The sequence below is a fragment of the Beta vulgaris genome, chromosome 4 (genome assembly GCF_026745355.1).
Source record: "Beta vulgaris subsp. vulgaris cultivar EL10 chromosome 4, EL10.2, whole genome shotgun sequence".
Classification (NCBI taxonomy): domain Eukaryota; kingdom Viridiplantae; phylum Streptophyta; class Magnoliopsida; order Caryophyllales; family Amaranthaceae; genus Beta; species Beta vulgaris.
In genome coordinates, this window is record NC_079205.1 from 58070207 (window position 1) to 58211414 (window position 141208).

General features: G+C 36.3%; 16 protein-coding genes, 2 long non-coding RNA genes and 2 pseudogenes across 36 annotated transcripts; 13 read left to right on the forward strand and 7 right to left on the reverse strand.

The window, feature by feature from the left end:
* Positions 1-1243: 1243 nt before the first annotated feature.
* Positions 1244-2938, reverse strand: LOC104890498 (40S ribosomal protein S21). The gene is made up of 4 exons (XM_010676008.3): positions 2784-2938; positions 1776-1866; positions 1553-1685; positions 1244-1446 (listed from the first exon to the last, which is right to left on the reverse strand). Exons 2-4 carry the CDS (start codon positions 1823-1825, stop codon positions 1384-1386), a joined length of 246 nt encoding a protein of 81 aa, XP_010674310.2. The 5' UTR covers positions 1826-1866; positions 2784-2938; the 3' UTR covers positions 1244-1383.
* A 2534-nt stretch (positions 2939-5472) lies between these two features.
* On the forward strand, positions 5473-9479 carry LOC104890495 (ribosomal lysine N-methyltransferase 3). The gene is made up of 5 exons (XM_010676004.4): positions 5473-5625; positions 5712-6084; positions 7156-7352; positions 7566-7839; positions 8244-9479. The coding sequence occupies exons 1-5, from the start codon at positions 5513-5515 to the stop codon at positions 8901-8903; spliced, it is 1617 nt and encodes a 538-aa protein (XP_010674306.2). The 5' UTR covers positions 5473-5512; the 3' UTR covers positions 8904-9479.
* Positions 9480-10038: 559 nt separating this feature from the next.
* LOC104890494 (4,5-DOPA dioxygenase extradiol) lies at positions 10039-12593 on the forward strand. Its single transcript, XM_010676003.4, has 3 exons — positions 10039-10525; positions 11491-11861; positions 12372-12593. The coding sequence occupies exons 1-3, from the start codon at positions 10163-10165 to the stop codon at positions 12559-12561; spliced, it is 924 nt and encodes a 307-aa protein (XP_010674305.1). The 5' UTR covers positions 10039-10162; the 3' UTR covers positions 12562-12593.
* Positions 12594-12736: 143 nt separating this feature from the next.
* LOC130591301 (uncharacterized) lies at positions 12737-15411 on the forward strand. The gene is made up of 2 exons (XR_008969124.1): positions 12737-12879; positions 14669-15411. It is a non-coding gene; the product is annotated as an uncharacterized LOC130591301 (long non-coding RNA).
* A 1069-nt stretch (positions 15412-16480) lies between these two features.
* LOC104890492 (4,5-DOPA dioxygenase extradiol) lies at positions 16481-20319 on the forward strand. Its single transcript, XM_010676002.4, has 3 exons — positions 16481-16918; positions 18698-19071; positions 19817-20319. The coding sequence occupies exons 1-3, from the start codon at positions 16496-16498 to the stop codon at positions 20007-20009; spliced, it is 990 nt and encodes a 329-aa protein (XP_010674304.4). The 5' UTR covers positions 16481-16495; the 3' UTR covers positions 20010-20319.
* Positions 20320-24542: 4223 nt separating this feature from the next.
* On the forward strand, positions 24543-34546 carry LOC104890491 (hypothetical protein). Of its 2 annotated transcripts, none has more exons than XM_010676000.4 (14): positions 24543-25130; positions 26271-26333; positions 26623-27045; positions 28327-28408; positions 28544-28614; positions 28741-28835; positions 29259-29338; positions 30068-30151; positions 30372-30488; positions 32544-32629; positions 32728-32834; positions 32938-33029; positions 33118-33194; positions 33702-34546. In XM_010676000.4, exons 1-14 carry the CDS (start codon positions 24978-24980, stop codon positions 34203-34205), a joined length of 2034 nt encoding a protein of 677 aa, XP_010674302.1. In that variant the 5' UTR covers positions 24543-24977; the 3' UTR covers positions 34206-34546. The 2 variants fall into 2 exon arrangements, with proteins under 2 accessions (XP_010674302.1, XP_010674303.1); XM_010676001.4 differs by having other exon boundaries at positions 24545-25130; positions 28553-28614.
* A 2963-nt stretch (positions 34547-37509) lies between these two features.
* LOC104890702 (membralin-like protein At1g60995) lies at positions 37510-51614 on the forward strand (annotated as a pseudogene).
* LOC125496786 (uncharacterized) lies at positions 38358-39377 on the forward strand. Its single transcript, XM_048642364.1, has one exon. The coding sequence runs from the start codon at positions 38358-38360 to the stop codon at positions 39375-39377; it is 1020 nt and encodes a 339-aa protein (XP_048498321.1).
* Positions 51615-58253: 6639 nt separating the features above from the next.
* On the forward strand, positions 58254-67149 carry LOC125491586 (putative pentatricopeptide repeat-containing protein At1g12700, mitochondrial). The gene is made up of 2 exons (XM_057394431.1): positions 58254-61210; positions 66718-67149. The coding sequence occupies exon 1, from the start codon at positions 58821-58823 to the stop codon at positions 60681-60683; it is 1863 nt and encodes a 620-aa protein (XP_057250414.1). The 5' UTR covers positions 58254-58820; the 3' UTR covers positions 60684-61210; positions 66718-67149.
* On the reverse strand, positions 62588-65183 carry LOC104890485 (4,5-DOPA dioxygenase extradiol). The gene is made up of 3 exons (XM_010675993.4): positions 64565-65183; positions 63465-63835; positions 62588-62950 (listed from the first exon to the last, which is right to left on the reverse strand). Exons 1-3 carry the CDS (start codon positions 64913-64915, stop codon positions 62761-62763), a joined length of 912 nt encoding a protein of 303 aa, XP_010674295.2. The 5' UTR covers positions 64916-65183; the 3' UTR covers positions 62588-62760.
* Positions 65574-67011, forward strand: LOC125496787 (uncharacterized). The gene is made up of 2 exons (XM_048642365.2): positions 65574-66017; positions 66142-67011. Exons 1-2 carry the CDS (start codon positions 65574-65576, stop codon positions 67009-67011), a joined length of 1314 nt encoding a protein of 437 aa, XP_048498322.2.
* A 7742-nt stretch (positions 67150-74891) lies between the features above and the next one.
* On the forward strand, positions 74892-83259 carry LOC104890486 (putative pentatricopeptide repeat-containing protein At1g12700, mitochondrial). Of its 17 annotated transcripts, none has more exons than XM_057394434.1 (7): positions 74894-76996; positions 77963-78013; positions 80457-80567; positions 81204-81314; positions 81891-81965; positions 82657-82713; positions 82848-83259. In XM_057394434.1, exon 1 carries the CDS (start codon positions 75119-75121, stop codon positions 76994-76996), a length of 1878 nt encoding a protein of 625 aa, XP_057250417.1. In that variant the 5' UTR covers positions 74894-75118; the 3' UTR covers positions 77963-78013; positions 80457-80567; positions 81204-81314; positions 81891-81965; positions 82657-82713; positions 82848-83259. The 17 variants fall into 17 exon arrangements, 13 of the variants coding, with proteins under 13 accessions (XP_057250417.1, XP_057250423.1, XP_057250415.1 ...); XM_057394440.1 differs by having other exon boundaries at positions 81891-81945; XR_007273626.2 differs by lacking the exon at positions 81891-81965 and having other exon boundaries at positions 74892-75191; positions 77882-78013; positions 80460-80567.
* LOC130591302 (uncharacterized) lies at positions 78846-80111 on the reverse strand. The gene is made up of 2 exons (XR_008969128.1): positions 79637-80111; positions 78846-79010 (listed from the first exon to the last, which is right to left on the reverse strand). It is a non-coding gene; the product is annotated as an uncharacterized LOC130591302 (long non-coding RNA).
* Positions 83260-85287: 2028 nt separating the features above from the next.
* LOC130591303 (putative pentatricopeptide repeat-containing protein At1g12700, mitochondrial) lies at positions 85288-87551 on the forward strand (annotated as a pseudogene).
* Positions 87552-90506: 2955 nt separating this feature from the next.
* LOC104890701 (pentatricopeptide repeat-containing protein At3g22470, mitochondrial) lies at positions 90507-90971 on the forward strand. The gene has a single exon (XM_010676279.2). The coding sequence runs from the start codon at positions 90507-90509 to the stop codon at positions 90969-90971; it is 465 nt and encodes a 154-aa protein (XP_010674581.2).
* Positions 90972-91808: 837 nt separating this feature from the next.
* Positions 91809-93137, reverse strand: LOC104890482 (zinc-finger homeodomain protein 1). The gene has a single exon (XM_010675991.3). The coding sequence runs from the start codon at positions 92897-92899 to the stop codon at positions 92270-92272; it is 630 nt and encodes a 209-aa protein (XP_010674293.2). The 5' UTR covers positions 92900-93137; the 3' UTR covers positions 91809-92269.
* A 2997-nt stretch (positions 93138-96134) lies between these two features.
* On the reverse strand, positions 96135-107620 carry LOC104890481 (uncharacterized). Of its 2 annotated transcripts, XM_010675990.4 has the most exons (6): positions 107260-107620; positions 98615-98668; positions 97591-97664; positions 97204-97321; positions 97045-97103; positions 96135-96530 (listed from the first exon to the last, which is right to left on the reverse strand). In XM_010675990.4, the coding sequence occupies exons 1-6, from the start codon at positions 107440-107442 to the stop codon at positions 96452-96454; spliced, it is 567 nt and encodes a 188-aa protein (XP_010674292.1). In that variant the 5' UTR covers positions 107443-107620; the 3' UTR covers positions 96135-96451. The 2 variants fall into 2 exon arrangements, with proteins under 2 accessions (XP_010674292.1, XP_010674291.1); XM_010675989.4 differs by lacking the exons at positions 96135-96530; positions 97045-97103; positions 97204-97321; positions 97591-97664; positions 98615-98668 and adding an exon at positions 100534-101156.
* Positions 107621-108071: 451 nt separating this feature from the next.
* On the reverse strand, positions 108072-111037 carry LOC104890480 (peroxidase 47). The gene is made up of 4 exons (XM_010675988.4): positions 110730-111037; positions 110032-110220; positions 109481-109643; positions 108072-108672 (listed from the first exon to the last, which is right to left on the reverse strand). The coding sequence occupies exons 1-4, from the start codon at positions 110994-110996 to the stop codon at positions 108275-108277; spliced, it is 1017 nt and encodes a 338-aa protein (XP_010674290.2). The 5' UTR covers positions 110997-111037; the 3' UTR covers positions 108072-108274.
* Positions 111038-124805: 13768 nt separating this feature from the next.
* On the reverse strand, positions 124806-130898 carry LOC104890479 (PHD finger protein At1g33420). Its single transcript, XM_010675987.4, has 5 exons — positions 129831-130898; positions 129065-129191; positions 127937-128152; positions 126043-126657; positions 124806-125940 (listed from the first exon to the last, which is right to left on the reverse strand). Exons 1-5 carry the CDS (start codon positions 130159-130161, stop codon positions 125091-125093), a joined length of 2139 nt encoding a protein of 712 aa, XP_010674289.2. The 5' UTR covers positions 130162-130898; the 3' UTR covers positions 124806-125090.
* A 5598-nt stretch (positions 130899-136496) lies between these two features.
* On the forward strand, positions 136497-141108 carry LOC104890478 (GDSL esterase/lipase At5g08460). Its single transcript, XM_010675986.4, has 5 exons — positions 136497-136781; positions 137909-138036; positions 138953-139192; positions 139817-140072; positions 140795-141108. The coding sequence occupies exons 1-5, from the start codon at positions 136517-136519 to the stop codon at positions 141019-141021; spliced, it is 1116 nt and encodes a 371-aa protein (XP_010674288.2). The 5' UTR covers positions 136497-136516; the 3' UTR covers positions 141022-141108.
* Positions 141109-141208: the final 100 nt, after the last annotated feature.

Consider the following 141208-nt stretch of genomic DNA (forward strand, 5'->3'; position numbering starts at 1 on the left):
CTATTGATTGTGGGAAGCTTTATTTTTCATTGTTATGTGTTTAATTGGATTGATTATGATCATTAGATTCCTTGGAGTCCTTTGATTTCTTTGGAATATTACTTCTCCTTCTCTACTCCTATAAATATGATTCATTTTCTGATTTTGAGATACACATCATTCCATTCTCTCTCTTCTTCCTTTCTTAATCTCTTTTGGGCATAAGTTTTAGTAACTCCATCTCACACCCAAGTGTGTCATTATGTATTGAGAGTTGTGAATAATTCGGTGATTACAATTGTGCACCTCGATTGCACCGAATCTCGTTTTCAAGGCAGTGACTTGTTTTTAACGACACAGGTTCTTGATATTTGTTCAAATGTTGTTCTTCATTCTAGCCTTGAAAACCTTAAAATGCAACAATTGAAAACGAGATTATTATGTGGATTGTTTTGGCTAATCCAATGTTGAACAAGACTCTTCCCGACATCTCTTAGTTGGAGCCTCTTGATGGCAAGAATTACAACAGATGGTCACAAAAATTATTGATATTTTTTGAGCAACTTGAAATAGATTACGTCATCTATGAGGATGTGATTGAAGCAATTGTAGCAAGCAAAGCAATAGCCTTGGATCCCTCCCTTTCGGCGGAGGTCCTCAAGAAAACGGCAGATGTATTGACGAAGAATGAAAAAGACCTCAAGAAAACAGCAGATGTATTGACGAAGAATGAAAAAGACAACAAAATTGTTTGAGAAGAATCTTGTTTGATTTCCTCATCTCTAATTGATCAAGCAAGTTCATTTGAGATACTTTGCAAAAGTATGGAACCATCTTGGATCATGTTCATGACTATGGGAGCATCGTTACCGATATCCCAAGTAAAGGGATGAAAATGTGTGTGGGGAAATTCTCACCTTCATAAAATAACTACAGAAATTCCTTAAAAAACAATTTCATTTATTGATACAAAGACAACCAAACAATGAAAAGTATAATGAAGAGCACTTTAAAAAGTTTTTGTTATTGTTGAATATTTTTAAATATAATTCTTCAGAGTAGCTTGGAGAGAGAGAATAGATAAGAAAGAGTGAAGAGCGAGTTGGAAAACCATGTATACATGCTGCTCTAAAGTAATTGGGTCAAACTAAAAACAGAGGATGTATATCCCACAAGATTCATTCATGCTCCTATTTCGATTGTTTCCTCACTTTTACTCTTGCATTCAGATGGTTGTATCATAAAATAGGAGAAAGAGAGCAAATTTTACCAAATAAACTGATGTTATGTAATAAAATTCATAACGTTCACCGCAAAACAAAATCTAAACTTCAAAATAAACACAAAAAAAAAAAAAAAAACAGTTCTTCAACATTGAACTCTCCTCTGAACTTTCCCTACTGACTACTGTCCACATTGAGACCTCTGCTTCTGCCACAGACGATCAACAGCACTGTCAGCATCACCCTACACAGCCGACCAAATTCATTTGTAAGGTTACATATTGCAAACATCAATTAGAAACAAAGGAACACAAGAAAAATTAAACAGTTAAAATGTCAACAATCAAGACCTGAGCACGGACAAAACCCGAGAGAGCAAAGGTGGTTGCAGCCCCGTTGTAGACACCCCTGTCATCCAAGTGACCGATGTTGATTTGGACCGAGGCATGGTCCTTAGCAGTGATCAGCCTGTTAGTGGCCGAACTGGATAACACATACAGCCACATATAAGGATCAAATATCTGATTTCTATAAAACTAAAGAAAATATAACTCAAATTAAATGAATATCTACCATTTCCTGGGGATGTAAAGATCCATAATCTCTCCCTCATCGTTCTGCATCTTGGCTAATTTCTTGGGTAATCACACAGCAGTGCAAATATCTGCTTCATCCACACAAATGATAAGAATTATGCTCTATGAACCCGTTCTGAGCAAAAATTAAATTCTATATGCAAAGAGTATGACATTTCACAAATGTGCTACATAAACTGAAACAAGTACAACGAATAATTAAGTCGAATGATTACGTACGAACACTGGAAAGCATCATCCCCAACCTCCATCCCCTACCCCAAAAAATAATTGAAGAAAAGGTCTAGCATCATACAATACTATCTATTTCACTGTTGATTTACTAGTTGTTCTGGAGTAGTTACTAATCAATTTCCAGTCTTTCACTCATTCTAGATTTCAGTCGCTAAACTTCAAAGACTGATTTCATGAAACAAACAAGAACAAACGAACAATCGCATGAAATTTTGCTCATGTACAAAAATTGTAACATCAAAATTCTTATCATTTGATTCATACATAAATTAACAAGTTATACAAAAAATTCAAACCCTAAGTTTATAGAATTCGAACAATCTCCACCCCTACCCCAAAAAAGGAGAAGAAAATATCTAGCATCACACAATACTTTCTACTTCACTGATAATTCACTAATTGTTTTGGAATAGTTACTAATTAATTTCTAATCACAAAACTTCATAAATTGATTTAATGAAACAAACAAGAACAAACGAACAATCGCATGAAAATATGCTCATATACAAATTATAACATGAAATTATTATCATAAGATTCCATGAAACAAACATGAATTAACAAGTTATACCAAAAATTCAAATCATAACTTTATAACATGTAAATTAACCCTAAAAAATAAAATACCATGAGATAAAGAAAAAAAAGTTGAATTCGTGAAACAAACAAAAACAATCGTATGAATAATTAGATCATAAAAATCGCAAGAAATTGAATATCACATGAAATTATCAAAGAGAAGAAGAAAAACCTGGAACGATGTTTGAAGAGCCTTCGAAAATCGTTCGAGTGAGGGAGGCTGAGAGGTTTGTAAAGACTAGGGTTTGGGGAAGATGATGGATTTATATAGGCCATGTGGGCTTAGGGTTTTTATAGAGTGTAATGGGCCGAAAAAGTTTGGCCAATGTTAAACATAAGTTTGATTATGGAATTAAGATAGATTTTCTCCCTCTTACTAGTTTAGACTTTAGATTTTCGACACTTGCTTAGGTTCAGAGTTTTGGAGTAAATTGTTATGTGAGTTATAAAAAAAAAAGATAAAATATTAATTTATTGTGAGCCAAGAAATAGAAAGATGGTGATAAAAAGAAATATGATGTTTTATGTAGAATATGATAATATAAAATTAGTGGTTCCACTTGAAAACAGATTGAAGAAAAATAGGTAAATTAATAAGAGACAACCCAAATGAAGAAAGTTGGTAAACTAATAATAGTAACCGATAAAGATAGCTTTAATAGTAACTTATCTTTTTATTATTACTAACTTTTTTCGGGACAAGATACACATGGAGGTGGGAATGAGTATTTGCATGTTGAGGTCCCTTAGCCCCCATTAGTTATCAACTTCTCATCACAGTAAGCTAAGGCCTTGTTTGATAAGTTGAGGTTTGGGAAAGAATTAGAGGTTTTAACGCATATTGACTAGTCATCGAATTCTCTAATTTGAGTGGTTGGTAAAATAAGTTTCAATTAATTGATTGGGGCCAAAATATTCTTTTTCAAACAGCTGAGGATGAGCTTTTTGATATTAGAGATTTGAAAATGAGTGGGTCAATTACATTTATCCATCTATGTCCTAAAGCTGTTGAAAAAATACATTAATGGAAATAATAAAGGTACAATAATGAATTATGGACATGTCCATATTATCATAAGGGAGTTCCTCCAGGGATTTTGCAGCAAAGTTTAGTATTTGCACATCTTATAGGGCGGAGCTTTTGGCGACTGGGATGGTCTTAAAAATGGCATCCAACATAGACATTCAGAAGCTCATATTACAAATGGACAACAAAGCATGCTTGGAAGGACCTCAAAATCAAAATTATCATGGTTGAGATTTCATATTCTTAACTAGTGTTTAGGCCCGGGCGACGCCTCGGGGTTTCTCTAGTGCTACAATTTAGTAGTAGTTAAATAAGTCATCTCATACTCATTTAAAAAGTCATGTCATTCATTATATGGATTTCAAAAGTTCTCTTTTCATACATCATCATTAATTTTGATTAAATGAGCAATAATAGTATAGTGGAGTGATGGTTGTATCTCTTTCTTTCATACTTGAGGTTGTGGGTTCAAATGTTCATAGTTCATAGCTCCCCTTCTTCATGAAGACATTTTTAGTGTGCCTATCCCTCGCCTAGTTCCCCAGCCTTTTTGTCTGTAAGCGTCATATTTATTCCCTTTTTTGCATAAAAAATGGTCATTTTACACAATTATATAGCAATCATATATCGGCTATTTACCAAACACCTTTAGATAAAATATCTAATACAATTAACTAGTCAACTAATACAATCAACTAACAATTAACAACTAACGATAATTGTCAAATAAAGCCTTAGTTTTATATTACTTTATCCCACTCTAATATGGGTTTGAGCCAAGATCTATAGAAAATATAAAACAACCGGCTTTAAGAGCCAAATAGATTAGGCAAGTAAGGAATAGAAGAAAAGACAAATAAATCTTGATGGACTATGAACTGCTAAAATTTAGGTAATAGTGTGGAACAGTGGACAAACAACTATACCTTATTGCCCATTGGAGTTGGACAGAATTAAGGCTGTTCAAAGTGTGGGCTGGACCGCACCAAACTGCAACTCAAACCGTTATTTCGCGGTTTGGGTTGAGTTTTAATTTGTGTAAACCAAAACCACCCATAGGCCCAACAAGCCCCCCCTCCCCCTCTTTTCCCTCCCCAACAATATTAAAATTTTTGCTTCCACTAAGTTTTAAACCTTGATCTCCTATGTGGGAGATAGAAAACCATACCATTAGAACCAAGGGTCCTTGATACTGCGACAACGACAATCATATTGCCTTTTAATGTAGAGATCCCATGTATAAATATCCTGTCAAAATTTACCAATAAAAAGTAAGATTCAATAAAAACTTGATAAATGAACATGAACAAGTTAATCAATCCCGAAGTGAAATTCATTATGCTATTTCCAAACCTCATAATTTAAACAGTCCAAATCTCAGCTGTTCACCGAGACTCAAGAGATTTAGGTAGGCTATGTTCTTTTGAATTGAATTAATGAATATTTAGTCAAGAAGATTCAGTTCAATTGGTTTTCTCTGACAAAACAAGTTAAATTTAATTCAAACAAATCAGTTCCATTTAATTTAGTTTAATCTATACTAATATATTAAAAGGCATGCCTAAGCCAGAAACGGTGCCACGTGACGCTCTCCCTAAGGAAGTTTTACTCCATGTAATGGACAACAATAAAAAAAAAATTAGAAATTGCATAGTGTAAGGTTTGATCCCGAAACCTCAAGAACATACACTAAAGTCTTAACCACTAGACCAAATAATATTTAGTGTTATCATCTTAAATTATAACTTTAATAAATGAAAATTTTCCGTACCTGGGGCGTAGCCCGGGCCTAATAACTAGTTCAGTCTAAAAAAACAGAGCCGTGGTCAGTCTTCAAGCTAGCTTTTCACCTTCAACAATCAACCGCTCCAAAGATGCCATTTAGCTTCCAACGTCTAAAACCCTCTCAAAATCCTGTCGCAACGAAACCCTCTCAACATCCCTCTCGACGACGACGACTTCCACCAACAATGGCTTCCAGTTCCAGGTACACATTCTCTCTCCTCATTTTTTCTCCATTCTCCTCCTCATTCCTCTCTTCCACTCACTACTCTTTCTCTCTCCTCTCAACAGGCGTCTTCGTGCTTTCAAACGATGGATGTCCTCAAACGGCATTAAATTCAGCGACGCCCTAGAATTTCTGGAAACACAAAACTCCGGAATCTGCGTCAAGTCAAAATGCGACTTAAAAGAAGGAGACCTAATTGCTACAATCCCTAAAATTGCTTGCTTGACGATTCGAACCTCCGCAGCTTCGTCAATGATTGAAGCTGCTGATTTTGATGGATTGTTAGGACTTTCTGTTGCGGTTATGTACGAGAGAAGTTTAGGTTTGAAGTCTCCTTGGTGTGGTTACCTTGACCTGTTGCCTAAATTTGAGCCTTTGCCTTTTGTTTGGAGTTTGGATGATGTTGATCGCCTTCTTTGTGGTACTGAGCTACATAAGGTGCGGTTTCATGACCTCTTTATATAGTCGTGTATTCGCTGTACACGCGATTATACCATGTGCGCGGTACACCCAAGGCTTTTCTTTCATTCATTTTGATTCTCATTGTGCTAATAGTTGCTAAACAAGATTATATTGTTGGATGTACCATGCTCACAGTGTGAAATTTGCATATCTAACATATGTTTGATTCATGCTTGGATTGATGGAAATTGTTTTTCTGTTTTTGTGGAATTTGGTATTAATCTTGAGTTGGCTTATCTATTCGTGATTTTGTTTTCATTTGAAATTTGTGAACTTCAAGAAATTGTGGTGATATTGTGTATGTATACATGAAGTGTGATCATGTTTAACAGCAGTAAGTATTGACATGGTGTAAACAAGGGCAATTAGGAACTGTGCTTATAGTGATGATTAACAGCTAGGATGACCTTTCAAGAACTTGTGGTAGTATCTCTCTTGTTTTAACTTTTAATATGATACACCACTTTGGGTATTTAGAGTTCTATCTTCTTCTTCCATTCCTTGGTAGATAGAGAACTTGATTAGTATTTGTTTTCAGTTGGCTAAGTTGGCACTAGTTAATATTCGGTTTGAAGAAACCTTGGTTTGGAGCTTGGATCTAGGTTGTGTTTGCTCTCGTTTACCTATGAATTCCAAAAAGATGTATCTATTTTTATGCCCAAGGATTTGCATTTATCAGATTCTTGAAAGAGCTCATCAAAAATTGTTTTACTTAAAGTTGGAATTGCGTAAGTTAGTGCGAGTTACCGTCTATCTGAACTCATTGTTCAGCAATCAAAGTGTAGCCTGAGCTTCTAGTGGAAAGTTCCAGTAGTATAGTTCTTGATCTATGACATTACAGTTTTGCTTACAATCCCCGGACCCTGCTTATCAAATTCTACTTTAAGTTTTATGTGAGTGTAGCTAAGGTGAACTTGTTTTGATATCATAGGTTTTGCATGCTGGAGTTTTGAGATTTCTCCTTTCAATCTCTCGTAAACAGTGTAGCTAGGAGATGATGTTTTAGTGTTTTTCCAATTTTCATGATTTTTGTACACTTGTAGGCAGACGATCAAAGAAGACAAAGCTCTCATCTATGAGGACTGGAAAGAGTGCATTCTACCTCTAATTCATTCAGCTGAATTTGCACTTGATCCAAAATTTTTCGGTGTTGAGGATTACTTTGCTGCAAAAAGCCTTATAGCATCTCGATCCTTTCAAATTGATGACTACCATGGCTCCGGAATGGTTCCTTTGGCGGATCTGTAAGTTAAATACTTCCTTCTTAGTTCTCACCCAATGGAAGTATTTAGATTACACTGCTACAACTGAGAGCTTTCTTTCATTGCAAAATCCATGATGATTTGGTGATTGCTAATCAAATGCTTTAAAATGAATAAAATCTCTAGATGCTCTAATTCTTTGCGTACTGCTTTCTGACTTTAAAAGGTTAATAGAAATTTTCTTCTTTTCTTCAGTTTTAATCACAAGACCGGAGCTGAGGATGTGCACTTTACCTCTGCACCATCTCCTGATGATTCCGATGACAGTGCTGACAGCGTGACTGATGATGAGAATGACAAAAATGAGGAATTTCAATCAGAGACATCTCAGTGTGAAGATAATGGTTCATCGGGTGCTTCACTTGTTCCGAGCTCCTTAGATGGTCCTAACTTGGAGTCTGAAGACATACCTGACAATCCCCTTGTCTTGGAAATGATTCTTGTGAAAGATGTCAATGCCGGTGCTGAGGTATCTCTTGTTAGGCTTTATCTACTCTCTATATGTTTTTTATTTATCATCATCATTCCGAAGATGACGCATTGTCATTTGGGCTTCCTATTATTGCCCCTTTCTTAGTGTTACCTGATTTGCTAACTAATCCGAAAAAGGCAAATACGTGCAAGTGGTATACTTTTGGATCTTTACGTACCCATTTTGTTATATCATGAATTAGGTAACACTCCCCTCTCCCATCTTCCCTCTCACTTAAAGTTGAAATTGTGGTAATTACTTCATTTTTCCATAGTGATCTGTGACTCTGTTCCACAATGCCTTGTTTTAATTGTTATAAATTTGAGATGGCATTCTGGGCATCATATATGCAAACACGGGCTTCCTCTCTTCTGAGTTCTGACATTTCTTATCTATTTCAGGTCTTTAACACATATGGGTCTATGGGAAATGCAGCATTGCTCCATAGATACGGATTTACGGAACTAGACAATCCTTATGACATTGTCAATATTGATATAGAATTGGTACTCCCGTGGAGTTCATCTCTCTTTTCTAATCGTCACAGTAGAGCAAGACTATCTTTATGGAGAAAGCTCGGCTACTCAGGTTGTGAAAGCGAAAATTCAGAATACTTTGAAGTTTCATATAACGGTGAACCCCAACTTGAGCTATTGTCCTTGCTTTACATAATCTTATTGTCTGAAGAAGCATATACTAAGTTGGATCTCACCTTAGCCTTTAAAGGAAATTCCACCGAGTCTGCTTTAACTATTATGTCAAAGAAAGGCAAAGTTCTAGAGGGAGAAATTTCTGAAATGACTAGTGATATGTTATTGACTAAGGGTGTCTGTAAGGCTCTAATATCACTTGCTGATATAAGAGAGCGCCTGTATGGCACAAGCTTGTTGGAACATGAAATCGAGAACCTAAGTAACTGTGATTGTACTACCGAAAGAAAGTTGTACCATTCATTGGTCCTTCGTGTCAGTGAAAGAAGGATCTTACAAAAGCTGAGAACTTACGCTGAGGCGGGTGCTAAGGCGCTAAGGCCGCATGCGAGGAAGAAGTTGAAATCATGATTTGGTACGTAGCTTTGTGATGAATCATGAATGGCATTATCATTTGATCTGAGCTGGCATGAGTTGGAGAAGCAGTTTTGCTGAATTATTTGTTACATTTGTTTTTTATCTTAACAAGTTCACTAAGCAAGGCAAAGCCAAAAAAATGCATTTTCTGCTGAATTTGTTTGTGATTGAGACATTAAACTGATCCTGATATGTATCACTTTCAGATTTCATTTTTTTTGCTAAGAACTTGCGGCAGTCTCTTATTCTATGCATCTGATGATCCCCTTATCTTGTTAAACTTATTCTGAGTACTACTCCTATGCTGTTGTACCTGCCCATTTGGTTGAACAGCTAGTTGTGAGTGTTTTGGTTTAAGGAGTGAGGTTCGTGCTGATATTGGAAAAATGCTTATGTTAAGACTATTGAATTAAAGTTGGTCTCACAAGTCACAAGAGCAACATGTTATGCTTCATGTTAGATTTCAAGGGCTATTAAATGTTCTGTACAACCTATCGGAAACAAAAAAAAGGTATCCATTACTACTACAAAGTGTTTGGTTGGTTGACATGAGAAAACATGGACGGTAAAGTTTCTTGTTAATTTTTTTGAGTGGAATTTCATAGTAATTTAAAAACTCTAAAGTTGTTTGTTTGGACAAGCCGAGATCATCTCACTTAGAAGCTGCTTTTCGGATTCAGCGATCTACCAAAACTTCGCCTGGAAGAGGTTGATTCTTGCCTATTCTTCATCTGTCTAACTGTCTTCTTACTCTTATATTGTCATAAATACAGGAAAGTCAGCTTTTCACTAAATTGATTAATTGAGTTATCTATTTGTTCTATCCTTTCTGAGTAATCAGAATTTTTCATGTCATTTTTCACTAATTATACTGAACAAGCACTTAATTCATGTGAATTGTGATGTTTTTACCAAGTGCACATAAAATAAAGTAAAATTACAAAAATACCCTTCTTATTTTAACAGTGACCCATACAGCCATAGCCCATAACGCCATAAGTTCATAGCAGCTTTAGGTTTATCCTTGTTTCTTAAGTCGGCAGCCACGTGGCAAATAATTGGTCAAACTTTCACGAAGTTTCCATTATCTCTCTTGTCCAAATCTTCTCCAATATACTATTGTGTAATCGTGTTTCACGCTACTGTATTAAATCAGGACGATCTGATTGGTCAGTTTCAATGAGATCTTTATAATTTATGATTGATACGACTAATAATCCAAGCTATCAATAAAAGTAGCTAATATACTTAATATGATACTTTCGTGCCAAAACTTGCAACTAAAATCATCACTTCAAGTTTCTTCAATCTCAACCCCAGAAATCAACAGAAGAACATTACTCAAATTCCTAATTAGCTCAAATCTGAAAATGGGTAGTGAAGATAACATCAAAGAAACCTTCTTTATTTCTCATGGAACTCCAATGATGGCAATTGATGATTCAAAGCCTTCTAAAAAATTCCTTGAAAGTTGGAGAGAGAAAATATTCTCTAAAAAACCCAAGGCTATTCTCGTCATTTCTGCTCACTGGGAAACTGATCAACCTTCTGTTAATGTTGTGGACATCAATGATACCATCTATGATTTCAGAGGTTTTCCTGCTCGTTTGTACCAGGTCTTTCTCTCTCCTCCCATCTTTTTTTTTTTTTTTTTGAGTTGTGATTTTTTTATTTGATTTCTTTATACTTTCTCCGTAACAGAAAGAATACAATAATTGGATATTATTATTTGTGAGATATAAAATATTTAATTGTTGCGTTTTTTATGTTACGGAGGAAGTATTTTTTGTTACCAAGTTTTTGCATAATTATTAAAGTGAAATAGTGAAAAGGGTTTATGTTGTATGAATTTTTCTGGATGTATGAAGATAGTGAAGTTTTAATTTTTACATGATTGAGGGTGTTAGTTTAGGCATATGTAAGGTAGAATTTGTTTGCATAAAAGTAGTGATACATGTTGTGTATGGAATTATTTGATGTGTTACTTATGACAAATTTCTAAGATTGGATCATTTGAGTCAATGGTCAATATCATGCCTAGATGTGTTTTTATCCAAAAATGGTAGTTGTAATCTCTTTGCCTAAACTTATTTGGGCTGAAGTTGCTGGACCTTATTAGCCGTAAAACTTATAGTATAAACTTTGTAAGGTGAAGAGAGCGCATCTGAAAAATGTAAGAACGTTTTTTTATAAATGCTCTTGTTAAGTATAGATTGTTTGATTATAATTCTTAGATAGTGTTAGATATTGTGGAAACTCCATAAATTGGAGTGTTTACCATTGATCCTATTTAATTTATAGTGAAGCATACAAGATATTAGTCCTAATTAGATAAGGAAACCTAATAATATTGTAACACTATACAAGATTTTAGTCCTATAACAATTAATATCAGAAGAAATCTCACCATTATGTGTTAGGGAGTTCGAAATCTCACATTATTAGATGAATTTGGCACTTGAAATGTATTAAATTAAACGTAGGAGTAAATCAAACATGTTGTACTGCAGTTTGGGGTGGAAGTTGTTTTGTTGTATTATAACTGAAATTTATTAATGTAGCTCTTTCACTTGTTTACCAGTTTAAGTACTCGGCTCCTGGATCTCCAGAACTGGCAAACAGGATACAAGATCTTCTCGCAGGATCTGGCTTCAAATCTGTGAACACTGACAAGAAACGAGGGCTTGATCACGGTGCATGGGTGCCTCTAATGCTGATGTATCCTGAAGCTGACATCCCTGTTTGTCAGCTCTCTGTCCAATCGCATTTGGATGGAACACACCACTATAAGTTGGGACAAGCGTTGGCTCCTCTAAAGGATGAAGGTGTCCTCATCATTGGTTCCGGAAGTGCAACACACCCTTCGAATGGTACCCCTCCTTGTTCTGATGGAGTTGCTCCGTGGGCTGCAGCTTTTGATCGCTGGCTTGAAACAGCTCTGACAAATGGAAGGTAATTTCTTTTCTTTTCAGCTAAAAACTAGAATGAACAAAAATTCAAACTTCAAATGTATGGTTATTGCTATGGCCTTTTTGGCTTCTCGATCATGATATTGCTTCTTGTCTCGCTTGGAACTACAAAGCTTTTTTCGGATCGAAAGAATTGGAGAAACAGGAAGGCGAGGGAGAGGAAATGGTCGATAAGTCATTGTTTGGATATTAACTTAATATTAAAATATAATCCTAGATTCAAATTGCATGACTAGAGCGCTCATCTGAGTTGTATCTGCTGAACTAATTTACTTCTGCTAAACTTTACTTATGTTTGCTAAATTTACCTTATATATCTACTAAAATTATTCTTGATCTTGGCTTGTTAAGCATTTTGGTGGTTTGAGGCAGCTAGGGCCTTACCGCCTGACTACATTCTATGTTTTTCATACTGTTGATTAAGACAACAGTAGCTAGCTGTTAAAACATTGATCTTTGTATTTTTGACTATTATCTACTCTCTGGTTTTCAGCTATGAAGAAGTGAACAAATATGAAACTAAAGCACCAAACTGGAAATTGGCTCATCCTTGGCCTGAGCACTTTTATCCACTGCATGTAGCCATGGGTGCCGCTGGTGAAAATTCGAAGGCAGAACTTATTCACAACAGTTGGGATGGTGGTATCATGTCGTATGGCTCCTACAAGTTCACTTCCACCTAATTTCAACATTGTAATACTTGTTTAGTTTGTATCATCTCTTCAGCTCAATTATATTCTCTTCAAGAATGAATTAATCAGATCGAGTCTATATATATATATATATATATATACTTATATAATATATATATTATATATATATATATATACTTATATATATATAATATATATAATATACTATATATATATATATATACACTTATATAGTTATATCTGAACTTATGTAGTTATGCTAATTATTACATTATCAAGCCTTTGTGAATTCTTGCAGAAACTATGGGTTAACCATTCGGATATTGATTGACTGATGAAATTAATCAGGTGTGATTCTGAAACTCTGTTTATGGGTTCAAGATGTCCCTTGATATTTGATAATTTCTTGCTATCTTACTAAACAGAAAGTCTCATTGATTGTTCTGTAATACATGCATGCATTGTGATCATTTCTAGATGTTTATAATACTTGGTCTTATTGCATTTCTTTGAGAGTTCAATACATTTTGTTGCTCAAATTTTATTTTATGTATCATATGTACATAAGACCAATTAAGTTGATTATGTGATTCTGATCAACTTTATGATCTTCTGTGAAATTGTCTGTGATTTATTTATTTATTTATTCCTATGATCCTTCTTTGATGGAGTATTGTCTAACTCTCTAAAGACATTTCTCAACTTTGTCTCTTTCAATCAAATTTCATCGTCTTTGTATTTTCATAATGTACTTGTAATTTTGATAAATTCTTACTTTCTTTATTTATATGAGCGTTCCAGTCGAGCAACCACCTATTCCAAAATCATCAAAATTCAGAAAGAATCATGGTTATATGTGAACATATTTGCTTATGTCAACATTTATCGATATCAGTGGATTTCAGCTGGTTGGAAATAACTGAAAAACAAAACTATATGGAATTAGGTTTTGATAACTTTCTTTGTTTTTGTTGAAAAAGGATGCATTAAAGTTTAAATAGTAGTATCATACAGCTCTTGGGAGCAAACCATGTAGTCATTACTAATACATTCCTCTAGATAAGTCTCTACGCAATAGCTAGGAACATGTTGGAAAATTCTAGCTACTCTATTACAAATTTGCGGGTCTTCATGTGTCATACAATATTTTGCCATCGTGTCCGCAATCTTGTTGTCTTGTCGCTTACAATGTAGGATCTTGATTTCCTCAAACTTCATGCGTAACTCCCTGCATTTACATAGTACATCAGAATATATATTAGTTTGGGTTATATGTTGGTCACGGAGTTGTGTGGCCGTTTTACAATCGGAGAAAAGTACCAATTTCCTAAAGCCATGGTGGAGGGCAAATGCTAACCCCTCATGAATACCTTGCAGTTCGGCCCCCAACGCATCACGTGCGAATGTGGTTTTTGTAAAGCCGCTCACCCATTTTCCCTCACTTGTTCTCACTACCCCTGCTAGCCACTTTTGATCATAGTTAAAGTCTTAAAGAGAACATTGAAAAGTGGATTTGAAAATGAGTTGGAGGAGATATAAATGCTGTGGGAAAAACAAGTTGTTTTCACCTTTTTGCTATCTCATTAAGGAAGTCATTGAAGTATATATATACACTATTACGGTTGGTAACTGATTAAGTTGTTTTCACTTTTTTTCCCCCTTTTGCTATGTCATTAAGGAAGTTGTTGAAGTATATACACTATTAAGGTTGGTTAAATGATTAGATTATATTAGTTGGTGCAGAAGTGCATAATCATTCGAAGTTCTGGTGGTTGGTGTGGGATTTTGATGGGCATCCTAAGCTGCTAGCTCATTTTGTGTGACAAGTTGGCAAGGAAACCATGGATGTAAAAGAGAGTTTATTTAGGAGACGTATAGCCTAAGATGATTTGGAGAGCACAGTACGATGAAAGTTGTAAGCTGTGTTCGGGGGTAGTTATTGTCTATTGTTGGCCTCTATGGTAGAATCAGTCAGTCGGGGGCCTGAGAGATGTGGTTTACCCTGTGGCGGATGTCAGCGGTTCGAGTCCGCTTATCTCTAACTCGTGAACTTAGCCAAAACAAAGCTATATGATAGCACCCAATTTTTCCTATTCGGTCGTTCAGTCTATGATTTATCATTCATGTCATGTTGTAGGGTGGAAGTAGAATCAATAACCACGTCCTCTTTGAATGTGAACTAATCAAGAGTGTGTGGGAGGAAAGCAAGCATGCTGCTTTGGTAGAAGATGGTCATGTGGGTTCAGTGGCGGCAAAGCTGATTAAGTGAACTAGCAAGATGGGAAAAGATAGGTGAGAGAAATCATGACAATTGCGTGGGTGATTTGGTTTTGTCGAAACCATTTTGTATATGCTCATGAAATATTGAAAGTTCACGTCATGGTTGTAAGTTTTCTTCAAATTGTGGCTGATTTTGATGCTTACAAACAATAGGTATTACCTTCTTTCATTCGCACTAGGCCAAGTTTATTTAGCACACAACGAAAGGAACCACCCCTGGGTACGCTGAAGATAAATGTTGATGTCCATATGGTGGAGGGTGTATATAGGAATGGGGGTTGTGATATGGGATGCTGATGGGAGAATTGTGTTGGTTGTTGTGAAAAGGATGGACTTTGGCTAGGACACAAGGTTGGCTGAAGTTGCTGCGCTGCTTGCTATGGGCTGTAGGTTGCTCGGAGATGTGGGCATGATGATGTTTGGCTTGAGGGAGATGCACTCGACGTGGTTCATGAGGTGTTGAAGGAGAATGATGGTTGTGCTCCAATCTGCTTGTTATTCCTTCAAAGACTCTCCGAGTAGCGGTTATGTATAATAATGCGCCACAATTTATGTTTCCTATAACCGCTAAATTCGCTAATACAATCAGCACGTCTTTAATGTGAACAACTAATTATAATAACATTTTTGCTTAAGCACAATATAAAAAAAATTCTCGCATCCAGTCTTACGTGGACGATATGCAAGGAAATAATATTAACTTTGATGCAAAATAGGAATTAAAACTTGCTTTTGTAATATCTATGAAAAAAAATCTAGATAATTCGTAACTATTTCTGGACAAATAGATTATTACACTTACGATCTTACGAGTGATTGAGGGATCAAATCATTATTAAGTTTCATATCTATAACAATATACTAATTATATTACCAAAGATGTCTTAGCCTAGTGGTTAAGATTGATATGTTACTCTCTCATTAAAAAAATTCTTGTCTAAATCATTAATAAGATATTATAGGAAACAAAATCTTCTACATAGAAATATTCTTTAACCAAAAAACATATATAATTCTTTATAAGAGGTCGTTTGAAATAAAATTTTCAAGGAAATGAAAATTCCAACGATAACCAAACGAATCCTAATACATGCCGAGTTAAGCTCGGACCTAAACTAGTGAACCTTCCAAACTTAAAAAATTATGCTATGTAAATGTGAACCAAAACCATCATATTGACACAAAACCTACTCAAAACTAATGAGCCATTAAAACTAAAAATATAAATAATCATGTCACAATGAAAAAAAGTAGTACTCCCTCCGTCCTATAATATAGTGCCTATTTCATTTTTGGTGGGTCAAACTTTAAAATCTTTGACCGAATATTCTCATTTGTATATATAAAAAAACATATTCATGTGGGATCTTGTTAGATTCGTCTCAATGTGTAGTTTCATAATATCAACTTTTTATATTTTTTATTAAAACGAAATTGAAGATATTAAAGGTCAAAGTTACGTCTTAAAGACCGTTTAAAAAAGAAACAAGCACTATATTATGGGACGGAGGGAGTATTATTTATCCATTACAAAAATACCGAAAATTCTACGTTCAAAAGAGTGTAGCGTCAAAGAAACCAAAGGGGGTTGGTAACTTGGTAATTGGTATAGGTCAGCTCACACGTCAACCATCTGTAGTTGTCCATATACAATTATAACTTTATCTTTGTTATAGTTATAAATATGACGCGGCAACAACGCAAGTTTCGCAACCCAAATAATTCCTTTCATAACAATTTCAAAACTTCAACCAAATTCACAAATCTTCACCTTATTTTCTTCACATCTCTTCTAACAATCTTCGTGTTGTTTTATTTTGTTGTCAACATCTCAAAATTTGGCAAACCAACAAAAATGAGTTATAATAGTGGTGCAAAAATTATGGAGACTTTTTACATATCGCATGGATCGCCGATGCTAGCGATCGACGATTCGATTCCTGCGAGACATTTTTTAAAGAGTTGGAGAGAGAAAATATATGATCAAAAACCAAAAGCTATCTTAATTATTTCGGGTCACTGGGAAACACATGAACCTACGGTTAATGCGGTTGATCGTTGTGATACTATCTATGATTTTTATGGCTTTCCTGCTCCTATGTATAAGGTATGTATACTATGTTGTTTTTGTTTCTCTATCTTTAATTTGTCGTTTGCGTGGATGTCATCTAATTTAGTTAGTAGAGTCCGCGGAAGGGATGCAATATGTGAGATTGAACTTGTCTATATCAGTGCGGTTAGTTGTTAAAATAGTATTGTGGAAAGAAATTTCTTTGGTTTAGGGAAATAAATTTAAAGTTGGAGTGATGAATTGATGATTATTCGGCTATTTTGAGCTGAATTTTAGTGGGAACTAAGAAGGTGGTAACAATTAACAAATGGTGGAGTGTCATTTTTTTTTTTTATGTCTTTCATGGGTTTGGTGAGATATTTTCTTCTTGTTATTTTTTTTTTTTTTTGGATACGTATTCATACAAGCTAAAAATATTTAAGGGAGAAGAGGGGTTTGGGGTGTCTGGCTTGTAATGGGCCTTTAGGTGGGGATCCAGTGTGAGGCAACCCAGAGAAATTCTTTTTATCAATTTTTTTTAAATGTGAAAAATAATTATACAATTTGATTATAATGAGGATGTTTGGGCTCATATATAGTATAATATACGTAAAATATACAGTTACAACTTTACAAAGATACCTTTAGTATCATCTATTAGGTGAGACTTTAGTGCGTGACATTTAGGCAATAGAATGATGCTATCCAACATTTCAACTGCGAAGTTTAAATTGCTGGTAAAATTTTCCTAGATGATAATAGAAGGTGTTCTCTAAATTTCTAATATATTAAGCACCATTTTTGTTTTAATATAGTCTTTGACTTGATCAACTCTTTATAAATCACTTGAAAAATATTGTCGAACATACCTTAATACTCCATCCATTTTCTTATTTAATAAATTCAATGCTTTGACTTGTTTAATTTATTCATCAATGGATATATTTGACCACACTAGTAACTTTGAAAATTTTACAATTCCTTAAAGTTTATATATTTGAAAGATACTGATTGAAACAATTGTATTAAATATTAATACACAAGGGAGTAATTTTTTGATATTAAATTTGGTGGTCATTGATGGCCATGTAAAGCAAAGTGTAAACATTAAAATTATATTCAAATAAAGGTAGGCCGGCCATGTTTGACAATTAACGAATGTAGTTGTTAGCTGATAGCTTGTATTAGTTGATAGTTGATAACTGATAGCTGATTGTATTAGCTAATCTGACTAGCTGATTGTATTAGCTAATCTGACTAGCTGATTGTATTAGTTAGTTGATTTGAATAGCTTATTATAGTAGTTGTTTGTACAAAAGTGTTCGGTAAGTAGCTGATATCTAATTGTTACATAATCGTGTAAAATGACCAAAAAGAATATATGCATAATTTATTGTTGTATCATATACTGTTTATTAATATAATTCTCAACAACTTTAAGACATAAATGTAGTTGACCCACTCATTATTCCCAAAAACCTCTAATGTCAAAAAGCTCCTCCCCTTAGCTTTTTCAAAAAGAGCTTCTTGAGCATAATCAGTTAATTGAAACCTCTCTTTACCAAACACTCAATTTAGAGGATTGACTAGTCAAATCCTTTAATATGAGTTCAAACTTCTAATTTTACCCCAAACCTCTGTTTACCAAATAAGGCCGCAGTGTTTTGCAATTACACATTTTTGGTATATAGTTTGAAACATTTGATATGATGATATAATTTTCATATATAGTAAAAAATATGTATGGTTAAACTTCAAACCAAAGTCAAAATGTTGCCATTATACCGTTATGCAAGTAGTATCAACTTTTAACACACCCATGAATTCTCTTCACAGCTTAAGTACCCTGCTCCTGGAGCTCCAGAATTGGCTAAGCGAGTGCAAGAACTACTGAAAGAGTCCGGATTAAAACGTGTGCACATAGACAAGAAACGAGGCCTTGATCATGGTGCCTGGGTGCCTTTGATGCTGATGTACCCTCAGGCTGATATTCCTGTTTGTCAACTTTCAATTCAAATGAACAAGGATGCTACATACCACTATAACATGGGCCAAGCATTGGCTCCTCTTAAGGAGGAAGGTGTTCTCATCATTGGTTCCGGAAGCGCGACTCATAACTTGAGGATCCTCAATAGGGATGCTTCTGGTGAAGTTGCTCCATGGGCTGGAGAGTTTGATAAATGGCTAGAAGAAGCTTTGATCAGTGGAAGGTAATGACTCTTTCATATATACTTTGATGCTCCACATTTAGGTACATATTGCAAGTTTTTGAATTGGTGAATTAGGATTGGCTATGATGATTTGAGTTAGCAAAGTGTACATGTATATGGGAGAAGTTCATAACTAGCTAATTGACTTCATTCATATCGTAGGCCGCTTTCTCCTTACCTATAAAAAAAATTATAGGGAAATTTTTTGAAACGATTTAAAATATAAATGTGATTTTATGGATGGAGGGAGTAGCTTTTAATCAGGCGATGTTATAATACCCATTAAATTCATAATTAATTAATTTTGCTATATCTCTTCAACAGCTATTTTATCGAGCTTACATAAATCATCATTTTCCCCTTTTTTTTGGGAATTGGATTCCATCAAACATTAATATTTATATCTAGTAGGTACCTCCGTTCTGTTTTAAATGAAACATTGGATGAAATGACACTATTCACTAATCAATTTTAACTCCAATTTGTCGCTATTATATAAAGAAAAACATAGTCAAGTGGGATCTTGTTAGATTCGTCTCGATGTATACTATCAAATTATAACTTTTTTATATTTTTTACGTTTACACAACTAAAGATATTAATGACTAAAGAAGCGCGTTGGGTTGCGTGAAAAAGCAAACGTTTCATTTAAAACGGAACGGAGGAAGTATGATAACAATTAAACGCGTTCCTTCTATTAGTAGTAAATCCTATGCTTATGTGATGGTTGAACTTCAATTTTCAGGCATGAAGATGTGAATCTGTACTTGCAGAAAGCTCCCCATGCAAAAAAGGCTCATCCAATGCCGGACCATTTTTACCCATTGCATGTAGCCCTGGGTGCTGCTGGTGAACACGCCAAGGGGGAGCTCGTTCATCGTAGCTGGGGTCTTGGTACCCTTTCCTATGCCTCCTACAAGTTCACCTCCCCGAACTAATTGTAATTTAGTGTAAATTTGTTAACGTGTGATAGCTAATTATGGTGGTGTGTCATCTTTCTACATGTACCATATTTTGAGTTCTTGATTTATCATCTTTTGTGGTGTTTAAACCAAGCTTACGTATGCCAACATGATGTGCACAACAATTTGGTAGTGTAGAACTTATGGAGTGATATACTGATATGATTATGGGCCCGAGGGGGGTTTCCTATGATTACTACCAGTTTCTTACGACAAGGAAGTATTGATTTGTTGTAAATGTAACGCTTTCTGTGCTCTCTCAATTTAAATAAAGTTTATGGCCATATTTTATTTTTTTTATAAATTGGTTGTATTTTGTTGACTCATTAAGAAGCAGCCTAAGCATGTACATCAACTGTCTTTTTTCTTTTTTTAGAAGAAGTAAAAACATCATGAGCCAATATTAGTACAACAAAGTAGACGTTGAATAATCTAGAGCCAAGCTATAAAATCATTCTCCCGGTTAAGTCCTTGCTTTGCCAATGAGTCCGCCACCACATTAGAGGCCCTTCCTTTGTGGATAATCTGAGCGTTGAGTTGAGATTTGATGGCATTCCGTATGAAATTCAGCATGAAATTCAGACTCCACGGTCTGCCAGTGCTCTCATTGCACCACCGTACTGCGTTTATAAAGTCTGACTAAAAAACGATAGGATAAGGGTTTATCTGAGTAGAGGAGATTGAGATCTGCACCACCCTGAAAATGGCGTATACTTCCGCTAAATTAATTTCCAGCGGAGGGATGGGGCATGAGAATAAACACATGAAGAACCAATAGTGTTTCGAAGTACTCCTCCAATGGCGCTACAATTGCGAATTGGATCAAGGGAAGCATCTATATTCCACTTTAAAGAGGAGTTTGATGGAGGGCTCCAAGTGTCGCTTTTGATAGTTCATTGTGCACAAGTAATATGAGATGGTTTTATTCTCCACTTTAGGCATTTTGGATTTCGAAGAACTTCATTACATGAGTATGGAAAAGGGTCTTGCCACCCTTTAATCCACCAACACAGCCGGGTAAGTACAAGATCTTGGAGCTGCTCGCTAGTACTTGTCATGTCTTTGAACATTCAGCTGTTTCTCTCCTTCCACAATGTCCATAAAATGATGAAAAAAATAGCCCTCCATATCTTCTTAAAAAGATCATTTGAAGAATTATACTGCCATTGTAGGAATAAATCCTTCAAAGATGAGGGCATAACCCACTGCACGTCCCATATTGCGAACCACCAAAGCCAAAGAGTTTGACGATTTTACAATGAACAAAAGTTTATGGCCATATTGTTTACTTTAACTCAATCAAGAGCTTTTTTTTTGCTAAATTATTAATAGAGACGGTCTAATTTTATTATAAAAGTATACCTATCTAGTAACTAAATGGATTAAACTAGTCAGTGAAATAAATTAACCTAGTCACTATTGGACTAATTCTCTTTTTAATATTGAGCTTACCATTATTTAATTTTAATTTAAAAGTAAATGGTCTCTTATAAGATAAACACTTTTTTTTGTTAGCGTTGATGAAGCTTTACTATGTCATTGATAATGAACCTGAGGTGTTGATGATAATAACATCCACGCTAGATCATTAAAAAATCAATTACATCAACACAACTACAAATCATTAACAAGAGCAACAGTAAGATTTCAAATAAACAATGCAAGCAATTTTTATACGGAAAACCTCTTTGATGCGGAGAATAAAGACAAGGATCTCTATTCTATATGGGAAGAGGGGTAGGACACCAAAATATTAGAAACCCCATTTTACCCTCATAACATCTCTATTATAACTACTTCCTTTAATGAAAAAACTAGCTACTTATTTTAATTAAAAAATAAAAAAAAAAGAAACTACCTACTTAATTTTAAAAATAAAAAAGACATTACAAAAAGAAAACCATCAACAATTCAAGTATCCCTAATTTATTCGATATAGTTAACAATTAATTTAATTTTTCTACATCGTATTTTCGCACGCATTGCGTGCATATAAAAACTAGTAATTAATTATGAGGAGTCTATAATCCTTTCTTTTTGTTCATTTCAAAAATTCAACTTTCCCCCTTCCCCTAAATATTTGTACTTCCTCCGTTTTCTTATTGTAACATTTTTTTTTTCATCAATTCCAATGCAAAATTTGGGCTTGTGTAATTGAAGAGAGAGAGAAAAAGGAAAAGTAAAAATAGAAAGTGTTGCAAGTAATTAATTATTTTTCTTTTAAAAAAGTGTTGCAAGTAAAACAAAAAAACGGAGAAAGTAATTACTTTATGACTTTTTTTTTACTACACAAAACTAGACCTAGCAAAGTTGGTCCTGATCCGAAAATTCGGTCCGAAATATCCGATTCGTGATCCGATCTGGGGTCTGAACCAGACGGTCCGAACCCGAAATGATTTGATCCGAAACTCATCCAAAATCTGAATGATCCGATATGATCTTGCCCGATCCGAAATGATCAATCCGATCCAAAGGTAACCCGACATCAAACCAATAAGAAATTATTGGCTTCATTAGGCTTTGATTCGATGTATCCGAAATTGACCTGTTTTTTTAAAAAAAACGATTATCACAAGTACTCTTTGGCACAAGTTTTGACTATGAAAATTAGTTATGTATATCTTTAGAAAGCACGAAGAGTGGCAGTTTCATCTATACATAACAAAAGCTCATAGTAAAAGAAACCATGAGACCAAAGGAGTAACAACTCCATACATAATAAAGGTGAATCAATCCACAATACGATCCACAACCGTCCGATCCGAAAAGCGTACCAAACCGATGATGATCCAAAACATAATTTGAATTTCGATCCGATCCGAAATGGTCTGGTCCGATTCCAGTCTGAATATAACTTGATCTGAAAACGGTCCGATCTGAATTGATCCAGTCTGAATCCGATCCTATTGGTCAGATCGCCTGGAACTCGTAATAACACCTTCACCACTTTAAAACTAGTATGCAAAAATTAATTTGTTTTTATTAACAATGCTAAGATAGCCATTTGCCATATTTTACTCCAATAAAAATAATATTTCCTTTGTTTTTGAGTTATATTATGACTTTCAGACAGTGTTCACAAAATTTACTTTGACCATCTTGCATCATTTACATAAGAAATAACATTATCGTGTGAAATATGGTTGGATTCAACTCAATATAAATTTTAAAAATAGCAACTTAATTTTTTAATAATAATGGTCGGAATTGTATGCTAGCAAACATTTAAATAGAACAAGTGGTAAAACTATAGAAAACATATAAAATAGTTGAGAAAGACATTAGTTTAACATAACCTTGTATCGGAATGAACATTTTGAAGAAGTTAAAAAAGAACATCATAATTAAGTCTAATTATTAAAAATTAAAGGCGTTATTTGATTTGAGTTAATGTTCCTTTTATCGTACTTTATTTTCCTTTACACGTCAGTTTTAACCTATGTGCACAATACTCATGTGACAATCGTGTGCATCATTTACAGCTTTGAGAAAAAAGACATAAAAATCTAAAATTAATTATAGTTAGACTCAAAAATTATAAAAACTTGAATGGACTCGATCCACAATAACTTATTGTGCACATGATATCGTATGACATGGTCAGTTTTATTTGATATATAATAAGTTTTCCATCTGATATACTCAATTTTATATGATATAATCACTTTTTGTAGGATAAAACCAATTATCCGATAAAATTAGTTTTTTCTTAATATAGTCAATTTTTGTATAATATAGTCCGTTTTTCTACAAATTTTTTAGATCCACAATGATTCCTTTTCTTCAACCAATCAAATTCCCAATTTGACCAAATAATTCTTAATTTTAAAAACGTTGGTGCACTAAATATGTCCATTATTATAGAATTTTTAACTACTACCCTGGGAAAAGGAATCTTACATTACATCCAACGTCTACTTTTTTTTTTTTTTTTTTGAAAGTAACATTAATTCATTGATTCAAAGTCATACGACATCTACAATAAAAGTCAATACTAAACAAATACATATCAAATGAAATAAATACAATTCTAATATGATAAAACCACGATCGTTGAGTAGATCTAACACTTCTGAAAACCCTTGTCTTTCACATCGCTGTCTGATGCAGCCTTCTGCAAGGGGGTTCATCGATCTTTTGTAGTTTTGAAGTAGAATCGGATTCAATTCAAGTGATTGTAAACGAAGTCTTGACAATTTTGATCAACAAATCAACATCTTGAAATACAGAAAAACCCAAAAATAAATTCTCTAAACTCTCACATGGAGAGAGATAAAACCCAATATATGGGTAGACATAACCCAATATATGGGTAGAAAAACTCTCCATTAGAGAGAGACTAAGATTTATTGGAAACATAAACGTAAAAAGCTAGTAATAAAACCAGAAAAGGGGCTTACCACCGCCCAAAAGGGTGGTGGTAGCCCCTAGATTGAAAATTAGGGTTTTGTGGGAGAGGAGAGAGAAGAGAGAAAAAGGAGGAGAGAGGAGGCTTCATCCAACGTCTACTTACTAGAAGTCTAGAACACTATAAAATTAAAATTATTAGGAGGATTACAAAAAAAAAAAAAAAGATTTAAATATTTTTCAAACAAAAAACAAAAAACAAAAATTAATCTCGTGTAATTCGTGGTCTTACCCGCCACGCAATCAACATTCTAACTTTTCTCTCTCTCTCTATCTTCTCTCTACAACATACAGAAAACATACAGCTACAGTTGCATTGAAATTCCTTGATTCTCTCCCATTTTTTCCTCCTCAACATCTTAACATCTTTCTCTCTCTAATTATTGTGATCGTAATTCCTAATTTCGAATTTCATGAATTTAAGGCAACGATCGTCGTGTTACTTCAAACCCTAGCTCGAAATTCGCGATAATCAGCGATAATTTTGGGGGGAAAAAGATCGAAAGAGGGAGAAATTTCGATAATTATTGTAGAAAAATGGATCCTGAACAAACATTTATTAGGGTTCAGGAGAGGTTTTCACAAATGGTGACTCCTAGAGTTCGAGCTACTCTTGAGTACTTTTATCTCTTCACCGCTATTACTTTGTTCGCAATTCTTGTTGTTATGCACGCCAATTATGTTCAGCAGGTTTGTAATTTTGAAATTCTTCACCTCCACTTTTTTAATTTCTTTATTTTCGGTATTTAAGTATGTGAACTATGTTCTTGTTGTTGGATTATTAATTCTGAGTAGGAATTTGGAAGTAGTTTTATGAGATTCAATGATTGTTTTGCTAGAAATTGAATTGATTTGAGGCTTTGATTGTTCGCGAATGCGACTGTTTGTAATTTTGAAATTCTTCACCTCCACTTTTTTAATTTCTTTATTTTCGGTATTTAAGTATGTGAACTATGTTCTTGTTGTTGGATTATTAATTCTGAGTAGGAATTTGGAAGTAGTTTTATGAGATTCAATGATTGTTTTGCTAGAAATTGAATTGATTTGAGGCTTTGATTGTTCGCGAATGCGACTGTAATTGATGTCAGCCTGAAGAAGGGAAAGAAGAGCACCGGGGGCGGGGAGGGGGAGGAAGGATTAGAAAGAATGAAGAATTTTGACTGTAGCCGGATGCATTTTCACCTTTCTAATGATGGGATTGAGTTTTTCTCTTGCTTTCATGTGCTCTAGTTATATTGGAATGGATTGAAATTGATAAATTTGCGAGGTAGTCTTTTGTTGAAGTTTTCGATCAAGGATAAAATTCGAGGTCTGAACTCAAATTTATGAAGTGTGGAAAGTAGAAATGAGTTAAAGTGCATAATATTTGAGAGTTAAGGTGATAAGGTACAAGGTAGTCTTTTGTGATTGTTTGAAATGAAAATGTGGCGAAGTGCTTAGCTACCCTTTCTTTTTTAATTTCTCTTTCCGCTATATTTGTAAGTACCGAATTTAGGTAATATTATATGCCTTTGATAATCTGTTTGCAGTAGAATGGCTTTTAGATAATGTGTTCGAAGTAGAAATGGCTACACCAGAATGTGTTGGGCTGTTGCATCAAAGTATCATTCGGATGTTTGCTGCTTGCAACAATCTGTATGATGGTAGCACGTTCTCATTGCTAAATATTTTGTTCTCTATTACGAGACATCAGATATCAACTTCTTCGTTTTTGTTGTTATTGTTACTGTTTGGGAAATGGGGTTTGTGTTATGGATTACTGTGGTCAAGAATTGAGATCCACTTTTTTTGGTCTTGTATGTTAGTGACATTCAATTTAATATAATGCAGCCAGGCTGTTCCAGTGAGCTCTCAGGAGTGCAAACATCAAATGCGCAACTTATTTACATCAAGGTAAAGAATAAACTGATTTTTTTTGTCTCCTAGTGTGTTTTCTACGACTTTGCTATCCAACTTTTTGTCTTTTTAAAAGTTATTTTTTTTATTTTTTTGCTTTTGATTGTAGGCGTCTTTTTTTTATTATTTTTGTTTATGCCGTTGTACACCGTACACCAAGGTAGTGATTCTGCTCTCCTCGTGTATGTATGTATCTGAAGAAAAAATGTGTCTAGTTAGGGTATATGTTAGAGCTGCCTGTTTGGGTTTTCAGTTTAAAGAGTTGCTGATAACTCGTGTAATGCAGATAACTGGTATTGGCCTGTTAAGACAAAATGCTTCTGAGCCTAATTTTGAAGATATCTCTTCTGAGCGAACTGCAATTGATAAACCCAGAGAACCAGATTCTTATGTGGACGAGTTAAACTTGTTCGCTGTTAAATATTGGTTCAGCTGGATTACTTCTGGTACGAGGAGGGGAAAATCGAACTACAAGTTTTGGAAAAGTTCTGATGAGTACTTGGAAACACTTTCAGAAACAAGTGGTGATGGGAAGGGGTCAAAGTTATCTTCTCATGATGTTAATGTTGAAAGAGAGGAGCCATATGAAACTTTTTCCATGTTCTCAAAACAGTCTGTAAGAGCACTCATCTTGCAGTTCTTCAGAAAGTGGCACAGACGTCTATCATTTATTTGGAAACATGGAACGCGTTGTTTGGGAACTCTTTGGGTATGTGTTTGGTGGATTTCGCTGGTCCAATCTATTACTTTTCATGTTAGTGGTCTGTCACTGAAGTTATCCTGCAGTTGCTTCCTGGGAATGTCTCTAGCCTTTTTTTTTTTTAAGTATATGTCTAATATGTCTACTGATTAATGTCTTTAAAGCTCTATATGATGGTTATCAAGACTCGTGAGTTGTGACAGATTGCATATATCATTTACTTGTAGATGAATCATATTTGATAAGTTGGAACACTAAGGGTGTGCTCTATTCAGCTTATTAATATATATGAACTGATTTAAAGTTAGCTGAACTTATCTTAACTTACTGGAACCTATTAAAGCTTATTTTGTGATGTGTTAGAACTTATTGAAACTTATTAGATTTTATCTTTAACATATTCTGTCTAAAATAAGTAAAAATAAGTTGAAGAAAACAGAGCCTAAACTAAATTAACTTCTCATGCTGTTTGTTTTTGATGGCGTGTCGATCTACATGAAACTTACATTCACCTTTGTAATATAAGATATGACAGCTAGCAGAGAGTTCTGTAAGAATTAGTTGCGGCTGTTGTATAAGATATTGACATTGGGGATAAATTTCTAGGGGAATATGGCTTTTTCCTTTTTGACACAGAGTGTGGGTGATTCTAATTATGTATCTATTGCTTGGTTTGCTCCATATGCATTATATTCTTGTCAATAGATAGGAGTATAAGATTTGTCAAATTGTAGTCCTCACTCCTGAGTGTTTCTATATCCTTGGACCTTTTGAGATATCTGCTTTCTATACATGCCCCACCTGTCACCAACTCCTTGAGTTTTCTGGGGTAATCAGTAAGAAACTAAGAATTTGTCTAATATCAGAAAAAGTAAATGTTTGCATCATAATCTGTTGATTTACTGTTTGTCAATCTGTTAGTCTCACTATCTTTCAGCTATTAAAAGTTTCAAATAATTAGTTACTAATTATTCTAAGTTTTATCAGCATAATATGTGTGGAAAATTGGAACATTGTGCTCCACATTGGATTGCTTTTGGCCTAATGTTGTTGAGTTTTAGAATCCTGTAATATCTAATAATTATATATCCGTCAGTGCTATTCACATAGTTACTTGCTTAACGGCTTATTCTGTAAAGAGGTCAAGTCTTCTGGAAATATGTGGACTTTTATTTTCTTCAGTTATTTGGGGTTTTGATCCGATTTTAGTTATTTCAGTCGAATACCTTTTTGTTCTACCAAAGTCCTTTTTCTGGTTGTTATGTTGCTGAATTGGACTTTTAAGTACAGAACATTGCAGGTATTCACCTGAATCTTGATAGTCCAAAGTGGATCCGTATTTTGCACCTGGATAGGCTCAACTTAATTGCAGGTAGATTGATATCTCTCCAGTTGAATTCATCTATAATTCAAGTTTAAGATGTATACATATTATAGGCTTGATTTAGTCATTCGACTTTAATTGATATTGGATAGTTCCTTTTTGTTACTTTTTAAGTTTCTCTAGTCTTCTCAGTGCAGTGGCTTGAGGAAAAAATTAAAGCATTTGAACCAACTTATCTCTACACTATGGAAAAGGTGAGTTATATGTCACTTCTCAGTCTAAGACTCTAATCTGTTACCTGTTTTTCTGTCTGCAGAAAATCAGGGGAGTACAGTTGTGGTACCTATTTCGCTGCTAATCTTTGCTGTGTCATGTTATAGGGATTCTTCTTGCTTCCTGAAGAAGCTAAGGCTCGCCATAACATTCGGACAGCTAATATTAGCATATCAGCACGGCACCCTTGCTTTGGTAACAGGTGAATACCATTTTTTGTTTTCCTTATCATAATTATAAATTGCTGTGCCTCTAGTTCTCCTCACCTATTACTTGTTACTGTACCTAATATCTCTTCCCATCAAGTGCTAAGGCCTGATTTACCACTAATTAGTTGAGAGTTTGAGACTAGTAGGCAGCATCATTGTATGTTGAGACTAGTAGGCAGCATCATTGTATGTTGAGACTAGTAGGCACTAGGCAGCATATTATTTAATGTACCAGACAAAATATACTTCCATTTCCTCTATTACATGGAGATAATGCATCTTAACTGTAGCCCTTTGTTATAAGCTGAGTTTTTTTTCTCCGTCACCACCTTGATCATGCACTTGAGATCGATATATAGCTACTGGTATAGTGCTATAGTGTGCTCACCTAGCTTTAATACATCCTGCTTTTTCAGGTGGCAAGAAATTCTCATAAATAGAGTTGTGGGATATGACACTATTCTGATGAATAGTTTGCTTGATTCTCCTGGACAAGGTACCCCTCACAGTATAGTTCAGTTTGTATTTGTGGTTTTTAAATATAATGTTGGAACTGTTTCAACCAGATCTGGAGATTAATTACTAGTAGAGGATTGTTCACGGATTTTGTAGAATAGTTTGCTATAGGAATTGTTATTTTTGTTCTGGAAACGATAATATCATTCTCTACTCCAAGGAAATAAGTATTTTTGTCCCTAACATATATGATGTCTCTTCTTGATTCTGTTAACTCTTATGCTACAATGTTCCTAGTTTATCTGTATCACCCGTATTAATGCTATTGTTGCTTCCCCACAGTATTAACAAATGATGATTGCTGCTTTCTGTATTCACTTCTAGTCCACTACTTGTGTTTGTCAATTGTAGTATGCTTTTAGCTGTGGATATCTTTGAGGCACGCTTTGGCCTCTAGTAGTATTTGACTAGTTATAATATTGCTGTCGACATCTGCACCTCTATACTCGATGATGGACATGCTACTAGGTTGATTTCAGGATTGTGTCATATGTAGGTAAAATTATTTGCACTTCTATGCCCATCAATAAGTAAGCAATCAATTTTTGAACTGGTAATTAACTAGCTAAGATAATAACTTCATCCCTTGGGGGGATGGGATAAAAGCAATGACCCGAACGTTGCTCAACATATAAACTGGCAGACAGCATCTTTGATAGTTTGTAGTTTATTCTAGGACAAGATCCTTACATGGTAAATCTCTCTGCAGGTTACCTATATAACTATCAGACAAGAGAGTTTTACAACCTCAGTTATGCCCATGAACCATCAAAAACTTCTGCTACATTTGGAGGTTTGTCTGACACCATATATATTCATGTTTGTGTTTTGTGATACTTAAGCCTGTTCTTGATTCTGTCTCCTGCTTCGACCTTAATAATTTTTGACATTTCTGTTATATTTATTACGCTGACTGTCTGTTAATATGTTTGTGGACTTGGCTTCTCATGATTATAGGCTCTCTTCTACTGATTGTCTGATGGTTGACATGCTTTCCCCTTGTTTAAATGCAGATTATTTGGTGACTAAGTGCGGAGTGCTTATGATGTCACTTTTTGTTTTCTTTACGACGACGATGTCAGTTTCATTTACATTGAGAGAGACCCAAACTCGAATGCTCAAATTTACAGGTTTCTTTGCTTTCAGGTCTAAATTTTTTCAGCATAATGTATATGTCAACTATTAGCATTATAGCATATGAGCTATCTGAGATCTTTTTCATATCAAATCTTTGTTATGTGTACACAAATTACTTTCTTCTTATTCTTGTCTATACAACAGACTAAATTTTATATCTGATACTGCTTCCAAAAAAACCAGTTTTTTTTTTTTGGGGAGCTGGGGGCTGGTGGGGTTCTGGATGTGACCACATCAATTGGTTTCAAGACTGATACGGCATTGATAGATCATGGAAAAAAGAGAGTAGTACTTGATATAGATTGTGGGTTAGCGGAGGCAGCATGGATTTACCATGGCTGACGTAGTTGAAGTCTTGAGCTATGAAGCACGGGTACTCCTCCCGGACGCCGAATCCCGTACCGGGGACGGGTACGGGACGGATTCGCCGTGGATTCGTCCCCAAAACGAACTGCGATGGATGGGTACGTGGGTTTGGATTGGGTAAGGATGGGCTTAAACTAGGTACGTGGTGGGGACGGATTTAGAGAAATAGAAACGTACCCAGTTAGTTTTAATAGAATATGAAAAAAATCAGATGTAAGGTTTTCTTAAAATTTTCAAACTCTCTCACCTGAACATAGAAGAGACTATAGACTGAAGTTCGTCGCAGCAACACATAGTCGCCCACCGACGCCGGCCGCCACCTCCGGCAACTCCTTCGTCGCAGCCACTAGATAATTCTCGCATGAATTAAAGTCCTTTCTTGCGGTAGAAAATAGAAATGTCGATTTTTTCTTTTGATACCTGATACCTCCCTTCTCTTTTCTTTTAAAAAAATTATTAAAGTGTACTGTTGGAGACTGAAATAGTGGAGTTAGTGGAGTACAGCTGTGACTTTTTTTCTTACAACTCATTTTAGTCATTTATGTTTATGTTGTAAAGTGTAAACCCACGAAGATGAAAACTGTCAAGTGACTGTTGAAATTTTTCTTGATTTCTTCACTTTTTCTTTATTTAATCTTTTGACTTTCAACTCTTTCAATAATGATATTTTTTTGGAAGAAGATGAAAACTTATCAATGCACTTCATAAATAAGAAATATTATTATTTAATATTCAGATGATTGAAAAATATTTTTTTTAATATATATACCGAATCCTAGCCGTACCCGTTTTTTAAAATTTTGATTTTGCCGTTTTCCGTCCCCGTACCCGTATCCGTACCCGTTTCCGTATCCGTATCCGTGCTAACTATGAGGAGAAGATGGCCTTTTAAGTATAGAACTATCAGGTCGCTAATGGTAGGCAGTATTGATAACAAGAGCTATAAAAAACAAACTTGGAGCTTTTGGGGATGAATGACGTAAGAAATAAAGAGAGTAAAGGAGGAATAAATGGTTAATAGTGGGAAAGGGACCTTGGACCATGATGGGTTGATCTAATGCTCAGATGTGTACTATCCTGCCTTGTATGGGAGTCCATATAACATGGTGTTGAAGACACAACATTGAAAGGCAAGAGAAAAAGTTTGTATTCGAATTGTCTGGCAAAGATGCTCTCTCTATAGAGACCCCCCTCCCCCTCCTAAAGGGGTGGAAGCAGAAAATAATCTTAGGGTAGACCAAAAGATTCTAAATTAATTTTAGGGGAAATCAAGAAAAAGTTAATCTAATTATATTAATTTTAACATTTTAAAACTAAATTTATGGGAAGTTTGTAAAACAGAGAAAATCTCATTTGTTACATTCTTTGGTGAAAATAATGAGAATGAAAAAGTTTTGAAACTTTAGCTTTGGTCTATGTTGAGTGTGATGCCTATACAAATATGATTATATTGCTTGTTGTCAATATCCAAATTTGTTTCTGTTTGTTATATCTACATGTCATTGAATTGATTCGCCTATTGGAAGAATGATATCGAGGATTTTATTAGCACTTGTTTCCAACATGCCTCTTATGTACTGCAGGTTTTTGTTCTCTATTGTGCTTTGATTTTAAATCTTAGTTCCTTGGGTATAACGGACATTGAACAAATGCTGAACTTCTTTTTCCCCAAATGATTACAGTGCAGCTTCAACACCATGCTCGACATCGACTTCCAACATTCCAGCTAATATTTGTTCATGTCATTGAATCGCTCGTCTTTGTGCCTGTAAGAATGCACCACAATAAGTATGGTGTTTTTGAATTTTTTTGAATGCAATATCTTCATTTCAATTTGCTGGTGATGCATTGGATTTGGCATTACAGATCATGATAGGCATCCTGTTTTTTCTGTTCGAATTTTATGATGATCAACTGCTGGCTTTTATGGTGCTGATACTGGTCTGGCTATGTGAGCTTTTTACCCTTATCAGGTAAATCTGATGCTTTTAAGTTTCTAATTGCAACCCTTCTCCCTTTCTTTCCTCGTAGAAAATGATCGAGAAATCTTAAATGAACTGCTTGTGGCTTTTGCAGTGTTCGTACTCCAATATCAATGAAGTTCTTTCCACGCTTCTTCTTACTCTATTTCCTGGTGTTCCACATCTACTTCTTTTCGTATGCTTATGGTATGACCAATTTTGATGACCTGTGTATGTCAAAATTAGTCTCTTATTTCAATTTTTTTGTTGTGTAATCTATTCTTCTTTCTTGCAGGTTTTTCATACCTGGCCTTATCTACTACTGCAGCATTTATGCTGCATCTTATCCTGTATTTCTGGAACAGATTCGAGGTAAATAATCTTATAAAGCCGTCTGGAGCTTAGATCTAAAGCTTGAACTTCGATTATCTTGTAAAATTGATGGCATAATGATCTTTGCAAATTGCAACCAGAGAACAGTTCACTATGTCGTCATATATGTGATGCCGTATTCAAGATTGTAAATTGCAACCAGCCAACCATAGAACAGTTCACTATGCAATAGTGACGGCTGGATCCTGGGAAATGACAAAATAACTGCAAGGAACGGACAGAAGATGACATCATAACAGAAAATACAATCATCCTAATATCAAGATATTTCCTGTTCTTTTTGGACTGGAAACTAGATACTGATAATGGATTAAGCCTAGAGTATATGGGCTGCAACTTATCTTTTTTGAAATGTGCTGTCCTGCAGTTGTGCTGCAGCATATTTGTACAAGCAGTAGCCGGTGGTTTAAACACTAGTCTCGTTTTCTCTTGCGTATTGGTTGATCTGTAGCTCATACATTTAATTTGAGCCTTTTTATTGTTCAGGTCCCTGCTTTACAAAGGTTTTTGCAAAATCGCCGTTCACATATGCAGCATCACCCGGATTTCCACATAACCTCCTCTACGATACTTGCTTCTACATTGCACATCACCCGGTTGAATACAAGGAATCCTGACCCAGTCAGAATGGAGGACGCTTCAGGTCCTAGGGTCTCTCTGCTCAGGCCTAGTGGTGATGTTCCAATACCTGCTAATGTGCAGGCAGAGGCTCCTGCGCTTCAAGAACAATCAACAGATGCAAATCGGCAAAATGAAAATGTGGATAGCGAACCTCTTCCAATCCCTGACCATGACGTTCACCAACCGGAAGCTGGTCAAAACCCGGGAAATATGAACTCCTTTAGCTCTTTGTTGCTATGGATTCTTGGAGGAGCTTCTTCTGAAAGCCTGAATTCTTTTTTCTCCATTTTTAGAGATATGAGAGATCAAGCGCAATTTTATACAGATTCTCCAAGACAGGAAAATGCTACTACTGATAATTCTCAATAATGGAGAAGCAGGTGAAGGTAAATCTGGAAAAAGATTGAGAGTATTCTTTATTTGAGCTTCGGATTTTTGTAACAAAGTGATTATATCGCGATAGATGCCGAAGCAGGAAATGACGATTGTTTGTTGGTTGTAAAGGATAAGAATGAAAGAGAGAAGCTTTATAACAAAATGCTGAGTTCGTGTTTTAAATGCATTAATGGTAAATGTGTCAAGTGGAGGATTTTGGCCGTGAGCAGAGGGTTTTTGTATTGAGGACTCCTCCTCTGTCTCTGGAGCCTTGCTGTAAGTATTGCTGTAAAAAAAAATGTTTTATATATGGTTAAAAAATAAGAGTTATTATAGATGAATAGCATAAATATGGCAGTTAAATTTTACCCAATTTTTGTCTTCTACATATATTACATAATTGTTTCAAAATGTTCAGAGACATGTAATCATGTTTGGATTTTTCAGCAATGTTTTACTGCTGTCTGCTGGTTTGTGAAAAATGTATTTTTTAGGTATGCGATTAGACTATATTCAAATATGGCAATAATGTAACGAGGGACTCATTTGGAGCAACGTGAACAATCCAACTGAGGGCCCGTTCGGTATTATGGTAGTCAATATATGTTTTATAATAAATAAAAAGTTAGTCAAATTTATTGGGAATATGATGATTTTAAAACCGACAACTGAAAAGTGAAAATCATTTTTTCTGGTTTCTAGTTTTTGGTTTTTAGTTTTCTAAAAAATCGAAAACAAAAAACGATATCGAATGGATCCTGAGGTCTAAAAATAGTTTTGGGTATCCTTTTCATTTATTGGATTACTTCTTCCGTGCATGTTATATTAATTGATACAAGGATTTTTTAACTAGAACAATACAAATTTTTGCCTGTTCTTTCGCAACAAAACAAACTTTTGATTATTTTTAAATAATATAAGCTTTTACTTAAAATTCTTCCGGTAGCGCAATGTGACCTTTAACCTCATGTAAAAAAAAATTATCTAACCCAAAATCTGTTTCTCTTTCCTCCCCTCCCCCTACCAACTGAAACGCCACCCCTGCCACACCGTCACCCCCTCCCCCGCCAGATGAAACCACCAGTCCACCCTCACTACCCCCTCCCCCACCACGAAACCGTCAATCCCAGCCTTGAAAACCACCGCCTCCACTCCCTCACCCCCGAAATTCACCAAACCCAGCCACCCCACCCCCGAAATACGCCAAACCCAGCTACCCCACCCCCGAAAACCGGCGAGTCCCTCTCTCTCCTGTCGCCATGTCACAGGAGCTTAAAGACCTTAAAGTACCTCTCTCTCCTGTCGCTTACTTCGGCGCCATTATTACTTCTATTGAACGCCTTTCTCTCTCCTCTGACTCTTCTTCTCCTAACTGCGCTGTTGACGCGCTTGTTGCTTTCCTATTGTTGATTTTGCCGAGGATTTCAGCGGTGGGGGGTGTTGTTGGATTTGTTGGTTAGGGTTTACGTGGTGGTAATCGTTTATCGTCTGATTGTGTTATGAGGGGTTGAATTGTGTTTCGAGTTTGTTGTGGAATTAAAGTCGATGAAAATGAACCTGCGAGTAAGGTTGAACCGTCGACGCGAACAACTCGTCGTCGGCGAATAGAATCGGCGAGTCCGCTTATTTCTGACGTCGCTGAAATTACTTGTCTAAAGCATCGTAAAGTTGAAGATCAAGAAGTGAGAGATGATCAATTGCAGCTGGGTTTCGGGGTGGGGGAAGGCTGAAGTGGTGGGGATGGTCGTCGGAGGAGCTGAAGTGGTGGGGGTGGTCGTCGGAGGGGTCTTGGAAAACTGTTTAGTGAAGGTGAAGGAGACAAGGAGAAAGTTTTTTTTCGTTATTTATTTGAATAAAAATTTAAAAACCAACCAATGAAACAATGACACATGTCCAAGTTTAACGGGTTTTCAGGTTGCATCAGGTTTTGAACTACTCCAAGAATTTTGTTACAAAGTTTGTATTATTGTTGGAGAACCGGCCAAAGTTTGTATTATTCTAGTTAAACAATCCTTGATACAATTGATTTTCACACATGGCAATTGGTAATGCATAACTTTGATCATAATCATCTCTAATTATCTATTAGCTAAAATGATAAAAGTTGATATGTTGAAAATATGAACTAAATCAAACATCTTAAAACTAACATTTGTGTTTATATGATAGCTAAACAATATGATCAAAGTAGTTTATGTGAATTGTGGACATGGTCAAATTATGGCGATTTACTATGGGATAAAGGTAGTATTTTATTTTATTGAATTCAATGTTAGCCAGATTAGTCTAACATTTTTGTATTTATAGAATGAGTTGAATTGTAATTGTTTAGATACATAAGATCATTCTTTTAAGTTTTAGCTTGAAACACATAAGAACTTGATGTGTACAAGGGATGAAGTTTGCTCCCTTGATTACTTTCGATTTACTTCAAATCTTGCTATGCTTTGAGAATTTATCGTTACTTTCTCGTTTCTTATTTTTCTTGAGTCTTGACAATTTCCTCATTCTAAGAGAATAAAAATTGAAATTGTCAAATAACTGAAGATTTCTTTGAAGTCAATGTTAAGTGAAACATTTTTCTTATATTTTTGGGTAAATGATATTCCATAGATCCCCTGAAATCTTTTGCATTTCTCCTACTAAGTACAATGTTAAGCGACCCAATCCTCATTGAGGGCTGTCCAATTAATTACTTAGATGTTTACATTTTGGGACTATATTAATTACTTAGATGTTTGTATTTTGTGACTATATTACTTAGATGTTTGCATTTTGGGACTATATTACTTAGATGTCCAATTAATTACTTAAATGTGAACTATATTTTGAGACGGAGGGAGTAATAACTTTTCTCTATCTTTCTCCTCACATGTGATTTTTTTATTTCCTTTTTCTATCTCTCTCCTCTCCAAAAATTATCTAGCAGTTCGTGATTTTAAAAGTGTCACCACTAAGGGTCTGTTCTATTCGGTATAAAACAACTGAACTGAATTGAACTGAACTGAATTAAACTGAACTGAATTGAACTGAACTGAATTAAACTGAACTGAATTGAACTGAACTGAATTGAACTGAAATAAATAGTGATATGTGAGAGTAAAAGTATTGTCCATAGCTGAACTGAACTGAACTGAACTGAATTGAACTAAGCTGAACTGAATTGAACTTAACTGAAAATAAGTTGAGAAAAACAGACCCTAAATTCAAACTTATGAAGTAACTAAATTCTGGATATTCTTTTGATCTACGAGAATACCATTTCATTTTGGGCTTTTCAGTTTTCACCCTATGATGGCCTATGCTATGGACTTTCAGCTTTGAGGGGGGAGTTTGGTATACTCTTTTTTCTTTTTAAAATGCAGAATTGCAGATAGTGCCCAGATACGAATATATACTTGCTTGATGCTTGATCCCAATTCACGAATTTTGTTCCGTGTGTGTGTTAAGTGGAGAAGGAGATAGTTGGTCTGTGTTGGGCCCGAAAAATTTCAGATTTGCAAAGAAGGAATTAAATATCAGTTAGCAAGAATCATGGGATTGGCATTGACTTTGGATATAACCGCTGGAGGAAAATTAGGAGGAAGTTAGAGATAAACAAGGCACTACCTATCTTCAAGGGAGTTTGGCAGCATCTTTGAAGGATATCCCTTAGCCTATATATATTTGTAATCTTATGTAAACCAAAAGAGTTTTCTTCTGACTTCCTCTCTAGAAAAATACGCATACTTTCATTCTCTCTCACATTCTAAGACTATCTGCCATTGTCACTGAGAAATATTTCTACATTGTACTCAATATTTGTACTAACGCCGTCGGCATATTAGTGGATTGGTGATCAAGAGTATCACCCGCGGTTTTTTCCCATCATTTGGGTTTTCCGCGTCAACAATTTATTTGTCTTTTTATTATTTTATTTCCTTTACATATTTCATTTATTCGCTAATGTTGATTACCATAGTGTAAAGATCTCGTTGTTGGTTCCCTTTTCCTTTTGCGTACTTGGTACAAAATTGGCATAAACAATTTGGCGCCCACCGTGGGGCCACAGCAAGATCTCTATACATCCTTTGGCAATCACGTTTTTTTTTCGTTTCATCTTATCTACGTAAATTTTCCGTACTTTTCCATCCTTTCGTGTTTTCAATGGCAGGACAATGGGTCACCACCCAAGAGGTCATTGACGAGCTCAACCGCGTCAAGGCGGAGATGGCGACATTGAAAGAAAGTTATGTCGCGTCCTGTATGGAGAATCAAAGCCTGAAATCTGCTCAAAAGTCCAAAGGCACTAAGCGACGCAACATAGACGACGCCGTCATCGAGCGCGACGCCGTCATCGAGCGCGACGCCGTCATCGAGCATGACGCCGACATCGAGCAGCGTCTTCAGCGACTAGAAGACATGATCGCCAGAATCCCCGGCGTCCCTCGTCCTATGGAGAAAGCGACGCCAGACAGCTATGCGGACTCACCTTTTGCTGATTTTATTGCCATGATCGAGGTTCCAAAGCGGTTCTCCGTCCCAACCATGAAGATGTACGACGGCACTACAGATCCAAATGACCACGTCGCCCAATACAAACAACAGATGATGACCATCTCAATTCCTCGTAGCATGCGTGAGGCATGCATGTGTAAAGGATTCGGATCGACGTTGACTGGACCAGCCCTGCAGTGGTTCATCCACCTTGGCAACGGCACTATCTCTTCCTTTGCTCAATTGATTAATATTTTTAATTTACAGTTTGCTAGTAGTCGTAAGATGGAAAAACAGGCTAGTGACTTATATAGAATCGTGCAAAAATCTGATGAATCCTTGAAAGAGTTTGTTCACAGGTTTAACAGGGAAAAGGTGTCGATTCCAAATTGCGACGTTAAGACGGCTATTGAAGCTTTCCGACGGGGACTGGATGAAGACTCAGATTTGTACAAAGAGCTTACCAAGTATCCCTGTCCGACGTTCGAGGATGCTCAAGCCAAAGCCTCGGCCCATATCCGATTGGAGGAAGACATGCAGTCAAGAAAGGAATTTTATGACGTCGACAGCAGGAAGTCGACGCCAAACGAAGAAAGTTCGTGGCGTCCAAAGCCTTATGATCGTCCACAACAAGTTCATAGCGTCCGTCAGACTCATCAAGCCAACGATTGGAAAAACGATCCTAACTAGACGTCGTCCAAAAAGTGACGTCGACGTCAACAATTGCGACGGCGTCTGGCAAGTGGACGTCGTCAATTATTTCATATCTCTAGGAGATGTGGGGACGAGGATTAGTTGACAATCAACTTTGACACAATCGAACACCACAATGTTCACATTCACCTGACGCCATCATCAGCGTCAATGACACCATCGTCGGCGTCGAAGACGTCATCACAGTTGACGTCGACCCTTATTATGACGGCGACAGTTTTAAGCTGGGGCATCAAGGTTCGACGGCGTCCAGGTGAATACAACATGACTTCTATACAAAAAGGGACACACACCTTAAGAAGTCATCACAACAACATACAAAACACCACACGCAATTAATTAGAAAAGGCAATTTAGCCCTTCTTAACAATTAACACTGCAAGTGGTTTTAAACATCAAAGGTACCTACACACATACGTATACACATTCATACAAACATAAGGGCCCTACACTTGACGACATATCCTGGATGACAACGTTTAGTTTTAAAACTAAACCTCTAGTCACGATGGAAAAGTCTGATACATACGTACATACATACTTACAAACATACATTTCGATAACACACGGTAAACATATGCAACGACTTTTAACACAAAAACTAACGCTGAAAACTAATTTATCTCCATGGCATCTTTGTCTTCTGCAACAGGGGCATATTCAACAGTTGTCGCCGTCTCAGTAGCGGCAGTGACGCCGTCAGGAAGCAGGTCGTCAAGAGTTCTAAAAACAGTCAGGAGTTTATGGACGTCGTCTTCTGGCGTCCATGACTCCGTCTGATGTCCATGACGCCGTCTGACGTCCCCTTGACGATTTTGGCGTCATCAAGGATGACGGCGGCAGTAGTCATCACATCACCAGTGACGGCGGCAGACGACATAGTGTTCTCTGATGACGACGTCGGCGTCCGAAATGAACAAACTTGAAGCCATTTGAAGGAGAAGATTAAGGGAAGAGTGTAATTGATGCCACTTCCCAAGACGGTTGAGCAAGTGTCATCAATTAGGGGCAATTGTTGGGCCCGAAAAATTTCATATTAGCAAAGAAGGAATTAAATATCAGTTAGCAAGAATCATGGGATTGGCATTGACTTTGGTATAACGCTGGAGGAAAATAGGAGGAAGTTAGAGATAAACAAGGCACTACCTATCTTCAAGGGAGTTTGGCAGCATCTTTGAAGGATATCCCTTAGCCTATATATATTTGTAATCTTATGTAAACCAAAAGAGTTTTCTTCTGACTTCCTCTCTAGAAAAATACGCATACTTTCATTCTCTCTCACATTCTAAGACTATCTGCCATTGTCACTGAGAAATATTTCTACATTGTACTCAATATTTGTACTAACGCCGTCGGCATATTAGTGGATTGGTGATCAAGAGTATCACCCGCGGTTTTTTCCCATCATTTGGGTTTTCCGCGTCAACAATTTATTTGTCTTTTTATTATTTTATTTCCTTTACATATTTCATTTATTCGCTAATGTTGATTACCATAGTGTAAAGATCTCGTTGTTGGTTCCCTTTTCCTTTTGCGTACTTGGTACAAAATTGGCATAAACAGTCTGTTAATGAAAAAGCTCCAAAATTTGTGAGAAGAATTTGTTTGAGAAGTACAAGTATTATTTTCTCATAGAATCAGTTATTGTGGTGGTTTATAAATGAAGATGATTTGGAGAGATATGGTGTTGTTGAGGAGCAAAACTGCTGCAATTCCACTTGTTCATTCTTCTGGTATTCTTCTTCCTCTCTTTCCTCCATTCTTTTCTTCCAATTTCAGTTTCCATTTTCAGTTTCTATTTTCTTGTCGAAATTACACGAATGGTGCAACAAATCATCATCTTCATATTCATGTTGATGACCGTCAATTGTTTCTAAAATCTGTGAGACATGAATGCAAATTAGGGTTTCACAAGATTAATCATCCCCTTTCTCTGTTTGATGCTATGATATCTTTGAGTCCTCTTCCTTCTATTGTGGATTTCTGTATGCTTTTAAGTGCAATGTGTAAGATTAAACCCCACCCCCCTTTCTCCACTGTCATCTCTCTCTTTCGCCAGCTTCAGCTTTCCGGCATCTCACCCGATCTTTATTCCCTCAACATCAGTGCCAATTGTTACTGCCGCTCCGGCCGTGTTGATTTCGGGTTTTCCGTTCTCGCCAAGTTGTTTAAGATTGGCCATCAACCCGATATTGTCACTTTCAATACCTTAATTAATGGGCTTCTTCATTCTGATCGACTGGACGAAGCTGTTCAATTGCTCGATAAGACCATCAAGCTTGGCTTCCAACCTAACATCTTGACCTACGGGACTATGTTTAAAGGTCTCTGCAAACGAGGAAACAATGTTGGTGCTCTTAAGTTGCTTAGGACTATGGAATCCCATGGCCATTACGTGCCTGATGTTGTCATATATAATACCATCATTGATAGTCTCTGCAAAGACCAGGCTGTACCTCAAGCTGTCCAACTCTTTGAGGAGATGAAAACCAAGTGCATTTCTCCAGATGTATTCACTTATCATTCTCTAATTCGAGGTATGTGCACTGTGGGGAAGTGGAAAGATGCTGATGACATGTTGACTCAGATGTTGGACAACAATATAGCTGCTAATGTGGAGACGTACAACATGTTGATTGACATGTATTGTAAAGAGGGAATGGTTGCTGAAGCAAGGGCTATATTTGATTCCATGATTCACAATGGTCAGGTTCCAGATATCATCACTTATAATGCTTTAATAGATGGATATTGCTTATGTTGTGAGATGGAAGAGGCTGAAAAGGTAATGGATTTGATGGTAAAACATGACTGCAAACCTGATGTGGTTACTTTTAACAGCTTAATCAATGGATATTCAAAGGCTAAAAAGGTTGACAAAGCTGTGCATCTTTTCCAAGAAATGCCACATAAAGGACTTACTCCTAATGTTGTCACATATAGCACTCTAATTGATGCCCTGGGCAAGGACAATCAAGTACATTTTGCACGCAAGCTCTTTAAAGATATGGAATCTCATGGCTTAAAACCAAATGTAGTCACTTATAATTCGTTGATTCATGGTCTATGTCAAAATGCACTGATTGACGAGGCATTACACATGTTTAATGACATGAAGAGCAGTGGTGTGCTCCCCAATAATTTCACGTACACTATATCTATTGATGGCTTGTGTGAAGCTGGCCGACTTGAAGAGGCTGTGAATATCTTCTCCTTTCTTGTAGCTAAGGGGTTACCTCTAGATGTGCATACCTACACCGCAATGGTCAAAGGATTTTGTAAGAAAGGGCTACTAACTGATGCGAACAAGCTGATAAAGAAAATGGAAGATGATGGATGTCCTCCAGATGGGTGCACCTACAATACAATTATCAGGGGATTCCTTCATGGTCATGATGTGAAAAAGGCGTTGGAGCTTGTCACCATTATGACCAGCAAAGGTTTTGCAGCTGACACTGAGACTACTTCGTTTTTCTTTCACTTACTCAATGATCCTAGAATTAGTGAAGAAAACAAGGCCTTGCTTCAAAAGTTCTTCGAATTTTGAGTAAGTACTTTGTAGATGCACAAGTTAATATTTTTAGTCTTACCTATCAGCTATTATTATCATTTTACTGAGTGAAGTCTGTTTATGAAGGCAGAGATCTTCATCTTGATGCCTTGAATTCCTTCCCTATGCTTGCCTCTCTTGAAATGCACAATTTATGTTCTTCCTAAATTTATAGGCATGTAAAAAGTGGATTGGTTTCAATTTTACGACCACACATGATTGTGAAGCTTTTGTAGTAGGAGTCAAATCCAACTTTTATAGCTAGTGAGTGTTTATATACCTTGGTAGAGAATATAGCTGCATTTTTTTCTACACCAGGTTCCAAATTTATGTACGAGAATAATCTCAGATTATGTGCTATATTCTTGATTGCTTTTCTTCAATCTGCGCTTCATAACAAGGAGGCAAGGTGTTTGATTATTTTGTACTGGTGTGCCGTAGGATAGTCTGGTTCGTGGATTGGGATAAGATAAGATCAACATATGTGAAAATGAAAACAGTAGTCCTCTACTAAGTCTACTTCTCTATGCTATTATTTTTTTTTGTTTAGCCGGGTATACTGATATAACTTTTATTAAACTTGAATTGATCAACATCATAAACTTATTTTTCTCTGATTTGAATATTTTGCATTGAATTTGGGTTTGATTTTATAGAATATTTTGCTGGTATAATGTTGGGACTGTTTCAACCAGATCTGGAGATTAATTACTGGTAGAGGATTGTTCAGGATTTTGTAGAATATTTTGCTATAGAAATTGTTATTTTTGTTCTGGAAACGGTAATATCATTCTCTACTCCAAGGAAATAAGTATTTTTGTCCCTAACTTATATGATGTCTCTTCTTGATTCTGTTAACTCTTGTACTACAATGTTCCTAGTTTATGTGTATCACCCTTATTAATGCTATTGTTGCTTCCCCACAGTATTAACAAATGATGATTGCTGCTTTCTGTATTAACTTCTAGTCCACTACTTGTGTTTGTCAATTGTAGTATGCTTTTAGCTGTGGATATCTTTGAGGCACCCTCTGGCCTCTAGTATTATTTGACTTGTTATAATATTGCTGTCGACATCTGCACCTCTATACTCGATGATGGACATGCTACTAGGTTGATTTCAGGATTATGTCATATGTAGGTAAAATTATTTGCACTTCTATGCCCATCAATAAATAAGCAATCAATTTATGAACTGGTAATTAACTAGCTAAGATGATAACTTCATCCCTTGGGGGGATGGGATAAAAGCAATGACCCGAACGTTGCTCAACATATAAACTGGCAGACAGCATCTTTGACAGTTTATAGTTTATTCTAGGACAAGATCCTTACATGGTAAATCTCTCTGCAGGTTACCTATATAACTATCAGACAAGAGAGTTTTACAACCTCAGTTATTCCCATGAACCATCAAAAACTTCTGCTACTTTTGGAGGTTTGTCTGACACCATATATATTCATGTTTGTGTTTTGTGATACTTAAGCCTTTTCTTGATTCTGTCTCCTGCTTCCACCTTAATAATTTTTTATATTTCTGTTAAATTAATTTCACTGACTGTCTGTTAATATGTTTGTGGACTTGGCTTCTCATGATTATAGGCTCTCTTCTGCTGATTGTCTGATGGTTGACATGCTTTCCCCTTGTTTAAATGCAGATTATTTGGTGACTAAGTGCAGAGTGCTTATGATGTCACTTTTTGTTTTCTTTACGACGATGATGTCAGTTTCATTTACATTGAGAGAGACCCAAACTCGAATGCTCAAATTTACAGGTTTCTTTGCTTTCAGGTCTAAATTTTTTCAGCATAATGTATATGTCAACTATTAGCATTATAGCATATGAGCTATCTGAGATCTTTTTCATATTAAATCTTTGTTATTTGTACACAAATTACTTTCTTCTTATTCTTGTCTATAAAACAGACTAAATCCATATCTGATACTGCTTCCAAACAAACCATATTTTTCTTTTCTTTTTTTGGGGGGGGGGGGGCTGGTGGGGAACTGGATGTGACCACATCAATTGGTTTTCAAGACTGATACGGCATTGATAGATCATGGAAAAAAGATAGTACTTGATATAGATTGTGGGTTACCGGAGGCGGCATGGGTTTAGTGAGGTTTACCATGGTTAGCGTAGTTGAAGATATGAGGAGAAGATGGCCTTTTAAGTACAGAACTATCAGGTTGCTAATGGTAGGCAGTATTGATAAGTATAACATGAGAGCTTTAAAAAACAAACTTAGAGCTTTTGGGTATGAATGAGGTAAGAAATAAAGAGAGTAAAGGAGGAATAAATGGTTAATAGTGGGAAAGGGACCTTGGACCATGACGGGTTGATCTGATGTTCAGATGTGTACTATCCTGCTTTGTGTGGGAGTCGATATAACATGGTGTTGAAGACACGACATTGAAAGGCAAGAGAATAAAGTTTGTATTCGAATTGTCTGGCAAAGATGCTCTCTCTATAGAGACCCCCCCTCCCCCCTCCTAAAGGGGTGGAAGCAGAAAATAATCTTAGGGGAGACCAAAAGATTCTATATTAATTTAGGGGGAATCAAGAAAAAATTAATCTAATTATATTGATTTTAGCAGCTAGCAGAGAGTTCTGTAAGAATTAGTTGCGGCTGTTGTATAAGATATTGGCATTGGGGATAAGTTTCTAGGGGAATATGGCTTTTTGACAGAGAGTTTGGGTGATTCTAATTATGTATCTATTGCTTGGTTTGCTTCATATGCATTATATTCTTGTCAATAGATAGGAGTATAAGATTTGTCAAATTGTAGTCCTTACTCCTGAGTGTTTCTATATCCTTTGACCTTTTGAGATATCTGCTTTCTATACATGCCCTGCTTGTCACCTTTTCCTTGAGTTTTCTGGGGTAATCAGTAAGAAACTAAGAATTTGTCTAATATCAGAAAAAGGAAATGTTTGCATCATAACCTGTTGATTTACTGTTTGTCAATCTGTTAGTCTCACTATCTTTCAGCTATTAAAAGTTTCAAATAATTAGTTACTAATTATTCTAAGTTTTATCAGCATAATGTGTGTAGAAAATTGGAACATTGTGCTCCACGTTGGATTGCTTTTGGCCTAATGTTGTTGAGGTTTAGAATCCTGTAATACCTAATAATTATATATCCGTCAGTGCTATTCACATAATTGCTTAATGGCTTATTCTGTAAAGAGGTCAAGTCTTCTGGAAATATATGGACTTTATTTTCTTCAGTTATCTGGGGTTTTGATTCGATTTTAGTTATTTGAGTTGAATGCCTTTTTGTTCTACCGAAGTCCTTTTTCTGTTTGTTATGTTGCTGAATTGGACTTTTAAGTACAGAACATTGCAGGTCTTCACCTGAATCTTGATAGTCCAATGTGGATCCGTATTTTGCACCTGGATAGGCTCAACTTAATTGCAGGTAGATTGATATCTCTCCAGTTGAATTCATCTACAATTCAAGTTTAAGATGTATACTTATTATGGGCTTGATTTAGTCATACGACTATAATTGATATAATATAGTTCCTTTTTGTTACTTTTTAAGTTTCTCTAGTTTTCTCAGTGCAGTGGCTTGAGGAAAAAATTAAAGCATTTGAACCAACTTATCTCTACACTATGGAAATGGTGAGTTCTATCTCACTTCTCAGTCTAAGACTCTAATCTGTTACCTATTTCGCTGCTAATCTTTGCTGTGTCATGTTTTAGGGATTCTTCTTGCTTCCTGAAGAAGCTAAGGCTCGCCATAACATTCGGACAGCTAATATTAGCATATCAGCACGGCACCCTTGCTTTGGTAACAGGTGAATACCATTTTTTGTTATCCTTATCATAATTATAAATTGCTGCCTCTAGTTCTCCTCACCTATTACTTATTACTGTACCTAATATCTCTTCCCATCAAGTCCTAAGGCCTAATTTACCACTAATTAGTTGAGAGTTTGAGACTAGTAGGCATCATCATTGTATGTTGAGACTAGTAGGCAGCATAGTATTTAATGTACCAGACATAATATACTTCCATTTTCTCTATTACATGGAGATAGTGCATCTTAACTGTAGCCCTTTGTTATAAGCTGAGTTTTTTTTTCTCCATCACCCCCTTGATCATGCACTTGAGATCGATATATAGCTAATGCTATAGTGCTATTTGTACTCACCTAGCTTTTAACACATCCTGCTTTTTCAGGTGGCAAGAAATTCTCATAAATAGAGTTGTGGGATATGACACTATTCTGATGAATAGTTTGCTTGATTCTCCTGGACAAGGTACCCCTAGCAGTATGGTTCAGTTTGTATTTGTGGTTTTTAAATATAATGTTGGAACTGTTTCAACCAGATCTGGAGATTAATTACTAGTAGAGGATTGTTCACGGATTTTGTAGAATAGTTTGCTATAGGAATTGTTATTTTTGTTCTGGAAACGATAATATCATTCTCTACTCCAAGGAAATAAGTATTTTTGTCCCTAACATATATGATGTCTCTTCTTGATTCTGTTAACTCTTATGCTACAATGTTCCTAGTTTATCTGTATCACCCGTATTAATGCTATTGTTGCTTCCCCAAGTATTAACAAATGATGATTGCTGCTTTGTGTATTCACTTCTAGTCCACTACTTGTGTTTGTCAATTGTAGTATGCTTTTAGCTGTGGATATCTTTGAGGCACGCTCTGGCCTCTAGTAGTATTTGACTTGTTATAATATTGCTGTCGACATCTGCACCTCTATACTCGATGATGGACATGCTACTAGGTTGATTTCAGGATTGTGTCATATGTAGGTAAAATTATTTGCACTTCTATGCCCATCAATAAGTAAGCAATCAATTTTTGAACTGGTAATTAACTAGCTAAGATAATAACTTCATCCCTTGGGGGGATGGGATAAAAGCAATGACCGCGAACGTTGCTCAACATATAAACTGGCAGACAGCATCTTTGATAGTTTGTAGTTTATTCTAGGACAAGATCCTTACATGGTAAATCTCTCTGCAGGTTACCTATATAACTATCAGACAAGAGAGTTTTACAACCTCAGTTATGCCCATGAACCATCAAAAACTTCTGCTACTTTTGGAGGTTTGTCTGACACCATATATATTCATGTTTGTGTTTTGTGATACTTAAGCCTGTTCTTGATTCTGTCTCCTGCTTCGACCTTAATAATTTTTGACATTTCTGTTGTATTAATTATGCTGACTGTCTGTTAATATGTTTGTGGACTTGGCTTCTCATGATTATAGGCTCTCTTCTGCTGATTGTCTGATGGTTGACATGCTTTCCCCTTGTTTAAATGCAGATTATTTGGTGACTAAGTGCGGAGTGCTTATGATGTCACTTTTTGTTTTCTTTACGACGACGATGTCAGTTTCATTTACAGTGAGAGAGACCCAAACTCGAATGCTCAAATTTACAGGTTTCTTTGCTTTCAGGTCTAAATTTTTTCAGCATAATGTATATGTCAACTATTAGCATTATAGCATATGAGCTATCTGAGATCTTTTTCATATTAAGTCTTTGTTATTTGTACACAAATTACTTTCTTCTTATTCTTGTCTGTACAACAGACTAAATCCATATCTACTACTGCTTCCAAACAAACCAGATTTTTTTTTTGGGCGGCGGGTGCGCGGGGCGGGGGGGGGGGGGGGGGATCTGGATGTGACCACGTCAATTGGTTTTCAAGACTGATAAGGCATTGATAGATCATGGAAAAAAGAGAGTAGTACTTGATATAGATTGTGGGTTAGCGGAGGCGGCATGGGTTTACCATGGTTAATGTAGTTGAAGATATGAGGAGAAGATGGCCTTTTAAGTACAGAACTATCAGGTCGCTAATGGTAAGTTTTTGGGGATGAACGAGGTAAGAGATAAAGAGAGTAAAGGAGGAATAAATGGTTAATAGTGGGAAAGGGACCTTGGACCATGACGGGTTGGTCTGATGCTCAGATGTGTACTATCCTGCCTCGTATGGGAGTCCATATAACATGGTGTTGAAGACACAACATTGAAAGGCAAGAGAAAAAAAAGTTTGTATTCGAATTGTCTGGCAAAGGTGCTCTCTCTGTAGAGACCCCCCCCTCCCCCCTCCTAAAGGGGTGGAAGCAGAAAATAATCTTAGGGGAGACCAAAAGATTCTAAATTAATTTTAGGGGGAATCAAGAAAAAATTAATCTAATTATATTAATTGTGACATTTTAAAACTAAATTTATGGGAAGTTTGTAAAAGAAAGAAAACCTCATTTGTTACATTCTTTGGTGAAAATACTGAGAATGAAAAAGTTTTGAAACTTTAGCTTTGGTCTATGTTGAGTGTGATGCCTATACAAATATGATTATATTGCTTGTTGTCAATATCCAAATTTGTTTCTGTTTCTGATATCTACATGTCATTGAATTGATTCGCCTATTGGAAGAATGATTTAGAGGATTTTTCTAACACTTGTTTCCAACATGCCCCTTATGTACTGCAGGTTTTTGCTCTTTATTGTGCTTTGATTTTAAATCTTAGTTCCTTGGGTATAACGGACATTGAACAAATGCTGAACTTCTTTTTCCCCAAATGATTGCAGTGCAGCTTCAACACCATGCTCGACATCGACTTCCAACATTCCAGCTAATATTTGTTCATGTCATTGAATCGCTCGTCTTTGTGCCTGTAAGAATGCACCACAATAAGTATGGTGTTTGTGAATTTTTCTGAATGCAATATCTTCATTTCAATTTGCTGGTGATGCATTGGATTTGGCATTACAGATCATGATAGGCATCCTGTTTTTTCTGTTCGAATTTTATGATGATCAACTGCTGGCTTTTATGGTGCTGATACTGGTCTGGCTATGTGAGCTTTTTACCCTTATCAGGTAAATCTGATGCTTTTAAGTTTCTAATTGCAACCCTTCTCCCTTTCTTTCCTCGTAGCAAATGATCGAGAAATCTTAAATGAACTGCCTGTGGCTTTTGCAGTGTTCGTACTCCAATATCAATGAAGTTCTTTCCACGCTTCTTCTTACTCTATTTCCTGGTGTTCCACATCTACTTCTTCTCGTATGCTTATGGTATGATCAATTTTGATGACCTTTATATGTCAAAACTAGTCTCTTATTTCAATTTTTTTGTTGTGTAATCTATTCTTCTTTCTTGCAGGTTTTTCATACCTGGCCTTATCTACTACTGCAGCATTTATGCTGCATCTTATCCTGTACTTCTGGAACAGATTCGAGGTAAATAATCTTATGACGCCTTCTGGAGCTTAGATCTCAAGCTTGAACATTGATTATCTTGTAAAATTGATGGCATAATGATCTTTGCAAATTGCAACCATAGAACAGTTCACTATTCGTCATATCTGTGATGCCGTATTCAAGATTGTAAATTGCGACCAGCCAACCATAGAACAGTTCACTATGCAATAGTGACGGCTGGATCCTGGGAAATGACAAAATAACTGCAAGGGGAGGACAGAAGATGACATCATAACAGAAAATAAAATTATCCTAATATCAAGATATTTCCTGTACTTTTTGGACTGGAAACTAGATACTGATAATGGATTAGGCCTAGAGTATATGGGCTGCAACTTATCTTTTCAGAAATGTGCTGTCCTGCAGTCGTGCTGTAGCATATTTGTACAAGCAGTGGCCGGTGGTTTAAACACTAGTCTCGTTTTCTCTTGCGTATTGGTTGATCTGTAGTTCATACATTTAATTTGAGCCTTTTTATTGTTCAGGTCCCTGCTTTACAAAGGTTTTTGCAAAATCGCCGTTCACATATGCAGCATCACCCAGATTTCCACATAACCTCCTCTACGATACTTGCTTCTATATTGCACATTACCCGGTTGAATACAAGGAATCCTGACCCAGTCAGAATGGAAGACGCTTCAGGTCCTGGGGTCTCTCTCCTCAGACCTAGTGGTGATGTTCCAATACCTGCTAATGTGCAGGCAGAGGCTCCGGCTTCAAGAACAATCAACAGATGCAAATCGGCAAAATGAAAATGTGGATAGAGAACCTCTTCCAATCCGTGACCATGACGTTCACCAACCGGAAGCTGGTCAAAACCCGGGAAATATGAACTCCTTTAGCTCTTTGTTGCTATGGATTCTTGGAGGAGCTTCTTCTGAAAGCCTGAATTCTTTTTTCTCCATTTTTAGAGATATGAGAGATCAAGCGCAATTTTATACAGATTCTCCAAGACAGGAAAATGCTAATACTGATAATTCTCAATAATGGAGAAGCAGGTGAAGGTAAATCTGGAAAAAGATTGAGAGTATTTTTTATTTGAGCTTCGGATCTTTGTAACAAAGTGATTATATCGCGATAGATGCCGAAGCAGGAAATGACGATTGTTTGTTGGTTGTAAAGGATAAGAATGAAAGAGAGAAGCTTTATAACAAAATGCTGAGTTCGTGTTTTAAATGCATTAATGGTAAATGTGTCAAGTGGAGGATTTTGGCCGTGAGCAGAGGGTTTTTGTATGGAGTCCTCCTCCCCTGTCTCTGGAGCCTTGCTGCAAGTATTGCTGTAAAAATAAATGGTTCATAAATGGTTTAAAAATAAGAGTTATTATAGATGAATAGCATAAATATGGCAGTTAAATTTTACCCAATTTTTGTCTTCTACTTATATATTATTACATAATTGTTTCAAAATGTTCAGAGACACGTAATCATGTTTGGATTTTTCAGCAATGTTTTACTGCTGTCTGCTGGTTTGTGAAAAAGGTATTGTTTAGGTATGCGATTAGACTATATTCAACTATGGCAATAATGTAACGAGGGACTAATTTGGAGCAACGGAAACAGTCCAATTGAGGGCCTGTTCGGTATTACGGTAGTTTTTTGTTTTTTTGGTTTTTAAAGTCATATGGTATATGTCTTATAATGTATAAAAATTAGTCAAATTTATTGAAAATATGATGATTTTGAAAATTAATAACTAAAAAGTGAAAATTATTTTTTTTGGTTTTCAGTTTTTGGTTTTTAGTTTTCAAAAAAACTGAAAATAAAAAACGATAGCGAACAGGCCCTGAGGTTTAAAAATAGTTTTGGGTATCTTTTTCATTTATTGAATTACTTTTTCCGTGCATGTTGTATTAATTGATACAATTGATTTTCACACATGGTGATGCACAACTTTGATCATAATTATCTCTAATTATCTATTAGAAAAAATATGAGGGAAGGGGGGAGCAATGGTGTCCTTTTTTGAAATGTCTATTTTACGCCCGTTCCTTTCTAAATTAACAAAAGAAATGTCAAAATCAAAATCGACACTCAAAGAAAACTACCGCAAATTAATTTACAACACTCACAAATCACTTAAAAGAAGAGACTTTACAAATCACTCATACAATTGAGAAAATCACGTTATAAAAATCACGCAAATCACCAAATAATCAAGAAACTTTATTAAAACTTAAAATCAACATACAAACTAAAACTAATAACCTAGAACGTGAATATTTGTAGTGAAATCACAATTTAGAAGTTAGACAAGCAAAAAAATTATTACTTTTTTATAGTGTTTCCTATATATAATAAAACTTTTACATATATTTGGACCTATCTTTTTCTATTATATAATAACGATTAATTATCAAGTTAAAAAGGTTTATGTAAAATATCATTCAAGAAATAAAGTACAACATATCTCTATTATATAAGGGAAGGGGGGAAACTATGGTGTCCCCGAATGAAGAGACTATGTTACCCTTTTCCCATTCTAAATTACAAATTTACTTACAAATCAAAGGTGGCTTCAAACAAAAATACCAAAAATATAATTATAACAATCACTCACAAACTACAACCTATGAAAAAATTGACATGAAATCAAAGTGTCTACTTTCTTTACAATTTATAAAGTACTCCTCCGTCTTTTTTTATTTGCTACAAGCACTTTTTCACAAAGTCCAAGGAAAAGGGTGGGGACCACTGTGCAGTGGGTGATTTGAAGAAAATTAATGGTGGTTAATTAACTTATGAAAAAGCATATTAGAAGGCAAAAAAAAGAGTTGGCCCACATTATTTTAAAGGTAGGCGCCACTTTTATAGGAGGGATTTCATTTCCCTCCAAAATTTTTATACAAGCAAATGGAACTAAAATTTTCTGTTACAATTATACAACCAAAGGGAACTAAAATTTTCCCTCCAAAATTTTTAAGCTAGATTACATAACAGGGTATTAAAATTTTCCCCAAAAATTCGAAATTAAGGGGGAATTGAATTTTCCCCAAAAAAACATGAAAAAAAATCCTAAGAAACTGTGGACTATATATACACAACCACTTTTACACTTGCATTTATTATTTTCACCACTTCCATCATCCTAACCAAAGACACCAACCAGCAGCCAGCCACCACCACCATCAAAGACACCAACCAGCAGCCTAAACCACATACCATATATGGGGAAGAAATCACTTGAGAGGAGGGGTGAGTTACCAACAAGTATTGTCATTAGCCCACAATTAGTAGAAGAGAGCAGAAAATGGGCAGAAGAAGGTCATCTTGAAGATGATCAAGAAGAAGCAAACTATGGGGATGAAGATTCAGATGATGGTATTGGGATAATATAAAGCAAAAACAGCAAGCAATGGGCATTTGAAGGCCAATTTTTTGGGCATTAGAGTGCAAGAACGTTTTGTAAGTAAAATACAACATATATAGGTTGTTAAACATTTTGTATATGTAGTTAAAAACATTTTGTACTAAACCTTTACATTTATAATATGTAAACATTTTGGGTTATGTTAAGTTAAAAAAAAAGAAAACAGTTCATATAACATCCATAATAAAACAGTTAGTAAAAAAAAAAGTTCAAGTTTAGTTAGGTTTAAAAAAACAGTAGTGCAAGAATGTATGTTTAGGGTTTAGGGTGAAGTTATGGTAAATAAAAAGTTCATGTGAGGTTAAAAACAAAAAACAGGGTATCATTGTATCAAACAAATGATTGAGACAAAAAGAAAATCAAATTGAACATTGTTTCAAGAAAAATTCAATTAGATTTCATTTTTTTCTCAATCATATTTAAGACAAAATGATAATGAAGGCCAATTTCATAAAAACACAAGTTAGGCATGATTTAAGTTCCTCTCAGGTAGTCCCCACTCATCCATATTACTCAACACATGCTATTAAAACAGAGGAAAAGTTGAAAAGAAGAGCACAAAAAATTGGTGGCAACATGAGTATACTGGTCTTAAAAGGCAGAATGTCCATAGTATAAATCATCAGACCTCATTCATCATTGAGGAACATAGTGCACCTCTCATGTAAACTTTCAATATGTCATTAAAACTCTATTGGACAACCAAACAAAAACCAAAATATAACACAAATGCCTCATCAATTCTTTATACTACAATTTTATTCATTTTACCACTGATTAAATGCAAAATGGAGTAACAATTTGGATGTAACATCCTATTTCATCATAGAGGATCACACCAACACACACACAAATCAAGGCAAACACAACATATAAACAGAACAAATCAAGGCTAAAATTAACATGTTTTAACAGATGAAGACAAACACAACATAAAAACAGAACAAATCAAGGCCCATAATTACATGTTTTAACAAATAAAGGCAAACACAACATATAAACAGAACAAATCAAGGCTAATATTAACATGTTTTAACATATCAAGACAAAGACAACATATAAACAGAACAACTCAAGTAAAAATGACATGTTTTAACAGATGAAGGCAAACACAACATAAAAACAGAACAAATCAAGGCCCATAATTACATGCTTTAACAAATAAAGGCAAACACAACATATAAACAGAACAAATCAAGGCCCATAATTACATGTTTTAACAGATGAAGTGAAAATATCATATAAACAGAACAACTCAAGGCTAAAATGAACATGTTTTAACAGATCAAGTGAAAATATCATATAAAAAGAACAACTCAAGGCTAATATTAACATGTTTTAACAAATCAAGTGAAAATATCATATAAACAGAACAAATCAAGGCTAAAATGAACATGTTTTAACAGATCAAGTGAAAATATCATATAAACAGAACAAATCAAGGCTAAAATTAACATGTTTTAACAGATCAAGTGAAAATATCATATAAACATAACAAATCAAGGCAAAAATTAACATGTTTTAACAGATCAAGTCAAAATAACATATAAACAGAACAAATCAAGGCAAAAATTACATGTTTTAACAGATCAAGGCAAAATATCATATAAACAGAACAAGTGAAGGCCCAAAATTACATGTTTTAACAGATCAAGGCAAAATATCATATAAACAGAACTAATTAAGGCTAAAATTAACATGTTTTAACAGATCAAGTGAAAATATCATATAAACAGAACAAATCAAGACTAAAATTAACATGTTTTAACAGATCAAGTCAAAATAACATATAAACAGAACAAATCAAGGCAAACATTACATGTTTCAACAGATCAAGGCAAAATATCATATAAACAGAACAAGTGAAGGCCCAAAATTACATGTTTTAACAGATCAAGACAAAATATCATATAAACAGAACTAATGAAGGCTAAAATTAACATGTTTTAACAGATCAAGGCAAATCTAACATTTATACACATTCAGAGCACAAAAACAACAGATGAAGGGAAAAATCAAACAAATCAAGGCAAATCAACAAATATATAACAAAATCGAGGCAAAGTAAACAGAAATAAAACAAATCAAGGGAAAATAAACAAGTTTTTTAAACAGATCGAGGCATAAACAACATGCGTATAAACAAGTCGAGCCAAAAACATGAAAAAAACACAAAAACCTAAACATGCAATCTAATCAAATGCAACCCCACAGGCAAAGCATGTTAAAAAAACTTCCTAAAATTTTAAAAACAAAGATTTAAGTTAAGGAGTGGACCGATCTGAGTCAAAATTTGAAAAGGGACTCTCCGAAACCATTTCGAGATGGTTTTTATACCAAGAGAGGTAAGCTCGCCATGATTTAAAGCTTTCCGGAGGTGGATCTTCTAAGTTTTCAGGTTTTTTGCCCTCAAATACACCACCAAATTGAAGATCTGGTGGTTTTCCGGAGGTGGATCTTCCAAGGTGGTTTTTTTGCAACCCTAGAATTTTTAGCCTCCGCATCTAACTCGTCCATCAAATCAAAGAGCTGTTTCTTTGATTTCGGAGTTAACTCATCCATGAAATACCCAAAAATAACCAAGAAACAGGGGACTCGTTTTCTGAAATTATTCAAAAATGACAAAATCTAGGTTTATAATGATCGCAGAAAAGAGTAGATAATTAATCTACTATTTTTTTCAACAATTTTGGAGTAAAAAACCCTAGATCTGAGGGTTTGAAGAAGAAGAAGAGAGAGGAAAGTGACAGTCAGAAAGAGAGAGAGAGTCAGAAGGAGAGAGAAGAAAGTGACGGAAGAAATGAGATTAGGGTTTGGAGGGAGTAGTTATAGGGGGGTGGGGTAGGGTTAAATGGAGGGAGTGGGGTAATAAATAGAGTTAGGTGGGTTGGGTGGGTTTAGGGAATTTGATTAAGTGGGCTAATTTTTTGGGCTGAAGTTTAGGATGTTTGTTTTATTAGCATTTGTAGTAAGGTTGGCAAATGTAGCAAATAATAAGAGACACACCTAAATGGCAAAATGTAGCAAATAAAAAAAGACGGAGGGAGTACTATACTTAATTCAAAAATCAACTAAAAAAATATAATATTAGAAATCATAAATAAATTCAATAAAATGTCTATTTTGTTCATAGAATTTAACTTTGAAAAGTAAACAAAAAAAAAAAAGAATGTTGAGAGACTTAAGTCACAGAAACTAAAAAACTAAACCAATCAAATTCTGCAACTAAAAACAATTATACTAGCTTCGTATGTCTAATGTTCAAATTTTGACTCTTATGCCGAAGAAAATCGAGTTTTTGTTTCGAAAAAAAATCCAAACACGCATCGCGTGCAAAAAATTCTAGTTGATTAATATGGGATGAAGGTAGTATTTTATTTTATTGAATTCGATGTTAGCCACATTATTCTAACATTTTTGTATTTATAGAATGGGTTGAATCGTAATGGTTTAGATACATAAAATCATTCTTTTAAGTTTACCTTGAAACACCTAAGAACTTGATGTGTACAAGGGATAAATTTTGCTCCCTTGATTACTTTCGATTCACTTCAAATCTTGCTATGCTTCGAGAATTTGCGATTACTTTTTCGTTTCTTACTTTTCTTGAGTCTTGACAATTTCCTCATTCTAAGAGAATAAAAATTGAAATTGTCAAATAAATGAAGATTTTTATGAAGTCAATGTTAAGTGAAACATGTTTCTTATATTTTTTGGGTAAATGATATTCCATGGATCCCCTGAAATCTTTTGCATTTCTCCTACTCCCTCCGTCCCAAAATATAGTTCCCATTTTCATTCTAGGTGTCCAAAAATATAGTTTCCATTTTCATATTTAGTTTCACATTTTTCCGTAATTTGTCTAGAAAAACCGTGTTCCATCATTTATTTGCTTCTTGAATTTTGTTTTTTCCTTTGTTTATTCAACCAAAGTATTACAATGAATGTTCTTTCACCAATTATTCTCTATTCTCTCTCCTAAAATTATCTTTTTTTCCATACAACATTTATTTAAATAAACAAAAAATCTTCACTATCCCTACTTGCATAAATTACCGTGAAAAAAGGAAAATATGAATTATATTTTGGGACGGGGGGAATACTAAGTACAATGTTAAGCGACCCAATCCTCATTGAGGGCTGTCCAATCAATTACTTAAATGTTTGCATTTTGGGACTATATTAATTACTTAGATGTTTGCATTTTGGGACTATATTACTTAGAGTCTTAGATGTCCAATTAATTACTCCATCCGTCCCATAATATAGTGCTTGTTTCTTTTTTACACGGTCTCCAAGACGTAACTTTGACCTTTAATATCTTCAATTCCGTATTACTCCCTCCGTCCCATATTATAGTGTCTGATTCTATTTTTTCACGTTTATTAAGGTAAATAGAATATAAGAGAAATGTAAAGAGTGTTTGTGTATTGAAAATAAATGTTATGGGGAAAAGCTGATTTTAGGAGAGAGAATGACCATAAGTGGTGAAAGAGCATTAAATGCATGACTCATTCAACCCTTGAGTTGAATAAACAAAGCAAAAAACAATTTCCAAGAAGCAAATAAATAATGGTGGCACAATTTTTCTAGGAAAATCATATAAATGTGTGGAATAAAAAATGGTAACACGAATTATGTTTTGGGACACCATAAAAGGAAAGAAGCGCTATAATATGGGACGGAGGGAATAATAAAAAATATAAAAAGTTAATATTATGAAGCTACACATGGGATATTTATTTTTATTTTTATTTTTTTGAGGGGTGACAGAGAGAGTACTTAAATGTGAACTATATTTTGAGACGGAGGGAGTAATAACTTTTCTCTTTTCTTATCGATCTTTTTATTCTTTTTTCTATCTCTCTCTCCTCTTTAAAAATTGTCTAGAAGCCCGTAATTTTAAAAATGTCATCGCTAAATTGAAAATGATGGAAGAAATTAAATTCTGGAAATTCTTTTGATATACGAGAATACCATTTCATTTTGGGCTTTTCAGTTTTCACCCTGTGCTATAGACTTTCAGCTTTGAGGGGGGAGTTTGGTATACTGACTGTACTCTTTTTTTTTTACAGTGCAGATAGTGCCAGATACGAATATGTACTTGCTTGATCCCAATTCACGAATTTTGTTCCGTGTGTTAGGTGGAGAAGGAAATAGTTGGTCTGTTAATGAAAAAGCTCCAAAATTTGTTTGAGAAGTACCAACTATTATTATTTTCTCATAGAATCAGTTAGTGTGGTGGTTCATAAATGAAGATGATTTTGAGAGATATGGTGTTGTTGAGGAGCAAAACTGCTGTAATTCCACTTGTTCCTTCTTCTGGTATTCTTCTTCCTCTCTCTCCTCCTTTCTTTCCTTCCATTTTCATATCTCTATTTTCTTGTCGAAATTATACATATGGTGCAACATATCATCATGTTGATGACCGTCAATTGTTCCTAAAATCTGTGAGACAGGAATGCAAATTAGGGTTTCACAAGATTAATCATCCCCTTTCTCTGTTTGATGCTATGATATCTTTGAGTCCTCTTCCTTCTATTGTGGATTTTTGTATGCTTTTAAGTGCAATGTGTAAGATTAAACCCCACCCCCCTTTCTCCACTGTCATCTCTCTCCTCAGGGAACTTGAGCTGTCAGGCCTCCCACCCAATGTTTATTCCCTGTCCATTCTTATCAATTGTTACTGTCGCTCCGGCCGTGTTGATTTCGGGTTTTCCGTTCTCGCCAAGCTGTTTAAGATGGGACATCAACCTGATATTGTCACTTTCAATACCTTAATTAATGGGCTTCTTTATTCTGATCTACTGGACGAAGCTGTTCAATTGCTCGATAAGACCATCAAGCTTGGCTTCCGACCTGACATCTTCACCTACGGGACTATTTTTAAAGGTCTCTGCAAACGAGGAAACAATGTTGGTGCTCTTAAGTTGCTTCGCACTATGGAATCCCATGGCCATTACCTGCCTGATGTTGTCATATATACTACCATCATTGACAGTCTCTGCAAAGACCAGGCTGTACCTCAAGCTGTCCAACTCTTTGAGGAGATGAAAACCAAGCGCATTTCTCCAAATGTATTCACTTATCATTCTCTAATTCGAGGTATGTGCACTGTGGGGAAGTGGAAAGATGCTCAAGAGATGTTGACTCAGATGTTGAACAACAACATAGCGGCTAATGTGGAGACCTACACCATGTTGATTGACATGTATTGTAAGGAAGGGATGGTTGCTGAAGCAAGGGCTATATTTGATTCCATGATTGACACTGGTGAGGTTCCAGATATCATCACTTACAGTGCTTTAATAGATGGATATTGCTTATGTGGTGAGATGGAAGAGGCTGAAAAGGTAATGGATTTGATGGTAAAACATGACTGCAAACCTAATGTGGTTACTTTTAACAGCTTAATCAATGGATATTCAAAAGCTAAAAAGGTTGACAAAGCTGTGCATCTTTTCCAAGAAATGCCATATAAAGGACTTACTCCTAATGTTGTCACATATAGCACTCTAATTGATGCCCTATGCAAGGACAATCAAGTACATTTTGCACGCAAGCTCTTTAAAGATATGGAATCTCATGGCTTAAAACCAAATGTAGTCACTTATAATTCGTTGATTCATGGTCTATGTCAAAATGCACTGATTGACGAGGCATTACACATGTTTAATGACATGAAGAGCAGTGATGTGCTCCCCGATAATTTCACGTACACTATCTTTATTGATGGCTTGTGTGAAGCTGGCCGACTTGAAGAGGCTGTGAATATCTTCTCCTTTCTTGTAGCTAAGGAGTTACCCCTAAATGTGTGTACCTACAATGTAATGATCAAAGGATTTTGTAAGAAAGGACTACTAACTGATGCTCAAGAGGTAGTAAAGAAAATGGTAGATGATGGATGTCCACCAGATGAGTGCACCTACAATACAATTATTAGGGGATTCCTTCATGGTAATGATCTTAGCAAGGCTTTGGAGCTTGTCAGCATTATGACCAGCAAAGGATTTGCAGCTGACGCTCAGACTACTTCGCAATTTGCTTACTTACTCATTGATCCCAGAGTTAGTGAAGAAAACAAGGCCTTGCTTCGAAAGTTCTTCGAGATATGAGTACATTGTAGTTGCAGTTTTCATTTTGAAAAGCTAAAAGCCAGCATTTGTACAGAAAGAGTTAGATGGCCATGCTTCTAGCTCAGTGATACGTGTGCTCATTACAATTAGCTGAACAAGTTGGGATCAACCGAGTTATTCAAATTTTTAAATTTGGAAGTGTTGCCTGATTCTTTGCTGAAACCATAGTTCCTTAGATGACCCTATGGAGTGATGCTGATGATAGCTATCAGTGTCGCGTTAATATGGTGTAGTATGAATAAGCTGGATAGTAACTAGTAAGTGTCCTTTTTGCTTTGCCGCTTTGGGTTTGTTTCTCGGCTTAGGTGTAGGTGGTTTTTGTTCCTGAGAGAAACAATAGATTTCATATTGACAAACTTAGTTTGATTTATACTCTCTTTGCTCATTAAGTGGGAGTACTTGGATTATTTGGCCTCTAATACACAATGCCTTTAAGCTGTTATGATTACCAGATGAAAGGGGATGCACCAGTCGTGGTGATTGGTGAGCACCAGATGTAAACTCAAGTAAGGAATCTGAGAACTTGCTTCCACTTATAGAGGGGCTTATGTCAACAATGCATTTCTTCTTTAGCAATACATTTGAAATGCCCTATATATTTGTGCATGTGTGTGTGTTTCTTCCCTTCACCTCATTTCCCTCTACTGTATTAGCTAATAAGTAAGAAATTAATGTTGCTACGATACATGGGCATGGCTGCTAGCCTACCAGTTGAGAGTTATCGAGAGCTTATCCCCATTTTCCCTGCTTGTGATAGCATTTGCTTTATCCTTTATGGGAGGCCTGATATCAGACGAGTCTTGTCTATGATAAAGATGGGAAACAAATAATAAAGCCTTTTATTTCGTATAGAAGTGGATAGAGATTGGGATTTACTGATTTATAAAGTCCCACATTGTTTGAACAATGGAACGTAAAACTTTTGTTCTCTAGAAAAAACTACTCCAATACCTAACTCGATTGACTCAGGCTCGAGTCGAGCCTTAAGCCGAGTTGAGTTTGTATTTGGAGATCTGGATCTCGAGCTTGAGTCAAGCCTCGAAACAAGCCTAGCGGGTATTTGTATTTTTCGAACTCAACCCAAGTTGACATTTTCGAGCTTGAGCTCGAGCTGAGCCTACCCAGGTTGGGTCTCGGTTCGGCTCGTTAACACCCCTAAAGCTGATATGAAAAAATTAAGAATTTATCAGATGTATAAGAAGTATACTATAAACATGCAAAGAGCGTGAGATTTGATTGAAAGAGAGAAAGTTGAGAAGTGATATCCAAAAGACAAGAATTATTGAAGTCTACAAATGTCTTTGAGAGAGTTAAACAAATACCCAAGGTGGATCACAGAAATGAAAAAGAATAAATGATCTCACAGCAGATTCTAAAATTGATGAAGGATCACAAAAACAACATGATCTAACATACACATGAACAGATGGTAAAAAAAAAAATTCAGCAACAAAATGTATTGAATTCACAAAGAAGGCATTCAGTGTGTTATAAAACAATCAATGAGACTTTGTGCTTACAAGAACAGCAAGAAATTACTCCCTCCGTCTTTTATTAGTTTACCCCTAGTCCTTTTAAGGATGTCCCTTATTAGTTTACCCCTTTTTTTTTTTGCTATTTTGGAATGGGCCCACTATTTCTCTCTCACCCAAACATCCAACTTTAAATATAAATAATCTTTTCTCTCTCTTTATATGCCCCACAATACTATTCCTCCTAAAACTTTGTGCAAAAGAAAGGGGTAAACTAATAGAGGACGGAGGGAGTATAAAATATCAAGGGACATCTTCAACCCATCAAGAAACTCACACCTGCTTAATTCCGTCAGTCGAACAATCAATACTCGAATGGTTAACCCATAATATTTTCAAGAATCACAAACCTAAGCAGAAACTACTATAGGATAAAAGGCTTGAAAATGTAATAATTAGCAATAACTACATGAGTGCAGAAATATATATACTGCATAATCCATCTGATTTATTCATCCTTGAAGAGAAGACCAATGAACTAAAGAGATGGTACAAACAGATAAACAAGTATACAATGGTGATATTTAGGTGGAAGTGAACTTATAGGAGCCATACGACATGATACCACCATCCCAACTTTTATGAATGAGTTCTGCCTTCGAATTTTCACCAGCAGTACCCATGGCTACATGCAGTGGATAGAAGTGCTCAGGCCACGGATGAGCCAATTTCCAATTTGGCGCTTTCGTTTCATATTTATTCACTTCTTCATACCTGAAAACCAGAGAGCACATAAGAGTCAAAAGTACAAAGATCATTGTTTTAATAGCTAGATACTATTGTCTTAATCAACTCTATCAAAAACATAGAATGTAGTCGAAGGGTAGGGTCTTAATTAGCTGCCTCAAGCCACCAAAATGCTTAGTAGAAATACAAGCAAGCCAAGTCTAGCGAACATAAGTTAAGTTTAGCAAAAGTAAAATAAGTTCAGCAGATACATCATACAAGTTGAAGACATCGCTCAAATGAGCGCCTAAGTCATGCAACATGAATTTAGGATATATTACATTTCGATATAAGTTAATATCAAAACAATGACTAACGGACCATTTCCTCTCCCTCCCCTATCTGTCCCTCTGATTCTTTCTATCCAAAAAAGCTTTGTAGTTTCCAAGCGAGACAAGAAGCAATATCATGATCGAGAAGCCAGACTCGCAATAACAAGAACCATCCATTTGTAGTTTGAATTTAATCATTCAAGTTTTTAGCTGAAATGAAACGAAATTACCTTCCATTTGTTAGAGCTGTTTCAAGCCAGTGATCAAAAGCTGCAGCCCACGGAGCAACTCCATCAGAACAAGGAGGGGTAATATTCGCAGGGTGTGTTGCACTTCCAGAACCAATGATGAGGACACCTTCATCCTTAAGAGAAGCCAACGCTTGTCCCAACTTATAGTGGTGTGTTCCATCCAAATGCGATTGGACAGAGAGCTGACAAACAGGGATGTCAGCTTCAGAATACATGAGCATTAGAGGCACCCATGCGCCGTGATCAAGCCCTCGTTTCTTGTCAGTGTTCACAGATTTAAAGCCAGATGCTGTGAGAAGATCTTGTATCCTGTTTGCCAGTTCTGGAGATCCAGGAGCCGAGTACTTAAACTGGTAAACAAGTGAATGAGTTATATTAAGAAATTTCAGTTATAATACAACATAATAATTTCCACCCAGGACTGTAGAAATTTCAGTTATTCTTGAGTTAATTCTTTTACTAATTGAATTCTGTGTTATTGTATTTTCAAGTTCTTGCATAAATGAAACATCTTTCCAGTTCATTTTTCTAAGTATTGAAGTGAAATAGTAGAAAGAGTTCATTTTCTGGTATTTCACAACAGAACTGCAGACCCACATAATACGTTGGTAAACAATACAATACGGGGCGTATTGTCCAGCACACGAACTAGTTCTACTTCAAATATGCTTAAACTAACATTAAATCATGTAAAATTAAAACTTGACTATCTTCATACATGCAGAAAAATTCATACAACATAAACTCTTTCCACTATTTCATATTTTCACTTCAATAATTAAACACACCAGAATACGTTGGTAAACAATACAATATGGGCGTATCGTCCGGGACACGAACTAGTTTCTCCTTCAATATTCTTAAACTAACCTTAAATCATGTAAAATTAAAACTTCATATATCTTCATACATGTAGAAAAATTCATACAACATAAACTCTTTCCACTATTTCACACTTTCACTTCAATAATTAAACACACAGGAAAGATGTTTCATTTCTGCAAAAAAACTTGAAAAAACAAAAACACATGAATCAAATCTTAGAAAAATGATAACTACAGAAGAGGAGAAAGAAAGACCTGAGGAAAGCCTCTGAAATCACAAAAGGCATCATTAATGTCCACAACATTAACAGAAGGTTGGTCAGTTTCCCAGTGAGCAGAAATGACGAGAATAGCCTTGGGTTTCTTAGTGAAGATTTTCTCTCTCCAACTTTCAAGGAATTTTCTAGAAGGCTTTGTATCATCAAGTGCCATAGTACGAGTTCCATGAGAAATAAAGAAGGTTTCTTTGATCTTATTTTCACTACCCAATTTCAAATTGGAGCTAATTACGAATTTCAGTAATGTTCTTCTTTTGATTTCTGGGGTTGAGATCGAAAATACTTGATGTGATGATTTTAGTTGCAAGTTTTGGCACGAAAGTATCATGTTAAGTATCTGTATCAGGTTTTTTTTTTTCTTTTTGAAGAGTTAAGAGAATTCTTAGCTATTTTTATTGATGCATTGAATTATTACTGGTATCAATCAATAAGTTATAAAGATTTCAATGAAGTGATGAACTGAAAAATCTGGCAGTCCTGAATTAATTTAGTAGATTGAATTTTTAAATAAATAGCGTGATACACGAGCAAGCAATAGTGTTAGAGTAATATTAGGAGATATAGTTTTAACGTTGATTTGTTTCCTAATATTAAGGGTTTCCTTATTAACTCTTGTATATATATTCTGATGGAATGAATGAGAAAGGTAAGCTTGACCTAATTATAACATGGTATCAAGAGCCACCAAACTTTGCAAACCCTATCATCTTTAATCTTACCACCGTCGCACCATGGCCGGCGACGACGCCGCCCAGCCCGCCGCCGGTTCTACAAAAATAGCCATAAATTCACCTTTTTTTCTCGGTCCACAGGATAGACCAGGAGATTTTATCACTCCCGTTCGTCTCAAGTCCACAAATTTTGATGCATGGGCTCGTGCCATTCGCGTCGCTTTATGCTCACGACGCAAGTTCGGCTTTCTTGACGGCTCTATCACCGTCCCTAAACCGCCATGTACAGAGGATGATTGGAATACAATACACTACATGCTTGTTTCAGGGATCACCAATACCATTGATCCGGAGGTAAGTTCGACTCTTTCGTATTATGATAATGCCAAAACCTTATGGGATGATTTACATGAACGTTATTCGGTGGTTAATGGTACTCGTATTCATCAAATAAAAGCCGACATTATTCGGTGTGAACAACCGAAAACTATGCCTGTGGCCACTTATTTTGGCAAATTAAAACTGTTGTGGGATGAATTGGCCCTTCATGAGCCGCCTCTTACCTGTACATGTGGGGAACTTGGCCCTGCTTTATTAAAACGTCGTGATAGTGATCAACTGCATCAATTCCTTTTTGGTTTGTATTCCGAGTATTATGGATCTCTTCGGTCGTCTATGTTGTCTCAAGATCCTCTGCCTACCTTAAACAAGGCCTTCCAACAAGTATCTCAGGAGGAGAGAGTTCGTGGTCTCACTCGGGTAAAGGAAGAGAAACCGAAAGTTCTTGGCTTCGCGGTTCGGACTGATGTTCGTGGCAGGGGGGGTTCGGCGTTGTCTCGCGCTCAAAAATCGAGCCTCACCTGCTCTCACTGTCACAAAACAGGTCATGACGAGTCGACCTGCTTTGCTCTTCATGGTACCCCAGACTGGTGGTACGAAAAATTCGGGCACAAAATTGAGGATGGTGCTTCGCGTGGCCGCGGTCGCCCCCCCACCCTCGGCACCTGCTGCGGGACGTGGTCGGGGTGGTGTGCGTGCCAACGCCACCCCCGTTGAGGCTCCTCTTGTCCCTGGGTCGAGTGGCAGTGCACCCGCAATTACTCCCGAGCAATGGCAGGCCCTTTTTGCCACTTTTGGTAATGCCTCTACTACTCCCAACCGTCTAAATGGTAAGTTTGAGCTTTCGTCTTGGATTATCGACACTGGTTGTACTCATCATGTCACGGGTGATAAGTCTTTGTTGTGTGACATTGTTTCTATTGATGAGCGTCCGGTTGGCCTTCCTAATGGGGCTTCGGTTATGGCTACTCAGTCTGGTACTGTGTATTTGAGTGATCGCCTTGTTCTTCATGATGTATTATATGTTCCTCATCTGCGATGCAATTTGATTTCTGTTACTCAAATGAGTGATGCTTTGTCTTGTTTTGTCACATTTTCTACTAACATTTGTGCTATTCAGGACCATCGTTCGAGGGAGCTGATTGGAACGGGTGAGAGACGGGATGGACTTTATTATTTTCGGCAGCAACCTTCTTCTCTTGCGGCATCTGTTACTACTGGCTCCTCTTCCGCGGCCTCGGACTTGGCTATCTGGCACATGAGATTGGGGCATGCTTCTGAAGCTGTAGTGAAGTCACTTCCTTTTATTTCTTCTGCACCTAGTTTAGACAAAGGTTGTGTTGTTTGTTACAAAGCCAAGCAGCCTAGGTGTAGTTTTGCTTTAAGTGAAAATAAAGCTTCTCGGATTTTTTAGATGGTTCATTGTGATTTATGGGGTCCTTGTTCGACACCCTCTTCTTGTGGGTCTCGTTATTTCTTGACATTGGTGGATGATTTTTCCCGTGCTGTGTGGGTTTATTTAATGATTGATAAAACTGAAGTGTTTCAATTGTTTATGTCTTTTATTGCTATGATTAAGCGTCAGTTTTCTCAAGAAATTAAAATTGTGCGTAGTGATAATGGTACGGAGTTCAATTGTCTTGAATCCTACTTTACTGATGTTGGGATTATTTTTCAAAAATCATGTGTGGGTACACCTTAACAAAAAGGAAGGGTAGAACACAAGCATCAACATATTCTTAATGTTGCTCGCGCTCTTCGCTTTCAATCTCATCTTCCTCTTTCTTTTTGGGGAGAATCCATTTTAGCCGCTGCTCACATTATTAACCGCACTCCCTCTTTGTTGCTTCACAAGAAAACCCCCTATGAGTTGCTTTTTGGTGTGCCGCCTCATTTTAATGAATTGAAGGTGTTTGATTGTCTTTGTTTTGCCCACAATCAACGTTCTAAAGGAGATAAGTTTGCGAGTCGTAGTAGAAAATGTGTTTTTGTGGGTTATCCGTTTGCTAAAAAAGGATGGTTACTCTATGACCTTGAGCTTCATCAATATTTTGTGTCCCAGGATGTGCAATTTATTGAAGATGTGTTCCCTTACTTGCCTAGTGTGTCTACTAGCCCCCTTGCTTCTCCTACCCACACTTAGGCTCCGGATTCTTGTCTTGATTGGGCCGACTATGCTGAGTTTGGTTTTGATTCGGCCACTGGGCCGCTGGATGTCCAGCCCGTACCTGAGCCGCGCCCTGCCACTCCCCCTGCTGCTGGCCCGCATTCTCTCGAGCCGCCTGCTGCTGGGCCGTGTACTACCGAACCCGCTGCTGAGCAGCGTTCGTCTGGGCCTACGGACTCGGCTCTGGGTCGTGGGCTGAGGTCTAAGCTTCCTTCCACTCGTCTGAAGGACTTTATTACCTGTACTACTATGGCTACTCCATCTTCTACAAGTCCATCTCTCTCTGCTCCTACTCCAATCGCACCCTCAGGTACGCCATTTCCTATAGCACATTATGTTAGTTGTGATAAATTTTCTCTACGACATAGGCATTTCTTGGCACTATTACTGCAGGTACTGAGCCCCAATCTTTTAAAGAAGCCATGAGACATCCCGAATGGCAGCAGGCTATGCAAACTGAGATCCAGGCTCTCGAAAAAAAATGGCACATGGACTATGGCTTCTCTTCCTCCTGGTAAAAAGGCTCTTGGGAGCAAATGGGTCTACAAAATTAAATACAACTCTGATGGGAGTCTTGAGCGCTACAAGGCGCGTCTGGTGGTTTCTGGGAATCATCAAACTGAAGGTCTCGATTACAATGAGACCTTCGCACCAGTAGCCAAAATGATGGTTACTGTTCGGGCATTCTTGGCTATTGCTGCATCCAAGAATTGGGAGTTGCATCAGATGGACGTCCACAATGCTTTTCTTCATGGTGATTTGAGTGAGGAAGTTTATATGAAACTACCTCCTGGTTTTCAGTCTGACTCTTCGACTCAGGTTTGTCGTTTGCGCAAATCTCTTTATGGCTTGAAACAGGCTCCCCGGTGTTGGTTTGCTAAGTTGGTCTCTGCGCTTAAAGCATATGGTTTCTGTCAATCCTACTTTGATTACTCCTTGTTCACCTACACTAACAAAGGGGTTCAAATTAATGTTCTGGTGTATGTCGATGATCTTATTCTGTCTGGCAATGATTCCGCTGCTCTTCAACATTTTAAGTCATATCTTGGTACTTGTTTTCATATGAAGGATCTGGGGGTTCTGAAATATTTTTTGGGTCTTGAGGTTGCTCGTAGTAAAGCTGGCATGTTCTTGTGCCAACGAAAATATGCCCTAGACATTATTTCTGAATACGGCCTCCTTGGTTCGAAGCCTGCTGCCACGCCTCTTGAACAAAATCATCAGTTCGGTCGTGATGATGGACCGCTTCTGGATGATCCGGAACCTTACCGTCGGCTCATGGGTAGCTTAATATATCTTGTTGTGACTCGTCCTGATCTTACATATGCTGTTCATGTTCTTTCTCAGTTTTTACATGCTCCTACTCAGCGACATTTGGATGGCGCGCATCGCATTGTTCGATATTTGAAGGGGTGTCCAGGTCAGGGTATTCTTCTCAGCTCTGCTTGTGATCTATCTCTTCAAGGTTGGTGTGATTCTGACTGGGCTGCATGTCCAGTCACTCGTCAGTCTCTTACAGGATGGCTAGTGTTTCTTGGTTCTTCTCCTATATCTTGGAAGACTACGAAACAGCATACAGTTTCTCGCTCCTCTGCAGAAGCTGAATATCGATCTATGGCATCCGTTACTTGTGAGCTCAAATGGCTCAAGGGTCTTCTTCTTAGTCTTGGGGTTCACCATCCTAAGGCTATTCCTCTTTTTTGTGATAGTCAGTCCGCTCTTCACATTGCTCAAAATCCTGTCTTTCATGAGCGTACTAAACATATCGAGGTTGATTGTCATTTTGTACGTGATGCCATTCATGACGGTCTCATTGATCCATCGTACGTCCCCACTACTGATCAACTAGCGGATGTCTTCACCAAAGCCCTTGGGAAGAAGCAGTTCGAATTTCTCATTTCCAAGTTGGGCATTTGTGATTTACATGCTCCAACTTGGGGGGGGGGGGGAGTGTTAGAGTAATATTAGGAGATATAGTTTTAACGTTGATTTGTTTCCTAATATTAAGGGTTTCCTTATTAACTCTTGTATATATATTCTGATGGAATGAATGAGAAAGGTAAGCTTGACCTAATTATAACAAATAGTACTCCATATTGGAGAAGATTCGGACAAGAGGGGGGCAGATGGAGATTTCAGCATCTTAAATTTCACCAACTACTATTTAGTATTTATATAGATGTAGGAGTATTTCTTAAATCTACTCCCTCCGTTTCCTAAAGATTTTCCCACTTACTGTTCCTACAGATAACAAGGAAAATCAAGTTGTGTGGGGCATGGTATGAGTAAAGTAGGAGAGAGAAAGGGGTTAAGATAAATAAACAAATAAAAAGGGGTAAAGTAGGAGAGAAAAAGGGAGTAAAATTGAATTAATAATGTAAGGTGGACCATATGATAGTGACATGAGAGGGTAAATAGGGAAGTTTATTTTGCCAAATAAGGAATAAAGCAAAAGAGGGAAGATCTTTTGGAAACACCCTTAAACGGAAATAGGGAAGATCTTTAGGAAACGGAGGGAGTATCTACTAGTGTTTATCTAGAGCTACAATTGAAAAATACTATTTCTGTTTTAAATTAATTTACGCACTTTTTTTTGGTTTGTTTTTTAGTTTACACAGTGTTTTTTTTATAACATATCACATATACTTTCTCCTCTTTTTCGCCTATATTATCCACTTTTAAATATTTTTCCTTACTTTTTTTAAAGGTCTGTTCTCCCCAACTTATTTTCAGTTCAGTTATGTTCAGTTCAGCTCCATTCTTTTATACCCATTTTGTTAAATATTACTCCATCCGTCCCATAATATAGTTCACATTTCTATTTTGGGTGTCCCAAAATATAGTTCCCATTTTCATATTTAGATCATATTTTTTTTCGTAATTTTTCAAGAAAAACTGTATCCCGTCACTTATTTGCTTCTTGAACTTTGTTTTTTCCTTTGTTTATTCAATCAAAATGTTACAATTAATGCTGAACTGAACATAATTGAACTGTATCCCGTCATATTTAGATCATATTTGTTTTTTCCTTTGTTTATTCAACCCACATTTTTTAACCCATAAACCAATCAAATCGCGGAAAAACGGTTTATGATGCAATTTTGCGTGGTCCGATCCAATCATTATTTTTATTACTAAATATTATTATATTACTAAATTTAATTATTAAAATAGTAATATTAATTTACTTCTTAGATATTATTGTTATTACATAATCATCATCAAGTATTAATATAAATAATATAAAATAATAATTATTAAATATCATTATTATCATTTATTATTATTAATTTATGATTATTAATATTATTTATTTATAACTATCATTTAAAAATATCCAAAATATTATTATTATTATTCATTATTAATTATTCATTATTATTACTTATAATTATAATTATTATTTAATATTCATATTATTATTGTTTAAATATTATTTATATATTTATTACATTCAATTTAATTCCTTTCAGTTTAATTTAATTCAGTTCAATTCAATTCAGTTCAGCTGTTTTACGCCGAAGAGAACAAACCCTTAGTTTATCTCTCCACCTTTTTAATTTTTCTCTCATACTTTTGCATTTTCTCCTTGTTCTCCCTCAAAGTGGAGTGTGTAGAATAATTTGAAATGCAAGTAGTATAATTGAAAGATAAATCTTTCCTAATTAGTTAGGATATGTTTTCTACCTTGTCCTCGTTCTACCTAAGTTAGATTATAATTGAAATATATATAAATATCTCTTTGGGTTAATAATCATTCAAGCAATAATATTACCAAAGTCCACATGCCATCGCTTGCCAATCACCACCCTTCAATAACCGGCTCATTGTCGTGGTACCACGACTCCACGAGTGGGTGAGAATTCAATAAGTAATTGAAATAACATTGTTAAAAGAATTCCATGGATGATGATGCGTCTCCCATCACATTTTGATTGTATTCATTGTACTTATATAATTAGTTTTTTGACCAGGTACCCTTGAGGTTTCGTAATATTCACTAGGTACCCTTGTGTTTTTCAAAATTCACCAAGTACCCATGAGGTTTGGTAATAATTCCTGAAATACCCCTACCGTTAAGTTTCCGTCAACTTTGTTAGGTTTCCGTCCAAATCATTCATATTAACCCAGATTAACTCTAGTTAACCCTATTAAACTCTAATTAATCCAAATTAACTCTACTTAATCCTAAAACCCTAACTAACCCTAACCCCACCAGCCCCCCTCCCTACCCAGCCCCTCCCTCTCCCCCCCCACTCCGCCGCGTAGCCCCCCTCTTTCTCCCCCTTCGCCGCGCAGTCCCTCCCTCACCCCCTCGCAGCCCCCGAGCTGATTTTCCCTCCATTACCCTACCATGTTGAATTTCGCTCCCCTCTCCCCCACCCCATCGAGTTTCGCTTCCCTCCTCGTCGTTGCACGGTATTCAAAAACCAGAAGGTTAAAGAAATTAGACGGGGTGGGGGGGAGAAGATTCGATAGGGGTAGGTGGAGGGGAGGGGAAATCGGCTCGGTGGCTGCGAGGGGGTGGGGGAGGAGGAGGGAGAGGGGGGAAGGGAGCTGCGCAGCGGAGGGGGAGAGGGAGGGGGGATGCGTGGGTTCTACCAGGGAGGGGGAGGGGGGCTGCGTGGGTTCTACCAGGGAGGGGGAGAGGGGCCTGCGTGGCTGATGTAGGGGAGGGGGATTGGCTGCACGGCGAGTGGGGGGTAGGAGTGGCGTTGCGCGAGGGGTGGAGGTGGGGGCTGCTTGTAGGAGGGTGGGGGAGGGGTGGTGGAAGGGTTAGGGGTTAGTGTAGGATTAGAAGTTAGGGTTAATTAAGTTTGTTTAGGGTTGTATTTAACCATAAGATGATGGTAAGGTCACTACGTCTAATGATTTTTCACCATATGGGTACTTGGTGAATTTCGGAAAACGTGAGGGTAACAGGTGAATATTAAGAAACCTCAAGGGTACATGGTGAAAAAACCGCTTATATTATATTGGAAAAAAAAATTGTCTGTATGATTTTCCCCCCTTAACATTGATTTCTTGTTGGAAATACGGAAAGTAAATTAGTGGAGAAGGTAAAGAGTCATTGAATACTTGGAAGCACAATATGGAAAGTCATTGAAAACAGAAGAGGGTGAATTAATTGTCTGATTGCAGTTAATAATTTTTTTGTTCTTCAAATGTTTTTATTTTTAAATTTTGGACCCCTTCTTGCTCTGGGCCCTAGGCGGCCGCACTTTTAAACTACCCTCAAGTTTGGGCCTGCCCGTCGGGGCCCCGCATGATGGGCTATTAGTTCAGTGAGACTTGTGCGAGTTAATGAACAAGCTCCAAAGTCAGAGCTTTAAGATCAACATTTAATTTTCTTCAATTAATCCTCAAATATCAAGAATATTTTATTCACAAGGGCTATATATATAATATGTAAAAGAAAATGGATTTCTGGGTCGAGTTTGGATCGATCTTAATCTACCAAACTCATACCCAAATACGATCCATACTCAATAAGTCTCAAAATTTATAACCTTACCCCTTAAACAAATGGTCAGGTCCAACCGGGTCTGGGTCAAAGTCCTGGATCCATGTCTATCCTTAATTTGAACCTTCGTCCGTATCTTTCACTCAAAGTTGAGATTTTCTCCGCTGTCGTTGTATGGTATTTCTTGATATTTGATGATCTATTTTTGGTGTTTGAATTAAGGTGACTACTTGTTTGGTTGGGTGAGAAGCTAGAGATGTTCGACCGTAAAATTGACTTTGATGCCTGTTCAAATTATAAACCGCGTTTCATGGTTTGGGATTTGTTCTATTGCTAATTTTTTATACCCTATGCCACAAGAAATATATACTATCTCCATTTTTACACTTCGCTTTAGAGGATGGATAACCAATGCAAGGTACAAAAGTGCGGCAAATGCTCTAATCATTTAAATAAAAAAATTAGAGCATCCACCACCATGACATAAAAATTCGTTAATGGGGTAAAAACAAAATTCATACCCATCATGAACATGTTGCAAAATATATTTGATCATAGCAAACTAAAGGAATTGGTCACATGGTAAACAAAAAGTATATGTAATGAGAAAAGTGCACCCACCAAGTGGTGGAAAAATTTGTAACAAAATGTATTTGCCATACTAAAATGACTATATTCAAAAAAAAAAATCACAAAAACTTAAAAATACGAATGGTTATAACTTTTTGAGATCTAAAAAGACATATCTATTTTGCCACATTTTGACTTTTAAAAAAAAATTGATTTTGAAGTAAAAACTGATGAACCTAATTTTATGTTATGAGTGGGGATGATTTTGTAAATTTGGTGATGAGCGGCGGTATTTTTTAGAATTTTGCTAATTAGAGAAAAAGTTGTAGAGAGAGGGAGTGAATATTTTTTTTTTCTAATGACATAGATGCTTTTATGCTACTTTCTTAAATAATACTTCATCCGTTTAGAAATAGTTGTACCATTTCTATTTTCACGCATGTCGATGTATGATTTCAATCATTAATATCTTTAATTATCGATAAGTAAAAATTATAAAAAGTTTATTTAAAAAAAAATTTACATCGACACAAATCTAACAACATCCCACATGACTCGAGCATTACTATTTATCCCGTATTTACTAAAAATCGCCCGTATTCTCTTTCAAGATTTCCCTAAACCACCCCTATGTATACTCGCTCACTCTCCTGCTCTCACTCTCATTCTCACTTTCTCTCACCTCACCCCAACCACCACCCCGACCACCGTAGCAAACACCACCAACGAAACCACCACTACATCAGCGACCATCACCACCACCGCATCAACCACCACGACAGAGGCAACATCAACACTCATCGTGAGACCCACCCCACCGCCACCATCACAATACGCCGAAAAAAGCATGAGTTTTTGTTATTTTTCGCCGAAGAAGCCACCAGGCCCACCACTCCCGTTGTTAGTACGTAACATGTCGGAAAAATTTGCTTGGTTTCCTCCACCAATTTTTTTTTCGTTTCCTCCACCAAAGAAACGAACTGTTTTAGTAAATACATACGATTTTTAATAAAAATACGAATGATAAATAGCGATTGGAAAAAAAATGGTGCAACTTTTGCAAAAGTGATGAATATAAAAAAGAGATTTTGCTACCTCATCAAAAATAAACAGAGAATACAGCTTGTATTCTGCTTGAGTAGTAAAAAAGAAACTAATTTGAAAACTCGTTTATCCAAACTTCCAAAGTAAAATTATGCAAACGAAAATTATCGTGTGATTTGGCTTGTGAAATTTCTAAAGTTTCCATAAAACAATCTCCAAAAACTTCGCAATTCGACTTTCTATATATCTTATACAATCAGTGATTTTAGAAAAAAAATGAGGAGTAAAGTTGCTTCAATCACCAACATTGTTACTCAAAATTCGTCATCTGCTTACTTCAATGGTCGCGGTAATCTTCTTCATCTCTCTCCTCCATTCCTTTTTCCTTTGTCTCGTTTTCAATTTCTATACTTTCGATTTCGAGATTATTATAGTTATTGCGCAAAAGAGTATTCTGAAGTTGATGACCGTCAATTGTTCCTAGAATCTGTGAGACAGGAATGCAAATTAGGGTTTTGCAACATTAGTCGTCCCCTTTCTATGTTTGATGCTATGATATCTTTGAGTCCTCTTCCTTGTATAATTGATTTCAATCAGCTTTTAAGTGCAATGTGTAAAATTAAACCCCAACCCCCTTTCTCCACTGTTATTTCTCTCTTTAGGCAGCTTCAGCTGTCCGGCATCTCACCTGATCTTTATTCCCTCAACATCTGTGCCAATTGTTACTGCCGCTCTGGTCGTGTTGATTTCGGGTTTTCTGTTCTCGCCAAGCTGTTTAAGATGGGACATCAACCTGATATTGTCACTTTCAATACCTTAATTAATGGGCTTCTTTATTCTGATCTACTGGACGAAGCTGTTCAATTGCTCGATAAGACCATCAAGCTTGGCTTCCGACCTGACATCTTCACCTACGGGACTATGTTTAAAGGTCTCTGCAAACGAGGAAACAATGTTGGTGCTCTTAAGTTGCTTCGCACTATGGAATCCCATGGCCATTACCTGCCTGATGTTGTCATATATACTACCATCATTGACAGTCTCTGCAAAGACCAGGCTGTACCTCAAGCTGTCCAACTCTTTGAGGAGATGAAAACCAAGCGCATTTCTCCAAATGTATTCACTTATAATACGTTAATTCGTGGTATGTGCACTGTGGGGAAGTGGAAAGATGCTCAAGATATGTTGACTCAGATGTTGGACAACAACATAGCGGCTGATGTGGAGATCTACAACATGTTGATTGACATGTATTGTAAGGAAGGGATGGTTGCTGAAGCAAGGGCTATATTTGATTCCATGATTGACACTGGTGAGGTTCCAAATATCATCACTTACAGTGCTTTAATAGATGGATATTGCTTATGTGGTGAGATGGAAGAGGCTGAAAAGGTAATGGATTTGATGGTAAAACATGACTGCAAACCTGATGTGGTTACTCTTAACAGCTTAATGAATGGATATTCAAAGGCTAAAAAGGCTGACAAAGCTCTGCATCTTTTCCAAGAAATGCCACATAAAGGACTAACCCCAGACGTTATCTCCTATTGCACCCTAATTGATGCTCTGTGCAAGGACAATCAAGTACATTTTGCACGCAAGCTCTTTAAAGATATGGAATCTCATGGCTTAAAACCAGATGTAGTCACTTATAATTCGTTGATTCATGGTCTATGTCAAAATGCACTGATTGACGAGGCATTACACATGTTTAATCACATGAAGAGCAGTGGTGTGCTACCCGATACTTTCACGTACACTATCTTTATTGATGGCTTGTGTGAAGCTGGCCGACTTGAAGAGGCTGTGAATATCTTCTCCTTTCTTGTAGCTAAGGAGTTACCCTTAAATGTGCATACGTACAATGTAATGATCAAAGGATTTTGTAAGAAAGGGCTACTAACTGATGCTAACGAGCTAGTAAAGAAAATGGAAGATGATGGATGTCCTCCAGATGGGTGCACCTACAATACAATTATCAGGGGATTCCTTCATGGTCATGATGTGAAGAAGGCGTTGGAGCTTGTCAGCATTATGACCAGCAAAGGTTTTGCAGCTGACACTCAGACTACTTCGTTTTTCTTTTACTTACTCAATGATCCTAGAATTAGCGAAGAAAACAAGACCTTGCTTCAAAAATTCTTCGAATTATGAGTAAGTACTTTGTAGATGCAGAAGTTAATATATTTAGTCTTACCTATCATCTATCATTATCATTTTACTGAGTGAAGTCTGTTTATGAAGGCAGAGATCTTCATCTTGATGCCTTGAATTCCTTCCCTATGCTTGCCTCTCTTGAAATGCACAATTTATATACTTCCTAAATTTATAGGCATGTAAAAGTGAAATGGTTTCAATTTTACGAGCACACATGATTGTGAAGCTTTTGTACTAGGAGTCAAATCCAACTTTTATAGCTAGTGAGTGTTGATGTACCTTGGTAGAGTATATAACTGCATTTTTTTCTACACCAGGTTCCAAATTTATGTACGAGAATAATCTCAGATTATATGCTATATTCTTGATTGCTTTTCTTCAATCTGCGCGTCATAACAAGGAGGCAAGGTGTTTGATTATTTTGTAATGGTGTGCCGTAGGATAGTCTGGTTCGTGGATTGGGATAAGATAAGATCGACATATGTGAAAATGAAAACAGTAGTCCTCTACTTCTCTATGCTATGATTTTTTTTTTATTGAGCCGGGTATACTGATATAACTTTTATTAAACTTGAATTGATCAACACCATAAACTTATTTTTCTTGATTTGAATATTTTGCGTTGAATTTGGGTTTGATATTATGTTTTTGGATCTTCTATTCTCCTATCAAATTTTCAGTTCTTGAAACCTTCATTTATTTATGAAATTTAATTTGTGGTGATTCTCTATTGTTTAGTACTAAAAGATTGTTATGTCTAATAATTGTTCAATTTATATTTTATTTTAGTGACCTATAATATGTTTGTGATACAAGAATGTTCAAGTGCATGCCTGCACGGACCTATGATCCCTCTTATATTGGCAATTACTCTTTTTTCAGATTGGTTCTAGCTGGCAATGCCTTTGTGTATCTTACTCTGTCTTTTGTAGTTCAACTCACTTTGGCTCGATTGTTCTGTAGGTCGTTTTGTGTGAAGTCTTTCAGATTTTTATGATGTGAAGAAAGTTGAGGGTAAATTTCCGCTTTTATTCTGCTTGAACTTGTTTGGTTAATCTGTGCTTTCAAAAGCGCCCACTCATATATAATCAGCAGACATGGTTTTGCATGTTGACCGGTGTGCAAACGCTTCTGTGTTATCTGCATTTGTATGTAGTTACTTTTATCTGACAAAATCTGCTCTATTGATTTTGTTTCTTTACTTGTATTCTTGAGAGGAATTTTAGGCGTATTCATTGGCTGGTTGTTTTGTTAAGAATTTGTACAATGGCTATCGTTCTTGATTGTAGTTGGGGTTTTGCTAAGTTGTGGCGTGATTTACATGCCACCCCCTTTTCATTCCATTTGTGGGAATTTGATGATCTATTAGTCGTTTAGCGTATAAAGGAGGACATTAAAACCTTGATATAGTTTGTTTAGAAGCCAAAACAACATTAATCAGAAACACCAAAGTATTTGATGGAAATTTATATTCAATGGTTTGCTGCAGCTAATTGTCTACACAAAGGAACTAAATGCTATCATGTTTATCTATCCTCCATTAGTAGGTACCTAGAATCCTTTTTTGCGAATGTGGATGTTTCTGTTACAATATGAAAATTGGAGTGTTATGTCATGGAAGAGGCCCCTTTCTTATCCCATACATCGAAGTGTTTTTTGAGTCCTAGGATGAGACTTGTTGTTCTGAACTTTCAGATACGAGCAATTTATATGATAGATGAAATTCTCGGTAAATGGTTTGTGATTGTATTTTATGCAATCTCGCTGTATAGGCATGTGAGAGATCAAAGATGCACTTGAAACTCTTATATTATCTAGTATTTCCACATTTCCAACAGAAATCTAGCTTCATATTCAGTAGGATTAGAAGACAAAACTCTGCAGATTAGGAAGAAAAACATACAGCTTCTATTTGAAAAAGGCTATCAAGAATTAAACCTTGTGATCCAGAAATAAGCTCAAAGGCATTCATTGTGGCAGGCTTCTCCTATTGTTCGGTAACAAGAGTTTCCTGATGAATACAAATAAGAAAACTACTCAAAATACAATAAAACTGCCTCCGGACAATAATAATGTCACTTTGGTACTTTAGGCTGTCAATCTCAAAAGAAAATATTAGTCTGCTTGATGCTTATTGTACATCTTTCCCTAACATAATGGTTATGATATATAGTTGCTCTACCTAGGAACAATAGTCATTCTTACTATGTCATGATGTCTGAAACCAGGAATAGCGGTTTCCTATTAGATAACTCTGCATTCTCTTAACCTGACTTTAGCTAATTGATTATATCTAGAACCTATTTTAACTTATTGGATCCTATATGAACTTCATTTACTTTGAAACTTTTCTATAAGGTGAAGAAAAGTGACAGTGAATTTCTTTATTAAAACCCAGAACAATATCTCACCTCTGAGCTGTTTAAAGCAGCATCCATGACATCTAGATTCACATCCCCTTCCTCAGCAAAACTTGGTGGATAATAATCCTTTTTGAACCATTCATCTTGCAAGACTTCTACTATTGTGACTCTCTATAAAATAGGTACTGTTCTCATAAAAAAGAACCAAGAATGACAATATGATGGGGATGAAAAGCAAAGGAAGCACAAGAACCATATATTAAACAAAACTTACATTAAGTGGATTAGGATCAAGAATTCGTTTAATCAACTTGTTAGCACCAGATGAGAGCCAACAAGGAGATGCAATGGTAGCATTTTGGATCTGCAGAAGAAAAGCAATTGGTTATTTGTCAATAGAAGTGTATAGGGATGGGCTATTTGGTGAATCTAATTATCAATCATTATTCTCTATTTACATTAGTGGTTCCTCTTTCCTTGTGAAATTCTTGCTTGAATTGTGCTTTCCCGTTTCAGGTTGTTTGAATTTAACTTTTCATTCTGGTATCACGTTTGCTCAGGTTGCTTATATTGTGCTTATTGCCATAGTTGCTTAAGTTGTTTAATGTATGATGTGAAATTAATTTTAATGGTTATTTTGTGCTCTAGATTTTATCTCCAATTCAAATATTCAACTTCCAATTTAATTGTGGTGTGAAGTGGATTGAGATAATAGAGAATAAGTCAATGAGCACTCCTGACCAATGTAAATCGATAAGTTTCTGTGTTTACCCTAATATACAAAATCTTTTCCACTGTATGCACTTAGCTTGGTAAATGAAAACTTGAGGCTGAGAATTGAGAATAACTTATGATGGTTGTCTCTCAAAAGGTGTTCTCTAAATGGTTGTTAGTCTTCTTTGATACTTGTCCTGTTGATCACGTAATTGTAATTCATCAGGAGTGTAGTAATTTTATCCCTCTACCAAGTACCACTCGCTTTATCATCTAGTGCTCTGTCTAATTTTCCTTTTTGTGCTGTCGTTCTTTTCTGTTTATATACTTCCCTCTCATTTACTCAAATTCTTAAAACCATTTTTGTTGTACGCATGTAGTAGGTGGTGCACCTGTCCCCCGTCAATCGCCACGGTATATTGGTAATAAGAAAACAGGTGGTACTGCTCGCTTGTTATCCTGCTCTTTTGGAGCTATAGAAATCTTCACAGGTTTTTTTTTTCTTTGTAGTTGTTTAAATTCAATTCAGTCTTGAAAATCCCAAATTTCTTTGCTAATAGTTTTATTTTCTTTTAGATATATGTATATATATATATGTACATATATATATATATATATAATGTGTGTGTGTGTGTGATGTTGTTGACTAATAGTTTAGAAAAAGGAAATGAAGTATGAATTTGAAATGATTTTAACATTGAGCATCATTCATTTTGCTTGAGATTTAGGAGAACTTGCAACTTGGAGGTTATTCCATGACAAATTAGAATAATATAAGCTTCCTGGACATTTAGATAGTTTGATAAACGGTTGTTTAGGGGAGTTTGTAGGAAAAGGTAGAATCCTTTCTATGGGTTTAACTTTTTATTTTTATTTTATGCTTTGTGGTTCCCTCTTGTGTCTTTAGAGTTGCTATGTGAACACCTTGTTAACATGCTCTTATACTAATGAGGCACAAGAGTTAGATGTAGTAGGAAGTGGCTGGAAGTGTAAGGTTGTTGTGGTACACATATCTTTCTCTACATACTTTGTGAGTTCTACATATGTATTTTTTTTTAAGAGATGAATTATATCATAGAAATAGAAGAAGTTCTCTATTTATCTTTCTTGAATTTCTGTCTTTTTAGGCAGACATAGAGCAAGGTAGTATTGGAAGAGGAAGAGAGAAGCAGCCAAGAGGAAGAGAGCACCAGTGGGCGCAGTGGCAACACAAAAATGGGTTTTCATCCAATACAATGGTGATTTTACATCATAATCTCCCTCATCTATATAAATCATGGCCTCAAAAAATATTACATGTGTTTTTTTTTTTTGTTTTAATTCTATTACTTCTATTACTTGCTACAATCTTTCTGTTGTCATTTGCTACTTTTGGATTGATGTTGATATTGTTTATCTTTAATGGGTTTTGTGTAAATTCATTGTTTTTAATTCACAATGACCTGTTGTGAACATCTAGATGTATCTTTCTTCTTTCTATTTTGGTAGGGAGGGGGTTATCTTGATGCGGAATCAATAATTTTGGTAGGTGATCAATGATTTTGAGTTTTTTACACCTCAACCCAGAACATTTTTACTGGGAAGGCTCATAGGCCTGTGACAAGGGAAAATATACTTCTAGATACTTGTGAATTACAATATCTGCTCTAATGAGGTGAAGGAAATTGCCTTCCTGAAAAAAAATATTCCAAGGTCAAATCATTGGTGATTGCCCTAGGCTAATTCTTGAGCAGGATTCTACACTATATATCCATTTGCGATAGTTGTTTCTTTGTGTTAGCTTACAAATAACATGTGAACTTCGGCCCCTGCAGCCACATATCGGCTTTGGATTAAGATTGTTAGGCGCAGATGCGATGTTGATTCCAGGTCTGTATAGATTTGTTCAGGTTTGTTATTGACCTTTCAGCCTCTTTTTTTTACACCTACCTTTATCCATCTCATTCTGCTATGGATTAAGTAATTGTTTTCTCCTTTAATCGCTTGCGAGTTTGGGAAATGATCAAATGCGCACTGTTCTACCAGGCTAATCAAACATTATAGACTTAGCATGACTGGTATGTCCTTGAAGAAAGGGCAGTTTGAGCATAAGAAGACGTGCTTTGTTGGGTGTTAGTATGCAAACCAGACAAAACTAGTTATATTGTAATTTGAGCATAAGAACACGTTCTTTGTTGGCCTAGACTTATGGTAGTGATTCAAGACCTTATTTCTTCCCCTCCTGATTCTAATTAAGATTCAGTGCTTCCGTAATTCCAGAGACATTGTACCATTGAAATGGCATAATGCCAATTCAATGAACTTCTAGAACTTTGGTGTCTCTACTCTCTATCGGTTTCCACTTACAAGTTACAACTTCATGCTACTGGAAGCACATTTAATTGTCGTTTTTATTTTCACAATGCATTGTTAGGTAGAAAATCAATGTCCTTGTGCTCAATGTCACTTAAATTGGAAAGAATGATTCTTCTCCTTATGCTACTTATTTCTATTCCTTTGTTATCCAAATAATCCTATAATAATATCACGATAGTTTTTCTTTTACCTTTCTATTTTAACCTCTGTATGTATTGCATGCAGGAATCAGTTAAAGGTTAACAAACATGTACTTATGACTTAAGAAGCGGATCCTGGGAAGTAAGTGACTTGGTCTCTTTACAAGTGTTTTTTTTTTCTGTATCTTAAATCTTAATACAACTAGATGATTGTGAAGTTCTCATCCATAACTTTAGTATAAATAAACCTGTGTCTGTGTGCTCCAACTTTGATAGGGCTAGGAAGAAACCTGTTGGGATTTTACATGTCAAGGTTGTGAAAGCGATGAATCGATAAACGAAGGATTTTCTTGGAGCTGCCGACCCATATGTCAAGATGAAACTTACAGAGGACAAGCTTTCTTCGAAGAAAACTACTGTCATATTTGAAAATCTAAATCAGGAATGGAATCAAGAATTCACTTTGTCAAAAATCCACTTGACTTGAACATTGATTTTTTTTGCATTTCTGTTATCAAGTACAATTCTAAGCGGTCAGTCTTCACCGAGGGCTGCCCAATTAATTACTTAGATATATCAAGTAAAATATGTCTCAAAATTTGATTTGATGATTGTATGTTAAACATATATGACTGTATGAATTAGGCAAGTATGTCTATATGTCATTTATAATTGTGTTAATTACTTAGCCGCTGCCTCCTATTTTTTCTCTCTAAAATCCTTGCCTTCTATACCCCTTTTTCATCGGTTAGGAGCTGTTATGGATGTTTTCATTCATGGTAAGCTTCTTTTCCCTTTTATTTTCAGTTTTTAGTTTCTTTTCTTGTTTTTTGAATAAATTAGTATCTTTTTATGAGATTTTTTTTGTCTCTGTTATGGAGATGCTCTTTTCTCTTATGAGAGTTGTGAGTATGTTTTTTTTTTTTTTTTAGGTATGAAAAATTATTCTCATGGTTGAAGTTCAAGACTCAACATGATGGTATTGGAATAAAATATATCATATCACTTAGATTAATAAAAATTTGTATCCATTGACACACTTTTTACTGAAAACAACTATGATTAGATATATATGCACTTTTGAAATTTTCAATTATGGGAAAAATTATAAATTTATACAAGTATATTAGAAAGCGTTCCAATCAAAGGAACAGTGCCACATGATTAAGCTTCTAATACAAAAATATTAACAATGTGTAGCTATTAGGTTCAAATAAGTGACCTCTGAAATGAAATGTGAGAGTTTAATTATCAATACACTACAATTTCAAAGTTTAATGTTTCAAGTAAAACATAATAAAGTCTTACTCCCTCCGTTTCATATTAATCTACACACTTTGACATTTTACACTATTCACAAATTACACTTTGACTCTCGTTTGTGATTTATACGTAAATAAAAACATAGTCATGTGGGATCTTGTTAGATTCGTCTTTGTATGTAATTTATTAATACGTACTTTTTATAATTTTTACAAATACAAAACTAAAGATATATGTTTTCAAAGTTTTACATTGACATGCGTGAAAAGTGTAAGTGTGTAGATTAAAATGAAACGGAGGGAGTATAATTTTATGTAGCTATAAGGATATAGACAATGTTTTTGATTACTAAAACTTTTATCAAGGTGATAACATTTTCTTATCCCAATTTTATTGAAATTGTTATTTTTATCTCCAACACCTTAGATTTTTTTTTTCAAAATAACTTACCATGCCATAATGTTTATTTTTCAATTTTGCACTAGACAGAAAATCACAAAAAGCTAATAAAATGAAGGATTTTTTTTTATTTTTTCCACCTTTTAAAATCCCAATTTTCAAGATAACAACCTTATAAGTTCATTTTTTTAAAAAATAACCACCTTATATAACCTCAATTTCTTTAAATATATAACAATTGACAGATGTCGTCCAACAAATCGATCTTAAAGAAGGGTTAGGACTTTATAAACAATCTAATGAATAAAGGTGGAGGTGATTGAATCATTCTTAAACCCTTTTTGAGGATAATTTTCTTGACGGAATTTGTTAATTGGTAGGTATTTACAAAGATTTAGGTCATATAAGGTAATTATTTTTTTAAAATTAAACATATAAGATGGTTATTTTGAAAAACTTGATTTTATAAGATGGTTTCCGTCAAAAAATCCTAAAATTAATTATGAAAGTTAGGAATAATACTCCCTCCGTCCCAAAATATATTTCCCATTTCCATTTTGGGTGTCCCAAAATATAGTTTCCATTTCCATATTTAGTTCCACATTTTTCCGTAATTTTTCTAGAAAAATCGTGTCCCATCATTTCTTTGCTTCTTGAATTTGGTTTTTTTCCTTTTTTGTTCAACCAAAATATTACAATTAATGCTCTTTCACCAATTATTCTCCATTCTTTCTCCTAAAATCATCTTTTCCCATACAATATTTATTTAAATAAACAAATTTTTTTTATTATCTCACTTAGATTCTACTTGCATAAATTACCGTGAAAAAAGAGAAATGAGAACTATATTTTGGGACGGAGGAAGTATTATATATTGAATAAATGTAACCGGCCTCAGATCTCTCCCGAGCTAAAATACTACTCCGGTACTCCCTACCTAATTAAATTAAGCAACTTTGGGGTTACTTGATTAAATTGAATAAATGTAGTTACTTAATTAAATTATGGATATTCAATCATTTAATCTTCAATACGAAAATACCATTTCATTTTGGGGTTTTCACCCAATGGTATGGACTTTGGTGAGAGAAAGAAATAAAGAATACTCTTACTTACTTTTACTTGATCCCAGTTCACGATTTCTGTTCTGTGTGTTAAGTGGAGAAGGAGATAGTTGGTGTGTTAATGGAAAAACTCCAAAAATTACCAGAAGAATTTGTTTGAAAAGTAGCGAGTATTATTTCTTATAGAATCACCTGATAGTTGCTCTGTTTAAAACTTAAATGAAGATGATTTGGAGAGATATGTTGTTGTTGAGGAGTAAAACTGCTGCAATTCCACTTGTTCATTCTTCTGGTATTCTTCTTCCTTTCTTTTCTTCCAATTTCAGTTTCCATTTTCAGTTTCTATTTTCTCGTCGAAATTACACGAATGGTGCAACAAATCATCATCTTCATTTTCATGTTGATGACCGTCAATTGTTTCTAAAATCTGTGAGACATGAATGCAAATTAGGGTTTCACAAGATTAATCATCCCCTTTCTCTCTTTGATGCTATGATATCTTTGAGTCCTCTTCCTTCTCTTGGGGATTTCTGTATGCTTTTAAGTGCAATGTGTAAGATGAAACCCCACCCCCCTTTCTCCACTGTTATCTCTCTCTTTAGGCAGCTTCAGCTGTCCGGCATCTCACCCAATCTTTATTCCCTGTCCATCCTTGCCAATTGTTTACTGCCGCTCTGGTCGTGTTGATTTCGGGTTTTCTGTTCTCGCCAAGCTGTTTAAGTTTGGCCATCAACCCAATATTGTCACTTTCAATACCTTAATTAATGGGCTTATTCATTCTGATCGACTGGATGAAGCTGTTCAATTGCTTGATAAGACCATCAAGCTTGGCTTCCAACCTAACATCTTGACCTACGGGACTATGTTTAAAGGTCTCTGCAAACGAGGAAACAATGTTGGTGCTCTCAAGTTGCTTAGGACTATGGAATCTCATGGCCATTACTTGCCTAATGTTGTCATATATAATACCATCATTGATAGTCTCTGCAAAGACCAGGCTGTACCTCAAGCTGTCCAACTCTTTGAGGAGATGAAAACCAAGCGCATTTCTCCAGATGTATTCACTTATCATTCTCTAATTCGAGGTATGTGCACTGTGGGGAAGTGGAAAGATGCTGAAGACATGTTGACTCAGATGTTGGACAGCAATATAGCTGCTAATGTGGAGACATACAACATGTTGATTGACATGTATTGTAAAGAGGGAATGGTTGCTGAAGCAAGGACTACTTTTGAATATATGATTCACAATGGTCAAGTTCCAAATATAATCACTTACAATGCTTTAATAGATGGATATTGCTTACGCGGTGAGATGGAAGAGGCAGAAAAGGTAATGGATTTGATGGCAAAACATGACTGCAGACCTGATGTTGTTACTTTCAACAGCTTAATCAATGGATATTCAAAGGCTAAAAAGGTTGACAAAGCTGTGCATCTTTTCAAGGAAATGCCACATAAAGGACTTACACCTGATGTTGTCACATATAACATTCTAATTGATGCCCTCTGCAAGGACAATCAATTACATTTTGCACGCGAGCTCTTTAAAGATATGGAATCTCATGGCTTAAAACCAAATGTAGTCACTTATTCTTCATTGATTGACGGCCTATGTCAAGACGGACTAATTGACGAGGCAATACACTTGTTTAAACACGTGAAGCATAGTTGTGTGCTCCCTAATATCATCACGTACAATATTCTAATTGATGGCTTGTGTGAAGCTGGGCAACTTGAAGAGGCTGTGAATATCTTCTCCTTTCTTGTAGCTAAAGGGTTACCTCTAAATGTGCATACCTACACTGCAATGATCAAAGGATTTTGTAAGAAAGGGCTACTAACTGATGCTCAAGAGGTAGTAAAGAAAATGGTAGATGATGGATGTCCTCCAGATGAGTGCACCTACAATACAATTATTAGGGGATTCCTTCATGGTAATGATCTTAGCAAGGCTTTGGAGCTTGTCAGCGTTATGACCAGCAAAAGATTTGCAGCTGACGCTAAGACTACATCGTTATTTGCTTACTTACTCATTGATCCCAGAGTTAGTGAAGAAAACAAGGCCTTGCTTCAAAAGTTCTTTGAGAAATGAGTAAGTACTTAATATATGCAGAAGTTAATCTTGTTAGTCATTCCTATCGTTATCTCTTCTCTGAGTGAAGTCTGTTTAGATTTAATTTTGATTGTTTGCTTTTGATTCCTACACTACGCCTCTTGAAATGTACAATTAATGGATTTTTTGAATCTATAAGCATGTAAAAATGTGCAACCTTTTCTCGTTTACAAACCACTAACTTTCTAGAACTACTGGGGCCTTCATTTGTTGCTTATGTGATCTGATAGTTAATATAAGTTTGGTGAATAATTACTTTGTCTCAAGGGAGGAGACAATTAGATTATCCCAAATTATGTAGCAATGATTGCTGTCATTATGTGCCACCAACGATTAATTTTATTTTTAGAATATGTATATGTATATAGATCTTTTCCAGCTTCCATTTTGAAAAGCTGAATCCCCGCACTTGTACACAAAGAGTAACTTGGTTGTGCGTCTAGCTCAAAGATATCTTTGCAGGTTTCACTTAGTTGATTAAGTTGGGATTATCTAAATTTTTACATTTATAGAGGGGTTTTGTGTCAATAAGTGCTCCATATTAGTGTGTTGCATACCCGTGTGTTTCTTTCCTTCCCCTTATTTGTTTGGAAAGAGAATAAAAGTTGCTTGACCATAATACTCTTTTCCCCCACTCTATTAGCTATTGAGTAGGAAAACATTAATGTTGCCAAGATGTTAGGGCATGGCTTCCAGAGTACCAGTATGACAACAAGAACCAGTTTGGCATTTCCCTGCTTGCGAGAGCATTGCGTTATGTCAATCAAAGGAAAATCAATCTTGAATTGAGTTTTCCTCTGAAAATAGTTTCATGAAAAAAAAAATATCATTAAATTTTTTTCCGTCCGACCAAACACATCTATACAAAGGTTCATCTTCTTTTCCTTTTTATTTAAGTCTGTTTTTAGGCTCATAGAATTGGACATTTAACACGTATATTGAGATGGATATTAAATTTTAGATATGCTGTTTGTTTTTGGTGGTGGGGTGATGAAGATAGTGCTTCATAACTTTGGCTGTTTAAGTTTTTAATAACTTTGGTGGTGGGGTGACAAAGAGAGTGGTCTAAATCGATTGGGGGTCGTATCACTCTTATTAAGGCTTCTCTTTCAAGCCTCCCTCTCTATTTTATGTTCCTATTCCCCCATCCCAAAAGAGGTAAAAATTGTCAAGATCCAAAGGCAATTTTTATCATTAGTATCTTGGAGCATCTTGGAACAACTGAAACTGCTTGATGGACTCAATATTGGAAACCTTTAAAGGAAGAATCTGGCCCTACTTTTTCGATGGATGTGGCGCTTTTTTAGTGATCCTCAATTACTATGGCAGCAGGTAATCAGATCTAAGTATCATTATGGGCCCACTCTCACCCTTGCTGATCTCGATATCCCCAGGCAAGGGGGCCCTTGGAAAGCCATTTGCTCCACAATCCTTCAACACCCCACTGCAAAAATGCTGGTAAAGTCAAAATCTCGAATGAAAGTGGGAAACGGATCTAATACCTTATTTTGGTACCATGTTTGGGTGGCGAGCTTCGTCTAAAGATTATATGCCCTCGCCTCTACCGTCTATCACCATCTCAAAATGCCACTATACCATCCTTTGGATTTTGCGACGGTTACCATTGGAGATGGAGTTTATCTTGGACTAGATTTCTTCGCTCTCGCGACAAGGAAGAGGAACAATCTATCATATCCATCCTTAACCGAGTTGTCCTCACTCCGGAAAGAATGGATTCTCTCATTTGGACTCCACACAAATCTGGAGAATTAGTTAAATCATTCAACATGGAACTAGCAAAACAATCAATTGGGCCTGGTGGTGTTGTGAATGTCAAAGGGCTATGGCGCGGTCTTGTTCCTCACCGCATTGAATTCTTTACATGGTTCGCTATCCTGGGTAAAATTAACACCAAGCAAAAACTGTTCTCATTGGGAATCATTCCATAATCGGATAGTTTCTGTGTTCTTTGTAATCAATGCGTCGAAGATCATGATCATCTTCTACTCCAATGCCGATTCTCCTGTGAATTATGGACATGGTGGCTTATGATTTGGGATCTAAAATCCGCACTCCCTGCTACATTGTCTGATTCTTACACCCAATGGCTTCCTCCTTCCCATGGTGCCTTTTTTTAAAAACTTTGGGCAGCCAGTGTTTTCATAATCACTTGGACAATTTGGAAGGAAAAGAACTGAGAATCTTTGAAAACAAGTCCTCTTCGCTACCGCAATTGCAAGAATTGGTGCTACTAAGAATGTCTTGGTGGATTAAAGGGTGGGGAGATCCTTTCCCATACTCCATTCAAGATATATTAAGTAATCCAACCTGTCTCCTATGGTCCCACCTCTGCCGACTTTATGGTTTCCACCTCCCATCAATTACATGAAATGGAACGTGGATGCATCATCTCACCCCTCCTTCCATCACGCTGCAATCGGGGGCGTGTTAAGAGATCATCAAGGAAACTTTGTGTGTTTTTTCATCCCCAATACGAGCCATGGTAATCAATTCGGCAGAGGTCTTTGCCATTCATAGGGCCATGAAGATCACGCTAAGTTATAATCGCTTTGAAAGCTCTCATTTTATAGTTGAATCCGATTCAAAAAATGCAGTAAGATGGTGCTTGGATGAAAGCAGTGGCACATGGAATCTCAACTTCATTCTGAATTTCATCAGGAATACTTCTCAGGTTGGCCCAACACTTTAGCACCACCCATAAGAGAAGAGAATCAAACGTTGTAGCAGACACACTTGCTAAACAAGGTCTGATGAGATCAGAGGAATTTGTTGCCTGGCTATAACATATCTCATTGCAAGCTTTGCGAAGTTTCACCCGAGTCACATGGCCTGCTAGTAGCCTCGTACTCCATCTAATTTCTTGCTGTATTGTCAGTTTTTGTTTATTGGATCATATGGGTGAGGGAGATGTTGTAACTTCCATTTCAATTTTTTGGGTTTTGCTTCCTATAGCTTATATCCTGGTGTAAATTGGAAATTTAATTGGATGGAGATTGCGGATGTCCTCCTTGTAGGGTGTGAATTCACTATAAAAGTTCTCCTCATGAAGGCGATACCATACTCTGGGCAGAAATGCCACATAAAGGACTCTATCCTGACGTTGTCACATATAACACTCTAATTGATGCCCTCTGCAAGGACAATCAAGTACAATTTGCACGTGAGCTCTTTAAAGAAATGGAATCTAAGGGCTTAAAACCAAATGTAGTCACTTATGATTCATTGAATCATGGTCTATGTCAAAACGCACTGATTGATGAGGCAATACACATGTTTAATGACATGAAGAACAGTGCTGTGCTCCCTAGTATTTTCACATACACTATCCTTATGGATGGCTTGTGTGAAGTTGGCCGACTTGAAGAAGCTGTAAGTATCTTCTCTTTTCTGGTAGCTAAGGGATTACCTCTAGATGTGCATACCTACACTCTAATGATTAAAGGATTTTGTAAGAAAGGGCTGCTGACTGATGCTAATGAGCTAGTAAAGAAAATGGAAGATGATGGATGTCCTCTGTACCTACAATACAATTATTAGGGGGATTCTTTCATGGTAATGATCTCAGCAAGGCTTTGGAGCTTGTCAACATTATGACCAGCAAAGGGTTTGCAGCTGATGCTCAAACTACTTCGTTTATTGCTGACTTATTCATTGAATTTCAAGGTCACTGAAGAAAATAAGGTCTTGCTTCAAAAGTTTTTTTGACATCTGATCACATGGTACACTGCATGTAATATCATTGCTCTAGTAGTACTAGTTATACTCGTATGTTTTGCCTGCAGTTTTATGTCAAAGATCCTTTATCAAATATAATGTATCATATCCTCTAGCATCATGGTTGAAGTCAAATGTTCTACATAATTCTACTTGAAAAATTCTGCATATTTATCTAAGTGAAGAGTAAATAGGAATTAGGTGAACACTGAGATAATCTAAGAACACTGAAGCAGAGACTAAGCTGGTCATTACGAAGAATTTAAGAGGTTATGGAGATTGCCATGACCATGAGGCAATCAAATATATATCAAAAATTGTACTGGGAAGATTGTTGTAAAGGACAAGAAGCAGTTTTATCACTTCAGGTGTGGTTTGTGCTCATGTTCCGATTTTTGGTGGGTCGTCAGTTGCCAATGCTAAAGCAAAGAGAAGCTTTTAATCCGCTAATTGCCAAACAGAGCCACAATCCATTTTTTGAGAAGATTTTATGCTGTCAATTGCACTTTGCCTGAAACTAAGAACTGTCTGAAGGTGGCTTCTGAAATCCAGCTGATATGCTGTCCACAGGATAGAAAGATAGAGATTTTTGGAGATTGTAATGTTTACCACCCTATTTATTATCCAGAATGAACAATATATTTCTCCCTATGTGTAAGAATGAGGTTCCCTCTATCACTGACGACATATTCCGTGGGTTGCTGTAGATGCAGTCTATGAGAAACTTTACTTCATGTGCAGTGATTATGTGTAGCCTGTAGGTTTGCGCATTGTGGACGGGCGATAGGAGCCAGGAGGAGCTGGTGCTGGGGCAACTCATCATCTATTAGAGATTATTTGATTTGGGTTTGTGAATCTCTTTCACAAGTTCAGTTATCCTATAATAAGCAATGGAGGGAAGTAGCCTGCATGTTGAAGTTAGTATAAGAAGTAACAAACAACTCAACAAGTATTTCGGATTTCAAATTCCAAAATCAACAATGGAATGTCATTGTTATTCTAAACAACCCAACTTTTATGTAAATTACACAGCATAAAAGAATGTAGAGAGACAAGAATTCTAGCTGGTTTTGAAAAGAAATTAAGAACACTAATTATGAAGAACTACCTAGCAGCATTACTCATTTATTAGAGTAATCACTAGCATCATGCAATTCATCAAGGCTAGAGTTTGTGATTTTCTTAGCAAAAAGATGTTTGTTGTTGTGCATCCAAATCTTAAGCACTCTTCTCTTAATCCCAACTTCTTGGCAAAATTGCTGCACTGATTCTTCATCCAACTTCTGAATTTTCCACCCTGCTTTCTGAGCAAATCCCAACATTCTCTCTTTTTGATCATTTGTGAATCTAGTTCTATACCTCTTCTTACTATTTATGTTCCCTTCTACCTTTGTTTGTTCCCCTTCATTCTCCGAGGTTGTGGCAGCAGGAATGACACCCTCTTTTTGTTGGCATTCTAGTACTTGATTTTTGGGAACAATACTAGTATTACACCAAAAGAGGTATTCTGGTAAATTTGTATGACTGGCACCACCCATGTCCACTTCTTTACGGTGGAAGTTGCGATGGCAGCCACATGCCGAACAGAAGAGAGTGTCGTCGCTGGAGGAGGCCATATACTCGCCACAGCCGTCAGTGGAGTGGCCACCAAGGGCAGCAGCATGATTCTTAAGACATTCTTTGTATAGTACTACCATCATCCCTTTGGATTTGCTATTAATATCACCTGCTTGAGTGCTTGATTCATTCATAACTTACTCTCTCTAGTTATTTCTGATCACAAGAGACAGTTATGTATCCACAAAGTCTATTGAAAGATTTTTTTTGGGGAATATGGTTTAGGTTTAATTAAGGTCATATATACTACTTAGCTAGCATATATGGAATAATATAACTTATGTTAGTTATCTACTATAGTTGTATATAGGAGAGTAGGAGAATGTTTGCTTTGCTTGTACTATTAGCTATCATTTACATGCACTAGGTTTAGAGAAGTGCAAGCATGCACCGCCAGTCTGCCACTTAATAAACCTTTGCCTTTTTAATTCTTTCTCGTTTGTCTTTTTAACAATACCAGATATCTCTTTTGGTGTATAGAGTCTAGCAAATTGGCAATATAAACAGTATTGAATCGTTGTCTACGATTTAACTCCTACAAGAACCAACAACCAATTAAACTAGTTGATATCCACAAACTGGTTGTGACTTGTGACAATATTAACTTTCGTATAATTGTATCACAACATTAATTGATGATTGTAAGTTATTGCTTAACCTTAGAATATTGCCATAGAGTTTGCATAATGTCTACATGGTACATGCCATTTCTTCTAAAAAATATAGTGGACTACGTTTTTATAGATGTGATGTGCAGTTTTGTATATATTATTCATGTGATGGTTAAAGTTAGAAGGTTAAGTATTACAAGTTTAAGAAAATATGACGTGAAAATTATTACAGAGAGTTTTTGACGCATCAAACGTTGTTTCACTACGATATTGTTCAATGGTTTAAAAAAACTTTTTACTTGCTAATCCTCCTGCCTATATGAACTTGCTATAATCCTCTTTGGCACAAATATTTAGGAGATGTGTGCGACCATGCGAGTGTGTTGAGGACTAAATTGCATAGTATAAGGTTTGATCTCGAGACCTCAAGTACATTTACTAAAGTTTTAACCACTAGGCTAAGTTGTATTTAGTATTATTATCATAAAGTATTATATTAATAAAAGAAATTTTTTCTTACCCGGGGCATAGCCCGGGCCTAATAACTAGTTAGTACATGAAAAAAGGATAAAATAGATAGGTAAAAGATTAGATGAGTCAACCATTAAACAATGAACAATTATCAATCGAAGCTGATGAGGTTTTCCTATGAGATGAGATCGCAATCTCCCCCACCTCACATGGTTGTGCTCACTCACACAATAAATATCTTAAAAAGTTTAGTACTCCCTCTGTTTTTAGTTGTTCTTATTTAAAATTATTCTGAGAGAAAAAAAACTCAAAGTAAGAAGAACAAATAAGAACGGAGGGAGTACAAAAATAAAAACTCGACAAGACTATGTAGAATGATTATACTTGTATTTGCAACTTCTGTTTGATTTTAAATGTCCTCCCTACGTGTATTGCTATGTAGTAATAATGGTATAGGGTGTCTCTTTCGAGTTATATAATCTATTGCATAGAGAAATAGATTATGATGAGCTCTTTTTTATAGATTGGATAAATCTGAATTAGAAACATATAAAGCATATTATTGGAAACATTCTTGAAGTTATACATAGATTAAGATTACTTAGGTGTTGCTTAAAAGGCATGAAATAGACAAAAGTATGCTTTGTGGTTGCTCAGCTCTTCTTTAGTTCTTTAGTCTCCTTAGGCTTTCTTTGTTGGCGCATTTTGGTTAAAAAAGTCCCCACTCTTAAACCAAAAGACAATGAGCTAAAATTATAGGAGGCAAAATAAAGTGGGCTTTTGCTTTGCGTATGATTCTTCTAAATGACCTTATCGTTTCATATGTTGAATCATTATCATCATTAGTTCAACTTAGAAACATTTAGTTTAGGGTCTCGAGCATCCTGTGATGTGGCTAGAAATCATATTTTGATGAGTTTGCAATAGATGGAGGCTATGAAAGCACATTTCTATGGCTATTGCGTAAGATAATTTTAAAAACATCTACATAATGTACTACGAAGTCGTTTAGGTTGCGAGAGATGACTATATAATAAGAGTGCGAAGAATAAGCACAGGTAGTATAAACCTATATATAAGGGTTATTTTGATCGATTTTACTCCCTCCGTTTCCTAAAGATCTTCCCACTTACTGTTCCTACAGATACCAAGGAAAATCAAGTTGTGTGGGGCATGGTGTGAGTAAAGTAGGAGAGAGAAAGGGGTTAAGATAAATAAACAAATAAAAAGGGGTTAAAATAGGAGAGAGAAAGGGAGTAAAATTGAATTAATAATGTAATGGTGGACCACATGATAATGACATGAGAGGGTAAATAGGGAAATTTGTTTTGCCAAATAAGGAATAAAGCAAAAGAGGGAAGATCTTTTAGAAACACCCTTAAACGGAAAGAGGGAAGATCTTTAGGAAACGGAGGGAGTAGTTTGGTTTAGTTTAGGTCAATGGTTTCATAGTTCCATTAATGCGCCAATTTAAGTTTGTGGTTAGTTTTGAGTACATTTGGATCAAGCCATATTCAAATTTATGTTTGTTGATGATTTAATATATATTAAAACACTCAATATTAATCATATTCAATTTTATACTTATTGATAATTCTATCTTTCTAACTTCATAACTTTGAAAATATTTTTGATCTTTAAACTAATTTTAACTAGAATTACAGAAATTCCAATCCAACAATCGGGACCGGACAGGACCAGAATCCTAATTTTCGACAGAATGGAGACCAGACCGAAATCGTTAATCCGATCTGGTCCAAATTCCAATCCGACCCTATCCTTTGCACACCCTTAATAGTAGATATCAAATAAGCATTGATCAGCTAGACACCAACATCTCCACTACCAAGGAGAGCCCTTGGAAAAATAGTATATCTAGCCATTAGAACTCAATGCAAACTACTAAGGTTGACATTTTCAAAAAAAAAAAAAAAAAAAAAACTACTAAGGTTGACCATTTCCTGAATACCACATGAAAATAGTATAGTCCTTAATGACTAAGCAGTAAGCAGTGCCTATCTTTTTGGGCCCCCAATTGAGATAGGGTCAACAACGCCCTATCTATTTGGTTTCCTATTTTCTTACAGATTTTAAACGTGACAAGGAGTCGACAATTAACATACAGCCATAATAACTTGACCTGGGGAGAATTGTTCGTCACTTGAAATAAATGGAAAAGGACTAATCTAGCCAATTCAGCATCTCAAATTAAATCTATGTTTCCTCCTTTCTCGAAAAAAAATACAGGTGATTCAAGGAGAATAGGAATAGAGAACCCAGAGTGACATACAAGAAAAACAGAAAATGTAATCCTATAAAATTTGAGACCTTATCGGTACTAAATCATTGGTAACAGGGATATGCAACAAAAGCATCTTATACAGGAGGGAACTTGAGGGTACAAGTGTAGATGATATTCACCAATTTTCCTTCACAGACAAAATTCTACATGCGTTTTATGTACAAAACAAGAATTGTGGGAACTCAATTAACTGTTGGAAAGGGTTGTCGGCACACCTTAAACCGTCCGTGAAAAACAAGAGTTCTCTCTCAGTCCATTCTACAGAAGGATACACGCTTCATCAGGTTCGCAAGTATATCAAGCTAAAATTCAGTGTCCAAACAAGAGACCATAACTCGGCTGACCATGGACCTGGCAAATGGAATGTAACTCAAACTATACCTGCATATACAGTCACAAGACACCATAATTAATAGAGAAAGGTGGAGGTAAATATTTATTAACACTCTAATCATTTTTCGTTTCATATCGGGTGGGGAAGGTGGAGGTAAAGAAGTGCACATCCTAATTTGCTGAATTATAAATTTTGACAAGGATTAATTTTGGTTAGAGCACTACATGAGATTGGTTAATGATCATACCATCTACCCCAATCACCAAAAAGTTTTGGGTCAAGTGAAGAGAAAGAAGGGAATGATTATAAATTTTAACAAGGATTAATTTTTGGTTAGAGCACCACATGAGATTGGTTTATGATCATATCATGAATAAGCAATTAAGCATGCTCTTAGTACATTATTCTCAAGTGTCTGTTATAACATCAAACACCCTAGCCTTAAATATGGAGTAAAAGAGCCAAAAAGTAATTTCCCTAAGTTGGATTTCCTTGTTTTTTATTCTTTTTTTTTGGGGTGTGTGTGTGTGTGAGGGATCTCCTTTGAGCTTTTGGACATACCAAGTTAGAGCACCAAACTCCAAAATGATTGCCAAGAGAGTCAATAGCTTGTTATGAACCTGTCCAGATTGATTAAACAAAATAGAGTTAGAGAAAGAAAAACAATATATGAAAGCAAAGACAATGATCACAGGGACCCAAAACCCATATGGTGCTTACATAGAGTGCACAGAACAGCGCGATAATCATACTCGCAAGATACAAGGCTGTTGCATATATACGTACAGGATCAAGCATCATTGCCACTTGCCTTTTGGGGCCGATAAGGAAAGCTGTGCTGCCACACAATATCCAACATAGGACATCAAACATAAAGTCTGGTGAGAAATTTAGTGTTCCTAAACTCTAACTTCAGCCATAGATGAAATACATTGTCTCATCAAAACAAGCCAGCTGACAGATTCATCGTCCCAAACTCAAAAGGACAAAGCAAACAACCAGAAACCTCAATTTCATAAGCAAGGGAGATGGAACCTATGACATAAAAACATTACTCAAATATAATAAATATTATAAAAATAGATAGAAAAAGAGATAAACACATACCTCCCAATAGCGAGCAAATTTCCAAGGGTGAAAGCGATACCAAACTTGATTGGGTTGAAGAATACAAGCATGGACTACATAGTAAAGAAGAGGCACCCAGGCTTAGCAATGTCAAGATTCACAATGGAATGTATTACTGTAAACTATTGTAAAGACCATACTAAGATTTGATTTTTAACTGGAATGGGATAGGTTCCTAATATCTTTGCAGCATTAGAAACATCCAAATCCAGTTTGTGAAGCATGCAACAGTGCAAGTGATTAGCAAGAAAAAGAATAATCAACGTTGATTCAGACAAGTAAGAAACATACTCCACATCCATGTCAACTTTGCAGCAGACTAAGCTAAGGAACAAACTAGGGAATCTGGAATATCCCATCCTCTTTTCTTTTTTTGATGATCTTTCTTTTAACACTTTTTTCTTACTATGTCACTGCAGAGTGGACTGGATTTTGAAGGAACAAGGCAAAGAATGTGGCTCTCGCCTCTCAGTTTATACTTATAATATAAGTAGGAACAGCAGGCTTTGTTCTCAGCCACAAAAACAATACTTTCTACGTTTTTTTAAATAGCAGCAAGACCTTCACTTTTGTATCATACATGTATTAATTTCGAACATGTCTTTACTCAATGAAAACAGTTATTATGTTAAAAGTAAGATGTTGTTGAAACAATCTCACTCTATGTTTTCAAACTATCAACTTCTTATAATTTTTAAATAAATAATGCAAGATATTGATGGTCAAAGTTATGCAATGGCAACTGTGAAAGTCAAAGTATTGCAACTATCAGAAAACAGAACTAGTACATCCTTACCTTAAAGTACAGCAGCATTTTGTACAGCAGCATTTTAAAACAGGCCACAAAATTCGTATAAAAAACCTTAATTGATTTTCATATTCATTTATTCCAAAATATGTTGCTTTCCTAATTTGGATTATGAAAGGGTATAGTGCTGCTTAACTAGTGGAACCTATTTAACCCAAAACCAAACAAAGCTTTGCATGCAGATGCCACACTTACCAAAAATGTACAAGTCAGCCCAGCAACAAAGCATATGACAAAGCCTTGTATTCTCTGCAGCACGAAGATGAAGATAAAGCACTAGTTATGTGGTTGCAGTTGCACATATAAAGGGAAAAATAATTCAAAAGAAGAAAAAATTCAGCTACGTGAATAGTACATGGTGGCCTTTGACTTTCTTACTTCGGATAATACAAGCAATACTGACACTAAAATAGGAGAGAAGAAACAAAAATTCAATAGAATAAAGCAGATATTTCATATTAGCAAGATGGGAAGTAAAAGGGACAGAGGACAGTGGCGGCAGGAGAATAATTCTCCCACTTGGACAAATGCAAAATGAGGATTCCAAATAAACTTTTATTATGATAAATTCAAACAGCAGAAGTGGAATACCTCCCCTTTCACACGAATTCTGTTCAAAACACTCAACCCAAACAAGAGGGTAGTTACTAGTAAGGATCGGTGACCTTCCCGATTGAGTATTCACAGGCAATAATAACACAGCTCAAGAAACAACAATAAACAGACACAAAGATATAGAAGTGGAAACCTGAGCACTAAGGGAAAAACCACCCCCAGTGCACTAAGAGTTTCAACAATGTGTACAATATGGTAACTTAGAAGCTTCCGTATGATAGGGTGATTAGAAGCTTCCAGGATCTCTCAATCTGACCTAACCACCCTGATTTATGATCTCTCTTGATCACACAATAGCCCCTTGATCCGAACCCTACCAATTTAACCCAAACATTCACATCTTGTATTCTCCTAACCACACATGGTCATTTCCCTCATATGACCAATATTTATAGTCTAACTAATAATAATTTACCTACTAGACATATAAAACTTGTTCCCAAGCTAACAATAATCCTAGATAAAGTCTAATATATGCCAAAATAAAATCTAGTTTCCTACATAAAATACTATAATAATTAGAAAACTTGTAACAATGTTACTTGTCTTTCTCCACTTGTCCCAGTTTGTACACTTGCTATCTCACATAAAACTTATACAACAAACTTGTACCAACTTGTCTTTGTCGACTTGTCCCAGATTGTACACTTGCTACCTCACGTAAAACTTATACTATTTTCTACACACCAGAACACCAATAATGGCTTGCTGCCCCACATGGCCCTTCAACTTATTAGTGTTATTCCATCAAAAAAAAGCCCACTCTTGCAGTTCATGTCATGCAACCCACAAACTTTCACGCAATAGTTCGACACACAAATTCTCGGTCCAATTCAAAGACTGTTTAACAGGCTCCACTAAACATTAAAATAATATTTGCATACAATTGGTGCTATATAAAGTCACTCTGAGCCACAACCCACATCATCCTGAAGTCTGGCTATGCACTCAGGAAATCTGAGAGGTATAGGCTTCTTTTTCAGTACGCGTTTGAAGCAAAATAAATCTGAACCAGTACTCACAACAAGAATGTCACTCCTTTCCATCCGCCAAAATTAGACGCTAAAGAGATTAGCGTCCACTGATGCAAAATCCCTGGTCACTAATTCTCCAAATACCGTCCGCAGAGCGGACGCTAAATATTTAGCGTCTGACATATCAAATTTAGCGTTCGAATATAAGCAGACAGTAAAAAGCGTTTGCACATGTCTCGGACGGTATTTTACGTCCGCATCTTCAGACGCTAAATAGTGTCCGCTGATGTCAGACGCTAATTAGCGTCCAAAGAAACGAACGCTCAAGTTAGTGCAGCAAATGCTAATTGATCATATTTTTTTTTAACTAATTTTCTTCTTTTTTTGCTTACAGCGGACGCTAATTGCATTACGGCGGACGCTAATTTTTTTTTTATTTAAAAAAAAAAAAAACCTTAGTTGTGGTATTTTAATATGTTTCATTTTCCAACAAAATATACTCAAGCCGGCCGCTAATGCGCCGAATTCTGCACTAATGACATGTTTGCATTAATTAGAAATTCATACACATACTAACATAAGTTAACATAAATTCATACATACACAAACATAAGTTAACAGTCTTAACTAAAATATATGTCCTCACGTCCCGAAAAATATACAAAATAGATATTGTAAACAATAGTAGGAGCCTAAGTCGCAAACGCATCACCACCGCCGGTGGGGGGGTCTCAAGGCCTGGTAAAGGGGAAGGAACCACCACATTGGCTCATCATCTGGTTGTAGCTCTCCATAGTCTTCCTCATCTGCGCCAGGCACTCCTCATTCACTCTGCGCTCCTCCTCTCTCTCCATTTGCCTGGCGAGGCGTTCCTCTTCTCTCTCATTCTTAATCCGCTCACGTTCTCTTCGCAACTCGAGTATCTCTTCCTCGAACATTGCGGACAACTGAGAAAGCATGGAAGGAGTGCAACTGGAGGACGAACTATCTCCCCCCCTCGAAGACCTCTCAAAATAGAGGTCTGCACTCGTCCCCAAACCATGAACCCACCCTTCCTTTCTGCCGCCGACAGTCTCAAAGAAAATCTGGTTCGGGGCCTTGTTTTCCCCTCTTTCTTGACATTCAGCAAGAGTTTTGTCATAACTTTCCTGCAAGAATGGATTTAGCAAGTTTAAGACACTTAGCCAATGAAAATTAGTGAAAGTAAGCCATTTCGAGCCCTTTTTTGGGTTTAATGTTCCTATAATCTAACCTCTACGCCTATTTCAAGTTCTAATGCCCCATGCAAGTCCTAAAATACTCATTTAAGCTTTTTATTACTTAGTTGTATGATTCTAAGCAAGTTTAAGATACTTAGCCAATGAAAATGAGTGAAAGTAAGCCATTTCGAGCCCTTTTTTGGGTTTAGTGTTCCTATAATCCAACCTCTACGCATATTTCAAGTTCTAATGCCTCATGCAAGTCCTAAAATACTCATTTAAGCTTTCTATTACTTGGTTGTATGATTTTAAGCAAGTTTAAGACACTTAGCCAATGAAAATGAGTGAAAGTAAGACATTTCGAGCCCTTTTTTGGGTTTAATGTTCCTATAATCCAACCTCTACGCCTATTTCAAGTTCTAATGCCTCATGCAACTCCTACAATACTCATTTAAGCTTTCTATTACTTGGTTGTATGATTCTAAGCAAGTTTAAGACACTTAGCCAATGAAAATGAGTAAAAGTAAAACATTTCGAACCCTTTTTTGGGTTCAATGTTCCTATAATCCAACCTCGATTATCGCCTTCCAAACATGCAAAGGAAGCAATTCTTTTAAACCAACCGGCAACAGCCTCTCCATGAATACATGACACTCATAGCTCTTCAATCCTTGCAATTTACTAAACTAAAATCCACGCATCTACTCAAGTTCGATGCAAAGCCATCTAAAAACTTCAAGTCACGTACCCACCCACAAAATACCTTTTTCTGAGCCTTGTCGAGTGTGTAAGGTGCTTTAGGCTTGGCCAAATTCCCCACACCATCATCAACAAGCTCCAGTTCCCGGCGTTTGTAAACACGTGCCATGTCCTTCTTTGCACTAAGGGTGTCTGAAGTTTGACCCTTCACATCCATCACAGTGTCAATGAGTTGGTCGAAAAAAAATTCTCAACATGCATGACATCTAAGTTGTGACGGAGAATCAAATCTTTCTAATATGGAAGCTCCCACAAAATATCCTGTTTCAACCAACCTTTTTTATTCTTCTTCAATTGGTGCAGCGCCTCGGGACCATCAGTTGCTTTTGGTAAGTCCTTCACGCACTGCCACAGTTCCTCTCCAGACATTATGTGAGAAGTTACACCATTCTCAACCCTATTCTTACAAAAACGGTCTTATTCCTTCGAAATGGGTGGTCAGAAGGAAGAAATTTCGATGACAATCGAACCATGTCACTTTACCCCCATGTTCAAGCCAGAATACTTTGCTTTTATCCATGCAATAAGCGCATGCATTCTTTCCAGCAGTAGACCATCCGGACAACATATAATAAGCTGGGAAGTCACTAATTGTCCAAAGCAGCGCTGCTCGAAGGTTGAAATTTTGCTTCCTTGAAACATCATAGGTCATAGCCCCAATATGCCACAACTGCTTCAAGTCTTCAACTAGAGGTTGCATAAACACATCCAAGTTTCCTTTGGGATTTTTAGGGCTCGGAACGAGCAAAGAAAGAAACATGAATGGTTTCTTCATGCACATAGATGGAGGCAAATTGTATGGTGTGAGAATAATTGGCCAACATGAATATTGCCCTCCGAACTTACCATATGGAGAAAATTCGTCGGTGCACAGCCCGAGTCTAACATTTCGAGCCTCGGCGGCAAAGTCGGGAAAGGTTTTATTAAAGTGTTTCCCTGCTTTACTGTCACTTGGATGTGCTAAGGTACCTTGCACTCGAGGATTGTCGGCGTGACATGTCATTTCCTGAGAGATGTTCTTAGTTGCAAACAACTTCTGGAACCTCGGTGTGATTAGAAAGTAGATTAACACTTTTGCAGGAATAAGCTTGCCCTTAGAAGTTTTCTTGTACCGATCACTACCGCAGACACTACACTTAACTAAGTGAACATCGCCCTTCAAAACAACATACAACCTCTAGGACATGCATGTATCCTCTCATGAGGAAGCTCCAAACCCTTTAGAACTTTCTTTGTGTCGTAGAAAGTTCTTCTCATGTGGTTGTTCTGGGGTATCGCCTCATTCAATAAACTAGCAAACCCCTCACACCTGTGTGGTAGGTTATACTCACACTTTAGACTTATGACTCTAGAAGCCATCTCCAGCACGAACATCTTGCTCCCTTCATACAAGGGATTCTCGACTGCCTTGAGAAGTTCGAAAAACTTATTCGCTTCACCATTCGGTTCTTCTTCAACTGAGTTTGAAAGTGGCATGATCTTCAGTATTCCCTAAAGCATCCACAACCATATCCATATACGGATTTGACTGAGCGGAAGATGCGGAGGACCCCGTAGCACTTTCACCATAACATGATCAGTCAAAGTAATTCGGTTTAAAACCCTTACTGTACAAATGTACTTTGACCGAGTCCACATCCAAATAACGCAAGTTGTTACACCGGATGCATGGACATATTATCTTGTCATTGTCATTTAAATGTGGATGTTGTAAACAAAACTCAATGAACTCATCAACCCCTCTCACAAACTCAGTTCTAAGAAAACTCACAACTAGAAAGTATCAATTCACTCTATTCACTACTTGTTAATAGAAATACGTACGATATGTAGTAGACAAACATTAGACAAGTTATGAATAATAGGAATTACTAACAAATACAAAAGATTAACAACAACACTAACTAAGTAATAAGTAAAGTAAGTATATACTAAATATATTAACAAATATATAGTGAACATATACTAAATATACACTAAATCTATTATACTAAACACATATTTAATATATACAATCAACTCGATTCGATACAACTAAAAAATACATATCTTTACAAAGCACCTAGAATAATAAGCTCATGATAATATAAATTTGATATGTGACCATTAATTGTACTTAATTCTCTACGTGTAATAAATTAATTACTCAATTTGTCTAAAGCATGTAATATGAAGTACTCTGTTATTTAATAATAGCAACAAAAACATAAAGAGGTTGTACAATTATCATTAACAACGTCACTTCACAATTATCATGAATAAATTAAACAAGTTGATGAACAACACCAATACTAAACATGTTCTTTTATCAACAACACTTAACATATTCAATTATTAACAACAACAACACTTAACATATTCAATTATCAACAACAACAACACTTAGCATATTCAATTATCAACAACAACTACACTTAGCATATTCAATTATCAACAACAACAACACTTAACATATTCAATTATCAACAATTCAATTATCAACAACAACAACAATTAACATATTCAATTATCAACAACAACAAATTCACTTAACAACAACAACAATGCAATTATCAACAGCAACAACAACAATTATCACTCACAACAACGACAACTGCCAACAACAACTATGAACAACAACAATACATCAAAAATACCAAAAACCCCAATCAATAACAAGGAATTCAAGCCAAAAATCAACAAAATTAAGGTATAAATTCATACCTTAAGCAACTGTAGAAGAGAGAGAGACGACAGCTAGCAGCGGCGGGGCTCTGGCGATGCTCCGGCACAAGTCCAGCGCGAGTGAAGCTAAGAGGAGTAGAGTGAAGCTGAGATGAGAATCGGCACGAGTTCGGCGCGAGTGAAGCTAAGGGGAGAGTGGTGGCGGTGCGCCGGCGACAATGGAGGCGCGGCGGTGAGGTTAGGGTTTGGTAATGGTTGGGGGAGGCTATGTTGAGAGCTCGTCGAAATGTGTTTCGAAGGGTCGATTTAGGTTCTGATATATCACTTTACTTAGCGTCCGCCGACGCTAAATGGCTAATGGCAGACGCTAAATTTAATATTTTTAAAAAAATTAAATCAGCTGCATTTACCGTCCGTTATTCGGACGCTGACCTCTTATTACCGTCGGTAAATTACGTCTGCTTTGGTGGACGGACGCTAAATTTAGGAATTCAGACACTATTTACCATCTGATAAAAGATAGACGGTATAATATACCGTCTTCGTAAAATGACGAACGCTAATGTTAGACGCTAAAAAGGCGGATTCTTGTTGGGACTTGGGTCCTTGTGCTAAATTAAGTGTAAATTATCATATTTCCATTGATTCGTACCTAAAATAGCACCATCCAGATGAAAATTTGGACCCAAACTATGTTCACATGATTCAGACTCGTTCTTTTACAAATGAAATCAAATCTTAGAAGTATCATCTCCAGTTGTGAAGCTTGCACCTTATATGTGGCTTGGGTTGATCATGTGTATGGATACAATTTCCTTACTACCACATCCTGCATTGTTTATAATTTGCTCCGCTGAGTTCTCATCTAGAGACTAATCCTCACTTACCCACACTAATAGTCCTCCAAAGTTCTTCCGTCTCCTCCACCCCTAACCAAGAGACGTTTTTAACACTACACAACTTCTGTGGCACATACGGAGAAGACTGGGAGCAAACGATGACACAAATACATACTCCTTAGCTGAAAATTTGATAAAATTGAGACAAATCCCAATTTGTCGTGAAAATTTGAAGGGTAGAACTCCGATTGCATGCTCTTGGAGAGTTAATAACTTAATATAGATTGGAAAGTTATTGACTAACTTATCACCATACTGCTTAGTTCTTAATGGGACAAAATTGACATGCTACGCCTTGCAGAATGGAGAGGTCTAACTAACGTGTGCTAGAAGGTCAATTCTTAAAAGAACCCAATTAGCATTCTACATCTTATGGTATGGCTTCTACACTTAACGTGCCACACATCTGTCTATTGAATCGAATCCATATAAAGAGGTCACAGAGGAACAATCATTAGGAAAAGGAATTGAGAAATCTACTTATGAGGCTGATTAACCCACCACTACCTCACTTAATAGATAAGATACATAGTCCCTGAACTCTTAATTCTTGCCAATTGGCACTCCAATTAACTTTTCTGGCGCTTATAAGTCCCAACATGCATCCAAACTCCACTAAAGCATCAATCATATTTTCATTTTCCAAAAGAAAAGATCCAACTAGTACTAGATAACGAACGATGTAGAATTCTTGGGATAGCAAACACAAAAGCGACCTACCCTGATAATAATGATGAGGGACTCAGATCTCAAATGTTGGAATTGGATTGCTGTCCACAATAATCTACAGCCCAAGCATCCTCATAGAGTGGGCATTGCATTGGACCTTGTTAGCATCGAGGAGGGATGAGGACTCCCAAGAAATTGTGTCAACCTGCTAAAACAATTGGTATTGGCCTTTCCAGACAGCCCAACCCCAATACTAGCTCAAAGGATGGAAGGGCCTATAACCCTATATAAACCCCAAACATTCCCCCGTAAAACTTGGCATGAAACTCTAAGCCGCAAACCTTACAATTGGACCATAATGAAGGCTGATACAGCTGCAACTTGAAATACTGGGCATCAAAGACTTATAATTTGAGTTTTGCAAACTGGATAGTAGTAGACGAATATCAATTGCATGTTTGCTAGCTAATTTCTGCAACACAACAAGGTTTACTGCACTTCTTTATATATCTCCAGCTGCTTGTCAATTTCTAAATGAAATGTAAAAAACATTGTGCACGCGCTACATCCATATTGTCCGGGCATACGACATTGCCATAAACTCTACATCACCAATCACAACACAAATTAGCTAGCCACTATGGTCCCTAAACAGCTGAGCGATAGAACCTCTTCATATCTACTCAAATCAAATGTAAGCTGCTAGTTCCAAATGTACATTATATTCGACGCCAAATCACTGACCAATGAACACCAACGAAACAAAGGCGAATTCTAGTAAACCAGTGCAGATCAAAATTGGCTCAAATAAACCCCAAATTTCAATTGCAATGAATCGACGCAAGCAATCAAATCAATCTCAACAAAGTGCAATAGATGAACAACATCCAACCCCTAATCTACCAAAAAATATGAAGAATGAAGTATAGATCAACTAAAAATTAATGAAATAAGATAATAAAACAGTCCAATAATCTAAGATAATGCATGAAAAAAAAGAGATTGAGATCGAAATAGTAACAAAAACGCGATTAAAAGGAGAGAGAAAGAGAAAGAAAGACCTGTTTAGTAGACAAAGTGCAGTTACGATTGAAATCATCCATGAAAGAGAATGAACTTTCATCAGTCGAATTATTAACATCAGTAGATTCTTCGTCATCAACTTCCATACCAACAAGCATCTTCATCTTTTCTACAGCTTGATAATTCTTCACCTTCTCAAACGCGCCGCTAATTTTGTCCATTTTCTCTCGATTTCTCTCGATTGATCTATACTCTTGGACTTCGACCAAGAAATCTCAAGTATCGAAAATGGTATGAAGACTGAAGAGTGAGCGAGAGAAGAGAAGCAGAGTTAACGTTGGTTTTGCGGAAAGTGACAATTTGCTTGTAATTAGGCCTTGTGTCATGATCAAGGGAGTGACGGACCATAAAAAATGGTATGTGTTGGGGCCTTGGGGGGTTGGGGGCTTGGGGCTAGTTAGACTGGGGTGTTTGGGTCATGCTTAATTTTCGAGTCGAAATTTTATGCGCAAACTCATGAAATTGAGTTAAGAATCCTTGTACTTTTCGAGTTGAAGGCTAAATTAGACTAAATATCATGTTTAGAGTCTTATAGTCATGTCCGACAAGTTAGAGACTTCATATATGGACTATATTGTATTTTTAGACCTTTTTAACTTTGATTACTAGAATATCAAAATTGTATCATTAGTTGTAATGTGAAAATATGCATCATTACCAAACTTATTTTAAGTAGCAAATATAATAAGCAACCAAATTGTGTTTACAATTTATGGGTATAATTTCGATAATAAAAGACATCAAAATAATCGTGCTAATCCAAGATGAGTTAAAACATATCTTATTTATATTCAGAAATCGAAGATGATATTACATATATATTAGCCGCAAATAAATTGCATAGCACTACTCAATAAGAAAACAACATTTTGTATTATTTAATATCTAGTTTACGTCATAGAAATTCTCTCAAACTCTATAAAACGATAGGATACATATAGTGTTGTTGTTTTGTTTGTATTCTTGTTTTTATCAGTAACGTATACGGAGTAATTAGTTAATTTTCCGACAACTTTTGCGAACTTCTCCTTTGGACCCTTCTTTGACATCAAGCAAGCCCATCTTGACCATTGCTCGTTGGAAATCTAGGAAGAACATAGCTTGGTTCATGGCATAACCATTGACAATGCCTCTAGTTCTAGGGCTATCAAATAAAGTTTGATCAGAAGTGAGCAAGCCAGCCTTGTTTTGCAATGTTTGGAAATAATTGTTGTCAAAATCATTCCTTGTATCATCAAAGGATTCTTCTGCTTTATCCCCAGCACTACATGTCTTAGAAAGTGTCTTAGCAAAATCAGCATCCAATGATGGATCCACATCATGCGTTGCATTAAATTTGCTCAACCTACTCTTGAATGAAGAACACCTTGCCACACCCAAAGTATGTCCACCTACATCAAGTTATGGAGGGGAAATTAAGATTATATAACATGAATAAGATTGAAAATATATGCACAGTATTTTGCCATATATTACGATAATATGTTTATGTGGACTAATATTTTCTTTGGATTTTATTAGTTGTAATGCTTTGACTTTTATGTTTGCTAACACACGATTTTGACCATTTCTATCTTCAATTATTTATTAGTGAAAATAATAGAAATTAATATATTTTGTACATATATATCGAGATATAACCAATATCTTACATATTTACTAGTTATAACGTAACATTAAACTTTAATATATAAATAGTGTAAAAGTTAAAGTGTTTTGTAGCATGTAAAATACGTCGTATCATTTGCAAAATAAAGTACAAAAGTTCTTTCTGAATGGCATTAATAAAAAGATATGTATTGATATTATGACAATTCTATATAATGGACAACTAGTTACTAATTTGCTTTACTAGACAACTAGTTTTAGAAGTGCTTTATTACTAAACATCTGGTTGTGTTGAACACTTGCATTGTTAGATTGTTCTAGTAGTTAACCTTTAACAGCTAACAACTAACTAACACTAACAAATTACAGAACTGTTACAAAGGACGTCTTGGTCCTAGTGGTTAAGATTGAGGTGTTGTGAACGATAGATCATAGGTTTGAATCCCCTCTCCCTTTTTTTGTACTGCTTTCATGACTCATATGGATAAAAAAACTACGATTAATAGCTACTTTAACAACGACAAACAAACTACAACAACTACTTTTGTGAGTTTGTCTAAGAGGCACATAAAATAAGTTCTAAAAATATACCTGACAAAGCAACCATCTCTTGAGCAGTAAAGCCACGCTGTCCAAATACTCTAATGAGCTCAGAGCTGTTGAAAGTGGCAAAAGGAAGATTAACTGTGTCTTCTATTTTTGATGTCCTTCCATCCTTCCTTCCTTTAGGTATATCATATATCGGACCACCACTCTACATTATTGAACAGTTCAAAATTAGAATAACGTGATCTTGAATTCATGATTTAATTAGTCTGATTAGTGACGTAGATAGTTGCAATTCAGTTTTGGTAAAACATTTATGCCTAATCATTGTAATGAGTTAGCACTTAGCACATAATACGATACTCAATCATCCAATAAAACACATCGTCACAACGGGATTATGAAGCAAGTAGGCCACGTATAGTGACTAGGGAAGAATCGGTACGTGACAACATGCACTACCTTTTATTTTGCCTAGAATCCTATCACTTTTCGTATTGGTAAAAAAGAAAATCATACAAGGTAGGCTTCACATAGGATTTCTTTTTATGTAATTGTGAACTTCAATATCTTTAACTACTATTAGATTATCTTACCAAAAAAACTGCATCTCTAGCAGCCATGGCTATAATATCAGCACAAGAAACTATTCCAGGACATTGCTCCTCGAGCTCATCCTTAATGTCATCAATAAGATCAAATCCTCGCAAGCTTAAATTTCCTGGGGAATCCTTCTCTGCCTTATTATCCTTTGTTGAGTCGATAAGAATCGATGCATCACATCCCTACATGCCAAAAAAAACATTTACAAATGATTAAAATTCAATAGGAACAGTACTATTATGGTCTGTTTGGTAGTCGTTAAGAAATTGCAGTAATAGAAATGAAATTTAAGTGTAATGTTATTAGGGAAGTATCCTTGAAATCTCCATGGGGATGCATTTATTCTCTATGGGCAAGCAATCTCACCCCTAAACGTGTGTTTTTGTCTCCAAGGGGAAGCAATTTTCATTACGACTCATTACCACCTAGGAATGAAAATTCTAGAAGAAAAGTAGACACTTTAGGATAAATTAGCATTACCATGGGAATGGACAATGATAATCGTCACAAATTTACACACAAATTTATTCCAGTTACCACCATTTATAACCAACTACCAAACTAGCTGTTAATTAAAAGAGAGAAATCCGAGCCGAATTCATTATATAATTACCTAAAAACTCACCAATAATTAGATGACATGAATTTAAATTAAATATTCTTAAACAATACAATGCACAATTTTTTTTACCTGAATCCAACAGTCATGGAAATGCATTCTTAAAAGAGGGCCAGCCAAAGTAGGATCATCTTGGAGTGCTTTATTTACTGCATTTCTAACAACCCCTTCAATCATTGGACATTTCATGATATAATAATTCATGGACAATGCATCAACTCTAAACATAAAACCATTAGTTACCATCTCCATCATTAGGATCGCGCTAATTAAGTATCGAATGATCATCCTATAGATACTTGTGGAAGAGTTATTAGCACAAGATGGTACTATTAACATAATCAAACGATATATTTTGTAATTAAGTAGTTAGGCTTAATGATAAGATGTTACTTCTATAGTTCTATATATATATATATATATAGAGGGAAGGGGGAAGACATGGCTAGTTGCAAAGCTAAGGAAAGTACAAGAACATAATATAATGCATAGGATATGGAAGATGATGAAAGTGGAAGTTATAGTGGACCATATAATTTAGGGTTCCACTTAAGTTGAATTAGGGTATGTCAAAAATATGATAATCCTAGTTAAATACTGTAATTGCATGCTTGATTGCATGGTAATAGACACGTAAACATGGTGAAGAGTTTAATGGTGCAAAATACTCCACCGCCCGCCAAATTTAAATATATGGCACTATTGAATTTTGGTAATGGCTAAACATTAGGCCATGAATGAAGCTCGATGTTGATGGCATGTTTGTCAACAATAACATGAAAAATTACTTTACTACTTTTACGAAAATTTACTTTGACCACAAATATCTCCTATAATGATAAATAAAAATTATAAAAATAATACCCATTGATTCGTATTAAAAAATACTATAATAACATTATTTTTCAAAATTTTCAGTCAACATATATTGAGAGCCATTAACTATCAAAGTTCGACCTCGAACATCGTGCGTGCCTTATATTGTGAAACGGAGAGAGTAGCTACTTAGTGGTGTAATATGAATGTTTTCCTATGTGCAGAGACCGAAGTATTATAACACCTGTCAATGAAATTCCCTATTCTATTATTCCATGTATAACCTAAAAGTTATGATATGAAATTAATGGCAAGGACTTGCTTGTAACTATTACATGTATTGTTAAAAATATTGTGAAGGGATTTTATTGTTAAAAATTTAAGATAAACATTGTTAATGTGAGTTAACTGAGTTGGAGTCATCGATGACATTGTATATTGTATATGCTTGACTCTAGTGTCTAAACAACATGGATCTTGTATGGGTCATCTCGTCCCCTATTTAATTTATAATATCATAATAACACTTCACTTTTATACTTTTGACATATTTTTGCATTCGGTAAGATAAAGGGCCAACTTTTGAAATTAAAGGAAAATTTCAGGATTCGCTAAACGTAGTGAGAATTGAAATTTGACCTCTGACTTAAAATTTGACAACTTGACCGACTGTCGTTTTGAGTTACTTCTCCTCAAATATAATATAGTTAGGTGCATAAATCGATCAAGTCTATTTACACTATAATTATAAATAAAATACTACTCCCACTAATTAACCTAAATGTTGTTTTAGATGTTGTTTTAAATGTTCATTAAATGCTCGATCTCAAGTAGGAATTAATCTGTTCATCTCTTACCCTAGAGAATGGTCAAAATTATATACTACATCATGCGAATTAGGGTGATACGGTGACTCTGTGAGGGTAATGAAGAATTAAAGTTAATTAAGTTGCTCCATAATTTAGAACCATCTAGATACATATAGTTGCTTTTTAATCTACTCCAAAGTGACACGATGCAAAGAAATTGCAAAGCATATATACTTGACCTAATAGACAATCTCAGCTTTACTTTATTTCTTAATAACTTGAAAAGCTGAAATAGGATACATTATTTAACATTATCACCACATTGACTAGTTTTTGGCTTTTGTATGTAGCTAATATAAATAGAAAAATGATATACGTAGCCTTTAGGGCTATGTATAAGAGGCTTAAAATAGAAATAAAAATTTGAATCAAGCATTTATTACCTCAAATGATGTGAAATTTTGTCATGAATTCATAAACTGTTTCCATTTTAAGACATGTATTTAATGCTTATATGTAGCTCTTAGGGCTACATATAACATTACCCATATAAATATACCTTAAAAAAGCGGAACATTTTACTCCCTCCGTCCCTAATATAGTGCTTGATTTCATTTTTTCACGGGAATTAAGGTAAATAGAATCTAAGAGGAAAGTAAAAACTTTTTATTATTAAAATAAATATTGTGTGGAAAAAGGTGATCTTAGGAGAGAGAATGAAGAATAATTGGTAAAAGAGCATTAAATGCAACCCTTGGGTTGAATAAACAAAGCAAAAAAACTATTTTCAAGAAGCAAACAAATAATGATGGCACGATTTTTCTAGGCAAATCATAAAAAATTATGAAATTAGATATAGAACCAAGCACTATATTTTGGGACACCCAAAATGGAAATGAAGCACTATATTATGGGACGGAGGGAGGAGTAAAATATTGTTGAGTGGAAAGAACTAAAAAAAAAGTCAAAACTTGAAATAAAAGTAATGAAGTGGGAGCTAAAGAGGACAAATTAAATGAGTTGGTTCCCAAATTGTTTGGTTCCAAATTTGTATTTGTAGGGGAATGAATTGGCAAAAAGAAAGAAGGAATTTAGAAATGGCTATTCCGCGTGAGTATGTTTCACGGGATTAGGATTTGGGACTTGGGAGTGCTTTCAACGCGGATATAGTGAATTATAATATAGACCACCAAACCAAATAATATCACTCATGTATAATTCATACCTTATCAAAGGTTTACAATACACCCGCCCGCATCTTCTATACATATATTACATCGCTACTTTAACAACTACAATTCATAGCTACATACCAATCACTAACAGCTATGAGTAACTAATAATTACTATCATATTTAAAAGCTACTACTATAACTTTGTTGCCAAACACGCCCATAGTATATCTAATATTATTTTCTTATACTTTGGAAAGCTTTAAATATGAGTGCATTCTAGCTACATGTAATATGTTACATAAGAATTTATAGTGTAACATCCATAATATCATAGACTTTTACAAGGATGACACAGATTATATAAATAATGACATGAGTCTTATGTCATTTTATCATTCATTTCATGTCATTTGAGTTATATATATTTAATTATTGTTGAGCTTTTAATGTTATAAATTTGATCAATATTAGGTAATAAATTATACATATTAGTATTTACGGTTTTTTCACCATATACCCCTGACAAATTTTTTTTTGCACCGTATACCCTTTCGACTTTCCAAATTCATCATATACCCCTCACATTTCGAAAAATACATCAACTTACCCTTTTGACTAACGGTGTTAGACTTCCGTTAGTCATTAACCCTAATCCCCTCTAATCCTAATTAACTAACCTAAATTAAACCCTAATCCTAACCCTAATCTAATACACTTTAACTAACCCATTGCCACATCACCCCCACTACCACATCACCCCACCCCTTACACCAACTGCCACATCACCCCACCCCTTACACCCACTACCACATCACCCCACCCTTACCCACTACCACATCACCCCTCCACCCATACCCCCCCACCCCACCTCAACAGCCCCCCTAAATCTGGTGCACCACCCTCGCACCACCTCTGAAATCGGCGCACATCCTCGCACAACCTCAAAAACCGGCGCACCACCCTCGCACAACCTCTGAAGCCGGCGCACCACCCTCGCACAACCTCTGAAAAACCAACGCACCACTCCCAAAACCCTCACACCTCCCCTGAAAATCCTCGCACCACCTTGAAAACGTTGCACCACCCTCAAACCACCCGAAAACCCTTCGCACCACCCTCGCAGCACCCCGAAAACATCGCACCTCCCTGAAAAACTCCGATAATCATCCTCGCACCTCCCCGATAGAAGCCCGATTTCGTCCCGTAGCCACCAATTGACAGAAGACAACTTCACAAGGGGAGGGGGTTGCGCGCTTTGCAGGGGGAGGGGGGGTTACGCGAGTTTGCGAGGGAGGTGAGGGAGACTTCAGGGGTGGCGGAAGGTTTTTTCGGTGATGCGGGGTGTCGGAAGGGGGAGGAGGTTGCGTTACTCTGGGCGGCGGAAGAGGAGGGGTTGCAGCCCTGCAGGTGGCCGGGGGGGCGGGGTGGTGGGGAGGGGGACTGTAGTGGTGGGGTTGGGGTTGGGGGTGGGGGTGGGGGATGAGGTTAGGGTATTAGGGTTAGGGTTAGGGTTAATGTTAGGGTGAGGGTTAGATTTAGGTTAGTTAATTAGGATTAGAGGGTGATTAGGGGTTAATGACTAACGGAGTTTAACGCCGTTAGTCATTAAGGGTAACTGGATGTATTTTTTCAAAAGTGAGGGGTATATGGTGAATTTCAAAAGTTGAAAGGGTATATGGTGCAAAAAAAAATTTGTCAGGGGTATATGGTGAAAAAACCGTAGTATTTATTTTTTTAGGGGAAAAGAGAGCTAATATTACTTTAAGGACAAATTGTCCATCCCAAGGGAGCCATCTCCTGAGGAGAGTGGTTCTCCCAAATTTGTTCAATCCCAAAAGAAATTAGCTTAGTTAAATGGTGGCCAACAAAATTCTCATCTCGCTTTACATGAGACCATATAATGGAAGACAAATGTAAAACGAGTACAATATCAAGATTTGAGAGGAAGATAGTTTGTTTAGAGAGACGATTGATCACTGTTTGACAATCAGATTCAACAATGACATCTTTTAAGCCATAATAAGAGCTTAAACAGATGGCCATTTTCAATACCTTTGGCCTCGACAACTTCAGCAGTCCAGTGGGCTCGAACGCGACCAAAAACAAATTTCACCTCCTCAATCGAGCTTCGAGCAACAACACCAAGACCCACCCAACCTTCTATAGCGAGGGAGGCATGATATAATCTAATGTCAGAACTTATTAGAAAAAAATTGACTTGTTTATATATTGGATAGATGAAATTTAGGCGATAGGTTTAATGAATGACAGTGAAATGGGTCGACTTGATGGATGAAGATGTTCCATCTAATCCAAACTTGATCACTTTCCATACCTACGTATAAGCACTCAAACTGATCGAGAAGATGAGGTATCGACTATTGAGGTGTTATTAACCATTTAACCTATCCCCCTTGCGCATCAGCTACCAAAAACTATTGATAGCCCTTCTCGTAAGATCTTATATCTACTACTATTTCTCTATATGGGGCCTTAGGCTTGAAAAACTCCATACTCAGAGTAGAGGGATATAAGGGAATCCTACTCCCAAGCACAAGTAGATAGTATAGTGGTTTGAACTGATAAGTTCACGTTGAGTCTTTATGTCTATGATAAAAATAGAATTATAAAAAACACCAGAGGTTCTTTAAGGATTATTTTGAAAATGATATAGACCCCTCCATCACATAATATAGTGTTTGTTTACTTTTTGTACGGTCTCCAAAATATAACTTTGACTTTCAATATCTCCGATTCCATATTAATAAAAAAATATAAAAAGTTGATATTATTAAAGTACACATTAGGTCGAACCTAACAAAATCCTACATAATTATGTTTTTGACTTTTTTCTATATATTAATAAGAATATTTGGTCAAAAATTTTAAAGTTTAACCTCAAAAATAGAGAAACAAATATTATATTATGAAATGGATGGAGTAATAGTTAAGACAACGACCAAGGTGCTAAACCGTAGACAACTAGTCGCTGATTCACAAAGCGTGGATGGTGGACTAGAGACCACCTTCCTCTACGTGGTCCTACTCTAAAATGCATGATCTTAAATATGAAACGCAATTTAAAGGAAGAGAAATAATTTTTAAAAAAAAAAAACCAGAAAAGGAAATATTTTTTTAAAAAAAACAAAATGATAAAAATTCCCCAAGAATTGCGCTAGATGAATTTATAGGAAAAGGAGAAAGAAAAATAAAATAAAATAAAAAAAGAAAATGGTTAATTTGCATTTTGCACTGATAACTACCCACGCAAGATTTGTGGAATGATCATGTAAACTTTAATTTTCTTTTAACAAAAAAAAAATACCATTATTTATTAGTTTTCATTTTTGCAAACATTGATATATTCTATTTTAGTTTGACTTATTATTCACACTATATTTACGAAGTACTGGATTAACTCATTCTCCAAAAAAAAAATTACATATAATTTAAAGAACATACTGTAAAAAGAACATATAATTTAGATTGAAAGAACATATTTTTCAGGTAAAAAGAACATATAATTTAAATTGAAAGAACATAATATATAATTTAAATTGAAAGAACACACTTTTCAGGTAAAAAGAACATATAATTTAAATTGAAAGAACATACTTTTTAGGTAAAAAGAACATGTAATTCAAAATCAAAGAACATGTACTATCTCCAAATGTAAAAGAACATGTAATTCAAAATCAAAGAACATGTAAAAAAGAACATATGAAAATGGAAATAGAATATGATAGTAACTTATAAGGAACATACTAAAGTTTTATATGTTTGACTTCTTTTTTTTTTTTTGAGGGGGAAATCGTTAGATAGAGCTATTATTGCAAATCATATTCCGCCAAAGTAGAAATACTTTGGGGAATTGGAGCCATACAAATAAGTTCAGCACTACCATGACTATCCCATCTTGCCACTAAGTGGGCTACAGTATTCCCAACCCGTCTAATGTGCGAAAAACGAAAGCTCATAAAAGACAATGACAAGACTCTGATATCATAAAACAACAAATAAAGAGGAGACAAGCCCCCAGCATGGTGATGAAGAGCTCCAACAACTGCAAGCGCATCACTCTCTAACCAAACCTTATCAAAACCCATTCTTCGAGCTATTTGAAGCCCATACCTTGCCGCTTCAGCCTCAGCCATAGTTGATCTCTCGCATCCGACAATATGTTTTGTAGCCATCATGAGCACCGAACCTGAGTTGTCGCGGAAAACCGCACCCAGGCTAACATATCGCCCTTCCACAATATGGGCATCCACATTGATCTTAATCACGTCCGCAGGAGGACGAGTCCAGCTCGAAACCAAGCTCCCAGGACCCGAGCTGTTTGAGATTGGCGAGAAAACATTGTGAGAGTATGATCTATATTCTTCCACCATGCGTAGGAACTTCGTAGCCATCACTTGCGGATTGAGATCTTCGTTCGCGTCTATGAGTTTATTGCGGCAAAACCAGACCGCCCAAGCTATGGTTACAATCTCACGAACCTCCGCCATACTCACCTTATCCACCCACCAAAGTAATTTGGATTCCAACGAAACAGCAGGTGCAGCCCTCACAATAGCCCCATGCTTACTATTATCCCATACGGGACCTATTCCTACGCATTCAAACAGTACGTGGTTGATGGACTCAACCTCAACTCCACAGCACTGACACAGCTCATCTTGCGCGATATGGCGTTTGTACAACACTTCTTTCACGGCCATATTTCCCTTACAAGCCTGCCAAACAAAATGGGATAGTTTCGGTGGCCCGCCAAGATTCCAAATTATTCTCCACACCTCATTCAGATTTTGCGGCAAAACTCGATCACCCAACAAACCAAACCAATATCCAGACTTGACAGTGTAAACACCATCCTTTGTGTGTTCCCAATATCTATTATCATTACCAGGAAAAATAGACAACGGGGTTTGGAGAATAGACTTACAGTCGTCATCCGAAAAACATGTCGAGACAACATCATGTTTCCATGTGCTCCCAGAATTATCAATACAATCCGCCACAGTAGATATTAATTCCTTTGCCTCCGGTGTTCGTGGAATTAGTGCACTTCGACCCCCTTGAACCCACTTATCTTCCCACACATTGATATCAAGCCCATTTCCAACCCTTCATTTAAGACCTTCCAGTAGAAGGGATTTTGCGCCCCACAGACTCCTCCAGGAATAGCTCGGATCGAACCCTCTTCTAGCACTTAAAATATCATCATTTTTAAAATAGCGTGCTTTAAGCATTTTGTGCAGTAGGGACGTTGGATTTGTATGTAGTCTCCATATTTGCTTTGCAAGGAGAGCTTGACTGAAAACATGAAGGTTGCGGAAACCCAAACCACCCATTGCTTTTGGTTTACATAAGGTTGCCCACGAGCTCCAATGCATTTTCCGATGTGTGTCAGATGAGCCCCACCAGAACCGAGCCATTAAAGCATGTATTTCATCAATCAGACCTTCCGGGATTTTGAACGTACTCATCATATAAGTCGGAATAGCCTGCACAACAGCTTTCAACAAAACCTCCTTACCAGGTTTCGATAGTAACTTCTCTTTCCACCCTTGAGTTTTCTTCCATATCCTCTCTCTAATGGATGCAAAAATCTCCTTCTTTGATCGGCCAATAACAGTAGGTAAACCCAGATACTTCTCATGTTTCACCACTTCTTTTACTCCTAATAATGCCACGATTTCTTGCCGTCGGTTAGTCTCCACACATTTACTAAATACAACATCCGTTTTATCAAAATTAACACGTTGTCCAGATGCTCTTTCATATTTACTGATTATATCAGTTATCACAGAGCATTCTCTAACAGTTGCTTTAGCAAATAAGATACTATCATCAGCAAAGAAGAGATGGGAAATTCTCGGAGCACCATTACATATTTTCGCACCATGAATGCGTTTCTCTCTAGCAGCTTTAGAGATAAGAGCAGAGAACGCATCAGCTACAATAAGAAATACGGTTTTTTCACCATATACCCCTGACAAATTTTTTTTTGCACCATATACCCTTTCAACTTTTGAAATTCACCATATACCCCTCACTTTTGAAAAAATACATCCAGTTACCCTTAATGACTAACGGCGTTAAACTCCGTTAGTCATTAACCCCTAATCACCCTCTAATCCTAATTAACTAACCTAAATCTAACCCTCACCCTAACATTAACCCTAACCCTAACCCTAATACCCTAACCTCATCCCCACACCCCACCCCCACCCCAACCCCACCACTACAGTCCCCCTCCCACCACCCCGCCCCCCGGCCACCTGCAGGGCTGCAACCCCTCCTCTTCCGCCGCCCAGAGTAACGCAACCTCCTCCCCCTTCCGACACCCCGCATCACCGAAAAAACCTTCCGCCACCCCTGAAGTCTCCCTCACCTCCCTCGCAAACTCGCGTAACCCCCCTCCCCTGCAAAGCGCGCAACCCCCTCCCCTTGTGAAGTTGTCTTCTGTCAATTGGTGGCTACGGGACGAAATCGGGCTTCTATCGGGGAGGTGCGAGGATGATTATCGGAGTTTTTCAGGGAGGTGCGATGTTTTCGGGGTGCTGCGAGGGTGGTGCGAAGGGTTTTCGGGGTGGTTTGAGGGTGGTGCAACGTTTTCAAGGTGGTGCGAGGATTTTCAGGGGAGGTGTGAGGGTTTTGGGAGTGGTGCGTTGGTTTTTCAGAGGTTGTGCGAGGGTGGTGCGCCGGCTTCAGAGGTTGTGCGAGGGTGGTGCGCCGGTTTTTGAGGTTGTGCGAGGATGTGCGCCGGTTTCAGAGGTGGTGCGAGGGTGGTGCACCAGATTTAGGGAGGCTGTTGAGGTGGGGGTGGGGTTGGGGTATGGGTGGAGGGGGTGATGTGGTAGTGGGGTAAGGGGTGGGGTGATGTGGCAGTGGGTGTAAGGGGTGGGGTGATGTGGCAGTTGGTGTAAGGGGTGGGGTGATGTGGTAGTGGGGGTGATGTGGCAATGGGTTAGTTAAAGTGTATTAGATTAGGGTTAGGATTAGGGTTTAATTTAGGTTAGTTAATTAGGATTAGAGGGGATTAGGGGTTAATGACTAACGGAAGTCTAACACCGTTAGTCAAAAGGGTAAGTTGATGTATTTTTCGAAATGTGAGGGGTATATGATGAATTTGGAAAGTCGAAAGGGTATACGGTGCAAAAAAAAAATTTGTCAGGGGTATATGGTGAAAAAACCGTAAGAAATAAATAGGGAGATATGGGATCACCTTGGCGCAAACCTCTCGAAGGGATCACGGAACCAGAAACTTTTCCGTTGATTTTGAAAGTGAAAGACACACTAGCCAGGCAATACATAATTTTCGACACCCAATCAACACTGAACCCCAGTTTATATAACACTTTCTCCAAAAAACTCCATTCAACTCGGTCATATGCTTTTTTAATATATCCAATTTCAGAGCGAAAGATCCATCCCTACCTTCACCTCTCCTTTTCATAGCATGGAAAATCTCAAGAGCTATTAGCGCATTGTCAGTGATTAACCGCTTAGGAACAAAAGCACTTTGATTCTCAGAAATTATGTCACCTAAAAATGGTTTGAGCTTATTCGCCATAGTCTTCGAGATAATTTTATACAAAACATTGCAGCAACTTATGGGTCGAAATTCCGTCATGCGTTTTGGATTGTCACATTTAGGAATTAGCCAACACAAGTTTTGTTAATAGCCTCCAGCCCCACCAAACCCTTCCACCAATTTTTAACAAATAAAATAATATCATGCCCAATAATATGCCAAAATTTTTGAAAGAACAAAGCGTGCATACCATCTGGACCCGGGGCTTTATTTGGGTGCATCTGGAATAAAGCACATCTTATCTCCTCATCCGTGGGCTCTGCGTTCAACGTTGTATTCATCTCCTCTGTAATGGCATCAAGACCCTTAAGTGCTTGCTCGAAATTTGTTGGGACTTCAGTGGAGAAAAGGTTGCCGAAGTAGTTCGACACCAAATCTTCTAAGTCCTCCTCCTTATCCCTCCATATATTATTGTCATCAAAGAGCCCAACGATAGAATTTTGTCGACGTCGTTGACTCGCCCTTTTGTGGAAGAAAGTGGTATTTTTGTCACCATCCCGTAGTTCGTTTGCACGAGACCTCGCAAACCAATAAGATTCCTCCTGCCTATGTAGTTCATCGAGCTCGAGAGAGAGTTCCGAGCAACGATTCAGCATGGCCGCGTCTGGGTAGCGGGTCTGATGGACCCTCAACTGCTCTTCTGTGTCCTTTATCTTTTTCTTCATATTCCCAAATGTCATAGCAGCCCATTGTGTCAAGCTCTCAGCACATTTTCCCACCCGATCCTCCATGTTCTCCCCAGCACTATTCATCCAAGCTTGTGCTACAATATTTGCACACTCCGGTTTCGAAAGCCAGAGAGCCTCGAACCGAAATAATTTCTTCGCTCTACCCCGATCATGCGGACTCCACGTAGAGAGAAGGATAGGTGCATGATCCGACCTATATTGAGCAAAATGCCGGACCATATAATTCGGGAACATTTCACACCATAAACCATCCGCAAGAAATCTATCCAAACGTTCCCTAATGAGCATAGTAGGGTTGTTTCCCCGCTTCCAGGTGAATTGGCAGCCTTTGTACCCCAGGTCACACAGTTGGCAAACATCCACCGCACTTCTAAAAGCATCCATATCCCTTTCCCCTCTCATAGCACCTCCTTCTTTTTCTGCTTGACAAAGAATTTCATTGAAGTCACCAAACATAACACATGACACCCTAGACATAGCCTTTACTCTCCCCATCATCTCCCACGTTTTGTGCTTATGCTCTCTTTCAGGCCACCCATAAATCCCCACTGCTCTCCAGACTGGAGTGTTATTATTATCGAGGATGTCAGCTATAAAGTGATGAGTTGAATATGTGCTTGGAACCACATTTATGTCACGCCACCAAAACCCCATACCACCCGACCGACCATTACTACTCAGACACACTCCATTTACAAAACCACAAATATTTCGTATCCGTTCAAGTTTTCCAGCATCGATCATTGTTTCCATCAAAAACACAATGTTTGGCCTCTCTCTCCAACACCAGTCGCAGAGAGCATTAACTGTCCAAGGGTTGCCAAGCCCTTGGCAGTTCCAGCTTAATATTTTCATTGTCCTTCGCGGGGTTGGGACATTCCAACCTCCGCTACTGTCAAGGAACAGATATTCCCGTCACTACTGTCATCGTTCAATTTCGTTTTTTTCTCCCGGCTCTCAGTATCAATCATTCTTGTATCGTCCCCATCCAACTCACCATCATAGCACATATTTTTCCTTTTACTTGCATGATGCCCATGAGCCTCATTTATTACTAGAGCTGGTTGAACAATATTAATTTTCTTTCCCACCTTTTTTGTTTTTTTTCCAACTCTTCCCCCTGCACCTATATGAAACGTTCTAGGCACAGTAGTATCATATAGTAAACCTTCTACCTGGGCCCTTTGTGGAGCATCGTAGTTATCTCCCAAAGCGCCCAACTCCCTCACGCACTTTGGTGGCACCCCTACGAACTCCCTCGCGCACTTTGGGACACCCTCCTGCAGCTCCCTCACCTCTGAAAAATTCACACGCAGCTTTTCTCCCACGTCACATTGATGAATTCGGTTTGAATTCGGGAGATTATTCTTGGTTTCAGCAGGCAGGTTTGTTTTTGAAAACTCACCACTAACTACCTCATCCGCAGAGATTGCTTTAGAAAGAGAGGGTAGGTTTGTTGGAAGAGACTTACCAGGTGAGTCTTTCCCATTAAGTTGTACCTCCTCTATTGTAATTGTCTCCCGTTGCGTATCCAGAGGAAAAGATAGAGCACCCGAGGTCTCAACCCTTGCATCTGTTTTAGGGATTTGTTCAGGTGACAAAAAACTCAGTTTTCTGGTACAGCTCCCAAAAGCCTTAACCTCCTCAGCCATTTTGATGCGGCCTCGACGCGGTGAGGCTCTTAGCCACGAGCCCCACTGCTTCTCACCACCAGAATCCTCCTCCGCGTGGATTAAGCAGTCTCTTTCGATATATCCTAGTTTCCCACAAGCATAACAAAAGTTTGGTAGTCTTTCATACTTTACCTCTATCACAACCACATGTCCCTCCTTGCTACGGATTTGTTGAATGCGACGTAGAGGTTTTGTTACATCCAACAGCACCTTCAACCTAGCAGATTTGTCCCACCCAATCCCATCATAATCAACCTCCAACACACGACCCAAACCACCACCAATCCGTTTAATCCTGTTTTCCGTTCTACTATCCATAGGTAAACTATATAGACGCACCCAGAATGGGCAAAGAGTAAGGGAGATGTTTGATGGTTGTGCACTGCCATCAATCTCGTTGAGTAACATAAAATTTTGGTCGAAAGTCCAAGGACGCCCCGCCAGAACCTTATTCTTGTCCCTCACATTTGCAAATTGCACCACGAATAAATCATTCTCGATTGGCCGAAATAGGGCACCCTTTGATATTGCCCACACTTTGTTCATGGTATTCTTCATGGCCTCGAAATTGAAAGGCCTGATTGTCAGTACTTTGCCTACCATGGCAAGGTTAATGTTCGTATCATCCGTATTGCTTGTTTCGTCATCCAGCGAAACAATATCACTCTCCTCTCCAGTTATTTTCAACGCAGCACATTTATTGACAAGGATATCAGCCATTCGACTGACACAAACAATCCCACAGGGGATCAGAGACTCAAAAATCGAGACTTTTGGTCGGATCCCCAACACTATTACTCAAACCCTAGGAAGCGTCGTTTTCCTTAGAGAGGAGACTAGTTGTTATGTAAAATTACTTATTTAGTTGAGTTAATCTATATGTTTGACTTCTTGTATAATAGGATTTTATTATTTTTAAAAAAAAATCAGTTTATATTATCTGATATATAGATATTAATTTTTATAATTTTTTTCCACAAAACATGCGTAATTATCTTTTAAAATCAGTTATTTTCACAAAAAACTAATAGATAATATTGTAGTATTTAATTTATTTTAAAAAAAAATTATAGCGATGAATATGGAGTTCTACCGCAATTTCTGGGAGAATTTCACTTATTTCTGTCAATTTTTTTTTTAATTGTTTATATTAATAGCGTTTTCTCAATTTTTTTATAATAAATTATTTATATTTCTGCCATTTCTTGCGTTTGGTTTGTTGCCTGTTGCGTTTCAAACCGAGATCACCATGTAGAAGGTGGTCTCGGGTCTACCTACAAATTAACAGGAAACTATCTCATACTAAGTTACAGACCATGTAGCTTCCAATATTTCAATCAGCTTTGGAGAAAAAGAAGATAATACATGAGACTACTACGCACCAAATAAGTTAGATTCTCTTCTTTTTCATTTTTCATTTTCAAGTTTCCGTATCTACAAAAGCTCCGGAGTAGTTAGAGCATAACATGTACAACTTACAAAAAAAGAAAAGAACAAAAAAAAGGAGCTTAAATAAAACCCACAAATATGAAAGGATAGCTACTACTAGCTAGTGCAAGTGAAGCGTTCTTCAGGCCCTTCTGAAGTTATATACACATTTTCTTCCCTTAGCCTGAAGAAACCCTAAAAAAGAATTTACAAAAGAAGAAACTCAGTACCAAAATGCCTAACCTAACGTACATCAAACATCATAGCCAAGCTTTTCCCACCACCACCACTGGCACCAGCGCTCACCAACATCGACTCATCCTTGCAGTTCAACCCTACTTTAGCCGCGGCCATCCTGCTTTTCCCCCCACACCTGATGCAAAGAAATTTTGCTGGCACTGCTTCAAAGTCCAGAATTCCAGCACACCTAGTGTGCTGCCAAACACCACACACATCACACGCCAACATTCTCTCCCCATCATCATCCCGAGCCCCACAGCTGCATTCCACCGTCCATCGCTCTACCCCTCTTTCCAAACGAAACCTACCCAAACCGTTCTTCAAAGGACATCTTCCCTGAATCCTCACGGTAACGAGAGAAGGAAACAAGAGTTTGACTTGGGTGGAATCCTCTACACCTCGATAGTCAACTAACTCTTCTGCTTGGAAACCTTTAAGCATTATGTAAACTTCCTGAAAAACCTTGGAAACTTCAGCTTTAAGGTCAGAAATGGTGGCGTTTGAGGAGAATGCGATGAGTTCAGGTGGTGGCCTCATAACTTGTTCTTCTGATAGGTGAACGGGAAATTCCACTTGGCAAAATAGATATATTGCAGAGGAATTCACTAGTGGTGATGTGGTTTCAGGCTTGTAATTCTTCACAAACTGCTTGCAATCAAGAAGCTTTGATGCTGCACTGAGTGCACACTCCCTTCTCCCCTCGGGTCCAAACTTCACCATTGTCTGAGGATGAAGTAGACATTCATACAACACTCTCATGTCCCGGAGGATTTGTTCTCGAGATGGGAAGTTCAAAAACATAGGATTTGCACACCCCGAATTCCCTTGCAGAGAGAAGATTCCAGGCTCAACCCTGAACAAGAATTTCAAACGAGCTTCAGCATTTTGCAAAACTTCAGAGCAGCAGAAACAACATAAATTAAAACAAACTAAAAGAACAAATGAAAATGCTTACCTAAACTCCAGTGCACCCGTATCAGGGTTACAGCGAGCATTTACAGTCGATCCTTCAGGAGTCTGCCTGCCACCTAGATCCTTGAGACAGTAATCCAGTAACTCTGGAGGGCCCACTTTACAAACAGCACCCCTTAGGTTACGCCAACTCACCCAGTTGGAACCCGTAACTGCACGTAAAACTCTCATCATTGCACCCTCGACACGTTTGATGTCACTTGTTGTCCATGCACATAATATCCCTGGTGCACAAGATCGGCGTTTCTTGAAGGTATTTTCACTGACAAGGGAAGATTTTTCCACATCATGGACCAGGCGCATAATAAAGTGAAAAAGGTCCCTTGTATTTACAAGCTCACATTCTGAGAGGGACTGGTAATAAAGTATCAAATCCTGAAAGTGAGCACGTGGTTTCCTCCCTTGACAAATGAAAAAAGAAAGTGGCATAGTAGATAGAGTCTCCACAGCCTCCCTATAGGCATCTTGAGTCAGAGCGAAGCTTCCAGACCCAAACTCATAACCCCAGTTGCCATACCACGGGTGCCCCTTTGTGATGGCATGAAGAAGTCGGTACTCCAACCCATACTTTTTGGATACATCCATGACACTGATCTTTCTGTTGATGTTTGAAAAACAACATTGTAGGATCTTAACAGGAGTATTAACAACCTTAATAATAAGTGATGTAGCTGAACTACTACTACTGTTAAGGACGACTACAGGACTGACCCCCATCTAATCTAGTTTTATCAAATTATATTAAAAGGTGAATAATTCACTTGAGACCCCATCTAATCTAGTTTTCGATGCCAAGCGTCCTCGTATTAGAAATAAAAACATATCATATCATGTAAATATAGAGCATAAAGTGAAAAACAACATTGTAGGATCTTAACAGGAGTATTAACAACCTTAATAATAAGTGATGTAGCTGAACTACTACTACTGTTAAGGACGACTACAGGACTGACCCCCATCTAATCTAGTTTTATCAAATTATATTAAAAGGTGAATAATTCACTTGAGACCCCATCTAATCTAGTTTTCGATGCCAAGCGTCCTCGTATTAGAAATAAAAACATATCATATCATGTAAATATAGAGCATAAAGTGTAAAATATAATATAAAGAACTTGCAATAGCTAGGCATATGCAAATTTTTTTCATAAAAATAAGATTATAGTAGAGACTAGAGATGAGTATCTTGTGAAAAAAAGGAAATACAACATTTTTATCAAAAAACAAATTATCCCATTAATAACATGGGCTACAGACTAGCTCTAAGACATACTCATCCTGAGAGAAGTTCGTTACATTCATAAATGTTGTTACACAGTCAATTTAACTACAAATTGTAACATATTTTTGGTAGCAAACGTTCAAGATTATATACGTATACTTCTCAATTCTCAGAAGAAAAAAGAAAATGGATATCCCCTCTTTACCCCTCCAACATCATTTACCTTCATTCTTTTACCCTTTTTTTTTTCTTTCTTTTCAATAGATCTTTTTATCTTCATCAATCAACAACTCCTGCAACCAGAGGGATCCATCTTATGCCTTTTTTTTTCCAGTAACTCGCAATTCACTACTATCAACTATCAAGAATATGCTGATTACCAGTCTTTTTTCCCCTTAATGTTTTTTTCCTCAAAATTTAAGTGGATTGGAACCAAAAATTGCAAAGTCAACATCAGCCGACAACTAAAAGTTCTGGAAGATATTGCACAATGCTAAAAGAAATTAGGGATCACTAGAAAGGCAGAAAGAAAGAAAGTTACTGAGTACTGATAGTCATAGTAATCGCAAACGTTTTAATCTCTTCTATTTCAAGATTTTCATTGACACGAAAGTACAAATAGGCAAGAGCACCATGTACAATCAAGATTCCTAACCTGACTCCAAGATATTTACATAGGCGATCCCAGAAGTTCATAATATCAGTTCCTGAAAGAACCTTTGAACCACCTTCTCTACCATTGACTCTGAGAAGGTGGCCGTAACCATTGGCATGGACTACACCATGTAACAGATGTGTAGTGTCCTCCAATTGATGATAAACCCAGTCTTCAACATCATCAGAAGTCATCACATGGTTGCATGTCTTACACCTATCAAGAGAAAAATGACATACAACGTTACAGACATCACTCAGCAGATTCATATACAAGTAGGAACATCAAATATTCTATCCTGCAGCTAAAAACATATATATTCATAGAGAGCATCTATGCCATGACTCTAATCTAATCGGCTGCAGACAAGATATGGACTAACAATAGCTCAGCAAAAACTCAATTGAAACTGATGGACTAAACCAACAACTGGGTGCAAACAGAACATACAGCAGCTTCAACTCAACATCATAAGAACAATATCAGAGGTTAATCAATTAAAACAAGGAACCTATGTTACACGAACTCTTCAATTTACCTCGAGTACCCATGTTAGATATTCAACCATAATGAACCCTTCAAAATTGTATTCTAGACCAAAATCACGGATATTTTTTTAAAAAAATAATCGAATTGAACACTTGAACATGTACCCATATGTGACAACGGTAAGTAAGTCCGATTGACCAAAAGCCATAGTGACATATAAAATCAAATACACCTCTTGTCCCACTATGACTGTCTTACATGACATTTCATAAACATTACAAGAACCAGTCAACATCAACCATCAACAAGAACAAATCCTACCAAAACATTCTGGAAAAGTCCAAATGATGTATGCAATCTCACCTCCAAACAATTAAAAACCACTACTATTAAACAAATCTACAAAAAACATTGAGAAGTAAAATTAATAAATGGTATTCTACTCTATCATATGTCAGCCTACTTTTCAAAGCAAAAATAACATTAACTAACCATTAATCACAGATGAACCCATATATATAAAAACCCATAAAAATGAAACACTTCTCTATTTTATATGAAAGTCGCATTTCATTCATTTCAAAACGAAAAATTACTACAATAATATAATAACTAGTGAAAGAGAAATATGTAGCTCACCTAGGTTCAGCAAGATTAATTGAATCTCCACAATTAGGACATGGCTTGACATACCCACCAATTGAATTTCCATCTGCTTTTACTATAAAATGATACCTCTTTGTGCATACTGGATGCCCACTCCATCCTATAAAATTCACAATTATAATTAACAATCAAAATAATAGCCACAAAACAATTATATCAATTTAAACGCATATAATAACAATAATATCACGTCAAAATCCACTATTTTTTTTACTTTTCTTTAATTTATTAAGGAACAAAATAAATTCCTTAATTAAAAAATTATTCCTAGTTTGTTCCTAAATTCTAATAGTGACTAAGGTGGACCCCACATTGATAGACGTGGACTCAAAGAAAATTGTGGATAAACCAATCCAAAATTAAAAATAATAGTCAAACAGTCAAAGATATTACTAGTTCATAATTTACGATTTTGTCCTCGCATTTTATATAGAAACCATGGGTATTTTAGTAAATATTACTTAATCATGAAGAAAAAGAAAAAAAAGCGGTCCATTACTTAATCACGCAAACTGAAAAAGGCCAACTCACTCAACTCAATCCCTTACTGACACGTGTACAACCACACTAAACGACACCGTTCTTTTGTCCATTTTTCCCACCCACTCTCACCAAAAATATCACCCCTCATTTCCTGCAAATCCACTTCCTACTAAACTAAAACCCCCTAACTCGACCGAGTTAACTCAACGCAAATGCTAAATATAGAAACTAACTCGAACGAAATGAGTTGACTCACCAACAACGCGACACTGGTCGCAGTAAACAGATCTAGATCTAGCCACCTCTTCTTCAACAACGTCGACGCATACCACGTGAGAAGACGAGTTATCGAACGAGTCAGCCGAGTCACCGACTCGGTACAGAACCTGCCACGTCACGAGGTGAGGGAGGAGAGAAGAAAGAGGAGGAAACAACGCGTGTCGAGCAAGGAAAGCCTTGACGTTAGATCTAAACGGAGCTCCGGCGAGTCTGTCGCCGGATTCCGGCGCCGGAAAAGTAAGAAAGTCGTGTAACTCGGCGGTGACTCGTCTCTTCATACGCTTCAACGACCTTGCGTTAACCACCATTGATAATAAGGAAGAAAAGCTTATAGATCTAGAGTGAGATAGTTTTAGTTTCAGATCTGAGAGAAAAAAAAAGTAAAGAGAGAGAGAGAAAATAAATAAATTTGTGTAGATCTGGGTTAGTGAGTTCTGGTTTTTCTCGTGTTTTTGGGGAAGAGAGGTTGCTTTTTCTTTTTGTTTTTTTTTCTATGTCCTCGATAAATGTGATTTGAAGAGACAGAATTAAAATTTTTAAATTTTTTTTTTTTGTGTTTTTCCTTTTTCTTAGCAAGAAAGAAAGGCGGTTTGTTTGATGAGAGAGACTGAGAATAAATATTTAAATTTCTTTGAAAACAAAAACAAAAACACAAACTTTTTCTTTTTCTTTTTGCTTTTTAATTTGTGGGGGAGAAAATTGAGAAGAGAGAAGAAAAGAAAGGAGAGGAGAGAGAAAGTGGGGGAAGGAAGGAGTGAAAACTAAAAATTGATGGGTGAGATATAATAGAGGAATAGGTGGCGCATCTAAAGCCGTTTTATTTGTAAATTTAATGTAAAACGGCACTTTCTAGAATTTTTTTTATTTTTGAGTTATTTTAGGGGGTTTTTGACCGTTCACTTCCTTGGCTTTTTTTTTTGTATTTTACTAATGTGCCCCTTGGTTTTTTTAAATTGATATGGTGTAAGGTTTTGGAAATGTTTATTGTTATTGGGTGTTGAGCATATTTTGGATTTCCCGACTGTTTGTTTAGCTTAGTGGATCCATATTTTGGATTCTGGATTTGAGGAGAATCGGAGCCTAATGGTTGGAGCTAGACCTAGGTTATGTTCAGTTTACCTTATTTTTGCTTATTTCAGATCTAATCAGATCAGAAAAAATAAGTTCAGATCAGATCAGATTTAAAAATCATTATTACTATTAAATATCTCTCATTACATATTAGTAAAAATTATAATAATTGAATATTAATAAAGTACTCATTGAGACGAATCAAATAAGATTTCACATGACTATATTTTTTCTTATATATTGAGAAAAATCTAAAAGATAAGATCTTGTAATCAGATCAGATTAGAAAAAATAAGTTCAGATCAGATAAGTTCAGATCAGAAAATTTCAGGTGAACTAAACATAGCCCTAGACATGGATCGGGTCGAACCTGTTCACGGACTTGGCCCGCGGTGGCGGAACGGACCAGGCTCGAGCATGTTAGTGGTGGGCGGGGCCAGGCTGGGATTGGAAATTCAAGATTTTGTCCACGGCCCGACCCATACCCACAGGCCCGCGGGTCGGGCTTGTGCCTCCTGTTGGTTGGTCCGTGTTTTATGTTGTTTTTTGGGATATTTGACAATTTTAGGCTAAAAAACAAAGAAAAGGAACGTTCGACCCACGGGCCATCTAGGCAGACTCGTGCCGATGCGGGTCTGAAATAAAATTTCTTGATTGTTACAAGCCCGTGGCCCAAGTAGCGGACAACGGGTCGAGCCTCGAGTGGGCTCATACCGGGCCGGACCCAACTCTTGTCGGGTCAGGTTAGGCCGGGTCGCGTACTGGCCCGGCCCATGCCCACCTCTAGCTGGAGCTCCAACCTCCTAACTTTATGGTTGGGAGTTCGACTCTTATTATTCTCATATTTGGAATATTTGTGTGGATATTTGTTTCTGGGTATGAATTCTCACTTTTCAATTTCTATAAATTTTCTTATGGGTTAGGAATTTAAGATCCCCTTCTTACCACTAACTCATGAGGGTTGAGTCTGTTTGGGCTGGCAAATTACCGAATTGAAAAATAAAAAATAAAAAATAAATTGGATTTGAGTGATGAGGACCAATAATATGGAGAGACTTGATGTGTGTTTTTGGCATTTGGATTTGAATTATTATTCACTTGACTGTTACTATGATGTGGAGTTGTGGACCTTTTCGTTTGCCTATGAATAGAGTTGGGATCCTTATTGATTGATTTGAGAATGTATGGTGGTACATGAATAGGTACCTCTAGATTAATCACTAATAAGAATTAAAATAGCATAGATGGAGGTATTAATAGAGATTCGGCATTAGGAGTACATGCATCTTGCAAAATAGTCGATCACGTTGGTTTCGATCTTATTCATTGTATGCAATCTTCACAAAAAAGTGGATAATGATTACGAAAATAACCTAATTGGTTCAAATGGATCTACTAATCGACAATTAAGCACCAAAATATTCTTAATAGGCATCATTGATTTTTTTTAAAGTGAAATTTCATTAATTGAAGGTCAAGCGATATCTACTATAGGTATTAAAGAAAAACAAAATGCAATTAAAGAAGGTTAAATTAAATTTATCTTGAATAAACTACAATGAACTAAATCAAGCAATACATCACATCCCATTGTATTTGCTGAATCAAGCATCTATTGATGAGGAAGTATATGATCCATACATAGTTCAGGAAGAACATTCTCAATTGAGCCATGTTGATTGTATGAGAGATTTCAATACCTTCAGGTTGAGTCTGAACTTCAACCAATTAGAACAATTTTTCATACCTAAAAACAAAAAATAACCATACTCACAACTCCCATAAGGCAGAAGAAGATCTCAAGAACAGAGAATAAAAATCCCATAAAAGTGTTCAAAAATATATGGGATGGATATATATTAATGAGATTATTTGGTCAAAGATTTTAAAGTTTGATATAGTAGATACTATATTATGGGATCGAGGAAATATTATTTTCCATATATGGGTAAACTTGGCATTTGAAGCATTACTATTATAAACTTAACATAATTATTAAGTTATTAACAAACTAACATAAAAATCAATTTATATTGAATAGCGTAATTTTTTTTGGGTGTTATTAAATGAAAAAATTAGTACTTATATCTATTGTCTAATTAAACCTAATCTAATCAACTTAATAATTGAACGAAATTTCGAACCAAAAATCTAACATAAGCAGGACCAATACCATTCATATAACTTTTCTATTCTTTTTTCATCTCTTGCATTCACAAATTTAAAGTTAGTTTGCAATATATATACAACAAAATTATTGTAATTATAACATAGTAAAAGTCTTTATACGTCTGCATCCACCTATAATTAAATGAATAATCAATCATCTAACATCGATAAAAATGACTTTAAATTAGTATACGAAGGCGCATATGTTAAAGTCGGAAGGTGGATCTGAAAAAACGGGTTTCAACTTCCACCCCCTATTTGTTAGTGATTCAGTTTCGGGATCAAATCTAATCCCGTCCTTGTGGGATTAAAAACTCCCCTACTTGTTCTTACAACAAGAAGCTCGGGAGGAGCCTTAACCCAGAAGAAACTGAGAGCCCTTAAAATTTTAGGAGTACGAATGTACGATAGTGTAGCATTATATATCTTCGTCAATTAATGTAAGATGATTTGAAGGATGGTTGTTACACCAATTGATTAGTGCTACCATATAACACTCGCAATGTTTTTTTTCCCTTTTCAGTTATGTGTATTATTTGTTCTTTTTTGCTATTGACTTAATAACTTTTTGGTATTACAGTTGGGTTTATTCCTTAATATAGTACCTTTGACCCCACCAATCACCGCCCAAAAAGAGAAAGACAACTCTTTACGCTAATCTATATCACATAAATCATCTGTTGATCCATTATCATCTCAGCTTAAAATTTGCATCCTTACTCATGAGTCATAAATATAATCCTCATCATGCCTCATTTGCCACCACTGAACTCCATTTTTCTTTGTTAATTACCCATCTTTATATTTAGAACACATGATACATCTTCACCATGCATGTAAATCTCCATTCCACTCTCATGCACGCAACCACAATTATTTTCAACTTATACTATCAAGTAGACAAGTAATCATATATATCCATCCGTTTCATTTTAATTGTTATACTTTGATATTTTACACTATTCACAAATTTCACTTTGATCATCATTTGTGATTTATACGCGGATGAAAATATAGTCATGTGGGATCTTGTTAGATTCATCATAACATGTATTTTATTAATATGTACTTTTTATAATTTTTACAAATACAAAACTAAAGATATACGTCCTCAAAGTTTTGCATTGGCATGCGTGAAAAGCATAAGTGTGTAGATTAAAATGAAACGGAGGGAGTATGTCCTTTGATTACTGGTGTCAAATAACTTGCATGTATACCGACTTAATCAAAATAAGGATGAGTGTAGATATTTTAGTTGGTTTTTGGGCTTAATAAAGGTCCCGCCCAATATCTACGCCACATCATCAGAAATCAATAGATAGGTGGCACAGTGGGTCCCACCGGAGAGTTGATCTAACTCAAGGTTGTCTATGGATTCACAGATGAGGCCGAAAATGCTAATTGTCTGAAAATGCAACATAGTCATTGATCCGAAGAAAGCCCATCTCATTAATGTTGCATATTTGGGAACCGCAATGTTATAAATACCAACTGTCTCATCAATGAACATGTATTGAAGTCTCACCTAACAAACTAGAGCATCTTTCTCTACCTCAACTGACTTGAGCATCGGAGGAGCGATCTCGGAACAACTCTGGGGTAGTCTAACCTTGTTTTTCAGATTTCCGGTGTACATACGATTAATTCAGGCGAACATTTTTTGGGGTTCACTCCTAATCAACACACTTCAGCAATGCTCAATTTCTAAACGGAACAGTTGGTAAATTCTATATGTGGGTTATCGAGGTAGTACTCAAGATGTCGAATCGAATTCTAGCAAACTTTAGTCGTTTTAATATCTTGAAGCATTTATACTAATTACAAAAAAAAATTGACCGTGAACTAAAGATAATGCATAATTATACAATATAGAAGATAATCGATCTCAGATATGTACATATAGAAGTATATTTCATATAATATTTATATTAAGTTAATTGTTGCAAACTCAAGCATCTAACTAAAAAATGATAGATGTCAAGTATAAACAATGTGTATGAAACAGATAATACTATAAATAATACAAAAATTATTGAAAAAGACGGTCTAATTTTAGTATAAAAGTAAATATAATCACTAAATGGATTCAACAATTTTAATTTAAAAATAGGCGGTCTCTTATAAGACAAACTCATAATAATATTGAGCCTTTTTCATATGAGGACTCTTATATTGTAGGTTTATTTACACGCTACCTTAGCAAAAAAAAAAAAAACATCTAAATACTGCAATTAGGAAGATACAACATAAATTTCCTGAGATTAAGGCTTGCAAATAAACTACCAAATGTACGTGTTAAACCTTATCGTTCATGAAAATGTTAGATTTAACATGATTTTTATACAAGTAGGCAAAAAACTCATGCACCTTGAACCATACATTATAATTCATGGGAAAAGCATCCTTATTACGGTCACAAGTTACAACCATGCTATTGAGAATTGAGATATGAATTCCTCCATATTTGGCCCATGGATTTGTCATGGGCGGATGGGCCACAACTTTCATACGATCTTTTACATGATAGTGCATAAACATAGATGATCAAATTTCTTAAACTAATGATTAGGATGTATGAAAGGGAAAATAAAATATATTTTAAAATTCATATTTTCATTTAAAAAAAATCAAATGATGCTTGTTTCATAATCTAAATATAGTGATATATAATAATCCAAACCTTTATAGGAATTAATGTTGATTTGGTTGGTCATTTTAATCAAAGGAAACTTAGTTCCACATTAAATACTTGTATAATATAAAACTGGGGTGTTTTCTCTCATAAAAGTTCAATTTATTTAAGAAATGCATAAAAATAATGTCCCGTGGTGCCTCTAAAAAATAAGAACATTCTCAAATGATAATACCGTCTCACAATTAATTTCAAGAGGGTCAAGCCAATCTTCAAGAGACTCCTTTATCTAATATTATAAGATAAGACAGTTTTGCGTAGACTAACTAAAGATTAGGGGACACTAACAATTTTCTTTAAGAATTTATATATGATACGAAATATTATCTTTTAGAAAAACAAAAACAATTAGCTCTGAACTATTTTGACAATATATACTCTCCATAAGTCCATATAAAGATTATGTCCGAGTTAATCCAAAGTTTATGAAGGTATTATCCAAAGAAAATCGGCCAAAATTAGGATTATGATTATAATTTCCATGACATACATAATATGTGTTCATCTTCCTTTATACCCAAAAGGACATTACAAGGAAAAAAGCATGCATAAAATAAGTTATCAAGGAGGGAAATTGGGAATAAAAGGAACAACTTTAACAACCATTGTAGACAAAAAGTGTATCTTTGTGGATACAAAAGAAACATCATCTTCTTATTATATATAATACTTCATACAATATAACAATAAGTTGCTAAAAAAACACAAAAATAGCTATCTAGTTAGACATCATGTCGAATTTAGGTTTGATGAGAAAATTGAAGACATTGAGCATTATCAATAAAATAGTTCTTATTTATGCATTTATGCATGCTAGTTTGGCAAGTGGTCAACAATTTACAGCAATGTATGTCTTTGGAGATTCATTAGTTGATAATGGAAACAACAACTACTTAAACGCCCAAGCTAAGGCAAACTTCTATCCATATGGGATTGATTTTTATCAAGGGCCTACTGGAAGATTCACCAATGGGAAAACTATCATCGACTTTCTGTGTAATTCCATTTATCTATACTTTACATATGTACATTTATTGATTTTATCTACTTTATATGTGGTGAATGATTGAGAATTTGAGATAATTATTACTATAAATCATATGAAGTATGCTTATATCAAGGACTCTTGAGTCTAATAATATCGTTCTTTATCTTTCACATGTGCGATCAAGGTTTAAATCTTGGTGGAAGCAGATTTTAAGATTGCGGGGGAGGGAAGGTGAAGGTTGGGTTGCTTATTAGACTTACAGTAAGTATCTAGTACGAAGGCGGTCTAGAGATAGGGGGGCTATTTTTTTATTTTTTTTTTCCTTATGGGGTGTTATTAGGCATGACATTGGATTTAGTTGGTAAAAGGCCCCAAACTATATGGGTCACAAGCTCATATTATTAATTCAAAAGACAAATATGCTATAAGGGTATATGACATGCAATGTGTGGATGTAGCCTATAGGATCGTTGACATAGCACGAACCACGGACGACCTATATATGTTTATGTTATAGAGTTTGAGATTACGAATTTAGGATATGATTCTCTTATCTTTTATACCATCTTATTCTTATACAAATTTTTTGACTAGTCTATCTTATTTATTCACAATATCAAAATTTATAAATTTTATATATGATTCGTTAGTGTGAAGAAACATAATTATGACATAAATAAACATGTGAATCAATTTTAAAAAAATAACATGTATAAAGAATTGGATTTATGTATGCATATAGTGAAGATTTTTGTTTGTTTTTAGGCTTTAGCCTTTAAGGAATGGGGGAGCAAGGTTGCACCCAAAAGTTCTAGTATATAGGGTTATTATTTCCGTTTTTATGTTTTGGGATCTATTTCTAGCCTTATTTTGTTTAGTTGATTAGAATATACTACACGAATCTTCTAATTAACTTTTGCCCCATGCACATTTATATTTTTTGCACTCTCTCCTCAAAATAATAAATCAGTTTCTCTCTTATTTATGGGGCCATGAATATAGCTAACACATTATATAAGTGAACCACGTTAAATTCGTGCTTCGATTCTTCTTTAGTTCTTCATTGTTTATTGCTTTAGTTATAACAAAAATACTAAATCAAGTATTATTGATTGAATTTGTTGGTGATGTGCAGCTGAATTGCTAGGACTACCTCTTCTGCCAGCCTTCGCGAATCCTTTCTCTACTGATAGAGACATCATGTATGGCGTAAACTACGCCTCAGCTGCTGGAGGGATTCTTGAGGAAAGTGGACAAGGCTTAGTACGTAACTAACCTCCTCTAAATTTCTAAAAGCCTTAATTACTAATTAGCTTCTTAAGTTCCTAATTTCCCATGTACACCCTGACCCTGTTACTGTTAGTTAACAGAAATCTCCTAATTAATACTCATCACGTTTATCAATACTCCCTCCTGTTTTTTATTACCTATTTTTTGTTTCTATTTTTGAAATATACCCACTAAGGATGCGTTCTTTTAACTTTATTGGACATGAACTTATCTGAACTGAACTTATTAGATATGAACTTATCTGAATTGGACCTGGACTGAACTTATTAGACTTGATAGAACCTTATTGGACCTGATTAGACCTTATTGGACCTGATTAGAACTTATTAGACCTTATTGGACCTGATTGAAACTTATTAGACCTTATTAACTTTTAGCAATTGGAACTTATTGGACCTTATTAGACCTGATTGTAACTTATTGCACCTGATTGTAGCTTATTGGACCTTATTAGACCTGATTGAAACTTATTGCCCTGATTAAACCTGATGGAAACTTATCTGAACTTATTTGAACTTATTAGACTTGAAACTTAATTTATTAAGGTGAAGAGAACGCACCCTAGCTTTTCATGACACACACATTCAACTTTAATATAAATTCATTTTTTTTATAACTTTCTATGTTCATAACACATTTATCTTAACTCTGTGCAAAATAAACGGTTAAACTAATAAAGGCTATTAGCCTATTAGGTCAATGTTGAATCAAATCCAATTCAAGTTACTAATATAATTCGGTTTCCGGGTCGAAACGATGTATCCATATTCGTCCATTTTCAAATTTGAATTTTGAGTTGCTTAAAATTTGGCCATTTCTACTTACACACCATTACACCATATTTGTCATACATGTGTAATTTTACTTTTATTGGTGTAAACTGTGACAGGGGGAGAGATTTAGTTTCAGTAAACAGGCAGAGAATTTTGGAATCACAAAGAGGCAATTGCAGAATCATATGAGTGAAAAGGAGTTGCAACAATATCTTGAAAAAGCCTTAGCAGTGGTCATCCTAGGAAGCAATGACTATGTTAACAATTACCTAAATCCTGGTTACCGTACTCGCTCCAAATTTAAGCCCGACAAATATGCTGATATTGTCATCAACCAATACACTAAACAAATTACGGTAAAATCACTTCGTTTTCCTTGGTTATATACAACCTCTCTCTTTTCCTTACTACTTAAATGACATATGTTCTTTTGCAATAGTATTATCTTTTTCCCTCAAAGAAGCAATTATATATGTTGTGTCCGAGTTTAAGAATCAAGGGTGACCTAATTGATTGGAGATCCTCCTCTCACCCTTGTGATAAGTGTTCGATTTTTTCCCCTTATAAAGTGGGATCCCTAATTTTTCTGCCACTTGTGCTAAGGAATATTTATCTTACTTTTAAAATAAATGTTATGTACAACAATCCGAGTTTATATTGTTTAAATCATATACTTGAAACCTAATTTGTTAAAATCATATACTTGAAACCTAATTTTCCCTCCATTTTGTAATACTTTATTAATAAAATTGCATTCCCGTCTAATGACTATATAAGACTACATTTTAATCTAGGACATATTCATGTAGTCACTAACACTATTTTTATAAGAGTGAAGGATAGTCTAATGGTCATAGCTTCTCTCCCGGTTCCAGAAAGTTCTGGGATCGATCCTCGCCCTTGGCAAGTTGGAATCCCCTTTATTCCCCCAACTCGTCAAGGTAAAGACTAACACCATTTTTATAATGTTGTATACATAGGCACTATATGATCAAGGACTAAGACGCTTCTTCTTGGCGGGAGTAGGGCCAATTGGTTGTACCCCTTCTCAAAAAACAGCGGCTGGACTGCCTGCTGGTAAATGCGTTAATTTTAGCAATGATGTTATTCAAATGTTCAACACAAGGCTTAGAACCCTGGTTGATCGACTAAATGGCACCCACCCAAATGCAACTTTTGTTTTTGGAGATACTTTTCAAGGTTTGATGGATATACTTACTCATCCTGCCACTTTTGGTAAGACTTGATGTATTCATTTTAGATTTGTATGCTTATTAATCTAGAATTGTTTTTCCTATAGTATCATTAATAACACATTAGCAACGGTTTTTTATACTTAAAATATATGTTGCTCGGACTCGGGTACTCATGTCTGACACAGATATGTGTCCAAGTGTCTTGACTCAACTATTTTGTGGAAAATTTTCAATTTTTGAGCCCAAAATGAAGTATCGAAGTGACACACGTATGTTCGAGTGTCAAGGATCCAACACAGATACTTGAGGTGAAATCAAGAATCAGAGCAACATAACTTGAAACAAACAAACCACTAAAGTTTTTCAAGGTTACAAAGACCCGTCTTTGCAATCTCTTTGCATTGAAGAACATCAACTATTGTTCATTTCTCCAATTCATATATATAACACCCGTATATACGGATTTCTTAGTATTGAGGTAGGACTCTAGGATAGACTATGAAGTCTCCTCACTAATGCACTTCTGTTTCTCCTTTAAACATCATATAAACACTGATGTAACACTTCAACTTGCTTATATAAAAACTACTAGTAGATAAACATAAGCATTCTTCTGTTTCTCCTTTAAACATAATATAAACACTAATGTAAGACTTCAATTTGCTTATATAACAACTACTATAGTAGATAAACATAAGCACAAAATTTATAACTACTACTAAAAGTTTGTATCATTTGTGAATTGTGAATTGTGAATTGCAGGGTTGACAGAGTTGGAGAAAGCATGCTGTGGCGTAGGCCGAAACAACGCAGAAAAAATGTGTCTTCCTTTCTTAATACCATGTTTAAACAGGGATCAATATGCTTTCTGGGATGCATTTCATCCAACCCAAGCTGTTCATAGGTTCCTAGCTTTAATGGCTTACAATGGCCCTAAATCTATTTCTCATCCCTTTAATATCAAAGAAATGGCCCTGCTTCAGACCTGACTTTTCTGTTCTGTTACAAAGATTTCTGAAAATTGTAAAGTTTGTACTCTAATGTAAGTTGTTAGCCGATTGTATAAAACTAATAAAGGCAGCATCAACATGTATAAATAGCATTTGTGTTTGAATTAGTATAAGAATAATACTATGTGATTGACTTTCTGAATTTAAGGAAATGGAATTTTATATT

Bases quoted from the DNA above. Each gene is read 5' to 3' on its own strand.
- LOC104890498 (XM_010676008.3), bottom strand. From the start codon at position 1,825: ATGCAGAACGATGAGGGAGAGATTATGGATCTTTACATCCCCAGGAAA. The intron at 1,686-1,775 runs GTAGATATTCAT...TGTGTTATCCAG, and splicing joins CTTTACATCCCCAGGAAATG to TTCGGCCACTAACAGGCTGA. The intron at 1,447-1,552 runs GTCTTGATTGTT...TCGGCTGTGTAG, and splicing joins CGGGTTTTGTCCGTGCTCAG to GGTGATGCTGACAGTGCTGT.
- LOC104890495 (XM_010676004.4), top strand. From the start codon at position 5,513: ATGCCATTTAGCTTCCAACGTCTAAAACCCTCTCAAAATCCTGTCGCA. The intron at 5,626-5,711 runs GTACACATTCTC...TCCTCTCAACAG, and splicing joins ACAATGGCTTCCAGTTCCAG to GCGTCTTCGTGCTTTCAAAC. The intron at 7,353-7,565 runs GTAAGTTAAATA...TCTTTTCTTCAG, and splicing joins ATGGTTCCTTTGGCGGATCT to TTTTAATCACAAGACCGGAG.
- LOC104890494 (XM_010676003.4), top strand. From the start codon at position 10,163: ATGATACTTTCGTGCCAAAACTTGCAACTAAAATCATCACTTCAAGTT. The intron at 10,526-11,490 runs GTCTTTCTCTCT...CTTGTTTACCAG, and splicing joins TTCCTGCTCGTTTGTACCAG to TTTAAGTACTCGGCTCCTGG. The intron at 11,862-12,371 runs GTAATTTCTTTT...TCTGGTTTTCAG, and splicing joins ACAGCTCTGACAAATGGAAG to CTATGAAGAAGTGAACAAAT.
- LOC104890492 (XM_010676002.4), top strand. From the start codon at position 16,496: ATGACGCGGCAACAACGCAAGTTTCGCAACCCAAATAATTCCTTTCAT. The intron at 16,919-18,697 runs GTATGTATACTA...TTCTCTTCACAG, and splicing joins TTCCTGCTCCTATGTATAAG to CTTAAGTACCCTGCTCCTGG. The intron at 19,072-19,816 runs GTAATGACTCTT...TTCAATTTTCAG, and splicing joins GAAGCTTTGATCAGTGGAAG to GCATGAAGATGTGAATCTGT.
- LOC104890491 (XM_010676000.4), top strand. From the start codon at position 24,978: ATGGATCCTGAACAAACATTTATTAGGGTTCAGGAGAGGTTTTCACAA. The intron at 32,630-32,727 runs GTAAGAATGCAC...TTGGCATTACAG, and splicing joins AATCGCTCGTCTTTGTGCCT to ATCATGATAGGCATCCTGTT. The intron at 33,030-33,117 runs GTATGACCAATT...TCTTTCTTGCAG, and splicing joins CTTCTTTTCGTATGCTTATG to GTTTTTCATACCTGGCCTTA.
- LOC125496786 (XM_048642364.1), top strand. From the start codon at position 38,358: ATGGCAGGACAATGGGTCACCACCCAAGAGGTCATTGACGAGCTCAAC.
- LOC125491586 (XM_057394431.1), top strand. From the start codon at position 58,821: ATGAAGATGATTTTGAGAGATATGGTGTTGTTGAGGAGCAAAACTGCT.
- LOC104890485 (XM_010675993.4), bottom strand. From the start codon at position 64,915: ATGATACTTTCGTGCCAAAACTTGCAACTAAAATCATCACATCAAGTA. The intron at 63,836-64,564 runs GTCTTTCTTTCT...CTTGTTTACCAG, and splicing joins ATTTCAGAGGCTTTCCTCAG to TTTAAGTACTCGGCTCCTGG. The intron at 62,951-63,464 runs GTAATTTCGTTT...TCTGGTTTTCAG, and splicing joins ACAGCTCTAACAAATGGAAG to GTATGAAGAAGTGAATAAAT.
- LOC125496787 (XM_048642365.2), top strand. From the start codon at position 65,574: ATGCTTGTTTCAGGGATCACCAATACCATTGATCCGGAGGTAAGTTCG. The intron at 66,018-66,141 runs GTAAAGGAAGAG...GTCACAAAACAG, and splicing joins GAGTTCGTGGTCTCACTCGG to GTCATGACGAGTCGACCTGC.
- LOC104890486 (XM_057394434.1), top strand. From the start codon at position 75,119: ATGAGGAGTAAAGTTGCTTCAATCACCAACATTGTTACTCAAAATTCG.
- LOC104890701 (XM_010676279.2), top strand. From the start codon at position 90,507: ATGCCACATAAAGGACTCTATCCTGACGTTGTCACATATAACACTCTA.
- LOC104890482 (XM_010675991.3), bottom strand. From the start codon at position 92,899: ATGAATGAATCAAGCACTCAAGCAGGTGATATTAATAGCAAATCCAAA.
- LOC104890481 (XM_010675989.4), bottom strand. From the start codon at position 107,442: ATGGACAAAATTAGCGGCGCGTTTGAGAAGGTGAAGAATTATCAAGCT. The intron at 101,157-107,259 runs GTCTTTCTTTCT...CCATTCTTGCAG, and splicing joins GCACTTTGTCTACTAAACAG to GAAAGTTATGACAAAACTCT.
- LOC104890480 (XM_010675988.4), bottom strand. From the start codon at position 110,996: ATGTTAATAGTACCATCTTGTGCTAATAACTCTTCCACAAGTATCTAT. The intron at 110,221-110,729 runs GTAAAAAAAATT...TTTGGCATGTAG, and splicing joins TCCATGACTGTTGGATTCAG to GGATGTGATGCATCGATTCT. The intron at 109,644-110,031 runs GTAAGATAATCT...TCAATAATGTAG, and splicing joins CTAGAGATGCAGTTTTTTTG to AGTGGTGGTCCGATATATGA.
- LOC104890479 (XM_010675987.4), bottom strand. From the start codon at position 130,161: ATGGTGGTTAACGCAAGGTCGTTGAAGCGTATGAAGAGACGAGTCACC. The intron at 129,192-129,830 runs GTGAGTCAACTC...TGAATTTTATAG, and splicing joins CGACCAGTGTCGCGTTGTTG to GATGGAGTGGGCATCCAGTA. The intron at 126,658-127,936 runs GTTAGGAATCTT...AAACATCAACAG, and splicing joins TGTAAATATCTTGGAGTCAG to AAAGATCAGTGTCATGGATG.
- LOC104890478 (XM_010675986.4), top strand. From the start codon at position 136,517: ATGTCGAATTTAGGTTTGATGAGAAAATTGAAGACATTGAGCATTATC. The intron at 136,782-137,908 runs GTAATTCCATTT...GGTGATGTGCAG, and splicing joins AACTATCATCGACTTTCTGT to CTGAATTGCTAGGACTACCT. The intron at 140,073-140,794 runs GTAAGACTTGAT...TGTGAATTGCAG, and splicing joins TACTCATCCTGCCACTTTTG to GGTTGACAGAGTTGGAGAAA.